The 121,896-nt window shown below is 40.6% G+C and overlaps 2 protein-coding genes across 2 annotated transcripts; both read right to left on the reverse strand.

Moving 5' to 3' along the window:
• Positions 1-12,942: 12,942 nt before the first annotated feature.
• SLC30A10 (solute carrier family 30 member 10) lies at positions 12,943-25,633 on the reverse strand. Its single transcript, XM_052654129.1, has 4 exons — positions 24,991-25,633; positions 24,279-24,356; positions 15,840-16,079; positions 12,943-13,442 (listed from the first exon to the last, which is right to left on the reverse strand). The coding sequence occupies exons 1-4, from the start codon at positions 25,631-25,633 to the stop codon at positions 12,943-12,945; spliced, it is 1,461 nt and encodes a 486-aa protein (XP_052510089.1).
• A 29,845-nt stretch (positions 25,634-55,478) lies between these two features.
• Positions 55,479-120,269, reverse strand: EPRS1 (glutamyl-prolyl-tRNA synthetase 1). The gene is made up of 32 exons (XM_052653457.1): positions 120,124-120,269; positions 116,078-116,162; positions 112,788-112,887; positions 111,785-111,941; positions 110,327-110,466; positions 108,982-109,076; positions 105,111-105,237; positions 104,172-104,364; positions 102,557-102,728; positions 100,637-100,870; positions 99,726-99,810; positions 99,254-99,313; positions 94,480-94,590; positions 91,055-91,191; positions 89,847-90,054; positions 89,290-89,402; positions 87,851-87,968; positions 86,346-86,702; positions 78,186-78,419; positions 73,617-73,876; positions 71,237-71,288; positions 70,555-70,764; positions 70,048-70,120; positions 68,750-68,829; positions 68,421-68,522; positions 67,228-67,383; positions 66,530-66,727; positions 65,896-66,069; positions 62,104-62,264; positions 59,329-59,407; positions 55,985-56,049; positions 55,479-55,887 (listed from the first exon to the last, which is right to left on the reverse strand). The coding sequence occupies exons 1-32, from the start codon at positions 120,167-120,169 to the stop codon at positions 55,737-55,739; spliced, it is 4,533 nt and encodes a 1,510-aa protein (XP_052509417.1). The 5' UTR covers positions 120,170-120,269; the 3' UTR covers positions 55,479-55,736.
• Between the last annotated feature and the right edge of the window lie 1,627 nt (positions 120,270-121,896).

Raw genomic sequence — 121,896 nt, forward strand, 5'->3', positions numbered from 1 at the left:
ATAACTAATAAGGACCTGCTGTACTGCACAAGGAACTCTACTCAATACTCTGTAATAACCTATATGGGAAAAGAATCTAAAAGAGAGAGGATATGTCTACGTATAACTGATTCACTTTGCTGTACGGCAGAAACTAATACAACACTGTAAATCAACTATGGGACAATAAATTTAAAAAAAAGAACCCCCAAATAACAAAGGACACTATCTTAGGGTGTGAGCATTGAGGCTCAAAACATGTGTTTCAAACTTGATGGCCTGAAACACGTGGGTGTGAAAGTGCAAGTTCAGGACACTGTAAGGAGGAGATAGGAGGCCAACACCATTGACTCTTGGAAACCACAGATATCTCACCCAGCTCATTCTTTGCCTTGAAGCACTGAGCACTGAAGGAACTTGTAAACTGTATATCAGAACCTCATTTGAATGCTGGTGTCAAAGGATAAAGAAAATATCTGCTTGATGGGGTGAAAGGTGAACCACACGTCATCATTTACATCCTTTCATTCATTCACGTATTGAGGATTGACAGATAGATACCTGGGTATTTTGATAATAGTCTGGCCGCTCACAAGCCATGGGACCGCCCATGCTAGGACACACACATGAGCCAGACTCTCTCTAGGCCCAATTATTTGATACCCTGGGCTTGTTAGCTGCGGAAGTGATGGTGGCAGTGACATGACAGTATTTCCTAAGAGTAAACACAAAGGAAGAAATACCCTTCAGCATCATCCAAGTCTTCCAGTCACGATTTTTAAAGACTCTTTTTTACAGTAGGTCCCTGTTGATCAACTATTTTAAATATAACAATGTGTACATGTCAATCCCAACCTCCCAATTTATCCCCTCCCCTCACCATTTGCCAGTAGTAATCAGATGTTCATTCCTAAGTCTGCGAGTCTGTTTTTTGCAAATAAGTTCATTCGTATCATTTTTTTAGACTCTGCATATAAGCAATATCGTATGATATTTGTCTTTGGTTTACTTCACGTATTATGACAATCTCTAGGTGCATTCACATTGCCACAAATAGCATTATCTCATTCTTTTCAATGAGTGTGTAATATTCCATTGTGTGTGTGTGTATATAGATACATATACAACATCTTCTTGATCCATTTTTCTGTTGATGGGCATTTAGGTTGCTTCCATGTCCTGGCTATTGTAAATAGTGCTGAAATGAGCATTGGGATGCATGTATCCTTTTGAACCATGTTTTCTTTGGGTATATGCCCAAGAGTGGAATTGCTGGATCATATGGTAGCTCTATTTTTAGTTTTCTGAGAAACCTCTGTACTATTCTCCTTAGTGGCTGTACCAGTTTACATTCCCACCAACAGTGTAGGAGGATTTTTTAATAGTCCCGTGATGCAAGTAAATAAAATGGTTCAAAAGGAGAAAGTGCATTTGACTCATATCCTAAAATGAGGAGGTCACGGAGGCAGACATATACATAGAGGGGCTCAATAAAAACAACTAACATTTTAAAATATTAGCCCAGTTCTTTGCTGGTCTTCCCAGGTGGCGCAGGTGGTAAAGTATCCACCCCACAACACAATTCACCAGGGTTCGATCCCTGGGTTGGGAAGGAAATGGCAACCCACTCCAGTATTCTTGCCTGGAGAATCCCACAGACAGAACCTGGCGGGCTACAGTCCATGGGATCACAAAGGGATCACTTTTTGCCAGTAACACTCAGGATCTCGTCTAAGTTTCACAACTCCCATAGGAGTAGGTATCACACCTCACATCAAAAAGTATGGAGGATACTGATGCTCCAAGAGGTGAAGTAACTTGCCCAGGGTCATACAGCATCTCAGGGACCTGCTAACCAGGACTTAGAGGCTCACAACCTGCTTCATTAAAATGCACCAACAAATATACCAAGTACTGAAAACACAAAAAAGAAACAAGCAGATCCCCTGGCCTCTGGAACTGACACAACTCAGCCCTGGTGTTGCTAGGACTGGCCGGGCCCTCACAGCTAAGCGGGAGTGTCCTGCTGAACATCATCTCTCAGGATAGCAGCACCAGACAAGAGGCCGCTCTGCACTCCTGTCTGGGTGCGTGCTCAGATGCTGTTGTGTCTGACTCTTTGCAACCCCATGGACTGTAGCCCGCCAGGCTCCTCTGTCCATGGAATTCTCCAGGCAAGAATACTGGAGTGGATTGCCATTCCCTTCTCCAGGAGATCTTTCAGACCCCTGGATAAAACCTGAGTCTCCTGCATTGGCAGGCGGATTCTTTGCATTCTTGTTGAAGCTCAGCTAAAAACAAGAACACTCTGCTAGCCATAGAAATACCATTCTTCCCCCTGCTCAGGATTATGAGTGGCTGCTGTTCTTTACCAATGAAACCTGAAGCCTGACTTCATTCCTCCCATCTTACAGACAGAATATATTGACACCCAGTGATAGAATGATCCCCCTTGCTGGCAGCAAAGCCCCAATTCCTTGAATCCTTCCCCAGATCACCTAACAACTGAGGTGCTGGAACAAATCCTTGTGAACACTCTTGCTAAGATGCCTCATGGTTTCCATGGTGGAAGTTCTCCCTGCACTGAGCATTAAAACCCATTTGTTTTAGAATTTATCCCCCAGGTGTGTCTATGGCTGAAAGGCAGTGACAGACCTGGAGTGGGAGTCCTGCCTTTGAATGGAACCTGAACTCAGGACTCTCCATAGTGTTCCTGCTGAAGATGCTGCCTTGTCTGGGAGGTGAGGTCCTGTGGAATTGGGCCCCAGTATTCCACTGAAGCCCTTCAGCACTGGGTCAGTTTCGCTTTCTTAGGAATAACGTGCCTTGGGATTTTTCAGTCATATAATCAAGTCTGTATGGTTCTCTGGTGAAATAGTGGAATCTGGCCTCTGCCCTCAAGACATTTAAAATCTAACTGGGTGCAGACACCCAAGGTCAGTCTACACTATACATTTTGACATTTCCACTATGAACAGTGAGTTAAAATAGAACTAAACCTTGAAACCTTACTTATTAAAGTTGGTAGTTTAAAGAAGGCCTAGCGTTCCTAAGAGCATTTACAGATCCGGGCCCTGTGCCAGGCACTCCACAGGGACCACCACCTCCTTTAATCCTCCCAGCAATCTCATGAGGCAGGAATTATGACTTTCTCCACTTTTACAGTGCATGAGTGTGCACGTTCGGTCGTGTCCGACTCTTTGCAGTCGCATGGACTGTAGACCGCCAGGCTGCTCTTTCCGTGGGATTTCCCAGCAAGAACACTGGAGTAGGTTGCCATGCTGCCCTCCCCCTGGGGATCTTCCTGAGCCAGGAATCAAACCTGAGTCTCCTGCGTCTCCTGCTTTGGCAGTCAGATTCTTTACCAATGTACCACCTGGGAAGCCCGAAAGAGAAGGGAGCGACTGAGGATGAGATGGTTAGAGAGCATCATTGACTCAATGGACATGAATTTGAGCGAACTTTGGAAGATAGTGGAGGACAGAGGAGCCCGTCTTGCTGCAGTCCATCGGGTCACAAAGAGTCGGATATGACAGCAACTGAACAACAATAACCGCTTTTACAGACAGTAAAAATGAGGCTCAGGGCACTTTTTAAACTCACAGACAATGTGCTTTCTGAGGTTAAACACCTGGTGGAAAAGGGTTTGGTAGCAGGCAGACCTCAGAGTCAGAATGCTCAAACTCCAAGCTATACTTCATAGTATACATCAATTTCTATAATAAAACCTCTCTGTAAAGCCCTTTGCTATAACCTAGATTGGGTCAGGCCATGGGCCAGATCATGTTTCCACAGTTAGGGCTCTGTAGTGCAAGTTTTGAAGATAGAAAGCAAAAGCTATAAAGCAAAGCTTCATGCGTCACTCCTTCTAAATGCATCATATTTGTTTTTTCTGAATACCTTTGACCATCAGATTGCAGTCATGCACTCATAGCCCAGCATGGGTCCCAGTTTTCTGAGGCAGATAGGAGACCTGGTTATTATCATCATGGCTGCAAGCCTCTATCACCACTGGCCACTCTGAGAATTTACTCCTCCCTCCCTTGAGAAAACACAGGCAAAAACCACCCAGCCCTGTGGTTATAAATCCCATGAAAAGTGACACTTGCACCCCCAAGCCTAAAACAATGGGTATAATGTGCCAGATATTTCGGCTCTAAATTGGAGCTTATTTTTATGGCCTCTGTGACCATGTGGCTCAAGTATGAGACAAAGGAAAGGCCATCACCTTGTGTCACCAAAAAAAAATAAATAAATAAACACGTGAGATTATGGCTGTACTTCCTCTACACAGGATATATTCATCTCTGAGTGTGCTCCTGAATCAGGACACTAGGAATGGAAAGGTGGCCGTCTGTCATCCACAGAGAATCACCCTTTGGGGTAAAGTGATACAGTAACATAGCAAAGGGAGGCATCGGAAGAAAGAGAAAGCAAGGAGATAGCTTGGCAAGCCTAATTCAAAATTCAAAAAGAGTGAAAATGTCTTTTTAGGATAAACAGAGCAGGCTATTGTGTGATATTCACTCCTCAACTCATACAGACCTTCACTTGCTAGTCCACAAGGAACCACCCCTCACCCTCTCTCATGCTCTAACTTCCTTAGTTTATCTTGGTGCTCTTCTGGTCTGCTGAAGAAGATAAAGCCTGCCAGGGGCCCAGGGGATAGAGGGGCTTCTCCTTCTGAGGAGCTGGTCTGCCTCCTGGAGCAGAGAGAAGGCGAGAGGGCCAGTTCAGGAGGCTGGTCAAGCAAGCGCCTTTTCCAACAGCACAGGTGTGAAGGAATAAAGCCACACCCAAGAAACAAGACAGGAATACAAAAGGAGGGGCTGTGGCAAGTCCTTTGAAAGGAAAATAAACTAAATGTATAGACTGGTCAGATACAGGATGAAAGGGAAGGCAGCATCAAACGCACCAGCAAGGTTCCAGCTGGTTTAGGGGAAGGAGCCTGGGGCGGGGGCAGGGATTGTGGGCAGAATGCTCCCACTAAAACCAACAGAAGAGCTGACTGTAGAACTGGGATAAACTCGTGGATAAAGAAGATGTGGTGGACTACTAGTCAGTCATGAAAAATAATGAGATAATGCCATTTGCAGCAACATGGAGGCAACTAGAGATTATTACACTAAGTGAAGTACGTCAGACAGAGACAAATATCACATGATATCACTTATATGTGGAATCTCAGATATGACACAGTTGAACCTATCTATGACACAGAAGCAGATTCACAAACATAGAGGTTACCAGGGGGAGGGGCTTGGGGGAGGGATGGAGTGGGAGGTTGGGGTCAGCAGATGCTAACTATCATATATAGAATGGACAAACAAGGCCCTACTGTATAGCACAGGGAACTATATTTAGTATTCCATGATAAACCATAATGGAAAAGAATATTTTAAAAAAGAGTGTATATGGATGTATAAGTGAATCGCTTTGCTGTACTGCAGAAATTAACACAACATTGTAAATCAACTATACTTCATTAAAGAAAACAGAACCGAGACAAACTCCCAGTGAATATGCAGTGTCTGCAGATTCCCAGAGAACATGCCCAGGGAGTCCTTAGCAACAGCTCCCATGGCCTAAGATCCTGGGAGGGGCAGGAGATAAGGTCGCAGGCCTTTTGAACCCTGAATACAGAGCAGTATAGACCACAGTGTGGAAGATGTCTGCACAAAATCCCTTCTCCAAATCCTGTCCCTGCCGTCTCCCCAGTCTGCCGCCCTCAGCCTCCCTGCTGTGAAAGCTCAGTGCCAGATGCCTAGAGAATAAAGTCTCAGTTCTCCAGATGTGTGGTCCTCTCCCTCTTTCTCTACCCACTGAAGAAGGCCAATTTCAGGTAGACTTGTTCTGAGCAGTTGCCCTTGACTCTTCAGTCTCTCTTCTTCACTTTTATCCATGTTGATTGTACCACTGTTTAGTGCCATTTAGCTTTAAATGGTGTTTAACTGACAAAATGGGATAACAGAGATGAGAGGAGGCAGGACAAGGGAAGGAAAGGTATGAACTCTGAGTTGAACGCACAACAAAATAAAATCCATTGACATTTAACTCTGTTCTTACCCACTTGATCTCCTAGGATTTCTATAACAACCCTGTAAGGAAGGTAACTGGAGAAGGCAATGGCAACCCACTCCAGTACTCTTGCCTGGCAAATCTCATGGACGGAGGAGCCTGGTGGGCTGCAGTCCATGAGGTCGCAAAGAGTCGGACACGACTGAGCGACTTCACTTTCATGCATTGGAGAAGGAAATGGCAACCCACTCCAGTGTTCTTGCCTGGAGGATCCCAGGGACAAGGGAGCCTGGTGGGCTGCCGTCTAACGGGTTGCGCAGAGTCGGACACGACTGAAGCAACTTAGCAGCAGCAGCAGCAAGGAAGGTAACACAGGCCTTCCTCATTAACCTCACTTATAGATAAGAAAACTGAAGGGCAGTGAAGCTAAATGATTTGTCCAAAGCCTGCCACCGGGAAAACCAAACATTGAACCTATTCATTCAGATGCTTATTTGCGTATTTATAGATTTACTTATTTACTCAACTATGTGCCAGGTACTGAGGCACTGTTCAAAGCACTGACAAAGAGGGTGGAAAACACAGTGGTGGATTATACAAAGCCTTATTCTAGTTGGAGAGACAGAAAATAAATAAGTAATATGATGTTACCAAGTGACAGTACTATGAAAAAGCATTAAGGAGGGTAAGAGACAGAGGGAGAGGCGGGGTGCTCTTTTAAATGGAGTGGTCAGAGGGACTTCCCTGGTGGTCCAGTAGTTAAGAATCCACATTCCAATGCAAGGGGGCACAGGTTGGATCCCTGGCTGGGGAACTAAGATCCCACATGCTATGCTGCCAAAACATTAATTTTTTTAAAAAATCTTTAATGAAGTAGTCAGAGATTCTATGGCCTGAGCCCTGGAGTACTGAGTACTCTCACTTCTTGCTGAAGGAAGTTGATGGTCATGTAATGTTCTATAAGCCTCTCCTTTTGCAAATGTTGCCCAGGGCTTAGCATATGCACATTTGAGTACTAGAACCCCTTCAGCACAAGATTCCCCCCACCCCACAGACATCCAGGCTATAAGGCAGCTCTCTTTAAAAGCCAGCATAGTCGGACTGCCTTTTTTGGCTTTACATATAGACTATAACCTCCTTAGAAGCAAGCAGAACTTGCACATGGTTTATAATAAGTATATGCTGATTAATCAGTTGATTGATTGATAACATAAAAGCAACTGAAAGAAGTGGAAGACTGCTCCCCTTATTCAACAGTCATATAATTGCCAGTCAATTCACTGGAGGGATTTTCAGATCAATAAAGGTCTATCCCCAGAAAGCCTAACCTCTCACCATTCCCTAAATCACAGGAGCTCCCCTCCAACACGAACCCATTGGGTGACCGGGGTCAAACACTAAAAAACCAGATCAGTCCAAGTTACCAAAGTAAGGTAGCTGGGTCAATTGGTGACATTTCTGCCAAGAGTGGAGGACAGCAGATGGGTGTGAAGAAGAGAACAGAGAAATGGAGAAAAAGAATTAGTCCCAAATTATTGAAATCAATCCACCAAGCTACTGTGTGGGAAATGGACTTGGGTAACTGGCAAAGACAAAATGATTCAGGTACTTTGAGCTGTCCAATTTTCACAAACATATCTCAGTCCTGTGTTTATTTTAAAACCTTTTTATTGACAGCACCTTTGAACATCTTTCACTTTTAAAGGTATGCACCTGTGCATACATCCCTGGGGGACTTCACATGCAATTAGCAATGAGTTATTGAAACTTTATATCTTAGAGTTTTAATAATTCCCCCAAATGTGACAATTATACTTCAGCAAAATCGCCTGTGAGGACAGAAGGAAGACTTCAAGCAACAAAACTCCACAATACTGTAACATAATTTCAGACCTCTAGGAAGGAGTCATTCTCCCCTGAAAATCAACGTTCTTTCCAGATTATTCCCATCAGAATTCAGAGCAGGTTCAGTGTCTTGGCTTTGTACCAAAAGGAGACCACTGATCCATCTAGCAATATGCAAGAAAGTTCCATGTAAACAAAAAAAGTCCAGAAAGAAATACCTGAAAAATTCCATTAAAAAATGACACATCTTCATTAGCTAAATTCCAGATTCTTAAGAACATCCAGATGACAGTGAAGACTAGAGGCTGATGCAAGTTTCATTTGAGCAGCCAGTTTCCAGATTCAACAACTTCATTTCTATTTATTCCTGTGGCTAATCACATGCAAATACACTCAGAAGCACAAATAGGTGACAATTTATCAAGTGAACAGGGCTATACAATAGGCATGCTTACTCAGTCTTAAATAAAAACCCAAACTAGGTCATGTTTCATCATTGCTTTTAAACCAGTCTTTTTTCACAATCTTTAAATTGCGAGAGTGTGAAGATACATTAAATCTGGGATAATTTAAGTCAGGAGGTGTATTTTGTCCTCTTGGGGAAAAAAATGGATATGATTTGGCAAAGGAGTAAATGAGTCATGAACAACAAAACAAATTTTTTTAACGCCTGAATTTGTCATTAGCCCTAAGATGAGCTGTTTGTCAGGGACCAATAACAAAAAATCAGGTTTAAAATCAGTGGAAAATTAAGCACGTTAACTCCAAGAGTCAATCATGCTGATGTGCCCGTCTCATCAAATTGAGGATAGTCAAAAGTTGAAGAGATCATCACAGAACAGTGAAAGCCTTTTATTCACTGTTATATGGTCTGAACTGTATAATCAGATTGGTAAAGGCTTTATTTCTCCCAAGTTGTATTTTTCTTTAAATATCCAAATTCCTATGTAAAGATGACTATATTTTTATAGTTTGGTCTCATCTTTAAAAATTATTTTTTTAAAGAGTAAATTCTGCAGAGTGATTATTTTAAAAGGATTGTTGGACCCTGGAAGGTCTTTCATCCACCATATCCCTCAAGAACCCTTAGGTTAAGTCAAAGGCTCAGAACTAGGGGCTATTCTGCTTCCTTGGGGACCTATGACAATGTCTGGGAACATTGTTGGTTGTCACAACTCAGGGTAGGGGGATAGGGGGAGTTACTGACATCTAGTGGGTAGAGGTCAAGGGATGCTGCTAAAAATCCTACAAGGCACCAGACAGCCCCACACAACACAGAGTTATCCAGTTCAGAAGGTCAAGACTGGCACAGCTTAATAGGGACTTCCCTGGGAGGTCCAGTGGTTAAGACTCTGCATTCCCAATGCATGGAGCACGGTTGGATCCCTGGTCTGAAAACTAAGATCCAGCATTAAAAAAAAAAAACTCTTACTACTTCAAAAGGCAGCTGCCTTATTATAATCCAAATCTACCTCAGTGATCTCTTTGACATTCAAAGTACCCCTTCCAACTGAACTTTTCAGTTCCTGACTTACCTCTACTAGAGACTGGCCACTCAGTGGCCAAAAAGAGAAGAAAAAAAGAAACACAAAAAGTACCTATGTATGGAGAACATTCTAAATTCTTCCTCAACGTCTCCTTATTTTATTGAACAAAAAATTAAAGGGATAATATTTTTTTCCTGTCAACAATGGAGCCTGATAGCCCAATGACCATTCATAGTGGCCAAATACAAGAAAAAAATCAACCTCTATTTTCAAAAACAGAGTTGAAATTTGGGAAATAAAAGCAGACATGGTATTTCCTACAACTGGTGCTAAAATAATGTGGAAAGGACTCTTTCCATAGAAATAGGAGGCAATGGTTAAGTGTTGCCTCATGTCCCCAGGTTAGTGGGCCTGATGGCTGGTTCTAATCTGACACCCAAAGGATTCCTTAGATGCTTAAAAAGTTATTTTCAGTTCCTAGGGACAAAGAGGGAATTTTTCTGGAACTAACCTAAACCCACAGCAATGCTAAACTGGGTAGCAGGATTTTTCTAATCTCAGAAAAAAACAGTGTTGTTTAAATCCACTGTTCATCGGGCACCACGGCCAATATGCAAAGGAAAAAAGAAAACTCTTGCATTGCCTTGGGAAAATTTAAATGTAGGCTAAAAGGGAGAGTAAAACCCAGGTAAAAATACCATCGAGCAAGCATCAGATGCCTGAGGTGGCAAATGCTAACACTTAACCAATACAAAAATATTGCACTTAATTAGCTTGATTGGACATTATTAAACACACCAAGCCAAACTATATTCCATAACTTGGTATGTTCATAAGTGTCCATCAAGATAATTTCCTGAGGTTAGATTTAATTATGTTGGAATTAAGAGCCTTTTCCTTTGCAGACAAATACTTTAGAGATTAATTAAAGAATATTATTTGGATGTAAACGAATATGCATTCCTTTATCCAGCTGCACAAAAAACTATAAAATGATATTTTCCTCTTTTTCATGAAAGCAGAATGATACGGAATCAAATTAGACCTTCAAATCGGGAATTGAAAAACAGATTTCTTCTTTGACTCCAATCAATGTATTTCGACCAAAATTTACACAAGAGAATTTGATCTACGTATTACTGTGGTGAGTTTCACAGACAGAGAACTCCTGGTTTTGTGTGAGGACATGCCATACTTTTAACATTAAAAATAAAAATGTCTTATATTTACTCTCATTTTCGCTATTAAGTCTATACACGTTATAGTATATACTGTGTGCCTGTGTACGGGCTGTGTCACTTCAATCGTGTCCAACTCATTGCAACCCTATAAACTGTAGCCTGCCAGGCTACTCTGTATAATACCACTAAGTATATATGCTTAATAAACTTCTAGGGATAAAAACATATTTAGGCATTTTTATATTTATGTAATTCATGACCTATTTAAACTCAGATAATGAATTTAACAGGAATAAAAAACTTCCTGTTCTACTGACCACAGTTGCTTCTTTACTTCAGCTTTAGAATTTAAAACTAAGACACAGCTTTTTAATGGTGTTTGGGCTGAAAAATGTGGGGGCCTTTTCTGGTCCCAACCCATAACTTCTTACGAGAACTGTGCAGATTCCAGACCATACAGACTCAATGCTTACAGTCTAAGGGATGATCTTTCTCAGTCAATTTTGCAACTCATCAAAGATTCTAGTTCTCTAGTAAGGCACCTCCCATTTGCTTATACCTATTTTGAGACTGTTCTGGTTAAGACATTGCTGCCTAAACAATTTGTTAAACACGTGACAGATGTTTCTCCAATACTAATATAGGTTCATTTTGGAAGCAAATCAGATTGTAATAAATGTATTTGAAGCTTGGTAATATGGCTCAGAGAAAGAAAGATGTAACCTCCTTAAAAAACATTAAAGGCAGCAATTTAATAAATGCTTGTTTCTCCATTGGACATACATTTCTTAATAAAATTATTAGTTGAAAACTATAATAAATATCTTAAAATATACCTAATTAAAGGAAGGTCAGTCTAGCTTATTTGGGGGGCAAGAATGCATACTCAATGTCATATATTCTTCTATCCTGAGAAAGCTCATTTTCTCCTGTAAATGCTACATAGATCAATGTGATCATATAAAAGAAAACACAAAGGAAATTTGGGTAAATAAGCAAATCATTAACAAGCAATAAATGATATCAGTCCCAGCTGGTCTGACTCCAAAAGACAGTATTTAAGTACTGTGTCGTACTTAAAGAAGTAGAGATATTCCCATACTTCCAAGTGAAAAACACAAGCATCTTATATACTTAAACATTTGAAGCAACCTATAGTTGTAGTTTACTTTCTTGGGCTCCAAAATCACTGCAGATGGTGGATGAAATTAAAAGACACTTGATCCTTGGAAGAAAAGCTATGACACACCTAGACAGCATATTAAAAGACAGACATTACTTTGCTGACAAAGGTCTGTCTAGTCAAAGCTATATTTTTTCCAGTAGTCATGTATGGATGTGAGAGTTGGACCATGAAGAAAGCTGAGTGCCGAAGAACTGATGCTTTTGAACTGTGGTGTTGGAGAAGACTCTTGAGAATCCCATGGACTGCAAGATCAAACCAGTCAATCCTAAAAGAAATCATTCCTGAATGTTCATTGGAAGGACTGATGTGAAGCTGAAGCTCCAATACTTTGGCCACTTGATGTGAAGAACTGATTCATTGGAAAAGACCCTGATGTTAGGAAAGATTGAAAGCAGGAAGAATAGGGGATGACAGAGGATGAGATGTTTGGATGGCATCACCGACTCGATGGACTTGAGTTTGAGCAGGCTCCGGGAGTTGGTGATGGATAGGGAGGCCTAGCGTGCTGTAGTCCATAGGGTCGCAGAGTCGGACACAACTGAGAGACTGAACTAAATTGAACTGAATAGTTGTAGTTCACAGCAGAAAGTCTTTTTTTCACCACTTCCTGAAACGAAGAAATCATCAAAATGCATTTTCTTCCTGCCTTTCCACATCCTCAGTAAACTCAACATCCTCTAATGTTCTGAGAATATTTTCTACCTTACCAGGTATTCATCTTACATTCATTAAAAATTGAGTCAAAGAAAAAAAAAACTTCTGCCATGATAGGATTACCTAACTTTTCTCTTTTATGGTCACCCAGTGGAATGGAAAAGAATATAGCTGTTATGGTTCTTGAGTTTTTTTTGACGTACTTGGCTATGAGCTCACCTGAGAGTCAGCTAGACGTTCTAGTCAATTTAAAACAAAAAGCTACTTTGAATCCTGCGTCCACAATTGCTGAGTCCCAGCTTTCAATGTCCCTGATGTGTGCACTAGCGCCTTTGCTTCAGAAAATAAATGTTCAACCAAAACTGTTGAAGAGCAGCATGAAACACCCAGGATAATGTAAAGAAGTTCTCAGTCACATAACAATTAACAGACCAGTTCAACTATCATCCCAAACCACCAGCCTCTTATGGAACACAGAGCGTGCTCACTTTGAGTCTGGTCAGTGCCTACAGCCCACAAAGTTCTTCCCACAAGCCAAGCGAGTGGTTCCAAAGTGCCTCGTCTATATAGTCTTACTGATGTGGGCACCAGATTAAAAATGTGTGCTGTTGACATAACGTGAGTCCTCCTGAGGCTTGCCAAGAGCTTGTCCGTGGTCACTCAGACAACCTTCCAAAGATACTTCAATAGCCACTTCGGTGGTCTGTCGTCTACCGAGGCCATCACTCTGGGACATGTCCAGAGGGGGACAGCCATTGTGCTCCGCACAGCCATTGACGTGGGCCAGTGGCAGGGCCCCAGGGGGACAGCACAGCTGCTTGGCACAGCTCTTGGTGATGCAAGGGGAGCTGCAGAGCAACTGCAAGTCCTTCTGCCCCAGGGGCCCCTTCAGGTCTGCCTTCTCAAACTGGATGGTCACATTGTGAATTCCGGCGTTGTGGAAGATTTCTCGAACTTTCCTGTTGGCATCCTGATCGCCCCCATCCTGCTGATACTTGATGTGCAGAGTGGCAATGATCTTCCCACTTATAAGCTCCCAGATGTGGACTTCATGGACACTGCTAATTCCGGGCACAGCAGAGAGCTTACTCACTAGAATAAGGAAGAGAAAACAATAGCCAAGGTGAGGGCTGTAACTGGAACATGGAACCACCGTGGGACAGGTAGGGTCCCTTTATGCCTTCTCACCAGAATGATGTCATTATTAAGAATAAAGAAAGGAAAACAGCTGTACCTATATGAGCACATTTTCCCATAATCTTCTTCTTCCTCTCTAAGTTCCTCTAACATACAGCGTAAGCCCATAAAAGGCAACTGAAGAAAATAAGATTCACAACAACCCTCCCAAAATATGCAGGTTGTTGAGTGTACAAGGCATTAAGTGTTCTGATGGACTGGCATGGGAATATAAAATAGGATGTCTTTTTTAAAGGGGATTTGGCAATATAGATCAAAAACTTTTAGCAGCAATTCTAATACTAGGAATTTAGCTGAAAGGAAACAACCAAATATTTACATATGAGAATGGTTTGGGCAATACTTTTTGTGTTAATGAAAAAAAATGGAAACGGCAAGGAAATAGTTAGTCAATTATATGACAGACGGTGACATAGCTGTGAAAAAGCAAACTGCATATTTAAGGCTATGAGGAAAGGTATATAAGGTATTTTTAGATGAAAAAGCCAATAGCTGGACTGTATATGTGGCATGATCTTTTCCCCTTTTTTTAGTGAAACGGTGTATATACACATACAAAAATTTTCAGCCAGATAAAGTCTTGTTTCAGTGAATGACTGACACAAAAATATTGAGTGTTAATTTCCGGGTGGTAGGATTATGAGAGATTTCTATTTCCTTATTTAGGCTCTTCTATATTGTTGATACTTTCTAGCATTTAGAAACATGGTATTGAACAGTGAATCCAAGCAACCTAGAGCCAACTGGTCTGAATTCAAGTTTAGTCATTGACTACCTGCAGGAGCTGCATAACCTTACTCAGTCCCTCTGCGCTTCAGTTTCCTTACCTGGAAATTAAGATAATCACAGTACTTCATAGGATTATTTTAAGATTACAATGAGTTAATATAAGCAAAGCATCTGGACAATATTACCTAGCATGTAAACAGTGCCATTCAAGTGTTGCTATTGTCATTACAGTCTAATTTTAATATTAATATCTGCTTTATATATATATATATATATATATATACACACACACATATATACGTGTATGTGTGTGAAACTCACTCAGTCATGTCCAACTCTTTGCGACCCCATAGACTACACGGTCCATGGAGTTCTGCAGGCCAGAATACTGGAGTGGGTAGCCTTTCCCTTCTCCAGGGATAAATACATATACATATATATAACTCTGTTAAAAGGCAATAAAAGAATATATATCACAAATTGCCATTGAGTTGGCCAAAAGTTCGTTCAGGTTTTTCCAAGATGTTATGGAAGAACCCCAGAGAACTTTTTGGTCAACCCAATATGTGTTTAATTTGCTTTCTCCATGAGGAAACAAGCCCCTGGAAAGAGCCTCCTTCACCTCAGTCCTCCCCAGCCTGCAACACTGCACGAAGATTAGGCACGCAGAACAGTCACACTGTAAAGCATGCCTCTGGAGGGAAAGCCTAGCCATGGCAACACAGTGTATTAAGATCCATCAAATCTAATTTCAGCTAGTTGTCATGAAATAAGGTCTTCCAGTTTTCAGCCACATCGTGGGCCTGGGCTTTAGTTCATGTTCACTGTCTCACCGATGAAGTGATGATAGAAAAATAGCAAAGATTCATGGGAAAAAAAAAGTGTTTTCCTATTAAAAACATTCTTTCCATTTAGAAACACTAGAACTAAAGCTGTACATTCAGTTTCTCACCAACATCTGGAAAGCTCCCATTTAGACATTCTAGAAGGTCTCAAAAAACATTCTCAGATGCACAGAAGCTGAAGTGAGAGCTTGACCTTCTGTTTGAGCAAAGCAAAGAAACAGATTTCACTACTGAATGAGTGGATTGAAACATGGCCCATTTTCCTGTGTTTTAAGACACACAGTGACTTGCATGCCCACAAAAATCAATTAACTAGAAAGCAGGATCTAGAATATGAAGGAATGACTCATATTTTCAGAATAGGGGGAATAAAAATCAAGTCCTGAGCAGAGTGGCCTTATCTGAGTTAGAATAAATCCCTGACATGAAGGTCAATAAATAGCCTAGGAATATTAATAGGGACTGCATAAGAAACACATTCTCAAAAACTCGCGGTAAAGTTAGAGAATGCTGGGCTTAAAAGGACCTCTGGTTCTTGGAGCTGCGAGTCATCTTAGTAGCTGTAGTCATCTACGAAACATAGAAGGATGTTTCAATTGCTTGGTGATTTAAAATGTTTCAAGATACATAAATCAAACACTGCTCTGAAATAATGCGGCGCTTTGGCCTGAAGAACATTCAGTGGGCAGCAGTTTGAGATCAGAATGGCATGACTTACTCAGCTCTTCCATGTTGACACCTTTGGGGACCATCTGCAGCAGAATGGCAGCAGTCTCCTTGATGAGTGGGAAGGCAGATGATAAAATGATGATGACCATAATGACAGTCAGGCTGGGGTCAATGTAGCACTGCCAGTTACAGGGGTCCTCGCGTTTCAGGGGAAGCACATAGAATATGATGGCTGTGATCACCACCACCACTGACCCCAGGGCATCCCCCATCACATGCAAAAGTACCCCTGCAGGGAAGAAAGAAAGACCAATCAAGCCCAGATCCACGTGTGGGAGCCGCGTGACACTCAGTGACTTGGCTTCCCAGCTCTGTGAATACTTGTTGCTACTTTTTTTCTGTTCTGTGAGAACAGCAGGCTGGATTAGAAAGCAAAAACAATGACCATTGCATCACAGAAAAACAAAACCCCAGACCACCATCCCATGACCCAGAGAACCCGGAATAGCCTAGGAAGATTGTGAGCTGCAAACACCTGCGGGAAGACGGACTGGGCTAAAGTGCCACATTCCCTTCCCTAAATGCCTTTGCCTACTTTTCACTTAGCCTGTGGTCACTTAAACTGCATTTGGTTTAAGAGATCCTCCGGAATGTCCCCACTAAAGAACTCTTTGTCTCAATAAAATAACATTTAAATTCTACAGATAATAACAAAAATTGGGGTTGCCTTTACTTAAGGGAACCACTTTGAAAAGCTTTAATTATGATATAGAAAACATGTCATCCCAGCAAAGAAGATCTAAATGTTCAATCATTTGTTGGACATAGACTAAATAAACTGTGCTTAGTCATTTAGTCAGTCCTATCTGACTCTTTGCGATCCCATGGACTATAGCCTGCCAGGCACCTCTGTCCATGGGGATTCTCCAGGCAAGAATACCAGAGGTTGCCATACTCTCCTCCAGAGGATCTTCCCAACCCAGGGATCAAGCCCAGGTCTCCCATATTGCAGGTGGATTCTTTACTGTCTGAGCCACCAGGGAAGCCCAGACTAAATTGGGATTTAGTGAATTAGGTGAAGATTTGTCAGAAGGATTATACAGTATAAACATAATGTTTTGGGGTTTGTTTTTTTTTTTTTACTTTCTGTACATCAGAATCTCTCTCTTCAAAGTGTGGTTGGCAGCTTCAGCATCACCTAGAAGCTCGTGAGACATACCGAATCTCAGGCCCCACTTCCAATCTTTTGAGTCCAATTCTGCATTTTAATAAGATCCCCAGGTGATTCAAATGATGATAAAAATTTTCAAAGCACTTCTCTAAAAAAAAGCATATGAACTAAGAAAGATCTGCTCTGTCTCTCCAGGTATCCCAGATTCACTCAATAGAATTAATAATGATCTAAAATACTAACAAACTCACTCATGGCTCCGACTGAATCGTTCCACTTAGAAGAGGCTAACTTCTTCTTGGCAGCTTCTGAGTAGCATTATGGTGTCAAATGGCATTTTGAAAACATACCAAATGTAAATTGTGGCATCTTCCCCCCACCAAAGAAGCACAAGAATAAAAAGGAATCCCCACATCTCCTTCAGGCTGTTTACTAATGGCAATAGGATCCTGATTCAATAAATACATTAAAAAGTCCGATTTTTAAATTCTATGCCCACTCTGTCCACCCCACCCCCACAGGAGTGTCTTACTTCCCAGTCCTTGTCCTCAGCCACCAAGAAAAACTCAAAATGTTCCCAAGAGCTGCTCTCGAGAAGAAACTGAAGATCAAAGCTTTAACCTTCCCCAGGGCAATACAAAACACTACCATAAAAATATGAAGACCAATTATTGCCTTTATGCACTCAACATCATTTTTACTGCTGAGAGTGTCATTCTCTTTTTCACTCTTCATTTAGACTATAAGTAACATAAGGGTGAGGGTTGTACCCTACATTTCCTTTGTTTATGTTTTAGCACTGGAGGTATACCATCTAGACACTTGAAAAGTATTTTCTGGTTGATTAGTCAGAACTCTCACAATACAAAGTAACTTCTGCCTCTTAGTAAGAATAACTGTAATGACAGCCAAGACATATGCACCAGACATTGTTGTATGTTGCATGTATGGAAATTTATACAGTAAGTGCTTTTGAGGACTCTCTGAAGTGGTTAGTCTCTCCGTTTTACAAATGAGGAAACTGAAGCACAGAGTAGCTAAGTGACTTATCCAAGATCACACAGCTAAAACGTGTTTGAATGGGGATATAAATCTGCATAGTCTGACTAGAGAACCATTACATATCCTGCCCCATCTAAGTCCCAAATTCAAGTTTCAGGTTCTTCTGAGAAGTCCCACTACTGGCTCCTAAGAAAAAAATGTTCAAACTTATTTTTCACATAATCCACAGTAAGAACCCTATTTTGCATCCTAACCCAGGCATAAATGTACAGTGAAACAAATATTTCTGGAAAAAACAAAAACCTATCCTTACACAGGATTCATTACTATTTTTCTATTTCGTTCAATTCTAGTTCATTTTCTAAATGATGATCATACTCTACTAAATTGATTTTATTACCCAAACCATCGTGACCCTCTGAAAAACTGCTTACAGCATCACGTCACTAAATTCCTGAGACTGGCCACTGCGGTGTGTTTTCTGGCCTCCCACGGAAAAATGGTCTTTATCTTCTGGGGAGCACAGTCCACTGGCAGGATTCTGAGATAAGTAGGCCAGTAACTTCTAGAGGGAAGACTATTCCCTGTGATGGGAAATCTCAGGAAAGGCTTCTCAAGAGACGGGCGAGCCTCCGAAGAGGAGGCAGACTTCGAAAGGCAATGATGTCCCAGGCAGGGAAACTCAGCCGGAATGTGTTCCAAGCACAGGACTGGAACGAGGCTGCAGACGAAGACTTGTGAGGCAACGTGAGAGACAGACCTGATGGTCTCTCTCTATGACTCACGGACCTTGTGAACATCAACCTCTTACAGCAGCAAGATTCTCACTGGTGAACTGGGGAGGGTAATAACGTCAGCCTCACTTCCCAAAGCAGCTAGCTCTGAAGAGGCTGTGAAACAACATCTGGAAACCCACTGAGAAGTAATCACACTGAACTGATGGGGAGGCCACTTGTTAAGGGAATCCTCCGCGCTGTTCTGACCAGCATGTATTTCTCACAATAGCACAGTGATGTCCACACTGCTATCATCTCCCTTACATAGATAAGGAAACTGAAACTCAAAGAGGATACTTTGCTTGCCCAAGGTCACCCAGCTAGTGGAAGGCAGAGACAGAACTCAAACCAGACCTCCCTGCCTAAGCACCTTCCTCACCCGCTCTACAAGTGACCTGGGCCCTGAAACCTGGGACCCTTTGTTGCAGTGCTTGCAGCTGGACAAAGGCCTCCTCCAGCAACAGAATACAAAGAAACTATAAGGCACTAAAAATAGCTGGGTGTATGAGCAGCTGGGGCATATTAGGAACAGTAAGGATTCCTGGTGGCTCAGACGGTAAAGCGTCTGCCTGCAATGCAGGAGACCCGGGTTCGATCCCTGGGTCGGGAAGATCCCCTGGAGAAGGAAATGGCAACCCACTCCAGTACTCTTGCCTAGAAAATTCCATGGATGGAGGAGCCTGGTGGGCTACAGTCCATGGGGTGGCAAAGAGTCGGACACAACTGAGCAACATCACTCATTCAAGATACAAAAAGACCAAAAAGCCCAACTTCCACTTCTGAAGAGCCTGGAGCAAAAGCAGGAGACTAAGGATGCCCTCCATGCACACATCACTACCAAAGGGGTGGGCAAACCACCTAAGTAAGCCAACTCTCCAACCCCATCCCTGGCCTGGCCCCCACCTTCACCCCATATAGGGAAACAGCTGAACCGTTACTTGTTCTCACTCACCCCCACCCCCCAAAATGCAGGAGAGGTGGGTTCGATTCCTGGGTCCAGAGGATCCCCTGGAGGAGGAAATGGCAACCCACTCCAGTATTGTTGCCTGGAAAATTCCGTGGACAGAGGGGCCTGGCAGACTATAGCTGTGGGGTCGCAAGAGTCGGACATGACTGAGCAGGTATACAACAGCAGATTATCCGAGTGCCTGCAGTTTGCTGAGGCCCTTCACTTTCTTGTCTGGCCTCTAATCAATATTTATTGATTAAGAAGGCCAAGAACCCCAGTCGGTAACAGCGGGGAAGTAGGGGAGACTGTTAAAGGGTAAGGGTGAGGCAGTAAATGAGTGAACAGAAGGCCAGAAACGCCTAGAAAGGAGCATTGGCACGAGAACAGCAAGTCCTTGAATGTCTGCACTGTTAGGGCCTCATTCCTGATGCAATAAAGGTTTCAGGGCAGATTCTGTTCAGACCTCATCTGTGATTCAGAAAGATAGATCAGGCAGTAAGTACTGTCTGAGAGGCAAAGATTGCCACCTGGTAGACGACCCAGTCACCTGATTAGTCACAATGCTCACAGGTAGTTTTGCAAAACCAGGACCCTTAGCCCTCACTTGCTGTCTTTAGAGAAAACAAAACTAAAACACTGGCATATAGCCTGGAAACTTGATATAAGTTAATGTGTGTCCCAGCATGTATCAGTGGTACTGAATTTATTGAATAACTGGAAACATAGTACCTTAGCACTGGGCATTAGCAAGTGGCTGAGGAAAGATGGGAGATCTTTCTTAATGGGAAAAAAAAAAAAAAAAAAAAAAAAAAACCTCAAGAATTAAAAAGAAACACTTCCTCAAGAGGGAGGGGATATATGTATAGGTAACAGCTGTTTCATGTTGTACAGCAGAAGTCAACACAACATTGTAAAGCAATTATACTCCAATTAAAAAGAAAATAAAAGAAATACTTCATCCCAGGAGATTTCTTTTCAAAAAAGGTCAAGATTGTTATTCATCCATTTATATTTATACTGAAATAAAAAGGGTTAATTGTCTTTCTGATACCCTGTTGCTGTTTTTCTTAATGGATCATGTTTGAGTCTAATAAATAAAATCAACCAGAACAAAGGGCACTTGTTTCTCTGATGAGAAGTTTAAAGAAATGTGCTTTTGTGTTGCTTTGCAGCAGAAGATGGGGTATGTTTTTTAGAAGGCATTTTTTATTCCATTGAAATAAGAAAATCAAGAAATGGCTTTTGCCATAGTATTCTTAGAAATCAAAACCAGAAAGTTACCTAAATGTCCATTAACCAAGAATGGATACCTACAGGGTGGAATACTCACACAACGGAACATTGTAATGAAAATGAATGCTCTAGGACAACATTCAACAATATGGATGAATCTCCTCAATGTAATGTTGAGTAGAAGAAGCTGGGCAAAAATTGTACCGACTGTAAGATTCCATTCATATAAAGTACAAATGCAAGTACAATGAATCCATGCTGTTACAAGTCAGAATAGTGGTGACCTGGGAGGGTGCCTAGTGACTAGACAGGAGCATGCGGGGGGTGGGGGGTGGGGGGGGCGGGGGGTGCCCTGGGGTGATGGTATCTTCTGTTTCTTGATCTGGGTATTGTACATGGAAGTGTTCAGTTCACTAAAATCCACTGATTGCATATTTATGATATGTGTACTTCTGAGTATGTATATTATACTTGAGTAAAATTTTTACTTTAAAAAAAAAGAAATGGTTTTTGTTCACAAGACTTCCCATCAGCTGTTTGTTCCCTTGAGTGTCTGGAAAGGACTGTCTTGCTTTCTAAAGCAGTGACTAAAATGTCAGAAATGTAATCATTCAGTGGACTGTGGACACTGGAGAAGCCAGCCACCCTGGTGGAGTCCAGAGGCAGTGCGAGATGACAGAAAGAGCCAGAAACAGAAGCCCAGGATCCCAGCCCTGCCTCCACTGTTAGCTGGGGTGACTTGGGAAGTCACCAGAATCTCTGGTCCCTTTTGCTCATCTGTAAAGTGAAGGCCCTGGAGTCTAAGTTCCCCAAGGCCTTTCCAGCTGTAACACGCTGTGGTCTTTCCCTGAATGAGGACACAGGATTCAAGGTAAGGCCAGCTTGTCCCTTGGCCTGAAATACAAACAGGCTCCTGTTAACCACAGCCAGGCACTGAGCTCACCTGTCCCTGAAGCAGCTTAGGTTGGAGCCCAGCAATTCCACTCACCACCTGAAGTACAATAGAATCCCACTCTTCAGGTTGTTCTGAATGCTAAGTGACCCATTCATGAATGGTGCCTAAGAGCAAGTGTGCCCTCCATAAAAATGTTAGCTCCCAGATGGCTCAGACCTCCCAGATGTCTGACCCCTTACACAACAACCCCATGAAATGGGTACTACTGCTATCCTCATTTTAAAGATGACGGATTGGGAGGCTGAGACAGGTTCAAAAGTTGTCTGAAGTCATCTGGTTCTTAAGTGGCAGAGCCCAGACCCAAACCCAGGCAGCTTGAGCCCAATCCCAATCTTTCTGCCTCTGAGTTCTTTACCTCTATGGGAGCTACCGGTGCATTTTGTCAGCCCCTGTGGACCACAGGGCTCAGGTAGGTATGGCAAGGCACTTCACCACTGATGTTTTTCTACCCAGGAGTTCCAATAGCCGTGGAGTGAAAATTAGCAGGATCATCCAATTTTCCCTTACATATGTTTCCCAAACAAGGTCACAATATCTACTGGGACCTACTCCTCATTCTTTGCTACTTTCCACCGACCTGTTCTCTTTCTCAGAAAAATCAGATGAGGATGAATAACCAACAAGCTCACATATGTGGCATCTTTAAAAAGTTAAAAAACAATCTCACAGATACAGAGAACAGATTGGTGGTTGACAGAGCTGGTGGTAGGGAGCGGGGGGCACAAAATGGGTAGATGGAGTCAAAAGGTACAAGCTTATTATAAGATAAATAAGTCCTAGAGATGCAATGTACGTCATGGTGATTATAATTCATAATAATGTAGCCCATATTTGAAAGTTGCTAACAGAGTATATCTTAAAATTTCTCATCAAGAGAAAATAAAAACTTACTATGTATGATGATGGACATTAACCATGCACTGCAATTAATCTGTTAATATTTATACTATGGTGATCACTTCACATATTATACAAAGATCAAATCATTATATTATATATCTGAAACTAATGTTATATGCCAACTATATCTCAATTAAAAAAGAATAAAAACAGAATGTGCTTTGAAAGGGTAAAGTGCTATGATGGTGAACTCCATTTTTAAAATTCACTAAATTATATATATATATATATATAAATCAAACCTTTAAAAAAGGATAAATTAAAGGATTATGAGTTTTCATCATAGATTCTCTTTCCAAAAAGAGTCACCACCACACTTTTTAGAAATTCCCCTATTGCAGTTAACTTTTTAAAAAACTAATTCATTTAGAAATGTTTAGGAGCTCATGTGTTGCTGTTGTTCTTTTCTGCTTTTCTCTCTGGATTCATTCTGGATATCACTTTATAAGACAGATGTGAGATTCTCAGAACTGAAGGTATCTTCTGTATACTTGTTTTTCTTTGTAATATTTACCTCTAAGCCCCACTTCCAGCTTCCTCAAACCAACTAAAGATAAAGGGCTGCATAATCTTTGTTCTGGCTTTCCTGGTAACTCACTATAAGGAAACCGCCTGCAAAACAGGAGACTCGGGTTTGATCCCTGGGTTGGGAAGATCTTCTGGAGAAAGGAATGGCAACCCACTCCAGTGTTCTTGCCTGGAGAATCCTATGGACAGAGGAGCCTGGTGGGCTATAATCCATGGAGTTGCCAAGAGTCAACACAATTGATCGACTAACACTTTTGCTTTCACTCTTTGTTGAAATAATCCGTCAGTTTGGGGATTGACCCTTCTTGAATCTCTCTGAAGAAAAACCTGTGCTCAAGAAGTTGGAGAGGGGAGATGTAGTATACCATGTTAGTGTCCAGTGAGAAAACTTATGAAATCTCAGTGCTGACCTTCACCCTGGGTCTGTGACCTTGAGCTCATGGTAGGAGAGATGCTAGTGATGTGCCTTCCTTCTCTCTCCCCGAACCCTCACTTTGGACATGGAGGTGGAGATTCAAGTGAACCAACACACAGACCCATCAGGAGCATATTTCTGGCCAAAATAAGTGAAGCAATGAGGGTCACTGAGCAAGTTCACTTGGGGCATGACCTTGGATAGACCCCACCCACTCTCTTCCAAGCTTTATCGAAATGATACTCAATTCAAACAGGCTGCGCTTTATGTTCACAATATCCATGGGTGGGCAAAATGGAGCAGTAGCAAGCCAGAGATCTGGGGGACCCTGGAGCAGGCACCATGAGCATGGGCCTAAGTAGAGCAAGAATAAATCATTAGCAACTCTGTCTCCCGAGAATCGATGCCACCGTTAGGCAAGAGACTAAGGTCATAGTCTCTACATGTAGCCCGCCAACTTTCTAACACACCTATGAAAAGGCAAACAGAAATGAAGAGTTCAGTGCAGTCCATATGTAACACTTAAAAGGATTTCAACTTAACCCCAAGTCAACCCTACCTCTGATATTCAGGGCTTCGGACTTTTTCTCCTTTTTCATCGTCTCTTCTGGCTCATTCTGGGTGTTCAGGGAATCACCTGCATTCAAAGAAGAAACCTCGTGTTGTGTATAAGTTCTACAAGCAAAAAGAACCAATGGACTCAAAACACAGTTTTGTTATTTTCAGATCCTACTACCTTCCCAGATTCCCGCCTCTCCAAACACGCAGCCCAGGGGAGCAATTTTGACCTTGAAATTAGCCTTGTGACTAGCCGCTGGACTTCATTCACACTCCCATGCGAGTTAAAGATTAAAAAAAAAAAAAAAAAGAGGTATGGGAACCCACCCTCATCCCCCCCCCCAAACCCTTAATTCGCGAGGGGACTGAAGGATGCGCAAAGGGGGAGGAAGGCAAACAGGGTGCAGATAGCGTACAATGGAGGGGGAGGGGTGCGATCTGTTGCCCAATAATAATAGCTGATCTCCAAGGAAATCAATACTCCTATATAAGGAGACTCCTATGCAAGGGGGAGGGGGAAGGAGGGGCCCAAGGATCCAGGAGGAAAAAGAGAAATTGTAGGAATATGTTCAGTCAGCGGCAGAGACCTAAAGCCGGCCTGCAGGGGAAATCGATCACTTTTAAGCAGGCAGGTATAAAAGAGGGCGAGGAGGAAGGGACCGCGCGGGAGGAGGCAAGGGCAACGCGGGCCAGAGGATGCAACCGAAAGGCACCTGCTACGTTTGAGAACACGGTGGCCCCCTTCTCATCCTTCCTGTCCGCCGAGGCCGCGCGGAGGGTCACGGCCGAGTCGCGGCCGGTGACGGGCAGGGCGCCGGCGTGCCAGCCACACTCGGCGCTTTGGGGATCCCCGAAAGCGCCGCGGGTGCCGACCCCGGCCGCGGGCTGCGGATGCTGCTGCTGCTGCTGTCGGCGGCGGCGGCCGCAGCAGGCGAACCAGGCGGCGCAGTCCTGGAAGATGAGCAGCCCCACCACGTTGACCGCCAGCCCCAGGGCGCCCACGATGAGCACCAGCTCGGGGTCATCAATGCGCTCGGGCCGCGCCAAGCGCAGCACGGCCTCCACGAAGATGGTGAAGCAAAGCGCGGTGAGGAAGACGGCGTTGCTGAGCGCGCCCACCACCTCGGCGCGGGCGTAGCCGTAGGTGGCGCCCAGCCCCCCGCGGGGGCGCCGGGCGATGCAGCCGGCGCTCAGCCCCACGCACAGCGAGACCAGGTCCGAGAGCATGTTGAAGGAGTCGGACAGAAGCGCGATGGAGTTGCCCAGGTAGCCCGACACCAGCTCCGCCACGAAGAAGGCGACGGTGAGCACGAGCATGAGGAGCAGGCGGCACGTCTTGCCGGAGTAGCGGCCCATCCCGGCCCGGCCGGGCGCCCCGCGCCGCCGCAGGCGGGGCGCGACGGCCTGGACTCCGCGGTGCCCCGGCCCCCGCCTCCCGGGCCGCCCTGCCCGCCGGCGCCCGGGGCTTCTTATAAGGCGGAGGCGGAGGCCGGCGGCCCCAGTCCCCGCGCGGCCAGAGTCTAAAGGAGGGGCCAGGCGGGGCCTTCCGCCGCCGCCCGGCCCCCGCCCCTCCCTCGCGGCTCGGCCTCACGTGGCACGTGGCCACCGGCCAGTGTCTGTGCTCCTAGGAACGGAAGTGGGCAGAGAGGGGGGCTGCCCGAAAGAGAGGGCGTGCCTGCATGGCACTCGTCACAGACACCCCCTAAGCGGCGGTGGGGTTCACCCGACGACCCGCTTCTGAAGTCCATGCCTGTTGACTCAGGGATAAGGACCTTGACTGCTGCGGGGTGTGTGCTCAGTGGTGGACGTGAGCACCTTCGCGTACGTGCCCAGACACAGATTCATTCCCCACTAACCCGGGAGCACCGACCTGTCCCCCACGGCCCTTCCAGTGCCTCCTGCCTTGCATTGCTAAAGTTTGCACTGACTCGGAGCTCCCACTCCACTGCCACCGTAGTAGAGCTATTTTATTCCTCTCTTCTTGTTCACAGCCTTCTTAAAGGGCACGTTGTCGCTTCTGTCACCCCTTCATGGCCCAGCATCTTCCCTGTCACCCTTGAGGATCTTGGCTCACAAGGCGGCCTTCCAGAGAAGAGCCGCAGGCAGCCCTGGGGGAGAGCACAGATTGGACTTCTGTGCATCCCGCCCTCACACTCAGAGCTCAGAAAGGCAGTTTCTTTGCAGTAGGTGCAGGTCCCTGGACCACCAAAGAAGCCAAGGTCGGCCCCCTCTGTACTTGTCTCCTTCTCCGTTGGAGAGAGTATCTCCTCACCCCAGTGGGTCCCTCCCAACATGACCTGATGTTTAAGATTTAAGAGTTCAGTGACTGACCTACATGAAGACTTATTCCAAATAGAGCCTTTCTGTTAACAACAGGCTGTAGTCCAAGTGAACAAGCCCAGAAGAGGGCTGTCTTCTGGACTCCAGGAGAAACCAAGGATAGGTGTCCTGGAAAAAGGGTGTTTGCTCCAGGTCAGTTCAGGGAGTGGGGTAAGGGGAACCCTTGCAGGTTTCCTTTATTGGTTTGTTTCAGTGTTGCACCTTTGTCTCATTCTAATAAAGATCTGAGGGTGAAGTCTGATGATCGCTCTTCTCCCTCCCCCATTCCCCAACTCCTGAACTTTAACCTTTGATAAACACACACACACACACACACACACACACGCATCTGGTTTTGGCTTGCTGCTGCTGCTGCTAAGTCGTTTGGAAATGAATAAAAATGTCTCACTCCACAAAAGTCACAGAATCCATTCACGGGACGTTCTAATCCTAGTTCCATCCATTGCCTTAGCCTTGTAAATCATGATCTTGTCTGTTAATGGGCTCAGATGGTAAAGCGTCTGTCTATGATGCAGGAGACCCGGGTTCAATCCCTGGGTTGGGAAGATCCCTTGGAGAAGGAAATGGCAATCCACTCCAGTACTATTGCCTGGAAAATCCCATGGACAGAGGAACCTGGTAGGCTACAGTCCATGGAGTCGCAAAGAGTCGGACATGACTGAGCGACTTCACGTTCACGAGGGGCCTTAAAAAGCATGCAAAAACCTCCTGAATCTGAGCATTCTACCTAATATCAGGTGAGCCTTGAAATTCTAAATTTGGGAAGACTATTATGCATTCCTTTCCCACCCCCAGGAAAATATCACTACATTGAGAACTGAGGAAATTGTTCTTTCAAAGTCTTCTCTAAAAATTAATATTAAAATGATCAAGAACTTAAAAGCAGTAAGGAGATACAGGCCAATGAAAGTTTTGAAGCTGAGTAGCCTCACACAAGTTCTTTAATTGTCTGGGCCAGTTTTAACTACTGTAAAGAGGGAATAATAACAGCGTATTCTCATCAGGTTATGAGGATTGAATGGGTTAGTAGGTATAAAGTGACTATAACAGTGATATTGTAACAAATTATAACAGCAAGCAGTCAATAAATGTTAGCTGCTGATTAAAAAAAAAAAAAGCAGACAGGAAGAGAAAGCAGGTACAGAGTGAGGAAGAAGAAACTGGACAAGAGGAGTGAAGAGTGAAGTCATCCAGAGGGCCACACTCAGCTCAGTTTAGTTTGGTTGCTCAGTCCTCTCCGACTCTTTGTGACCTGATGGATTGCAGTACACCAGGCTTCCCTGTCCATCACCAGTTCCCAGAGCTTGCTCAAACGCATGTCCATCAAGTTGCTGATGCCATCCAACCATCTTATCCTATGCTGTCCCCTTCTCCTCCTGCCTTCAATCTTGCCAGCATCAGGGTCTTTTCCAATGAGTCAGTTCTTCACATCAGGTGGCCAAAGTATTGGCATTTCAGCTTCACCATCAGTCCTTCCAATGAATGCTCAGGACTGATTTCCTTTAAGATTGACTGGTTTGATCTCCGTTCTGTCCAAGGGACTCTCAAGAGTCTTGTCCAACACCACAGTTCAAAAGCATCAATTCTTCAGTGCTCAGCTTTCTTTACAGTCCAACTCTCACATCCATACATGACTACTGGAAAAATCATAGCTTTGACTAGACGGACCTTTCTCAGCCAAGTAATGTCTCTGCTTTTTAATATGCTGTCTAGGTATGTCATAGCTTTTCTTCCAAGCAAGCAAGTTTTTCTTCTGTCTTTTCATTTTATGGCTGCAGTTACCATTTGCAGTGATTTTGGAGCCCCCCAAAATAAAGTCTGTCACTGTTTCCACTGTATCCCCGTATTTGCCATGAAGTGATGGAACCTGATACCATGATCTTAGTTTTTTGAATGGTGCCTTTTAAGCCAACTTTTTCACTCTCCTCTTTCACTTTCATCAAGAGGCTTTTCAGTTCTTCTTCACTTTCTGCCATAAGGGTGGTGTCATTTGCACATCTGAGGTTATTGATATTTCTCCCAGCAATCTTGATTCCAGCTTGTGTTTCATCCAGCCCAGCATTTCCCATGATGTACTCTGCATATAAGTTAAATAAGCAGGGTGACAATATACAGCCTTGATGTACTCCTTTCCCAGTTTGGAACCAGCCTGTTGTTCCATGTCTAGTTCTAACTGCTGCTTCTTGACCTGCATACAGATTTCTCAGGAGGCAGGTAAGGTGGTCTGGTATTCCCATCTCTTTAAGAACTTTCCACAGTTTGTTGTGATCCACATAGTCAAAGGCTTTGGCATAGTCAATAAAGCAGAAATAGATGTTTTTCTGGAACTCTCTTGCTTTTTAAATGATCCAGTGGATGTCGGCAATTTGATCTCTTGTTCCTCTGCCTTTCCTAAATCTAGCTTGAACATCTGGAAGTTCACGGTTCACGTACAATTGAAGCCTGGCTTGGAGAATTTTGAGCATATTCTCATATGAGAATGTGAGCCTATGAGAATTGAGAGTATACTGGCATAGGTATTAGTAATACAGCACATGTAACAGAATCACTAACTGAGGCATACTCTAATTTGAGAAGAGTGATGCCCAAGTAGTGCAGACTGTGAGCCCCCTGAGACATGTAATCTATGAGAGCAAGCCAAGCAGTCACCACAAAAGAAAGAGGCCTTTTGGAGATAACCTGACAGCGCTAACACAGACCCCGCTGACTGCGCTTCTCTGCCGTTCACAATTACAAGAAAAGCCCTAGAGCAGCAGGACTATCTCACTTGTGCCTGCTGCCCAGCCATTCCCCTAACCAAAGGCACATAAGAAGAATTATGTCATTGCCCCAGAGGGCAATCGATGGAACCTGAAAGCCAGTGACTAAGTAAGCATAGGCGGGAGCTGTAGTGCCCTGCCCAGGGCCTAGTTCCTGACTTGAAGAAAGGCTAAAGGCTAAGGGTATCAACCAAAAGCACTTAGGAAAATGTTTTGACTAAATAACCATAACTACATATATATGTGTATGTATTTGTATATATACACATATAGTTCTGTGTACACACATATAGTTTGGTTGTTGTTTAGTCGCTAAGTCATGTACAACTCCTTGCAACCCCATGGACTGCAGCACTCCAGGCTTCCCTGTCCTTCACTAACTCCTGGAGTTTGCTCAAACTCACTTCCATTGAGTCAGTGGCGCTATTCAACCATTTCATAGTTGTGTGCATGTATACATATATAAGAGGCTTCCCAGGTGAAGCTAGTGATAAAGAACCTGCCTGCCAATGCAGGAGATGCCAGAGATGTAGGTTCACTCCCTGGATCAGGAAGGTCCCCTGGGAGGGCACCAATTCACTCCAGTATTCTTGCCTGGAGAATTCCATGGACAGAGGAGCTTGGCGGGCTACAGTCCATGGGTCACAAAGAGTCAGACATGACTGAAGCGACTTAGCATGCATGCACGCACACATACATATATATAGTTGGTGTCTGGGTATATATACAAAAACAGCTATATATATGTAAGTTATATATAATCTAAGTTAATCGCCAAATATTTAGCCTGTATCTTACAGTTATTATAAATTATGAGGTTTCAGTAGTTTTGTTCATTGAGTTCTGATTCTCTGCCCAACCCTGTGCTGAGCACTTTATAGTCATTATCTCACTTCATCTTTGGAGAAGGAAATGGCAACCCACTCCAGTACTCTTGCCTTGGAAAATCCCATGGATGGAGAAGCCTGTAGGCTACAGTCTATGGAGTCGCAAAGAGTCGGACACGACTGAGCGACTTCACTTTCACTTTTTCACTTCATCGTCATAAGAGCCCCATATAATAAGTACAGGCAGACTTCAGAGATCCTGCAGATTTGGTTCCAGACCATCTCAATAAAGTGAATATCACATAAAGTGAATCACAGGCGCTTCGGGTTTCCCAGTGCATTTAAAAGTTAGGTTTAAACTGTACTGTAGTCTGTAAAGTTTGCAATAGCATTATCTCTAAAAAAAAAATGTACATACTTTGATTAAAAATACTTATTGCTTAAAAAATTATAATCGTCACCTGAGCCTTTACTGAGTCACGGTAGTAACGTAAAGATCATTGATCACAGATCACCAAAACAATACAATACAATAGTTATGAAAAAATTTGAAACACCTTGAGACTTTCCATAATGTAACACAAAGACAAAAAGTGAGCAAATGTCCTTGGAAAAATGGCACCAATAGACTTCCTTCAATGCAGGATTGCCACCAACCTTTGATTTGTAAAATGCACAATATCTGTCTTCCAAGCACAGTTAATTGAAGAACAATAAAATAAGGAATATTTTATGCAAATACATGTCTGCATTTACTTTGTAAGTCAGGAAACTAAAGCCCTAAAGATTTTAAGATTTTAGTAACATCTTATGGTAAAACACAATAATTTGTTAGCCAACCCAATAAAGTGCCTAAGATCACACAATCTGTAAATGATAGAATAGAAATACTGTCTAGACATCAAACTCTTCAGTGTACTTTGCCCCTACATTATACTAATTTCATCATTCTTAACATTTCTTTTGTTCTAAACAAATGAAAGAACATTTTTTTTAAGTTCATCATCTACTGGTACAGAACTCAATGTGCTACAATTCATAAAGTCTGATTATGACACCCTAAATTCTTCTACATTGGTGCTTATCTCAGAAACTAAAAAGACTATTTTTTTTAGAAATTGAAAAGCAGCTGTTGTTGTTTTCATTTTTCAGTTCTCCTTGACAAGAGAAGATGCTTCCTTCAGAGAGAAGAGCAGACATCTTGTCCAAGGCACCAAATTCTTACTCAAAAGAAGAGGTGGCTCTTTTTCTGCACTGCCCCTGTCTTCAGACTGCAAGTACATCATCAAAGGATGGCCCTTTCTCATCATCAGCCCAGCCCCAAACATGCTGAGCACATTACAAACATGATGACTTTTCAAAAGGAAATTGCTTCTCCAGGTAGCTGAGGAATCTTATGTACAAATCAGTTCTTCATTGATAAATTTATATAATATGTATATTTGTAACCCTTCATAACTCAAAGGTATTTTTTGTACCCAAAAGTATGTGTTTCTCTTTCGTGAAGATTTTTAGAATACATTAAAACTCAAAAGATGCTTTAATTGAGGCGACTTTTTTTAAATAATAAAGGCATGAGACAAAAAAAGATAAAAATTAGGTAGTGGTCCACAGGACTTTGGGCTGTTGATAGAGAGAAACTGTCAACATTTGCATTATAGCCCATGAGAAGGAGGCAGCTCTGATATGAACTTAGAGCTGTGCCACTAGCCTGTCGTGCAGAAGGAAATGGCAACCCACTCAGTATTCTTGCCTGGAGAATGGACAGAGGTGTCTGGTGGGCTACAGTCCATGGTCGTAGTTGGAAATGACTATACAATTGGACACGCAAGAAGTTGGACATGACTCAGCGACTTAACACACACAAACACACACTGGCTCAAGAGTGAGCCAGGCAAGGATTTTGACCTTGCAAATCAAAGCTGCTTATCACCTATGACTGTTATTATAGATACAGGGATATTCTAATGGGCCTCCGCAAGCATTAGTTTTTAAGACTGTTTTTACTTATGCTTCAGTCTTCTTGTGCAAAGAAAGTGGGAGAGAGAGTAGTTTGCTCTCAGAAACCACAGGGAAATTGAACCAGAGGAAGAGAGCTTTTTTCAGGCTAGAAAAATGCAAAGAAGAAGAGGAGATGCGTATCTATCTAAATATACTTAGAGGGGATTAGATTAGATCAGACTGGGAACTGGGAACCAAAGATATCTTTCAGAGACAGGAAGGCAAGACACCGGATGGCTGATTGGCATCGAGGAATGCACCTCACCAGCCCCAGAGGGAACCAGAGGCAGGGAGCTATTCAAAGTCATCCTTAGAATGGACTTATGGTTGCCAAGGCTGAGGAGTGGGATAGATTGGAAGTTTGGGTTAGCAAACCATTACATATGAGAAGGATAAATGACAAGGTCTTACTGGGTAGCAGAGGGAAATACATCTGATATCCTGTGACAAGCCATCATGGAAAAGAATATGAAAAAAGAATGTATGTATATGTATAACTAATCACTTTGCTGTACGGTAGAAATTAACACAATATTGTAAATCAATTGCACTTCAATAAAATAAATTTTTTTTAAATTAAAAAATAGAAGTCTAGTTAAAAAAAAAAGTCATCCTCTTAAAGCTGCTGTACCATCTGAAATAAAAGCAACTGGGAAATCCAGGGGTTATCTTATGTCCGTCCCTTTGTCATGTGCTGGGGATGTGGAGGGCAAGCCCTTTCTTTGTTTCTTTAGTTCGTAGATCTTCAGATGGAGGAGAGGATACCTAAAAAGCACCTGAGGAGCCTCACTTGCCCTCGCCTTGAGTAAGAGCCTGAACATCAAGTGGATGTTCCATGGGATAGGACGGTAAGGCTCTGCGGAGCAGTGAGTGATTTTGCATATAGAACTGATATGAACTGTAGTTGGAGGGCAGACTCTACAGAGCATTTTTTCCAAAGATGGCCACAACATTATCTCCCATTCAACATGTTTCCTCATAGGCAGACCTTGACGCTCCTTCCATTCAGAAACAGGTCTGAGGGCTTGACACTCCTTCCATCTTCTCACTTGCTTGTATCTCATACCATCTGAGTTTGGGCCAGAAAAGGCAGTGAGGCATCTACCTCGTTTGATAGGACACTCAAATTTGAAACCTGAGCCACCACAGACGATGTCTTGAGGCGATGCTCTGTGAGGAAACCAAGCCACACAGCGAGGGCTTGTATCGGTGGTCCAGGAAGCAGTCCTTTCGGCCCAAGAGCCAGAGATAGGGTGATGCAGTCTCTGTCCATCACCTTGCTACCCCTCAGCCTTAGCATCTTCCCAGCTGAGGCCTCAGACAAGCTGTTCCCACTGTGTCTTCTCCCAGGACCTGCCCAGAGAATCCTGAGTATAGTATCATCGGATGATTGTTGTTTTACGCCACTATTTGTGATGGTTTGTTACACAGTTAAGTAGAACAAGGAACCACCATATAAAGATTGGCTATACAAAATTTCTGGACGTGAGTCTGAGTGAACTCCGGGAGTTGGTGATGGACAGGGAAGCCTGGCGTGCTGCGATTCATGGGGTCGCAAAGAGTCGGACATGACTGAGCAACTGAACTGAACTGAACTGATACAAAATTTCTATATAATTTGGAGCTATTTGAGAGGAGAAAGGAGGAAGTTAGCATAGAATATTTAAGGTATTATTGGTCCTCCCTGGTGGCTCAGATGGTCAAGAATCTGCCTACAGTGCAGGAGACCCAGGTTCGATCCCTGGTTTGGGAAGATCCCTGAGAGAAGGGAATGGCTACCGACTCCAGTATTGCTGCCTGGAGAACTCCGTGGCCCGGGGAGCCTGACGGGCTACAGTCCATGGGGTCTATTATTAGACGTGATTCAAAGCAAAACGGTTATTATGGCTGTGGGGGCATGCCTGCGTCCTGCAGGACTGGTCGGGGACAGACAGAGAACTAGGACACGTAGGACAGGAGAAAGGAGGGTGAGACCCACTGAAGGGGATAAAGGCAAGAACACAACAGTGCGAGGCCACGCCCAACTCAGACTTTGGGCTCACTTGGAAAATGCTTTTCGAGTGAGATGATCCAACTGAGAGAGGTGAGAGTTGAAGAGATTTGTTTGGAAAACAGCTGCTTTTGGCGGGCCCCTGAACACTGACTTCATTTCTCTCACTGTGATAAGGGGGAAAAAAACTACGTTGGAAAAATAAATGCCTGACCCAGAAAAAAAGGACCAAATAAAAGGGGAAAATTCCCGCAAAAACAGCAGCCTTATGTGGAGTAGAGAAAGAAAAGGAGCAACTTTAAGAACTTGATTAAACCATGAAACCATGAACAATTCAACTGAGCCTTCCGAGAGAAGAGCAGGAAGAGAGGTGGGAAAACCCTGGAGGCCCCTGCCACACTTCAGAACAGAAGACAGAAGATCAGTCAAGGGCTATGGGAGGATGGACAGTCGCTGGAGGGTCAGAAAGCAGGAGCAGGGGCAACAGGAAGAGCTTCCAACATCCAGACAGCTTCAGCTAAGAAATCTATGGAGACCCTCAGCCAACATGGGATCAAGGGAGAAGCTTCCTTAGGAAGCAAGAGTCCACACGCCTCGGCAGCTCTGGAGACGGAGATGGTGGCAGCAACCCCTGAGACATAGGACTGAGAGCGCAGACAGGGCAGAAATAGGAGCTCGAGATGGAAACGGAATCCAGGGGGTTGCTTGCTTACATTCTCCATTCCTTCCTTCCCCCTCTTTCTCCCTCCCTCTCTTTTTTTTTCTCTCTCTCACGCACAACCTGGAGCCTCAGAAGTCTTTAAAGCCTACTCTACAAGTAGGCAGGAACATTTTAAACACTGCTTCCTAGAAAAGGATGCAATGTGTTTTTCAGATACAAAAATCTTGGTAGCATAATTAACCTCCTGTTGTGAGGTCTGCTGGCAGAGCCAAGTCCGCTGGCACATGCTGACCCACCTCTGAGAGAAGCAGAAACCAAGAAGACTCCAGCTGTCAGTCACCCTTACTCCTGACACTGTTGAGTCTCTGCTCTGATCCTTGTAAGTGGTAATGAGGGCCTGGCTTATATTAAGTGATGAGTTCTGGGAACTGAAATTTACCTATATTAAGTGCTCTAGCTCTGGGTTAATACTATGTGCTTCTGTCAAGCTTTCTGAACTCTTTAAAAAGTGTGGCAGGACATTATTGACTTTGAGGTCAAACAATGACGTGAAAGCCAAATCCAGAAAGGTGAGTTGAAGCCAGAACCTGACTTAAGGATGTCTGTCCGCCAAAGACAAAGGATCTCACCTTGGATTTTAACAGCCATGTGACAGGGTATGATGTAAGAGACAAAACTGAGATCCAGGCACTGTGAGATCAGAGATCCCCTCATAAAGCTCAATCCTTTGGTAAAAGGTTGAATCAAAACAAAACAATGAAGTAAACACACAAAAACTCACTGCCTCAAAGGAGACAGCGTGAAAACTTGCATGTTTCACCCTTGGTTTTGGGTAGAGAGAAAAATATCCCCTGTGGAAAGTTGGAACTATCCTCTGGCCTTCATGTGGGAATGCAGTCTAAATTCTCACTATAATTATCATCCTCAAGCAAAGAATTTTTTAACTGCTCACCAGTTTCTAATGGCTTCAGGGACCCAAAGAAAAGAAAAGAAAAGTAAATCTTCTGTGGGAAAATGTATTTACAATCTTCCTCAAAAAATTCCCTCAAAGACAGTTCCATTGATCATGAGTTCACAATAAAACATCATGAAACTCACAAAACATGAAGAAGCAAACCGTTTTGAGAGAGGCAGCAAGAATAATGAACAGCAGAATCGAGCATTCAAAAGTTGCAGGTTTTAAGAATATAAGATACAGAAAATAAGCTGAGCATATTTAATATATGGGAATAAGGGAAGGTATGAAAAGTAAAAATAAAGATCAAGGCACTGTAAATGAAAAATAGATTACTTGAGATTAAAAGCTCAATAGAAGGCACCCCTATTCCTCCTAGCCAGAGAGTTATCTTGATGCCATCATTTGACATCACTCTGCAGTCTCTAATGAGCAATTCTTAACATTTGTGGGGCCTTGGTTTTCATTTAACTAATATACTTACTGAACTAATATACTTTCTGTTCTAATCCATTTTAGTCATTGAGGAGATGGGTTTCAAAATTACCAAACACTGGACTCAAGGATTATACCCAAAGGAAGAAGTGGTTATTGTAGGAGGTGCAGGCCTTGAAAATACCAACATCAATACTCTCCTGATAACTGTCTAGCCCATCAAGGGAAGCCCCCAGTGAAGGGCACGTAAAGTTGGAGAGTACTGGGGGGAGATGATTCCTCTGGTCTTATGTTTCCTTGAGGAGACCTCCATATTGGCTCTGACGGATCCCTTCATCCCCTCTCCATGGGAGAAGTCACTCCTAGGGTAAGAAGGTCTCCTTTTACTGGTGGGTTTAGTGAAAGTCACTCAGTCGTGTCCAATTCTCTGCGACCCCATGAACTATACAGTCCATGGAATACTCCAGGTCAGGATACTGGAGACGGTAGCCTTTCCCTTCTCCAGGGGATCTTCCCAACCCAGGGATCAAACCCAGGTTTCCCACACTGCAGGCGGATTCTTTACCAGCCGAGCCACCAGGGAAACATTGGTGGGTTTAGTGGAAGGAACAGAAGCCTGGCTCAGCCTCTCCCAGGTTTTATCCTTTGAACAATCTGCCCCTCAGAGTGTCCATCCTCTCTGCTCCTGGGCCCACCTCTATGCCTCCCATTGTTGAGCTGGGCCCTGAAGAAAATGATGGGTTTACTGCTGAGATAAGTATTAGGAAGCTATTGGGACATCAAAGGTCCACCTTCCAATTCAGCCTTTATCAAAAAGAGAGCTACAATTTTTATTGCCATCTGACTATCTTTGCTCCCTTAGCTCTCAGTTAGTTCTAGGCTCATGAGTGGGCATTATTTATTGGTCCCATAAAGTCCCAACAATGTCATCAATCAACTGGTCAGGAGCTGTAGAGCTGGTTGCCAGCTCTTCTCTTTTCTCTCCTGTAAAATCTCAAGGTGGTTTCTTCAGGTTAAGAATTAGACAGAAAACAGGTGGTCTGTCCAGATAGTTCCTTCTTCAACCTGATTTCTTGGCTGCTCTTCTATCTAAGGAGTCAGCCACTAGTTCTCATTGGCCTGAGTCAAGGACCATCTTTTTTTTTTTTTCTATTGTCTATTGGGCTGATACATTTTTAGAGTTGTCACAGCAGACAAAGAACAAGAGCCCAGATATACTTCATCAAAAGTTACTTCATTCAAAATTCTCTGGAGATAACTTCTCAGATGTAGACAATAAATACCAGGACACAGACTGTGGAAGACATTCTTCTAAGAAAAAGGAGTCTCTAGATACCATTGCCTCAGAAACAAATGATGGTAAGACCAGTGTTTGTCATAATCATCAGAGGCAGCTATACACAATGTGATTTATATAAATCACAGTGACTATTGTCTCCACAAAAGAGCAAGAAGGCAAAAGGTAATAAATATATTATTTATATCCTGTAAGCATCTGACCAAAAGAAAAAAAATAAGAAGCTTACATTCACTCCACTTTGTTGGGAAAGTAAACCTCTCAGTAAGAAAAATGGGACCATCTAGACAGAACTGCAGGAAAATGTTTAAAAGGCAAATCATCCTGAGTTATATATATATATATATAGAGAGAGATACATATATTCATGTAGATGGGCTTCCCAGGTGGCGCTAGTGATAAAGAACCTGCCTGCCAATGCAGGAGATGTAAGAGATGCTGGTTCGATCCCTGGGTTGGGAATATTCCCTGGAGAAAGGCATGGCAACCCACTCCAGTTTTCTTGCCTGGAGAATCCCGTGGACAAAGGAGCCTAGTAAGCTAGAGTCCATGGGGTTTCAAAGAGTCAGACACAGCTGAGCACACAGCACGTGGCATGGCCAGAAACAGCGATGGATCTGTATGGATCATAAGTGTGGATAACAGCAATCCATTGTGGGTATTGGCCCAGGATGAGTCTGGGTGCCAGCCTATGGATGTGGAGCAGGCAAGGACTTGTCCACTGAGGGACTAACTAATACGACCTTTATTCTTGTCTCTTCAGCCCTTGGACAATCACTATCAACCACCGCCACCAAGTGCCATGTTGAGGAATTTACACACAGAATATATTTTCTTCCCAATGTCCTGACGAAATAGATGATTACCCACTTTACAGATGAAGAAACTGAGGTTTAGTGAATTGCAGTAACTTTCTGGAGGTCATTCAGCTACTGGAATTAGGATTCTACCTATGGAGTATTGATTTATACTTTTGTTTTGGCACCTAGTCCTAACCAATGGACCACCAGGGCATGCCCTGATTTGCACTTTTTGACAGGCCTTTTGTGATTATTTCCAAATAACTTTTCACTGTTCGTTATTTTTTTTTCTTTCTTTGGTCAAGCAAAGTAGGTTTGTAATCAGAGCCCTAGATTTAGCCTTGTAATTCTCTGTCCCCGACCACTCACTCGCTGCAAGGCTGTGGTCCTGACTCTCAGCTTTTGTTTCCTTATCTGAAAAAAACAAATACTAAGTATTCCTTCTTGCTAATTATTTTACAAAACATAATTCTCCAAAGGTATGTGATACACGGCTGGGGTTATCCTCCCACACTTTCACAGCACCTGACGACTCACAGATGTCAAGAAAGACTTTGGTTTTCATTAAGATTTACCTCAGGAGTCAGTCAGAGTGGCCTCTGCATATTGAAAGAACATGGCTGAGAACAAGGACCAGGTCTCTATCTCCTGCTTTTTTTTTTTCTTCAGTTGAATTTGATTTCACGAACGTGAAACAGCACATAGTTTTCAGTCTTCCTTTAATCTTTCTTACTCATCCCCTGCAACTGACCCAGAACCCCGTCCCTGGGCAGCAAGAGAGGTGAGAGGCTAAGCAAGCTGGCTTGCGTGTACAGAAAGAGACCTAAGGTAATCTGTGAAGCACTAGGGGAGATGCTGTGATCTGTGACAGGTGTGTGTACACTGAGTGCTCATTGTTCAAAAAGCTTGGAAAGCAATTATGTCAGATATAGACAAACGGTAAAGTTAAAGCTTCTGGGAATTAAGCATCACGGTTCCTAAAATCATTTAATAATTATTGTTCATTCCAATCCTGCCTCCAAAGTAGAAAGAGAACCCAGGGAACCAATACCTGGAAAATCTTCTTTCCCTTTCCAGTCTGAAAAGCCACCTTCCCTTGTGCAGTTTCTGATCTCTGACTTATTCTGTGATACTTGCTGCTGGGAGGGAGGCAGCCAGCTCCTCCCTGCCCCTCCTAAACCCTCAGAGCCCCGCCTACTTTGCTTGTCTCTGGATAAAACGAGCCCTTAAAGGAAAACAAACCCTATTTGCTTTCAGTGTCCACAGGACTGTCGGTGTGAAATGTTCCCATTAGGCTGTAGCCCTCAGACTTAATGAGAAGCTTGGGAAAGCAGCCAATCAGCAGCCTGTTAAAAGCCTCCCTGGCAACGAACTTTGCTGATTACTGGGTTGTCACTGCCCCTAGCAGGTTGGTTGGGGAAATATAAGGCCAGAAAGGTGATGAGGGAGAGTGGCAAAGAGAGGAAGAAAGAGAGAAAGAACACACTTTAGAAATCAAAACAAAATTTAAGTAAATAAATTCACAGGGAAGGCATTTGGTTAAAAAATATTTAATAATAAATACATATTTCAGGCCTAAATGTGCCATTCATAAATTGTGTAAATGGCAAGCCTATCCTAGACAGAGCTGCACAAAATTACTTTTGGTTTAAAATAAAAGCCAGTGTAAAGCAAGTGTTAGTCATTCAGTCATGCCCAGCTCTTTGCAACCCCATGGACTGTAGCCCGCCAGGCTCCTCTGTCCATGGCATTCTCTAGGCAAGAATACTTGACTGGGTAGACATTCCCTTCTCCAGGGGATTGTCCCAACCCAGGGATAGAACCCTCATCTCCAGCACTGCAGGCAGATTCTTTACCCTCTGAGGCACCAATGTAAGGCAAAGTATTGTTCAAACACAAGTCAAGGAAAAGAGAGTCCTGTCTGTTAAATTTTAAAGAAAACTCAAACATGAAAAATAATCGAAAAAAATGCACTCATAAAAGATAAGGTGAAAGTCAAGGAAAATCTAGTAAAGTAAACAAGGAGCAGGAAAAACTGCAAACAAAGCAAATTTCATTCCTAAGTCTAGAGAAAGAAGGTAGTGGGTGCCCTGTATTTCCTAGGATCTGACCTGGCTTGTTTTCACTCCTCTTCCCTTTCTTCAAACACATTTATAACTCTCCTCCTCCTAATAATCTCACTAATATAGCCATCCAAATTTGAACCTTAAACCTCTTTGTTTTTTTCTTTTGTGCTTGCAATTTTTCCTTTTGTCATTTTCCTTTTTCTTTAGCTAAAAATATCTGTTCCACCATCATTTTTTCCTGTTGGGGATGGACTCCCACTGACCAGATACTGGTATAAGGCTTCCACAATCCCAGTCTCAGCTTAGTCTTCCAGACATTCTTTACTCCCAGGTGACTTTTAAAATTTCTGACTCCCTCTGTCTAGTTCTTCAATGTATCTTACTGCATGAGTCCCAGAGAGGTTTTCAAGTCTTAACAGTACATACATTCTGTTTTGTTCACAGTTAGAATAAATTAGTGGTCTTCTTTTTACCTTTCTATGATCTCAGACATAAAATATAACTGGTATCAATTCCTACACCAGACAGATAAAACAAGTAAAAGATCCACAGAACTGGAAGAGACTAAAGGTTTGCTAAGTACAAAATTATCTTTGGTCACACATTCCACCAAAAAAAAGTGATGGATTATTTGATTCTGATCACTCAGCCAGGAGATACAATAGTTCTTTAGTTTATAGGACTTTAAAACCCTTCAAGTTAAAATTTAGTATATAGAAAATTTTATTCCTAAATTTGGGTTGAATCTTTTGAAATCAAGAATCATTTTTCCTTCATATTTTATACCAGGAGGTCCTGGTATAAACCAATATGTATGGATTAATCACATTTTTTCTTAGACTAGGGGACAATTGGGTTAATGTCAGTTTATGAGATTTATCTAAGCCAAATATTGACTCTTTAAGTTTATTTAGCTACTTTGAAAGATATTAAAATATATGTTTTAGGGAAAGTGATAAATATGTAACTCAAGACATAAATGCTAAGACACTAAGTAGCGATCCTAAAATCACTAGAAGGATTTAAACACTCTAAAATCTCTAACAGAAGAATTCAGCAATACCAAAAGCTACCAAAGTAATAATTCTAACATAGAACATGGACCTTAAAGCATTACTACATGTGTGCATAGTACCTAAAATAATCATTTAAATATAGAATATGAATCTGCAAGCATCATCTATATGTATGTATAGTATCTATCATTATAATTATTTAAAGAAGACTACTATACAGCATCAAACATTTCAAAAGGAGATAGATACTCTAGAATTAAGACAGTAGAAATCCATATGGTCAGGGTAAAATATTTGTCTTTAAGCCTCTTCTTATCTGAATATGAACATAAACATTAGAAATCACTGCTTCCCAAACAAGAGCTGAACTAACATCTACCTGATAATAATTCAGTTTCTAAAAATAGAACAATAGTTATCTACCAATTTTCATGTTGGTCAAGGAGTCAAACTCTTTGCCTACATTGCTTTACTGCTGCTGCTGCTGCTGCTAAGTCGCTTCAGTCGTGTGCAACTCTGTGTGACCCCATAGACAGCAGCCCACCAGGCTCCCCCATCCCTGGGATTCTCCAGGCAAGAACACTAGAGTGGGTTGCCATTTCCTTCTCCAATGCATGAAAGTGAAAAGTGAAAGTGAAGTCACTCAGTCATGACCGACTCTTCGCGACCCGATGGACTGCAGCCCACCAGGCTCCTCTGTCCATATATGCAGGTAAATATCATATGTCAAAGCAAAGAAAAAATTAGAATTAAAAAACAAGGTAAGTTTAGCAATTCCAATACTAACCACTGATCTGATCAGCTTCCTTGCCTTATACTTAGCAATAAATATTGTTTTCTTATATCAAATATGTGAATTTTATGATCTTGAACCTCCAGTACATGATGACTGACATAAACAAGGCGTATGATCTCAAGTTAACTATTATATTTTACAAAAGACGAGGCCCTAACTAGATTCATTAACTCCAGTTTCTTGTCTCTTCCCTTTTATACTTAACACATACTATAGGTGTTTTCAAGATGCATCTTCTACTAATAGGAAAATTTAGGCAGAGGTAGAATATAGGACTGCTCCCAGCTGGGAAAATTCACAATGGCAGGAAAGACAGGAGGAATACAATAAAAATGCAAAGTCTTACTCTGAGGTCCCCTACTGAGTTACAGGACGCTCTGACTAGTGAGAGAAAACTTTTCAGCATCAAATAAGAAAAATCTTGAAATTTCTTAAAATCCAGATAAGCAATTAGAATTCAATGATCCTGGATGATCACATAGTTCAGACTTGCACTGTGATTTCTTTAAAAGAACAATAACTAGTCTATACCAAGAGCCTATTAAGTGCTGAACACTTAGAATCCCATTGAGTCCTTATTGCCTCCCGATTATAGGTGGGCCCACAGCCAGGGGAAGTAATTTGCCAGCTGCCCTGTAGGAGAAGCATGATTTGGACCTGGTCTGTTCATGCTATAGGACTTCTTAAAAGGCCCTGAAAATTGCTCTTCTGCAAAAAGCTTGTAACATATATTTTAAAAATTTATTTTGTGGCACTAAAGAAACATGGTTCCATCTAATAACTTATCTTTTGGATTCCACATTTTTCAATGTATTGTTCTCTTCTGAGATTTAATTTGATCTTTTGACAGATAATCCAATGAGTTTGGTACCCACTCCTAAGTTCCTCCTAAAGATTTACATGTAAATAGCTTTCCTTTTCCTCAAACAAGACAGATGCCTATAATAAATAGATACAAATATTTCAATTCAGAAATAGAGCTAAGTTGACTAGATCATCTTTATTTTTTCTTTCTGCATTTTACATCACATTCCTTGAATATATTCTTAAGAGACTATCCACCTAACCAATGGTTTTTGAGCCTTTGTTCCAAGTGAGCTGGTTTATGGAGCCTAGTAGTTTTTGAAGACTTGGGAGGGGGCAGGAAGAAAATTAAAATACTATTTTAAAATTCAAACACAGCCGTGTCACATCTGGATAGACAAAAGGGAGTCACTAAGTAAAGGAGACAGCTTTGCATGGCACATCCACATTCTGGCGGAGGACTCCCTCTATGGCCACGGTTTATCACTCTACCTGTCTGCACATTTTGCATCCCCAGTCACTAAAAAAGACCCCTACGTGGTCGGCTGCCATCCAGCTCATAAGGAACTTTGGACTGGAAGTGACGCTTTGGAGAAAGACCTTAGAGTTCGGGGAACGAAAGACTGATGGAATGAATGGAGCCTCACTCCACAGCACCCCCAGGGGCCCCCAAGATAGCACCTGGCAGGACTCTGACCAAACTACAACATCTGAGGAGGTGTTTACCTGTTTCGGCGTCTCCCTGGGGCCCTGGCGCCGCGCAGTAACAGCAGTCCAAGAAGATGGCATAGTTGAGAATATTGAAGAGTAGCCCGATGACTCCAGCACTGAGAACCAGCAGCGGCCTCTCTGTCTTCTGCGGATCAATATACCTTTTGACAGCTTCCACCAGGATGCTGAACATCAGGGCCACAGCGAAAACGGAATTGCCAAATGCACCCACAACGTCTGCCCGGAGAAAGCCAAACGTGCTTTTCCGGTGCTGCTGTATACTGCTGGCCCTGACGCCAAAAAGACCAATGATCATGGAGACTAAGTGGGACAGGACCGCAAAAGCATCGGAGGTCAGCGAGAGGGAGTTGCCTATGTGGGAGATCACTAGCTCCATCACGAAAAGGAGCATGCTCACAATGCACATGAGGACTAAACGGAAACTTCTCCCTGAGTATCGCCCCATGGCGCTCTGCTGTCCCTCTCCTCTTCCTGGGAAGGCTGAGCTCTTAGGGGAGCAGATGTAGAGATCACAGCTCCTGGAGAGCTCTCCCCTACAGCCTTTCAGCGCCTGTCATATTTGAAAATCACTTTTTACAGGCTGCTATAAAGCCATAAAACAGTTTAAAGGGCAATTAAGCAAGAGATGTCACGTGAGCGGGGACTTATGGAAACAGAAGACACTGACTTCCAGATATGAACTGGAGGGGCTTCTTTTGCTCCTTTGTGTGTATCATTACAAAAGTCAAGAGCCTCTGTGTCTGAATTATGCACAAACTCATGGCCTTTCTAGATTCCACACTCTGTGTTTGCAATAATCACTGTGGCATTTTACATAAACAATCATATCTTGTCAACCTGGTGTGTGAGTGGCTTTTAATTCTGTATACTGCATGGAACAGGGAATATTCTAGGGGTCAGTAATCCAGAGATTAGAGCTACAATAAGTGAAAGCCAAAAAAACAGCTAGGGTGATTTTTTTCTTTTGCCTTGTGCACTCATCTGGAATAAACAAGCACCCCACTTCCAAACCCTTTCCATAAATAAGACAAGAAAAACATTCTTCATCTTTAGGAAAGATATAATACCTTTAAAGGCGCTAAAGACATAATCCCAGTCAGTTTTAGGAAGAAAGTCAAATGATAATGTCTTGATTTAACTGAGGTAAGAAGACATTTTTGCTTTTAATCTTATCTTCTGTCATGTATAAGCCTTAAAGGTTTACCAGTTCCCAAATATCTAAAAAACGGCAGCTGCTATTGTTTTGAGTAGACTGCCTACAGTCAATCCTTTAAGGAAATACAGATTGAAATGACTATACCCGATCCTAACTGAATTTGAAGTCCCACTGTGATAGCTAGTTTTATGCGTCAGTTAGACTGGGTTTGCAGGTGCCCAGACACTTGGTCAGACATTATTGTGAGTGTTTCCATGAAGGTGTTTTTGGGTGGGACTAACAGTTGAATCAGTAGACTAAGTGAAACCGATTGTCATCCTTAATGAGGGTGGGCCTCATGCAATCAGTTGAAGGCCTGAACAGAACAAATTGGCTGACTCTCCTGCAAGCAAGGGAAGATTCCTCCGACTGACTGCCTTCAAACTGGAACATTGGCTTTTTTCCAGCTTTCAGGCTCAGACTGAAAGTTTGGCTCTTCCTGGGTCTAGAGCCTGCAGGCCTTTAGACTAAAACTACACCGTAGGATCTCCTGGATCTCTGCTTGCTGTGTTGACATTGGGACTTTCTCAGCCTTCATAATGGCAGGAACCAATTCCTTTTAATAAGTCTCTATTTATATACATATCCTACTGGTTCTATTGATCTGAAGAACTTAAGATCAATACACTGATTTTGACTAAAACATGACTACTTAGATGTAGCCCTAATAATTTCCTTGGCATCTCATAAATCATTGCCAATTCAGTTGCTATTCTAACAGTGAGACTTCTAGACAACCAGACTGTGATAATTACTGCAGTCAAGGTGACATTAAGGTTTTTGGCCCAAAAGAATGATGCTGCAAAGTGATATGAAGGTAAAACACAGGTGACAGCTCTAGGAATAGCGTGGGAGCAAGAGGTGGAAATGCTGTCATTTGGTGTATCTATTCGACATCCAAGGTGAAACGCTAAACAGAGAGCTGAATAAGGGAGTCTGGAGTTCAGAGGAGATGGGGACAGGCTGGGAATACATGAATCTGAGAGTTGACAATACACGGATTTGGAAGTCAAAAGATGCCCAGAGATAACCAAGGAAATGAGAGGAAATACAAAATGAAGATACCAGGAGATAAAAGAGAAAGACCAGAAAGATGAAAGGGAAGCCAGGAGAGCACAGTATTCAGGACTACTGTACTCAAGAAAGAATGTGTATCAAAGAGGAGAGAACTAGCTGGGTCAACTGTTGAGAGGGCAAGAAGCACTGAGGACTGGAAATGATGACTGCATTTAACCTTATAGAGGCCTCTGGTGACCTTAGCTAGAGGGCAAACTGAAGTGAAACAGTGACAGATTTTATTTTCCTGGGCTCCAAAATCACTGCAGATGGTGACTGCAGCCATGGAATTAAAAGATGCTCCTTGAAAGAAAAGCTATGCCAAACCTAGACAGTGCATTAAAATGCAGAGACATCACTTTGCCAACAAAGCTCTGTCTAGTCAAAGCCATGGTTTTTCCAGTAGTCATGTACGGCTATGAGTTGGACCATAAAGAAGGCTGAACACCAAACAAATGATGCTTTTGAACTGTGGTGCTGGAGAAGACTCTTGAGACTCCCTTGGACTATAAGATCAAACCAGTCAATCCTAAAGGAAATCAACCCAGAATTAGAAGGACTGATGCTGAAGCTGAAGCTCCAATACTTTGGCCACCTGATGCAAAAAGCAGGCTCATTGGAAAAGACCCTGCTGCTGGGAAAGATTGAAAAGAAGAGGGGCAGCAGAGGCTGAGATGGTTAGAGAGCATCACTGAACTCAATTCAATGCATATGAATTTGAGCAAACACTCATGAGCGATGAAGAAGGACAGGGGAACCTGGCACACTGCAGTCCATGGGGTCACAAAGAGGTGGACACGACTTGGTGACTGAACAACAACATGAATTGGGTTCAAGAGAACAGAGAGAAGAAATTGGAGATGGCAAGTACAGATAATCCTTTCAAGGAGTCTTACTGCAAAGCAAAAGGAATATGGAGACAAGAAAGGGTATTTTTAGGTTGGGGAAGGTAACAGCACATTTTTAAGCTGATGGAAAGATCCAGTAGAGAAAGAAGATGTGATGATACACGGAGAGAGCTGCTGAAGTGTCACCATCAAGGCGGCCAGAGCTGAGGAGTTCTAGTGCACATGTGGAGGAGATGCCCTCTGCTATGAGAAGAATGTTCATCTGCCTAAATAGACATTTCTCCAAAGACATACAGTTGACCAACAGGCACATGAAAAGATGCTCAATATTGCTAATGATTACATAAATGCAAATCAAAACTACAATGAGATACCACCTCATACTAGTTTAGAATGGCCATCATTTTAAAATCTACAAATAATAAATGCTGAAGGGGGTGTGACTATTGGTGGGAATATAAACTGCTGCAACCACTACGGAACAGAGTGTGGCGGTTCCTCAAAAAGCTAAAAATAGAATTCCATATGATCTAGCAATCCCATTCCTGGGCATATATCTGGACAAAACTGTAATTCAAAAAGATACATATACCCCCATGTTCACAGCAGCATTATTTACTATAGCCAAGACACAGACACATCCTAAATGCCCACTGACAGATGAATGGCTAAGAAAGATGTGGTATATATTATATACACCATTGAATATTAGCCATAAAAAGGATGAAATGCCATTTGTACCAACATAGATGGATATAGAGATTATCATATTAAGTGAAGTAAATCAGAAAGAAAAAACAGATACCATGTATCACTTATATGTAGAATATAAGAAAATGATACAAATGAACTTATTTACAAAACAGAAACAGACTCATAGGCACAGAGAACAGACATTACTTTGCCAACTAAGGTCCCTCTAGTCAAGGCTATGGTTTTTCCTGTGGTCATGTATGGATGTGAGAGTTGGACTGTGAAGAAGGCTGAGCGCTGAAGAATTGATGCATTTGAACTGTGGTGTTGGAGAAGACTCTTGAGAGTCGCTTGGACTGCAAGGAGATCCAACCAGTCCATTCCGAAGGAGATCAACCCTGGGATTTCTTTGGAAAGAATGATGCTAAAGCTGAAGCTCCAGTACTTTGGCCACCTCATGCCAAGAGTTGACTCATTGGAAAAGACTCTGATGCTGGGAGGGATTGGGGGCAGGAGGAGAAGGGGACGACAAAGGATGAGATGGCTAGATGGCATCACCGACTCGATGGATGTGAGTCTGAGTGAACTCTGGGAGTTGGTGATGGACAGGGAGGCCTGGTGTGCTGCGATTCATGGGGTCGCAAAGAGTCGGACACGACTGAGCGACTGAACTGAACTGAACTGAAGGGGGAGAGAGAGTAGGGGAAGGAAGGATTGGGAGTTTGGGATTAGCAGATGTAAACACATATGCTGCTGCTGCCAAGTCGCTTCAGTCGTGTCCGACTCTGTGCGACCCCATAGACAGCAGCCCACCAGGCTCCTCTGTCCCTGGGATTCTCCAGGCAAGAACACTGGAGTGGGTTGCCATTTCCTTCTCCAATGCATGAAAGTGAAAAGTGAAAGTGAAGTCGCTCAGTCGTGCCCGACTCTTAGCGACCCCAGGGACTGCAGCCCACCAGGATTGTCCGTCCATGGGGTTTTCCAGGCGAGAGCACTGGAGTGGGGTGCCATCGCCTTCTAAAAACAAAGTCCTACTGGATAGAACTGTATGGGCTTCCCTGGTAACTCTGTTGGTAAAGAATCCGCCTGCAGTGCAGGAGACCCTGGTTCAATTCCTGCGTTGGGAAGATCCCCTGGAGAAGGATAGGCTACCCACTCCAGTATTCTTGGGCTTCCCTGGTGGCTCACAGTAAAGAATCTGCCTGCCATGTGGGAGACCAAGGTTTGATCCCTGGGTTGGGAAGATCCCCTGGAGGAGGGTATGGCAACCCGCTCCAGTATCCCTGCCACGGAGAATCCCCATTGACTGAGGAGCCTGGCGGGCTACAGTCCGTGGGGTCGCGAAGGGTCAGCCACGACTGAGTGACTAAGCGCAGCGCCGCAGAGCACAGGGAACTATATTCCATCTCCTGTGAGCAACCGTAATGGGAAAGAACATGAAGAAATGTATGTAGCATCACTTTGCTATTAACACATACCAGAAATTAATGCAACATGTGTGTGTTAGCCACTCAGTCGTGTCCAACTTTTTGTGATCCCGCAAGGCTCCTCTGTCCATAGAACTCTCCAGGAAGACTACTGAAGTGGCTTGCCATTTCGTTCTCCAACATAATATTATAAATCAACTATATTTTAATAAAACAAATGATAAACTAAATTTTTTAGAAAGACGATAGTTCATCTGAAATAGCAGAGAAGGTGGGAATGTGGACACTTGAGTGGGGAAGATATGGTGGGGGTTCTTGTGGGTCTCTTCATATTGTCTCTATCATTTTAGTGAAATAGACATCAGCATGATGAACCAAAAGGCAGAAAGGGGAAATACTGAAAATCCAAAGGGAGAAAAGCTCTGAAATAATTGTTCAGAAGAATGAGAAAATGAATGATGGAAGGAAATATAGTACAATTACATATTTGTGCACATGCAAGGGCATGCTCAGGTGCATCCAACTCTTTGCGACCCCAGGGACTATAGCTTGCCAGGCTCCTCTGTCCATGAAAATTTCCAGGCAAGAATACTGGAGTGCATTGCCATTTCCTGCTCCAGGGGAATCTTCTGGCCCAGGGATCGAAACTGCCTCTCCCCTGTCTCCTGAATTGGCAGGTGGATTCCTTACCACTGTGCCACCTGAGAAGTCAATTACATATTTAGTACATGTAAAGTAATGTCAGTGTTAACATTGTCACCAGTCTGTTGAACCCCAAGCCCCTCACTCATTCAACAGGTGTTTCTTAATCACAAAATTTGGTTTTGGTGACCCTATCACGTGAGATTTTGTTGTTGTTGTTGTTCAGTTGCTAAGTCGTGCCCAACTCTTTGCAACCCCGTAGGCTGCAGCATGCCAGATTTCCCGGTCCTTCACTATATCCTGGAGTTTGCTCAAACCCGTCCATTCAGTCAGTGATGCCATCTAACCATCTCATTCTCTGTCATCCTCCCCTCCTGCCCTCAATTTCTCCCAGCATCAGGGTCTTTTCCAATGAGTTGGCTCTTCGCATCAGGTGGCCAAAGTATTAGAGCTTCAGCTTCAGCATCAGTCCTTCCAATGAATATTCAGGGTTGATTTCCTTTACGATTGACTGGTTTGATCTCCTTGCTGACCAAAGGAGCTCAGAGTCTTCTTCAGCACTGTAATTCAAAAGCATCCATTCTTTGGTGCTCAGCCTTCTTTGTGGTCCAACTCTCCTATCTGTACATGACTACTAGAAAAACCATAGCTTTAGCTATACGGACCTTTGTCAGCAAAGTGATGTCTCTGCATTTTAATACACTGTCTAGGTTTGTTATGGCTTTTCTTTCAAGGGGCATCTTTTAATTCCATGGCTGCAGTCACCATCTGCAGCGATTTTGGAGCCCAAGAAAATAAAATCTGTCACTGTTTCCAGTTGTTCCCCATCTATTTCCCATGAAGTGATGGGACCAGATGCCATGATCTCAGTTTTTTGAATGTTGAGTTTTAAGTCGGTTTTCTCAGTCTTTTTTCACCCTCATTAAGAGGCTGTTGAGTTCCTCTTTACTTTCTGCCAATAGAGCTGTATCATCTGAGACTTATTTAACAGACTCTGTTTATATCATTTCAGTACGATTGATGTTCCAAGCTCTTCAATTTTTCAGTCAGGTTGAACGAAGCCACTGGTTTCACATCAGCTCCTGAGCCCCAGACATGTGTTTGTGCCTGTTGTTCTAAGCCTGATGGTTTGGCAGAATGTGATGGGTCGCATTCTCCAGCTGCTGTCATCTCAAGGGCAGGGCTGTTCTCAGGGTTACTATCGGCAGGGAACCCCTCGTGATGATCAGTGTCACCATCACTGGGCAGTGGCCTCCCACGCTCAGTCCCTCTCCTGGTCCTCTTGATGGCCTGATTTTCCATATAAGCTAGAACTGTTTTGAGGCGAAGAAGCCAAGAGGAAAAAAAAAAACATGTTTAACTCTCTACTGTCTGCTCTAATACTTTGTACATTGCAGGCACTCAATTCATTAAAGAAATAAATGACAAGCACTTTGCAGATGCAGTGAAAGTGACAAAGGGCCAAAGACACGTTTGAAAATAACAGGGTGGGGGCAGCTGCCTCCGCAGATCCCTGATGCTCCCGGCAGCCGCTGAGCACCACAGTTATGTTTCGGTTGTTTAGCGGCTGAGTCGAGTCTGACTCTTTGGGAACCCCATGGACTGCAGACCTCCAGGCTCCTCTGTCCACAGAATTTCCCAGGCAAGAATACTGGACTGAGTTGCCATTTCCTTCTTCAGGGGATCTTCCCGACACAGGGATCGAACCCACATCTCCTGCATTGACAACCAGATTCTTTACCACTGAGCCACCAGAGAAGCCCTTCAGTGTGGGGAAACGAAGATTTTTCCTTTTATTTTCAGGGCAACAATGGGGAAACAGGTACAGAGAAGAGACTTACGGACATGGGGAGAGGGGAGAAGGGTGAGATGTATGGAAAGAGTAACATGGAAACTTACATTACCATATGTAAAATAGATAGCCAATGGGAATTTGCTGTATGGTTCAGGAAACCCAAATAGGGGCTCTGTTATCAACCTAGAGGGGTGGGATGGGGAGAGAGATGGGAGGGAGGTTCAAAAGGGAGGGGATATATGTATACCTATGGCTGACTCATGTTGAAGTTTGACAGAAAACAGCAAAATTGTGTAAAACAATTATCTTTCAATAAAAAATAAATGTTTTTGCTTTCCGCACACTAAAAGACAATGACTGCAACTTAAATACAAAAGAACTCGACAGTTAAATCCACAGCTTTATACTTTTATCTCACTCATGTATCAGTGAAAAATCACCAACTATCAAAAAAAACAGGAAAAGTTATATAGTTATTTAACAGATGACTAATATTTGTAACGAAAACCAGATATAAGTAGGGTGGTATATCCAGGCTCTCAAATCATAATGCCTCTTTGCTTGTCTTATGGAATGTTCCACTGCTGCTGACCTCGCCACTAGCAGCCAAATGAGTTGCTGTTATTGTCCAATTTTCATGAAGGCTTCATGTGATTTACTGACATAATTAGGAACTATTCTAAACACACCATCATGGATGGACTAGAGTTTCCTGATACGGGATCTACACCAGAAATCGCAGCGAGCAGTGCCTGCAGTAAATACACCTTGACCTCTTTGCTTTCTCTTTGAAAACCACGAATATGAGGCACACAGTCGCTTTCCTGTCAGTCATGTATCTAGCTGGTGACTGCAGTCTGCAAGTAGAAAATAGTGATTGTTTCTCAAAGGATGTTGTTTGCAGTCAGGTTGACATACCTTCTTGAAAAGCACCACTGTGCTTAAGATATTTGGAAGAGTTTTGATATTTTAGCTGAACCTCAATTTAAGAAAACAGCCAACTTATCACACATAGATTTGGGGTTAAGGATTCCTTTCCTAACATAACTGCTTTCTGGAGAGTTCCTTTAAGTCATGAGCATTTCTTTAAAACAGCAAAGGTCAAGCTTTTCTGTGACGGGTTTTGCGGATCTGAAGCTTCAAACAATAGCATGGGATCTGTCTGTCTTGTGTCAGAGATGGCCACTGCCTCCAAAACAGCCAGGGGCCACAGAACAAAATGTGGTTACAGTCTTTCATCTACTTTTCAGGCTTTTGTCAGGGACTGGCAAAAACGTAACAATCACTTTGTCCTTCAAAGCAAGGGTCCCCAACCTCCCAGATTTAATGCTTGATGATTGGAGGTGGAGCTGATATAATAACAAAAAGTGCACAATAAATATAATGCGTTTGAATCATCCTGAAACCATCCCCCATTCCCCGGTCCATGGAAGAAATTGTCTTCCACCAGTCCCTGATGCCAAAAAGGTTGGACTGCTGCTTTAAAGAATTTATTAATTTGCAGACAAAAAACAAACTCCTAGGCACCAAGGTAATTACTGTTAACTAGAGCTATATATCCCAGGAGCAACTTCCAAATGACCTTGCATCACTGTCTGTAACTAACACTACCTATTATTATGTGCTCAGTGTTCTGAGTACTTTATGAGATAGCATAAATATGATATAGATATATATATATATAACTTCTCTCCTAACATATATAGATATATATATATATATATATATATATATATAAAACTTCTCTCCTTCAGCTGAAGGAATCGAAAGTTTACACAGCTACTAAGAGTAGAAAAGCAAGATAAAACATCCTGAACTGCCACGTATCAATAATAATTCTGAGTACAAAATTATGGCTCAGACACCTATCTCATTAAGCTAGGCATCTGAAAGCATGTTCTATATAATCTGCTTTCCTATGATAATTTACCACTTGAGGATAGTTTTGCTGTGTTCTTATGCACAGCAGATACTTTGAAAGGCTTTGCATATGTTTTTCCTTCTGCCAGATTCCTCTTCTGTTTATTAAAATTCTACTCACCCTTCAAAGCACAGCTCAAATTTCAAGTCCTTTTTTGGAAACTTTTCCCTTTATATTTATTACCACCAAGTGGGATAACATATTAAATGGAGCAGGGCTCTGAAATAAGGAGATAAACCAAGTAGACAAGAAATGGGGAATGAAAGGCATTGCAGGCAAAGGGCCCAAAGTGAGAAATAGCGTGTGGTTTATAGGGAATCCCAAATGGTTAGGTTGCAAAGGACTCTACTAGATTGGCTGAAAAGGAGACTAGACAGGTAGGCTGAACTGAAAGAGACTACATTATCCTGTTAGCAATGGTGAGCTACGAAAGGACTTTAAGGGGAAAAAATGTCTCAACATACTGTACTTTAGGAAAAAAGAAAAAAACACCAGTGGGAATGTGGAATAGTCTGGCCTGGAGATGAAACTGGAGGCAGCAGAGTGATCAGTGTAAGAGGTAACAGGTAAAAAGGTGACTGATCTGTGAAAGGAGGGACCCTAGAGACATCAGAGGTAACAGGAATAGGTTTCACAGCCAACTAAGTGTGGCTGCATGGGTGCTGGAGAAGCCAGCCAGGAGGACTCTCGGGGTTCTAGTTTAAATGACGAGGTCCATTTTCATAATGCTAATCTTTCGGGCAGGAAATACTGTATGTAGGAGGAACAGGTCTGGAAGTAGAGTGAAATGAGGTTTTTGAGACAGGTTGATCTGAAACGTTAATCCAACACTCAAGAAAGCCCAACATGCAGTTGGGATGGAGGGCTAGAGCTCAGTCTGGGAGAGAAAACTGTTGGGAGACATCATCCTATTAATGCTACTTGAAACCACAGGATGAGATGAGGCTGATTAAGGAATAGGAGAGTAACCAGGGATTTCCCTGGCAAGCCAGTGTGGTTAAGACTCTGCCTTCCAAAGCAGGGGATACAGGACAGATCCCTGGTAGGGGAGCGAAGATCCCACATGCCTCTCAGCCAAAAAACCAAAACAAAAAACAGAAACAATATTTTAACAAGTTCAGTAAAGACTAAAAATGGTCCACTTAAAAAAAAATTCTTAAAAGAGGGCCAAGTATGGACACAGCACACTGATGTCTTAACAAGCAGGCCAAGGAAAGGAAGCCAGTGGAAGACACATGACTAAGAAAAAGACGGACTGTCCTGGTGGCACAGTGGATAGGAATCTGCCTGCCCACGCGGGGGACACGGATGGGCTCTATCCCTGGTCCGGGAAGGTCCCACGTGCTGCAGGGCAACTAAGCCAGTGCACCCCAACTTCTGAACCAGTGCTCTACAGCCCACGAAACACAACTGCTGAGCCTGCGTGCAACCTGCACACCGTAGAGCCACACACCACAACTCCTAAAGCCCACGCTCCACAACAGGAATAGCCCCCGCCACGAGAAGCCTGAGCAATGCAACAAAGAACAGCCTCTGCTCACTGCAACGAGAGAAAGCCAGAGCGCAGCGACGAAGACCCAGCACAACCAGAGAATAAGAAAATACATTTTAGAAGAGAAGAAAGAGAGAAGAGCCAAAAGCAAGAGGGCAAATCCTGAGAGTGATTTTAGTGGGGGGGCAGGGGAAGAGCAATGTTTTCTAGCAGCATAGCTAAAGCAGTGAGATGAGGTAAGACAACGAACTAAGCAGTCAGCTTCGGGCAGAAGTGGCAGTGTGACCTCTGTGAGAACAGAAGTGTGGGGGGCGGGGGCGGGGGTGGACGGGCGCAGAAGCAGGGTGAGTGAGTAAAAGCACAGAGTTGGAAGTAGAGGTGAGGAGGGCTTATCACTCTAGTAAATCATGAGTGGTGTTTTAAAGACCCCCACAGTAACCAGGAAGAACAAGAGGGATAAAGACGTTCAAGAGAAATCTCTTTGGGGACATCTGTGGTTGTATTTTACTTTTTAAACAGAAAGATTAAGGGCAATTTTAAATTCCAAGGAGTTACCAAAAGGAAGCACTCCAACACTAAGAAATGGGAAATTGGTGGTGCAAGGTCTGAAACAAGAGGGCTACATGGAGCGGAACGGTTAGAATAACTGTGGCACAGAATTAAGGTATTTCAGAAACAAATGAATACATGAAACAGTATTAGCTCATGATATTTATTATCGGGGCTGGTTACAGAAAAGTATTTTTTCCACTGTTGATTTAGGCATAAGAATAGGTATTTGTCTCATGTGACTTCCTTTTAGAACTTCTATTTTTAAAAAAAATCATAAAACTGTCTCTATCTGGGAAGATAAGTATCAATTCTTTTTTTAAAAAGTGAGGAGGGGTGGAGCTGGGGTTTTGTTCTCTGCCTCAGTAACTACGACCGAACAAGGTGTAGTACTTGGCAGGGTTCTTTCCACACACACACTTGGCTCCTGGCGGCAGCTCGCAGAGTGGCTTGAAGGGAATGCACAGGCTTTTGGCTCCCATCGACGGAGCACCGGGCTCAAGATCTTGATCCCTGAATTAAAAACAAATAAAAAATCCATTCGTTTATGCCATGCACTTGTATTCTTCAATACCTTATAGGTTTTATCTGTTAAACATAATTATCTTACCTGGCAGTAGTCTTTTTGATCCAATCTTCACAGTCAATTTCCCCACAGAATGGAATCTGAGCAATCTAATAAGAAAAAAATGTTCAGTATTTACAACTCCTTCTATTCTATAAAAGGAACATTTGAGTTTTGCATTAAACCTGAAAGCAAAAAGGACAGGCTTCCCAGCCCTTTTTAGGCCATGATACCTTGCAAACCTGCTAGAACTTTGCTCAGAGATGCCCGAGATAGGAAAGAAATGTTTTCCACTATCCCAAACCCACACTTCATGTAACATCTGCACATAACAAAGACATCTTTGTAATACACTTAAATGACCAAATAAACTGGCTGCAACACAGTGCTGAAGAGAAGGAACAAAAAGTGAATTTCAAATCATCCTCATTTCAAATCTGCACTGCCGCCTGCTCCACCTGGCTCCATGGTTATCAGGAGGATGGAGAAGACAAACAGTAAACTGATTTTCAGTGAAAGAAAGTGTGAGTTGCTCAGTCCTGTCCAACTCTTTGTGACCTCATGGACTGTAGCCCACCAGGCTCCTCTGTCTGCGGGATTCTCCAGGCAAGAATACTGGAGTGGGTCGCCATTTTCTCCAGGGGATCTTCCTGACCCAGGGATGGAAGCCAGGTCTTCTGCATTCCAGGCAGATTCTTTACTGTCTGAGCTACCACAGAAGTTCATATAATTAAATATATTTTATATACAAACAATATAAAGTTAATTATTGGATATATAAATTTATAATGTAAAATCTAAATGTAGAAACTCTGCAATGAAAACAGAAGAAAAACCAAACCTACAGACATAAGAGCTGAACTAACAAAGTTAATTCCCTGTATTGAAACTTACTAAATCATTAGCATTTACACAAACAAAAAGCATGAAAAAACTGAACATTCTTAAAAGTATTATTTAAAATTTATTCTAAAAAACAGAATGGGGGGAAATCCTTAATCAGTCTCTAATTATGCCATGATATAAATACTAACCCAATTACAAAAATTGTAATAATAAATTTAAATTTAGTTTCTTAGAAATTTTATTTTTGTTGATGTACAACACAAAGCTATATTTTTTATAATATTAACAAATTTTACAGTAGTCTTTATTTCTTTGCACTAAGGAAAAAAAATCACTAAGACTTGAAAAGGTATTTCTAAAAAACATTTTTTTAATTTAAAATGGTAAAGTATGTAAACAAATTCAACCAAAGTTGTATTTAGATGTATTTGGACTCATAAATGATAATTTTGTGAAAAACAAAAACCAAAAGATTCAATTCTTTTTAGCCTCAAAGCTTTTTATAAGATCTGAAATTTCTTATTATTTATGCACATAATTCATTAATGTGAAAGGAGAATACACATTTTTGGGTGATTTACTCAGCCACAGAAAGGTTTTTACCTTTTTATCTTTCATTTTTTCTACATCTATATTTTAAAAAGACAAAATCTTTTGCAATATAAAGTTTCTTGAACTCTTCAACAGAAATGTTACTGATGAGAAATAGTAATGTAGTAATAGAAATAATGATCAACAGATTAATGATATACTTATGTCAACAGTAACAAGTATATGTTACATATAAATGACATCTATTTTTCATTCAATTAAGACCACCTCCTTGGAAAAATTTACTAAAATCAAGTCCTATAAATCAGATATATTAAAAAATTTTTTTTCATTTATACCAACAAGGAAGGGTAGAAAATCAAACTCTCACTTACATTCAAGTTCCAAAGATCCCTTCCTCCTCCCCTCCCAGTAAATCCAATGTTATTTACCACAGCTTCAAAGCTTGCTTGACAGTCAGTCAACATAGCTAAGCTGACCAACAAGAGGTGAGATGGGAGCTGAAACTGACTACTGAATACAAGAAACAACAGTCGTTTTGGTCTCTATGTGATCTTTGGACACACAACCAAAATACTGTATTCTGGCTCAGGACAGATGTTGAAATCTCTCCAACAGCTTATCTAATATTAGAATATGATTCCACTAATATCTGCTGAGATTCATTTCTTTGAAAGCAATGGATTAACTGATAAGTTACTCTATTGATTTATTAACTCTTATGCAATGTCTTTAATAGACTTTACTGTAAGAATGACTACCATATTTTTATAATAAAGGAAATCATAAAATTCAATACTTTATGGAACAAAAAAATTAGAAAAAGTAAATAAATCACAGTGGAAGAAAAAATATACACAGTGTCCATTCTCAGGCAAAAAGGCTAGAAGAAACAGAAATATGAAATATGTAGTTTGAAGTCAAGTGACAAATGATGGAAATCAGAAAGGTGGAAGATTACCAAGGCAACCAAGAATAACAGAAGGCTAAATACTATACAATTATAGATCAGAAGGGGATTTTGATTCTATTTTGTACTTATTTTTCATTGACAGACATATTAAGAGGTGAATGATCACCAACTAAAATCAACTAAAATCAACAAACTAACCAACTAAAATCTTGTCTTACACCCTCAGGATGAATTTTTTAAAAAGATACAGAGAAAAAGTACATTAAGCTGAATCAGAAGAGAGACCCAAATTCTAATAATAGGCCTGCTGTTGTATGGCTTGGGGTAATTCATTTAGACTCTGGCCCGTGGCTTTCTCATTTATAATCTGGGGACACAGAACAGGCTGTATAAGTAAACATGTATACCAGAATACTAAAGTTCATAAGTGATTCATTCCAGTAATTAATAATTTTACAAACTGAAACCTCTTCTTTATGAAAATTAAGTTTTCGCTGGGAACATCCGCATATACAGAGGACACAAAACTGATAAAATCTTAAAAGAGCCATTAGGAAAACCCGTGCAGTTTTACGGAATCCAGTAGTACCCACTCATTCTCAAAAACAAACTTAGAAATGAGTAATATTTTTCACTTATTATTCAGAAAGATCAATCAATTAAGATCTGGGTAAGTATATACACTGAGAGATCAGAAACAGGCATTCCTTATTTTAGGAATTTTCCCATTACATTTCTAAAACTAAAACAATGTTTACTTTAGGAACTTAAGGTGAGAAAACAAAATGAAATTTTTCAATAATGAAAATATTAGGGGTCATACAGAATGAAACTCATTCAATGAGCCTAATCAACATGAGAGAAAGCTTTTATAAAATCAGTTCACAGTGTTATCCAAAAATGACAGAATATTTTACTGCTGCAGGAAAGTCAATGGAAAACAGAGGCTGAATAATATATAAACCTTTTATGTGGCAGGCTTTGAAAAAGGGATTAACATGATACATAAATTCAATGAGTCTTAAAATAACACTCACTGAAATATGTTCATATTAAAAAATTTTCAGAATTCTCTTACCTTCCCAGAATCGAGCTCCTTCTGGAAGTCCTCCATTGTATTAGCCACAACCATATGAGTCTTAAGGTCTTCAGAAGCCCTATTAAGTAATTAGAAAACATATTTTTTCTTACTAATAAACTAAAGCACACGTTAGGTCAGTTGTGTCCCACTCTCTGCAACCCCACGGATAGTAGCCCGCCAGGCTCCTCTGACCATGGGAAGAATACTGGAGTGGGTTGCCATTTCCTCCTCCAGGGGATCTTCTCGACCCAGGGATCAAACCTGCATCTCCTGCGTCTCCTGCACTGTCAGGCAGATCCTTTACCACTGAGCCACAGGCTACCCAGAATTAGAAGTGAATACATATTTTTTCTTACTAATATGACAAAGATTTTTTTTAATGGCATAATTTAATGAAAGAATAACAACTTGGAATTGAGAAGAATTCAACATGAACTTCAATTTGTCTCCAGCAGTGACATTCAGTGAACTTCATCACTAGTTATTAGTTAGCTCATCATTCCATTATTGGAAATGTTAAAAAATTTGCCAAGCACATGCAGGTAACAATTACTTTTGTCATAGTCATTAAATATCTGCTGATCAATATTCTAACTCCTGGCTTTACCACTTATTACCTACCAGAGTCTAGGTTATTATTTAAACTTCTCTGGTCTTAGTTTTCCCTTCTATAAAATTGGAAAAATTAATTAATTAATTAATTAATTAAAATAAATTGGAAAAATACTCATCTAACCACCAGATCAAATTGTTGTGCGAATCAAACACAAAGGCATGAAAATGTTTTAAAAAGGAAAAAACACATAAATATATATTATTCAAGCTATCTTCACATACTCTGTAAGTCTTCTGTAAGAACCTCAGGTTCCAGAAATGAAATAAGTATTATTCTCTTCCACACTGACAGTCACACATCACACAGGAGCACTCACGGGTGGGACCAGTGAAGAGAAGGCATATGTTTCTTTTCTGAACCTCAGGGCTAGACTGTGGCAACCCTGACCATGACTATTTGCTGTCCACCAAACCTGTTTCCCTTTCTTCTGACTTTTTTGCAGTGAGGTGGGTGGGCCCAAGTGCTAAGTTACAGCCAATGAGATACAGAAAGGAATATGCCACTTCCAGGGCTGAAGCCTTAAGGAGGGGAAAAAATGCACTATTAATGTAAGCAACTTACATTAATAAATTTACTCATTCAATAAATAAATAATAAATGAATAAATTTATTCATTCAATAAATTGAATTAAAATGTCAATACACAGATGTAAAGAACAGACTTTTGGACTCTGGGAGAAGGTGAGGGTGGGATGATTTGAGAGAACAGCATTGAAACATGTATATTATCATATGTGAAACAGATCGCCAGTCCAGGTTCGATGCATGAGACAGGGTGGCTCAGGGCTGGTGCACTGGGATGACCCTGAGGGATGGGATGGGGAGGGAGGTGGGAGGGGGGGTTCAGGATGGGGGACACATATATATTCGTGGCAGATTCATGTCAATGTATGGCAAACCCACCACAATATTATAAAGTAATTAGCCTCCTATTAAAAATTTTTTTTTAAATGTCAATAAAGTCCTGTTTTTTTTAGCCATTAAAGCAGTGTTTTTTCCAACCAGGGGTGTACATCTGGATCACACAGAGCATTTTAACAATACAGATGACCAGACTCTATCTTAAAACTAATCAATCAGAGTCTCCAAGTATAAGGCCCAGGTATTTTTCTGTCCCCAAAGCTCCCAGGAGACTCTGAAAAGAGTCTCTGGAGAAGGATCACTGCACTGAGAGCACTATTCAGGCGACAGCAATGAGGACAGGCAGCTTTCTAATCTTGCGTCTCGGACAGTATCTCCTGCTTGGAGTTCAGATGAACTTCACGTGGATTATGCATTTGTTGGCCAAATAAATCCATGAAAGTCATCCTTAAGAGACGTATTATCATTCGCCTTTTAAGGCAAACCAGCCAACAAAAGCAAGTTCACTTGCCTACCATCACATAAAAGCACCAAAGCCAAGGATAAAATTGATTCACTCCTTATGTACAAGATTTACTGAAGATGAACATGAATCAGACACAGGTATTAGAGGATAAACGAGGAAGGTGCAGGCAAGGGCCCCCACCCCAAACTGAGCCTCTATCCCCAGTGGCCACAGGTCTTCCTCTCTGCTTCAGGTGGACAGGGAAGAAAATAAGGTGCCACCCATAGGCCACCCATCTTCTAGTGCCTCTGCCTTGAGATCTGTGATTCTAAAAGTCCCCTCTCCAGAGGTCAGGGCAGCCTCAAGCCTTCCCATCACCCAACCCCCTTCAGGAGATTCTTAGCCTTGGTGACATATTATCACCACCAGAGGGCGTTTACTACTTAAGGTGCCAGGCCCTCTAGGCCAGTTAAATTAACCTCTGGGGGAGGGTCCCAGGCACAGGTAGTCTGAAAAGCTCCCCAGGTGCTGCTAATGTGTACCCAACAAGTGAGAATCAGTGCTTCTGCCCCTCAAATCTGATGTATCGTAAAAGCCTGGATCTAAAATGAACCCAAATCAGTCGAAGGGACAGATAGTCCATTACTCCAAACCCAATAGGGAGCAGCAGAAAGCATATAGAAAATAATCACAATACAAGTCAAAAAACCAAACAGAAAGGCCAATTAAGAACCATGGGAGTTCAGAGGGAAAGATGACTTCCCGTGGAGGCAATCACAGATTCCTTGGTAGAGATCTCAAAGGCTGAGCACAATAAGACGGGAGACACAAGCAACTCTAAGGAACTGACCAGGTAAAGAGGTTAATGTGGATGTCTTCCAAAATAGCACGAAGCTTCGTCTCAGCCTCATTTTCAGCAATTGTCAGCTTTTCCCCAGTGTCTCGTCTGACAGCTACAAACTGGCAGTTCTTCATATCACGTGGCCCAACTTCAAGTCTAATCGGGACTCCCTAGAAAGCAAAAAGCAGTGAAAAATGGCACATGCCCATCTCCAACTGAATAAACAGACTGATGTCATGGCTTTACCCACTATAAATCACAAGTATCCGAAACACAAAGACAGATGCAAACCATTTTAAAGAGAAGGGAATATTCCTGATACACTTCAGAAACCTATTCCAATGAGAAGGCATAAACCTAAGGAAAGAAGGTACTGCCCGAGTGGCTCTGAGCTGGGAAAGAGTTTAATGGGGAAACATGAGGGCAGCTGTCCAGCTTGCTGTTCCTAATTTCTCTCACATAACAGCACACATGGAAAATCACACTTGCATGGCACACGGGGGTAAACAAGAGTAGGCTCCTTGGCACATCCTGGGCTCATTCATGGCACATGGTGTGCTTTGGTGAGAAGGCCCTGGCTCTGGCTGCTCTACCTTGAGCATCAGAATTACTGAAGGACTTGTCAAAGCACATACTGCTGGGCTCCGCCACCTGAGTTTCTGATCACCGTAGGTCCAGTGATGTGGCCCGAGAATTTGTAATCCTATCAAGTTCTAAGATGGTAAAGAATCCATCTGCAATACAGGAGACATGGGTTCTATCCCTGGGTTGAGAAGATCCCCTGGAGAAGGGAACTGGCTACCCACTCCAGTATTCTTGCCTGGAGAATTTCATGGACAGAGGAGCCTGGTGGGCTACAGTCCATGGGAGCACAAAGAGTTGGACATAACTGAGTGACTTCTCCCTTCCCTTTCACCAAGTTCTCCAGTGATGCTGAGCTGCTGGTCCTGGGACTGCACTCTGAGAACCATTTCCCAGGAGCCCAGGGTTTTTACAAAGGAGCTTAAGGAGCATATGCAAGTTTAAGCCTTGTGGATGTTCAATCCTTGTGAATCCACATAATGAGTTTGCTCTGTGGATTAAGGCTTAAGAGAGCCAACTTTTAGGGGCTAGAAACTTCCTGACAAATAAAACTTTAACACGTTTTTCTTTTTTGAGTGAATGATCCTCTATAATTGTTTTGAATTTAAATTAGGAGCCTGTCTACACAGTTCAGCTGATCAGTCGTCCCCCAAACCAAAGCCAAAGAAAAAAATGTAAATGTTACTCTAGAAAAAAAAGATTTACCCCCTTGAGAAGACTTACTTTATAAAATAACATCACTCTGGAACAAAACGCTGTATACTTTCACATTATTTTATTGTTTCCCTTTATTCATCCAATGTATATATGCATTCATGGACCGCATCCTTGTCTAACTCAACAATACTAGGCCATGCTGTGTGGGGCCACCCAAGACGGACGGGTCATGGTGGAGAGGTCTGACAGAATGCGGTCCACTGGAGAAGGGAATGGCAAACCACTTCAGTATTCTTGCCTTGAGAACCCCATGAACAGTTGGCTTAAAGCTCAACATTCAGAAAACTAAGATCATGGCATCTGGTCCCATCACTTCATGGCAAACAGATGGGGAAACAGTGGAAACAGTGTCAGACTTTATTTTTTGGGGCTCCAAAATCACTGCAGATGGTGACTGCAGCCATGAGATTAAAAGACGCTTACTCCTTGGAAGGAAGATTATGACCAAACTAGACGGCATATTACAAAGCAGAGACATTACTTTGCCGACAAAGGTCCGTCTAATCAAGGCTATGGTTTTTCCAGTGGTCATGTATGGATGTGAGAGTTGGACTATAAAGAAAGCTGAATGCCGAAGAATTGATGCTTTTGAACTGTGGTGTTGGAGAAGACTCTTGAGAGTCCCTTGGACTGCAAGGAGATCCAACCAGTCCATCCTAAAGGAGATCAGTCCTGGGTGTTCATTGGAGGGTCTGATGTTGAAGCTGAAACTCCAATACTTTGGCCACCTGATGCGAAGAGCTGACTCATTTGAAAAGACCCTGATGCTGGGAAAGATTGAGGGCAGGAGGAGAAAGGGATGACAGAGGATGAGATGGTTGGATGGCATCACCAACTCAATGGACATAAGTTTGGGTGGACTCAGGGAGTTGGTGTTAGACAGGGAGGTTTGGCCTGCTGCAGCTCATGGGGTCGCAAAGAGTCGGACATGACTGAGAGACTGAACTGAACTGAACTGATACATGCGTTAAGAAATAGTGTTAAGTGCAGTGAGATTTAAAAAGATGAATAAGAAAGAGATCCTGTCCTCAAAGCTTCATGTTTTGCAGGGTAATTAAGGCATGCATGCTGTTAAGTCACTTCAGTCGTGATCGACTCTGTGCGACCCCATAGACGGCAGCCCACCAGGCTCCCCCGTCCCTCGGATTCTCCAGGCAAGAACACTGGAGTGGGCTGCCATTTCCTTCTTCAATGTATGCAAGTGAAAAGTGAAAGTGAAGTAGCTCAGTCGTTTCCAACTCTTGGCCACCCCATGGACTGCAGCCCACCAGGCTCCTCCATCCATGGGATTTTCCAGGCAAGAAATAAAAATCAGTGCAGAAAATCAGAAAATCAAAAGTGGGAGACTACCCTCAGCAGGAAGAGAGAAGAAAAGTTACTGGAGAAGGCAAAAGTTAATGAGTAATCATCAAAACAGAAGAACGTTCTATAAAATAACTGACCTATATTTACAAAAATGTAAATGCCACGGATGACAATGAAAGGCTGAGGAACTACTCCTGATTAAAAGAAACTAAAAAGACATGACAAGAAAAATGCACTAGGACTACATCCTCTCCTGGGCAAGGGAGAGCGGGGACAGATCAGAGGAAGTCAAAGGAGAGGCCCACAAGCGTGGATGACTATTTTTTTACCTTTCAGTCCAGTTAGTAGCAAGGGAGAAGTTTCTTTTTGGTACCTTGGGCAAGTACAAATGGGTTTAAACAAGGTATTACTGAAACCACACACTTGCTATTTCCAAGTAAGTAAAAAAGACTGCAATTAAAGGGAAATTTACACAACTTTAAAGTCTTTATTAAAGGTAGGAGAGTATTTGAAGGAAAAAATATATCACAAAAGGAAAGCAGCATCAATATAACTACTATCCTTCAGCAGAGATTTATCTGAGGGGCCATTTAAAACAAATAAAGAGATAGAGATGAGCAACTTTGGGAACCCAACATGCATTAATACTGAATAATCCCAGTATGGCTAAGATTGCATATTTGAAAGCTTGAACCTGCAACCTCACTACCTCTTCCTATCCACTGCCTGTCATATGAGTTTATAAATTCTTAACTCCTAACTGCTAGTTCTAACAAGATCTGCTGTTTCATCATTAAGAAAAAGTTAAATCCCAGAAGTCTGAAAAATGGAATAAAGAATGCAGATCACCTATTAATGACTGTGCAATAAAAGTTAAATCAAAAACATTAAACCAAAATTTAGACTAGACTTGAACATACAAAGTAAGAATGAACAAACCACTGTGAAACTGTAGTGTGAAATTACTGTCTGATTAACTGCACCAATGACAGCTATTAATAGCTGATGTCCATGCACCCTGATTCTGATAGTCTTACTACTGAAATAACTTATTCTATGAATTCTTGATATAAACGTTTTAGTAACAACCATAGGGGGTTTGTTAACCATAAACAAGGTCTTCAAGTTCATTTTTATTCAAACAACAAACTGCCAAATTGGGAGAGTGGGACTAAAATATGCAAGGGAAGCCTTTACCTTGAGTTCCCAGTGATTGAACTTCCAACCTGGTGAGTAATTATCTCGCAAATCAACTCGAACTCGGATATTGACACTGAGTAACCGCCTTCGATAATCATTGCATTTTGCAAGTAGAGCATCCCTGTCTTCTTCAGAAAGTGCATTTGTGATGCCACAGGGAATAACCACCACCTAGAATCCAGCATGATATCACAAATTTATACAAAGCAGCATCATACAAAAATAATGAAGCCACAATCACCACCTAGTACTCACAAATCAAAACCTCCTGGTGACTATAAATCTTCACAGAAATCAACTTCTGTGGTCTACACAGAACATCTAGCAATGAGCTGCATATTGTTTGTCCATGATGAATGCATTTTTGTTTCTCATTTAACCTATTATAAATCACTTCAAAACATAATTTCTAGAAGTTTTATAAAGCAGGTAGAAAATTTTAAAGGGCAGAAAACAGTGACATGAATAATACACACAGTTACACAGACTGAAATCTAGCTGTGTTCTGTGTTGTTTCCATATTAGCAAAACCTACCTGAATGACATTCAGAAAAGCACACTTTTCAATTTTCTTCACTAAATGTGGCTTGAATTTTATAAAAGAGATGATGAGCAGGAACACTTTCCTTACCTGAACACAGGCTACACGGGGCGGCAGCACTAAGCCCACGTTGTCCCCGTGAACCATGGTCATCACACCAATAGTTCGAGTCGTCAGGCCCCAGGAGTTCTGATAGGCCAACTGCTTCTCTCCTGCTGTCTTTGGATTTTCAAAAACGATTTCAAACATTTTCGAGAAATTCTGTCCTAAGTGATGTGATGTTGCTCCCTGAAATAGAGAAACACGTCTTTTAACAACCTATTTCGCCTTTGAAAATAACAACTGTTAAGACCACACACCTTAGCATGGCACTAGATCTGCTTTATCTTCCCTGATTTTTTATGTTAAATGAGTTTTTAAAACATAACTGATACAAAAAGGAGTAAGATTAGTAAAAAAAAAAAAATCTATCAGAATTAATACAGAAGACAACTATGATACCTCTTCTGCTGTGGGCAGACCCTTTCATAGGAGTAACTCTAACTACAAAGGTTTAAAAAAATACATCCATGATCTGGTAATTCAGGATACAAGCTTGACTTAACTGACACCGGAGACTTGGGGGGAATGGAACAGATTGGCCTGAAATTATAATACGACCTAGAAGCATGTGATATATTGACTTTTTTTTTTAAAGAGTCTACTTCTCTGATGGCAGAAGAAACTTATCAGATTGGCCCATGGCTATGCTTTCAGTCACCTAGGAATCCTCTGTGGCAGTCTGATACCTGGATAGCTCTTCCACTGGCAGATATAAATGCTTCCACTGTAGTGGTGTAATCTCCTCCCGCAAATTTCTCCTTTTCAGTCTTTCTTCCCTTTACAACAGGAATTGCCAGGAGTTCTTCATATACCTGAGCGTATAAGTCAAGTATCTGCAAAACCTGTAACACGTTAAATGTAAAAGTGTTCAAATTTACACTATATTTATTGGTTACAGATCTATAATAACTATACTATTTAAAACTAACTGTGGTGGGGAAAGCACTTCAAACAACAAAAATCTTTTTTCTTGGAAAGGTTAAAGCAGCCAGCGTGAATTCATTAAGAGAGACAAAGCAGAACTCAAAGAAATGGAGCATTTTTCTAAATTAATTTTTATTGGAGTATAATTGCTTTCCAGGGTTGCAGTAGCTTCTACTGCACAGCAGAGAGAATTAGCTGTACCATTCCCTCTTTTTCCTTCCCATTTAGATCACCACAGAGCACTGAATAAGGTCCCCTGAGATATACAGTAGGTTCTCATTAGTTATGTTTTAGAATAATTTATAATGTACATAAATTTAGAATATAAGAGAAAAATGAATGCTTATGAAAGATACACAGTAACCTGGGTGAAGACATCCTGAAGAATAATTAATTTCACCCATGATATTATAATTTCTTCTATACGTTGAAGTCCAAAACTATTTTCATCTGAAAATTTAAAGCAGTACATTTTCTAATAAAATTTCAGTAAGCAGTTCCTTAAGTTCATCAGACAGTAAAGAATCTGCCTGCAATGCAGAAGATCCAGGTTCAGTCCCCGGATCAGGAAGATTCCTCTGGAGAAGGGAATGGCAACCCACTCCAATATTCTTGCCACGAGAATACCATGGACAGAGGAGCCTGGTGAGCTACAGTCCATGGGGTCGCATAGAGTCAGACGTGACTGAGCAATGAACATTAACACATTTGAATTAACCTGTTTTTAACTTTAAGAGGTGATAGGTAAATTTTAAGGAACAAAACAATTTATACCAGAAAGCTGTCTTATAATGTCACTTCGAGATCAGACCAAATTTCAACTTAGTTATTTACTGAATGATTACTACTATGTAGACAGCACTGCATTACTCACAGCTGGGGGCGGGCGGCGGGTGGAATGCATAGTCTGGACAAAGAATTAGAACAGAATTAATACGGAACACAACTGTTATACCTCTTCTGCTGCCTCTTCAAATGTAGCAAAGGCACTGTGCCCTTCCTGCCAGAGGAATTCACGAGTACGTAAGAAAGGCTGAGGGTGCTTGAACTCCCAACGCTGGAAGAGGCAAGAACACAGTGTGATCGTTAGAGCTTTTCAATTTTTAGTGACAACTTTATGTGGTAAGCAATCAGAAATCCTAATTGTGATCCAAAATATCAATATTTCAAAAATGCTTTCATATTCCCAATCCTTTGACTATAAAAGCAAGAAAAAAAATGTGTTTTTTTTTTTTAAATGGCTAAGAAGAAGAATGGAGAATTGTAAGATGGGAGTGCACCTACCACCACGCTGCACCACTGGTTGAGCTTTATGGGCAGGTCTCTGTGGGACTGCACCCACTTCGCATATGCAGGATACATTACTGAAAAGACACAGGGAAGCATGGGCAGTTAGTCATTCCCCTTGAAGGCTGGTACCATTAAAGCAGCAACGCCAGTGAGTGAACGGTACTGTAGCTCATAAAATGGATTAGGCAAGGAAAAACCCGATCGTATTTTATGTTCTTCACAATGTGATTTACATTTGACAACTTCTCAGTGTTTCGTTTATAAAGACACTAAGTGAACATCTTACAGTATATACTATGTTGTATATTAAGTTCTTTGCATTCATTGCACTGTTCAATCCTCACATTCAACCCACAAAATAAATATCACCTCAATGAAAATGTGGAAGCTGAGCTTAGAGAAGTTAAATAACCTGCTAAATACAGCAGCTCTCAAACTTTACATTAAATCTATCTGCTCTGTCTACCCAGAGTCTGAAAGCTCTTGCCATGAACTGATAATTTAAGTGAAGACACTTGTCTTATCATGGCCTATTCAGGATTATCTACAATTAGTAAATAAAAAGAAAACTTTGCCAATCTCCCATGTGAAAATAAAAAGCTGGTGTCAATTTTAACAATGCATCATTATTAAGAGTATCACTGAAAGTATCAAATAAAGAGCAAACAATCCCTAGCTCTAAAGATGGATAACCACTTTCAAGGACACTGACAAGCCCAAAGGCTAGAACTTTCCAAGCAATATTGCCACTTATTATGTGCAGTTTTAGGAAAACCATTTATCCCATCAGAGAGCTTTTTTCTTTAAGCTGCAAAAAGGAGATAACAGTAGCTGTCTCTACTTTCCTAACTACACATTTGTGAGAATAACACAAGGTGTAAATGAAATCACTTTTTAACCTATAAAAACTCAATATAAATGTTAACATGAAAATGATTAATTTCAAGTCAATATGGCATAAAACACTAGTGTTTGCAATTTTATAATCAAGTCCAAGAATAAAAGTCTATGGGAAGTTCTGAAAAATTATAGCATGAAATTAAAAATGATGCAAGTTTGTTTTTTTTTTTTTAAAAAAAAACCTTTATCTGGATGATGAGCTCCACAAAGCATACTATCAGAGAACAAAATTCTATGCCACTCAAATCTGCGCTCATCTTTATTAACATTCATTAAACTTTGTATCATCAACAGAAACTATAAATATCACAAAATAAAAGGTGAAACTCAACTCTGGAAGCTGTCTCTAATGTTCAGTGAGCTTTTCTCCTGTGTTCAAGGCCCATCCTCACCTGTTTCACTGGTAGGACGAATGGCAATTGGTTCTGCCAACTCTGTTTTGCCAGATCTTGTCACCCAAGCAACCTAGCAACATAAAATCATTTTTCATACATTTTTTAAACAGCACTTTAGAGAAAGAACACAGATGTAGGCAAATTTCTATTTCAAGTTTTGCCATATCAATTAAGCAAGTTAAAATAACCACTACTGTTCACTGTGAGAAAAGGTATTTACTGTCTTTATAACGTTTTATATTTTATAATAGAAAATCATAATATTTTATAATTTATAAATTATAATTTATACTGTATTTGTAATTTTTACTGAAAGGTAAAACCCAGTTAATTAATTAATGTAACAAAAAGAATCATGATTTACACTGATGAAAGAAATATAATTCTTTTAAATTGCTTTACATTTCTCTAAGTTGACTGCTGTAACCTATCTTTTAAATTACTATTCAAGTGTGAATTGAAAATACACTTCTGACTTTGTAAGAGAAAAATGCAAAAATTTACCTCAGGAGCAAAGCCAGCAATATGAGTCTTCTCTTTCTCTAATGCACCTTGAGACACAAACATGGGGAAATAGCAGTTTTCAACACCAAGTTTCTTGATCTCAGCATCAAAAAAGTCCTTGATGGATTCCCAAATGGAATATGCCCAGGGACGAAGGATATAGCAGCCACTTACATCATGGTATTCAATCATTTCTGACTTTGTGATGACCTTTTTAAAAGAAAAATACATTCTATGAAGCCTAAATTGAACCAAAATCACAGTGCAAGTGCCAAGAGTATGAGAGTCAAGCTTCAAGTCTGGAGGCTTTCCCTGCTGGTAAATCCTCTTTATATGCATGTAAGATGGATCCTTCTAGATCCTTCTAAGAAACGAGAGTGCTCTAAATTCGTAAGACTTGAATCCTAATCTTGCTTCTGCTGTTTTACTGTTTTGTTACTTTGGACTAATACTTTCACCTCACCAAAAAAACAAAACAAAAATAAAATAATGACTATCTCATAGATCTTCTTCTCGTTTCAATACTTTCTGTGAGCATGCTTTGAAAACTGACACGTTACATGACTATACTATGGATTACTAAAGGCATTATACATTATTACTCTGTATCTGGATTTTAGAATCTAAATGTAAGTAGCCTGTGAGAAATTTAAAAGAAGAAATCAACTGAGCCCATACTCACTTGAGAATACCAATCTGCAAGACTGTCTTCTTTTCTGGCCTCAAGACCCAACCTGTAGATATAAAAAATAAAATATAAATCTCTTCATCCAGCAACTGCTTTGAGGCTGAATAGAAATAAACCCCGAAACTTCAAAATGGCTTGTTTTTCTTCAGTATGAGTTATTTCTATGTTTGTATCTCTTCTGTATTCATCCCTATATTTTTATCCTAGAAAATAGTCATTTCTTAAAGGGTAGTGTGATACTGTCCACAAAAATTAGGAAAGCTAAACTTAACAAAAAGCTATGATTTTAATGCAGACATTCCTTTACAAAGTTCTTTATAAGTTACCTTATAAGTGAAGTCACACAGTCGTGTCCGACTCTGCGACACCATGGACTGTAGCCCACCAGGCTCCTCCGTCCATGGAATTTTTCAGGCAAGAGTACTGGAGTGGATTGCCATTTCCTTCCCCAGGGGATCTTCCTGACCCAGAGATCGAACCCGGGTCTCCTGCATTGCAGGCAGACGCTTTACCATCTGAGCCACCAGGGAATCCCAGTTACCTTATAAGTTCTTTATAAATTACTACTTATTTGTAGTAAAGACAGAATTTATTCTTACTAAAAAATAAAAGGAAGCTTTTGCCAATCTCAATCCAGATAAATTAGAGTAAAATCAGTGTCTCACTGTAAGTAACCTGTAAATAGTAAAAAACAATGGCCATATATATATAGACATATGTCAATACACAAATGTGTATATGTGTGTGTGTATATATATCCTTACATGTTCTTTAAGTTTTTCTTTTAATTTCAATCAATAAAAGTCACAGAGATAGATACCTCCAAAATAAATTAGGTCTACAATAAAAAAACTATTCTAGGCAATAATCTTTTTTTTGAAACACTGACAATTATTCAGCAAACTGCAGTCTTAAAATTCACACAGAAAGTCTATCCAGTAGTTATGTCTTATAAAAGGTCCATCTTTTTAGAGTTTATTGGCTTACTAGCTTAAAAGCTGAATGTATTTACATTTGAATTCTCCATTTTTCACTTTGACACATCTCAGCAAAATGTCTACATGAAGTCTGGTCCCTTCACAAGCAGTTAGAGGTAAAAGGTAAAATGTTCTGTTCTCGTCTCTCAGTTCAGTTCAGTTCAGTCGCGTCCAACTCTTTGCGACCCCATGCATCGCAGCACGCCAGGCCTCCCTGTCCATCAACTCCCGGAGTTCACTCAAACTCATGTCCATCGAGTCAGTGATGCCATCCAGCCATCTCATCCTCTGTCGTCCCCTTTTCCTCCTGCCCCCAATCCCTCCTAGCATCAGAGTTCTCGCCTCTACGATTCTATAATTCTGATCACCTAGTTGATGTGCAAGAAAAGTCACAGTTGTATTCTCTTGTTTAAGGAGAGACGAGAGACAGGATGCCATGAGAGATGAGAGGCATGATTTGAAATTCAGCTAAAAAATCTTAACACCAAAGTATCTCTAAGTATCTCTAATATCAGCTTAGCTCAGGTTTAGCTTTGAGAGAATCTCACATAGAGTTCACTCTAATCTTGGGATGGGGATAATGGAGGAATCTTATTGTTCACATGGATTGGAAATATCGAAACACTGTTTATTCCACAGTGGGTGTCATCTTTAAACCAGGTTTGTTTCATATTTAACCAACCATTTTAAAAACCTATTTCAAATGAAGTTTTCATTTAGTCCTCACAAAAGATTTTCATTTGAAAAATCTGCTAAAGTAAAAAACAATATGTATAGCTAGGTTAACAACTGTGTTAAAGGGAGGAAAAAGAGAAAAAAATAACATTTTTGCTGTTCAGTCGCTAAGTTTTGGATAGGCAACTCTGCAATTCCATAGATCACAGTATACTGGGCTTCCCTGTCCTCCACTGTTTCCCAGAGCTTGCTCAAACTCATATTCATTCAGTTAGTGACGTTACCCAACCATCTCATCTGTCGCCCCCTTCTCCTTTTGCCTTCAATCTTTCCCAGCATCCAGGTCTTCTCCCAAAATACATACATATACATGTAACTTTTTACTTGTGTAAGCGAATGAAAATCTCTTGATGGATAGAGAAGAAACTAGTAACACTGGTGACCAGTTCATTATGGTGGTTGGAGGAACTGGGAAAATGGGAAACAAGAATAGGACTGAGATTTCACTGAGCTTTTTATATTCTAAGATTCTTGAACCAAGCAAATGAATGTGTTACCATTTAAATATACAGAATATGAACAGAAGCTATCTGCTGATATCATACATTTAGCATTCTCCAATTTAATGTGATAGTCAAACTAACCAAAAAGAAGGTTTTTTCAATAAAGTTGAATTCATCTAAAACTTTGCTTCACTTCAACTGAAGCTTCCGGTTTATTACCTGGTCTGCTTCTTAGGCCCTTGTCCTTCCCCTGCTCCATTTGGTGACAGCCCACTTCCTTGGTTTTTAGAGTCTTTCTTTTGGGTGTCATTTTGCTTCTGAGGCTTATTCTGCTTTTCAGATTTATTCTCCTTTTCTTTCTTTTTCTTATCTTTCTCCTCAGCCCCAGTGGCAGAGACAGGCTTATAGTCTACTCCTGTCAGAGACCTGTACTGTGCTTTCAGCTGAAGGAGGTCTTGTACGGCTGTATCTACTTGATCCTTTAACAGAGAGGAAAAAGAGAAGAGAGCATTTAATTCCAATCGCTATCTAAACACCGACATCCGATGTTTTACAAGCACATCTGAAAACACAAAGGCAGAGGGGTAAGGGCTAGCGGTGGAGGATGTTAAATATACTAACTGCTGAAATGAATAAGAGAACATGGTAAGTAGGGAGAGAACTTGAAAAGTTACTAAAATTTAATTGTACTATAATGGCTCTGTTTAAAGAATAGTCGCCAGCCAAACGCAGCTACTTAAAGTAAATAAAACTTAAAATTTAATTCCTCAGTCCACAATAGCCCCATTTCAACTGCTCAACAGTTCCAGAGGCTAGTGACTACGGTACTGGACAGAACTGTTAGAGGACATTTCTATCATCTCAGAAAGTTTTACTGGAAAGCACAAGATATAACATGTATTCTGCAGTTTAACATGAGTCTGTAAAGGACAGAAGTTGAACATTTCACAATTATAAAAATGACAATAATCAAGCTTCTATATTACTGATTAAACTTCAAAACCTCTAACGACTGTTTTCCACTCATGTGAATTTGTACCAAAAATCCTACTCCTATAGTATAATAGGACAAGTGCAAACTACACCAAAAGTTCAAAGTAAAAGCTGCCATTTGAGACTGACAGAGCTTTAGGAGTATGAGTCACACAAAGAGTATGCATTAAGTGTCTCCACTGTGCCAGGCACTGACAGATATACGTCTCTATTCTTACAGCCAAGAAAGACAATAATTAAAATATAGCGTGTTTAACTTGTGGATGTGACGGGTGATGAAAGTCAAGTCCAATACTGCATTGGAACCTGGAATATTAGGTCCATAAATCAAGGCAAAACGGAAGTGGTCAAACAGGAGATAACAAGATGACATTTTAGGAATCGGTGAACTAAAATGGACTGGAATGGGTGAATTTAACTCACATTACAGTTATATCTACTACTGTGGGCAAGAATCCTTTAGAAGACATGGAGTAGCCATCATGATCAACAAAAGAGTCCAAAAAATGCAGTACTTGGATGAAATCTCAAAAACGACAGAAGGCAAACCAATCAGTATCAAAGAAATCCAAGTCTATGCCCCAACTAGTACTGCTAAAGTAGCTGAGGTTGAACAGTTCTATGAAGACCTATAAGACCTTCTAGAACTAACATCCCAAAAAGATGTCCTCTTCATTATAGGGGACTGGAATGCAAAAGTAGGAAGTCAAGAGCTACCTGGAATAACAGGCAAATTTGGCCTTAGAACAAAATGAAGCAGGTCAACGGCTAACAGAGTTCTGCCAAGAGAACGCGCTGGTCATAGCAAACACCCTCTTCCAACAACACAAGAGAAGAATCTACACATGGACATCACCAGATGGTCAATACCGAAATCAGATTGATTCTATCCTTTGCAGCCAAAGATGAAGAGACTCTATACAGTCAGCAAAAGCAAGACCAGGAGCTGACTGTGGCTCAGATCACGAACTCTTTATAGCCAAATTCAGACTTAAATTGACGAAAGTAGGAAAAACCACTAGACCATTCAGGAACGACCTAAATCAAATCCCTTACGATTATACAGTGGAAGTGACAAATAGATTCAAGGGATTAGATCTGAAAGAGTGCCTGAAGCCTATGGACGGAGGTTCGCAACACTGTACAGGAGGCAGTGATCAAGACCATTCACAAGAAAAAGAAATGCAAAAAGGCAAAACAGTTGTAGGAAAGGGCCTTACAAATAGCTGAGAAAAGAAGAGAAGCTAAAGGCAAAGGAGAAAAGGAAAGATATACCCATTTGAACGCAGAGTTCCAAAGAATAGCAAGGAGATAAGAAAGGCTTTCCTCAACACAAAGAAAAAGAGGAAAACAACAGAATGGGAAAGACTAGAGATTTCTTCAAAAAATCAGAGATACCAAGGGAACATTTCATCCAAAGATGAGCACAATAAAGGACAAAAATGGTATGGACCTAGCAGAAGCAGAAGATATTAAGTAGAGGTGGCAAGAATACACAGAAGAACTATACAAAAAAGATCTTCATAACCCAGATAACCACGAGGGTGTGATCACTCACCTAGAGCCAGACATCTTGGAATGCGAAGTCAAGTGGACCTTAGGAAGCATCATTTTGAACAAAGCTAATGGAGGTGATGGAATTCCAGTTGAGCTATTTCAAATCCTAAAAGATGATGCTATGAAAGTGTTGCACTCAATACGCCAGCAAATCTGAAAAACTGAGCAGTGGCCACAGGACTGGAAAAGGCCGGTTTTCATTCCAATCCCAAAGAAAGGCAATGCCAAAGAAGGCTCAAACTACCACACAACTGCACTCATCTCAGATGCTAGCAATGTAATGCTCAAAATTCTCCAAGCCAGGCTTCAACAGTACATGAACCATGAACTTCCAGATGTTCAAGCTGGATTTCAAAAAGGCAGAGGAACCAGAGATCAAATTGCCAACATCCACTGGATCATCAAAAAAGCAAGAGAGTTCCAAAAAACATCTACTTTTGTTTTATTGACTATGACAAAGCCTTTGACTGTGTAGATCAAAACAAACTATGGAAAATTCTTAAAGAGACAGGAATACCAAACCACCTGACCTGCCTCCTGAGAAACCTGTACGTAGGTCAAGATCCAACAGTTAGAAATGGACATGGAACAACAGACTGGTTCCAAATCGGGCAAGGAGTACATCAAGGCTGTATTTGTCAGCCTGCTTATTTAACTTATATGCAGAGTATATCATGAGAAACGCTGGACTGGAAGAAGCACAAGCTGCAATCAAGATTGCCAGGAGAAATATCAATAACCTCAGATATGCAGATGACACCACCCTTATGGCAGAAAGTGAAGAACTAAAGAGCCTCCTGATGAAAGTAAAAGAGGAGAGTGAAAAAGGTGACTTAAAGCTCAACATTCAGAAAATGAAGATCATGGCACCTGGTCCCATCACTTCATGGCAAATAGATGGGGAAACAGTGGAAAGAGTGAGAGAGTTTATTTTTTCAGGCTCCAAAATCACTATAGATGGTGATTGCAGCCATGAAATTAAAAGATGTTTGCTCCTTGGAAGAAAAGCTATGACCAACCTAGACAGCACATTAAAAAGAAGAGACATTATTTTGTCAATAAAGGTCCCTCTAGTCGAGGCTATGGTTTTTTCAGTAGTCGTGAATCGATGTGACAGTTGGAGTACAAAGAAAACTGAGCGCTGAAGAATTGATGCTTTTGAACTGTGCTGTTGAAGACTCTTGAGAGTCCCTTGGACTGCAAGGAGATCCAACCAGTCCATCCTAAAGGAGATCAGTGTTGGGTGTTCATTGGAAGGACTGATGCTGAAAGCTGAAACTCCAATACTTTGGCCACCTGATGTGAAGAGCTGACTCATTTGAAAAGACCATGATGCTGTGTAAGATTGAAGGTGGGAGGAGAAGGGGACGACAGAGGATGAGATGGTTGGATGGCATCACCGACTCAATGGACATGAGTTTGGGTAAACTCCAGGAGTTGGTGATGGACAGGGAGGCCTGGCGTGCTGCAGTCCATGGGGTCTTAAAGAGTCAGACACCTCTGAGCAACTGAACTGAACCTAGACAGCATATTAAAAAGCAGAGACAGTTACCAACAAAGGTCTGTCTAGTCAGAGCTACGGTTTTTCCAGTAGTCACTGTATGGATGTGAGAGTTGGATTATAAAGCAAGCTGACTGCCGAAGAATTGATGCTTTTTAACTATGGTGTTGGAAAAGACTCTTGAGAGTCCCGTGGACTGCAAGGAGATCAAACCAGTCTATCCTAAAGGAAATCAGTCCTGAATGCTCACTGGAAGGACAGATGCTGAAGCTGAAATTTCAATCTTTTGGCTACCTGATGCAAAGAACCAACTCACTGGAAAAGACCGTGATGCTGGGAAAGATTGAAGGTGGAAAAGAAGGGGACGACAGAGGATGAGATGGTTGGATGGCATCACCGATGCAATGTATGTGAGTTTGAGTAGGCTCTGAGAGTTAGTGATAAGACAGGGAAGCCTGACGTGCTGTAGTAAGAAGGGTTGCAAAGAGTCAGACACAACTGAGTGACTGAACTGAAGTGTTATGTCAGAGAACAGCAGAGTCCATGAGCATGTCCAGTCAACCCTAGTTGGTGGGAAAAGGATCAACAAACGATTCCCTAAAAGGCAAGATAAAAGAGTTGAGAACTGACATTAAGAGTAGAGGATAACTAGGTTTGACAGGCAGAAAGCGTTCCAGACAAAGAAAGTAGCCTGTAATGTACAAAACAAAAACACACAAATGTAATACCACACCAACCTGAGAAGCTTTTTCAGCTTTAAGTTTTCGAACTACTTCTCCTTGAGAAGCTACTTTGTCAAAAAGTAGTTTGGCTTCTGGTGTTTCTGGACCACTAGGCTCAGAGCTTCTGGGTGGACTTGAATCTGAACTTTGAGATGATGGGGGCTGACCAGGAACGTACTCCTTCCCAGTTTTTTCTTTATACTGAGCTTTTAGGGACAGTAAGCATTCTACAGCTTCATTTACTTTAGCCTGTGAGAAAAGGGGAAAAAAAGACAAATATTTAATGCTTTCTGAAATTTCTGAAAATTTCAATTAGTATTAAAAATCATTAATTACTGCAAAATATCCCTGTAAATAATCATCAAGAAGAAATCCAAGCACAAAGGAGTCAAATAATCAGCCTAAAGTAACACATCAAAGCTAGAGAAAAGTTAAAAATATAAGTATCATAAACCTATATGCAAATCATAAAAATAAACATAAATGTCATACACATATAATACTGTAACTTTTAACTTCATATATGTAAACAGACAAAGTGGAGAACATCCAAGCAAATTGTCAGTTTCCAAGTCTTAGAACTGTAAATAGTGGAGTCAGAATTTACAAAATCATCATTTGCCTGTACAAATTCTTATTTTCTTCAGCCCATTTAACAGACACAAAATATACCATTAGAAAACACCAGTATGAGCTCACCTAAAGAATAACTACATCACTCTTAAAAATTTACAATGAAATGAGAGTGTATGTTGAGGTTTTAGATATTCACTTCATATATATATCAGCCTCTGATACTTCCACTTAATTATGGTGAAGAATGAAACACTCAGCCAAAAGGAAGATTCTTGTGACTTCAGCAGAGGACATCAACACAGGCCAAGCTGGATACTTCACCTGAATAGAGACACCATCTAACCACAGACTATACTACATGCTTATACTGTATACTCTACCGCTGGAAAGCCGAAGCATCGATCCAATCAGAGGAAAAGTGCCTCCCAAATGGCTTACGCAAGTTTTACTGCTACATTCTAACAATGCTCCAAATAGCTAAGAAGAACCCAAAGAAACAGAAAGAATGTTAAGATGGGCTCAAAGGGAAGCAGGAAGAATCCATATATCTTCAAAGAATTGCATCAACAAAATAGCAAATGACATTTCCTTGTCCAGCTATTTATGATACAATTCTCCTGCCTGTCAGAGTGCCGCAGCAGGTATCACAGAGGAGGATAAAAGGAGAAACTGCAAAGAGCTGGTTGTCTGATTTGTATTTCTGACCTGTCTCTTGTTTATACCGTCTTTAGAACTTAAAAGTGTTTTCAAAGCAAAATCTATCTGTCTAAGAAAAGAGACAGAGAGTTAATCAGACATATAAGAATTGAGAAAAAAAGAATCTTCCATCAGCTAAATGAAAGAACATAGAAAAAAAAGTTAAGGGACTTCCCCTGCAGCCATTTCTACAAAAAGACACCTATCTGAAAAAGTTCCATTTTACACCATAAGCAGGTGTTGACTACAGTTCAAAGTCAGATGGCACACACTTCACAAAGGAAAAAACCCTTGTGTGGCAAAGGAGAAAATTAGCATGGGAAAACCACTTCATTACTGAATGAAATATTCTAAAAGACCAAAATTATATATACCTCTCCAATTGGGAAATGGAACATTCTAGATATCTAAATAATCTGCTGCTGCTGCTAAGTCGATTCAGTCGTGTCCGACTCTGTGCAACCCCACAGATGGCAGCCCACCAGGCTCCCCCGTCCCTGGGATTCTCCAGGCAAGAACACTGGAGTGGGTTGCCATTTCCTTCTCCATCTAAATAATCTACTCAGATTATTTTTCAAAACAGGGTGAAATCATACTACTTGCTATGCAGTCTTTTCTGATGATTTAGAAGGTAACCAAAGATTCTTGAGAGAAAGAGAATTAGACACATAAAACATAAGTCACCATCATTTTATGGCCTATTTACTCTGTACCAGATATGATGCTAAGTGCTTTTTATGGACCATCTTAGTTAATTCTCTAAACAATCCTTATCCATTTTATAAAAAAAAAGAAGAAAAGTTTAGAAAGATTAGGGACCATACCCAAAGTTACACAGGAAGTGGTAGAGTGAGAATTTTAATCTAGGGTTTATTCTAGACACAGGGATCCCCAAACTCCAGAATCTAATGCCTGATAATTTGAGGTGGAACTGATGTAATAATAATAAAGTGCACAATAAACATAATGTGCTTGAATCATCTTGAAACCATCCCCCCACCCCCCAGTCCATGGAAAAATTGTCTTCCATGAAACCAGTCCCTGGTACTAAAAAGGTTGGGGACTGTTGTTCTAGAGTTTTGATCTTAATCACTATAGTATGCATCACATTACAGAAAATATGAGATAGTGATCTAAATTTAAAAGGTAATTTTAATCCTGCTAAAAAGCAAGAGAGTTCCTGAAAAACATCTATTTCTGCTTTATTGACTAGGCCAAAGCCCTTGACTGCGTGGATCACAATAAACTGTGGAAAATTCTGAGAGAGATGGGAATACCAGACCACCTGACCTGCCTCTTGAGAAACCTATATGCAGGTCAGGAAGCAATAGTTAGAACTGGACATGTAACTACAGACTGGTTCCAAATAGGAAAAGGAGTACGTCAAAGCTGTATATTGTCACCCTGCTTATTGAACTTACATGCAGAGTACATCATGAGAAACGCTGGGCTGGAAGAAGCACAAGCTGGAATCAAGATTGCTGGGAGAAATATCAATAACCTCAGATATGCAGATGACACCATCCTAACGGCAGAAAGTGAAGAACTAAAGAGCCTCTTCATGAAAGTAAAAGAGAAGAGTGAAAAAGTTGGCTTAAAGCTCAACATTCAGAAAATGAAGATCATGGCATCTGGTCCCATCACTTCATGGCAAATAGATGGGAAAACAGTGGAAACAGTGGCTGACTTTATTTCTTTGGGCTCCAAAATCACTGCAAATGGTGACTGCAGTCATGAAATTAAAAGAAGCTTGCTCCTTGGAAGAAAAGCTATGACCAACCTAGACAGCATCTTAAACAGCAGAGACATTACTTTGCCAACAAAGGTCCATCTAGTTAAGGCTATGATTTTCCAGTAGTCATGTATGGATGTGAGAGTTGGACTATAAAGCTGAGTGCCGAAGAATTGATGCTTTTGAACTGTGGTGTTGGAGAAGACTCTTGGGAGTCCCTTGGACTACAAGTAGATCCAACCAGTCCATCCTAAAGGAGATCAGTCTTGGGTGTTCATTGGAAGGACTGATGTTGAAGCTAAAACTCCAATACTTTGGCCACCTGATGTGAAGAGCTAATTCATTTGAAAGGACCCTGATGCTAGCAAAGATTGAGGGCAGGAGGAGAAGGGGATGACAGAGGATGAGATGGTTGGATGGTACCATCGACTCAATAGACATGAGTTTGGCTGGACTCTGGGAGTTGGTGATGGACAGGGAGGCCTGCCGTGCTGTGGTTCACAGGGTCACAAAGAGTCGGACACAACTGAGCAACTGAACTGAACTGAATCCTGCTAATGTGCCACAAAAACTGCTTTTTTTAAAGAGATCTGTGATTATTACTGAATATGTCTCACAGAATGAGAAAAAAAATGATTTCTTTTAATATTTTAATTTTCTGCATTAAAGGCATTTACAAAGCAGAATTGGATGATACTACTCAGTACAGACTACACAACAGCATAAGCACTTGTTAATAGATCTTAAGTCTTTAATGGACAAAGACTGTTCTAAACTTACTTAATGTGCCAACACAGACAAAAAAAGTTTTCAATAAATAATTGCTGATGCAAATAAATGAGAACGAAAACAGCCTACTGAAAAACCTTCAGTAAAGGTGTAAGATGGGAATTTGAGGAAGTAAAAACAACCCTGAGAGTAGGATATTAAAATACGACTGAAAATGGACAAAGTGGATGAGAACACAGTTGGTTGGAACACATGAGAAATACACAAACTATTTTTGCAGCAGCCACTAGTGGAAACATTTCCCCACAGGAAAAGGGGGGAACTTTAATAAAAAGTTAACCAATTTTAAAATAGTAAGAACAACAACAAAAATTAGCAAGAACAGAACCTTTCAAAATGGCCTTAGCACCTCAATGATCAGTGGGAAAAAAAGGTTTAAAAAATACTTTTTAAATACAAGGTACTGAGAATCAAAATGCTACAACTGCAGAAGTGAAAGGTGCCATCACCCCCACCACATAGGCGAGGTTTGACAAAACCAGACAATTATTAACTATTTTTAAGAATTTTTTTTATGTGGACCATTTTGTGGGTCTTTATTGAATCTTTTACAATTTGCTTGTTTTTTATGCTCTGTTTTTTGACCCTGAAGCATGTGAGATCTTAGCTCCCTGACCAGGGATCAAACCCACACACCCTGTACTAGACGGTGAAGTCTTTTAACCACTGGACTGTCGCAGAAGTACTGTGAATTATTATTTGCATTTAATGTAGTAATCATCTGATTTTGCTGCCATTTATTACTCCAATTTTAAAAATCCTCAACTACAGATGTTCTGAAAACTTTTTCAACAAAAGGCATGGGCCAGACAGTAAATATTTTAGGCTTTGCAAGGCTGCTGCAACTATGCAACTCTGGAATTACAACACAAACACGGCCATAGACAAAATATGTAAACTAGTAAGTGTGGTTGTGTTCCAGTGACATTTCACTCACAAAACACAGGTGTAGGTCAGCTTGGCAAGCCCTGTCCTCAAGTGTCACAAGTGTTCCATAAAAACTTGGATTTACCCGTTCCTGACTTCCAATTCAAAAAATATTGGGTTGGCCAGAAGATTTGTTCAAATTTTTCCATAAGGTATTATTTAATGTTCAGAACGTTTCACTCAGATTTCAGACCAGAGAGATCTGTTCAAAATCAAAACTTTATTTTTTGGACCTGTGGCTTTAAAACTTTTACAAGTTAATATGTAAAATCTGAATAGTGACCTTAACTATGAAAGTAACTCAGCAGTCAGAGCTATGAAATCTTGGGCCTATTTGTGAATTTCACCTCACACGCTATCTGCCCGATCCACCACTTTAACACAGAAGCCTCCTGGGCAGGCGGAAGAGCAAAGAGGAGCACAAAGCGGACTGGAAGGGGCACTGAGGGTGAACGTGAAGGTTGTTATTCTTTGCCCGCGTTGTGCTAATACTCTGCTTTCATGCCTAAAGGTTCTTACACAGAATCACCAATCTGATCGTGAAGTAGAAAAGGAGGTGGGAGAAACAGAGAAAGAAACTCTCACGGAAACCTGTAACTATAAAACCTCAGCCGCAGCCGACCACTTTCCTTACTTGAGTGGTAACATGACATGGTTGAGAAACTACTTCTGTGGGAAATGGATGATTAAGAGGCTTAGACAAATCATTAATGTAAAACCAGCATAAACTTGCTTAATGAATAGTAACAAACTAGTAAAACCATGACGCCCACCCCTCACAGGTGCTTAGAATGCCTCTAACTGCTGAAACTCCAATACTTTGGCCACCTCATGCGAAGAGTCGACTCACTGGAAGAGACTCTGATGCTAGGAGGGATTGGGGGCAGGAGGAGAAGGGGACGACAGAGGATGAGATGGCTGGATGGCATCACTGACTCAATGGACGTCAGTCTGGGTGAACTCCGGGAGTTGGTGATGGACAGGGAGGCCTGGCGTGCTGCAATTCATGGGGTCGCAAAGAGTCGGACACGACTGAGTGACTGAACTGAAGTAAACTGGAAGTAACTTGGAATCTAGGCTTCGCAGACTTCATGAAGTTACTTTTATGTTCACATTTTACTTTATGTTCACTGCAGGAAGCAGTTTCTCATTGGCTACTAAAACCAACAAATAAAAAAAAAGGAGTATTTGACAAGGTTGTTGTGAGGATTAAATGCAAAAAAAGCATCAGTGCAGAGTGCGCCTTTCCAAATGGAGTCTATACAACATTTCCATTCCTAGTAATTGAGTTGGTTCTCTAGCAAAAAGAGCAATTTACTACTTCAGCATTTAGAGAAAAAAATATAGATATGTAAGTAACATTTTGAAACAGATATGGTACACTGTAGGCATTCAATATGCAAACTACAGTGAAGTAAGATGCAGTACCACACTTACCATTATCAAAAAATATGTAGTCAAAGTACCTCCCCAATTTCCAAAGAAATTTAGGTGATTTTTTGACCCACAGGTTGGCTTTTCATAACAGTGCTGTTCAATGGATGTCGTCCATTAACCCAACAAGATGGGAGACATAGTTGGCTGCTACTCTAAGTATTGAGTTGGCCAAAAAGTTTGTTCAGATGGTATGGACCACCTCGAATGAACTTTTAGGCCAACTCAATATACTTGCTGCTTTTGTTACTACCCCACATACACGCAGCTGACTAAAAATCAGCCCAGGATATCAACGTATTCTACTAAGAATGAAGGAGTTTAAAGATCAAAGTCCTTCCCCTCAAATTACATCTAGAACGGGGACCATGCTTAGGAAATGAGATAGAGAGAGTACAAAATGCTCCTAACCTCACCACAAGACAGGAAATAGCAAGGATTTATATCCCCAACAATACATCTATCAGTCTTCACTCCTTGAAGCAAAGCTGTTTCAGCGCATCACAGCTCTGCAGAGCTTCAACAGGCTAATTAAAGAGAAAAACCTTCTCATACTTCACAGTGAGAGAGACAGGAAAATATCAATAATAACTGCTGGAGCAAAGCCCCAAGATCTCCCCAAAGCATTTTCTCTCCTCACCAGAAGGCAAAGGTCCACAGATGAAAGACTCTTAGGGTACAGAGTCTCCAGTCAGAGGCAGAAAAACTCGTTAATGAGGTGAGGAATTTACAACCACAAATCACTCAATCATTCTCCAACCCAAGCCCAGGATGCTGATGAGACAACAGATCCCCAGGAGGATTTCAGAACAAATCTCCAGTTACGTAAGTCAGGCCCAGTGGTCCATCACATCTCTCCATGTTCATGCCACAACCCACATTCTACAATTTTTGGTAGCTTATCCAGTTACAGTACTATTAACTTGATATTTTAGATCTTGTTACTTTCTGAGTATAGAAACTACATACCCTGATTATTAAACATGATTTTTCTATCGCAGAGGCCATTCCTTTTGTCTCTTATTTTGAGCAAGCAATCCTGTTCCAAAATCAGTGCTACCACCCACTTGGCTAAACGTTTTGCCTAAAGATATTATTGAAATGAAATGAAATGTATTGCTGTTGTTTAGTCGCTCAGTGGTGTCCAACTCTTTTCCAAGTCCTGACTGTAGCCTGCCAGGCTCCTTTCTTTGTCCATGGGATTTCCCAGGCAAGAATCCTGGAATGGGTTGCAATTTTCTTCTCCAGGGGATCTTCCTGACCCAGGGATTGAATTCATGTCTCCTGCATCAGCAAGTGGATTCTTAATTACTAAGCCACCAGGGAAGCCCAGTGAAATGTATACTTCAGTCAAAATGTGGTTATCACTTGAAGGCTCCCCTACAAAAAATCTGAAATAGTCACTGACAGACAATTCTTTATTCCCTGCATGCACCCTGAACTTTTGCTTGTGCTATCTTCTATATCCAGTCCTAGGACAGCAGCATCAATATCACCTGGGCAACTTTTTACAAATGCACAACCTCTGCACACTCTGGACTTACTGGAGCTGACACTCCAGAGGTGGAGCCCAGCAACCTGTTTCTGAGAGAGCTCGCCAATAATTCTGATGTACAATAAAGCTTGAGAACCACAGAGCTGGACTTTCAGTACCTCCTCTGAAAGTCATTCATCTTAAAGGGCTTCTACTTCAGGACTGGTTTCAATATTCTTTCTGTTTCTTCCTTCCCTGCCACTTACAGCCACAGACACTTCTGAGAGCAATTTACATATATCACCCAGGATTATAGCCTGTATACGGTTCTTCCTCAGCCCCTCTCCCCCTCTGGATGGTCAGCTGTGTCTCATCAATATCTCCAGAGCCTGGCACAAGCATGCATCAGTAAACGTTGACTGTTACATCAAAATACTGAATCAGACAGTCTACAGACAACACGTCTTATGAGAAAATGGGACTGGCCAGATTGCTGGACCTCATGAGGTTACCAACAACGTGTCTAAACTCCTTCCAGGATACTGACCTTAGGGGCTTTCTCGGCTTTCAGTTTACGGACCACTTCTCCTTGTGCGGCAACTTCATCATACAGAGATTTACTTTCCACAATATTTGATGATGATTTAGAAGAAATATTCTGTCCTGCTGCAGCGGGAGGATTTCCAGGCTTATATTCCTGGCCAGTTTTCTCCTTATATTCAGCCTTCAAAGCCAAAAGCTGTTTTACAGCTGCATCTGTATCTTCCTTCGTGGCTTTCCTGGCTTTTAATTCACGAACCACGTCCCCCTGGGCAGCGATTCTGTTGTAAAGGACCAAGGAATCCTCAGATGTAGCACAAGTGCTCAAAGAAGGAGCCGATCTTGTCTTGAGAGGTGTAGATGCCTACCGATGCAGAAAACCAAAAACAGAATTATTAATTTGTGTTAAATATCTTTACACAAAATTTTATCAACTATTTTATAATATTTTAAGATAAACACAAAATTTTAAAATGCTCATCTCTTTAAAAAGTTTAGGGAAGGGAGGTGGGAGGGGGGTTCATGTTTGGGAGCGCACGTACACCCGTGGTGGATTCATGTCAATGTACGGCAAAACCAATACACTATTGTAAAATAAAGTAAAACTGAAAGAAAAAAAAAAAAAAGTTTAGGGAAATCCCTGGTGGTCCAGTGGTTAGGACTCTGTGCTTCCACTGCAGGGAACTTGAATTCAATCCCTGATCAGGGCACTTAGATCCTGCAAGCCACGTGATGCAGTCAAAAAACTTTTTTTCTTAAAGTTCAAATGAACAACCTCATTCCTTAAAAAAACAAAAAAAAGTATCCTAATAAAAAGTAACAGGAATAAACAAAGGTAGAGGTACACAGATATTCATGAAGTGCTTTTTATCATAGTAAAAACCTGAAGCTAAATCTTTACCATTAGGAGACTATTTAAAGAAATGAGAAAGTGAAAGTGAAAGTCGTTCAGTCACGTCTGACTCTTTGCAACCCCGTGGACTACACAGTCTGTGGAATTCTCCAGACCAGAATACTGGAGTGGGTAGCCGTAACCTTCTCCAAGGGATCTTCCCAACCCAGGGATTGAACCCAAGTCTCCCGCCTTGTAGGCGGATTCTTTACCAGCTGAGCCACAAGGGAAGCCCAAGAATATTGGAGTGGGTAGCCCATCCCTTCTCCAGCAGATCTTCCCAACCCAGGAATCAAACCGGGGTCTCCTGCATTGCAGGCAGATTCTTTACCAACTGAGGTATCAAGGAAGCCCAAGAAATTATAACACACCCAACAAATCTGAGAACAAACCACTGCCAGTACCAACATACTAGCAGTGCAACCCTGAATTAGTTATTAACACTTAAGGCTTTTACTTTTTTAAAAGATTAACATTTATAATTTGCATACTTTTCTATATTCATATTATATATATATATTAAAGACTTAATTTAAAAGCAAAGAAAAAGAAATAAAGTCTAAATCCTAGGACAGAAAGACCACTGATTAGACACATATCCATAGAAGTCAATTACTTGCCTCATTCTTTGTTGTTTCTACTTTGGTCTTCTCCTTTGAACCAGATGTTGGCATTTCCTTCGTGTGTCCATCAGGAATGTATATCAGAATGCATGGGGCTTCTATGCAGCTATATGGACTAAAAAGAAAATGAAGGGACAAAAAAGTTTATCTGAGCAGCAATTGAATTCCTGCATTAATTCAATGGCACTGTTAATGCTTTTCAAAGTATAAGTAAATAGTCCATTCTCTTATTCACATCACAGTTTCTTCAGAGTAGTTTAAAAATTGACAGTGCTAATCATAAACTTCCACTTTATGAGCGTTCATGGATATAAACCTGCTAAATAAGTGCAGGACAAAGGTGTACCTACTTTGGCCACCAGAAATGGCAATAGTGGATATTCATGTCTCACTCCTGATTTAAACGAAATGCATCCACGTACAACTAATCTGCTTATAAGCAGAAGAATTTCTAGAAAACATTTATTTTACTAGAATTTCTCAATTCTAAAGGGTACAGTAATTAGCAGAATCCACCACCCGAGACTATCCCTATGCAAAAAAAAAATTTTTCAAATTTTATAGTAAAGGCCACAGAGTAAAAATAAGAGAATCTGATAACCAGAGAATCCTATATATCTCTTCAGTATATTTTAATATGGCCTTGCTGCTGCTGCTGCTAAGTCGCTTCAGTCGTGTCCGACTCTGTGTGACCCCATACACAGCAGCCCACCAGGCTCCCCCGTCCCTGGGATTCTCCAGGCAAGAACACTGGAGTGGGTTGTCATTTCCTTCTCCAATGCATGAAAGTGAAGTCGCTCAGTCGTGTCTGACTCTTAGCGACACCGTGGACTGTAGCCTATCAGGATCCTCTGTCCATGGCATTCTCCAGGCAAGAATACTGGAGTGGGTTGCCACTGATATGGCCTTACCGAGATATAATTCACATACCAAAAAATCCACCCTTTGAAAATATACAATTCAGTGGCTACATATGTGCAACCCATCACTACTATCTGATTTTAAAACATTTACATCACCCTAAAAAGAAACAATTTTGCCTTCTGCATTTATCACTTTCTAGTCTCCCAGTCCTCTGGGCCCTGCTGCGCTATTTATATTTTACAATATACCTACTCAAAATACACAATGAAGAAAAGGTAGTTAAGTTATAATTTAATCCAAAGATAACACTTAAATTTTTTCTTTTTACTTGGACCACATGAAGATGTATTATAAGATGGTTTAGTTTTAGAAGTAAAAGTTGTTAATATTATGCTATTTCAATGTTAACACTTGTTACAATAAAGTCTGAAAAGAAATACAGAGTAACAGATGAAACAGGAACAGAGAATAATGTCAGGTACATTATTTTAGTGGCACTTCAACTTCTGAAATATTATTTACTCCAAGAACTTAAAGCATTTTCATTTAAATGTCTGGTTATATTGATTTACCTAACGGGTTCATAAGGTTGATCACATATGAAGAAGCCTCTTCTCTGGAGTTGTATAATGTCTCCTTTTTTCAAATCCTTAAGGCAGGGATCCCCCAGCATTAGTTCTTCATGCTGTAAAGATGATATTAGGCCAACATACACTGTCTTAAAATTATCAGAGCACTGGGCTTTTTCCTGGTGGTACAGTGGATAAGAACCTGCCTGCCAATGCAGCAGACACAAGAGGAATTCTTGGTCCAGAAGATTACACATGCCCTGGAGCAACTAAGTCCACGTACCACAACTACTGAGTCTAGAGCCTGGGAGCCGCAACTACTGAAGCTTGTGTGCCCCAGTGCCCGTGCTCCACAACAAGAGAAGCCACCACAATGAGAAGCCCACGTACCACGACTACAGGGTAGCCCCCACTCACACTCACTGCAACTAGAGAAAAGCCCTCCCAGCAATGAAGACCAAGGAGAGCCAAAAATAAATTAAAAAAAATTTTTTTTTTTTTAATTCTAAAGAAAAGTTAACACAGAGGGAAATGAAATAGGGTTTCTTTTAGGAGGCTACCTTACTGTTTTTGTTGACATACTGCTTAAAGTCCTCATCTTTTCCCAGCACGGGCTTCGTGATCAAGTGCTCGTACGTGACACAGATTGCTGGGACAGGAAGTGCATGTTCCGTCTCTGCAAGCCAAGTGATCTTAGTGGTTTTCTTGTAGTCTTTGTTCTCTAAATTCAATTTTGCGTCAAGAGATACAATTTTGCCTTCTGCATTTCTAAAAATAAGATGGAAAAGTAGTTTCAGAAAACAAACCTTCACTGTCACAAGGGCATTATTTTGTTCCGTACCTGTAATAAACAAGGAATTTTCTTTGGAAAAATTTCAAACACTTTCTGAGTTTCTGATAAGTACCAGACATGAACTAGTTAAGAGATGAATAAAGTATAACCCCTACTATCAGGATAGTAGTATGTGCCAGACCCACATAAATCCAATAAAGAACATGAATGTGTTTATGAATCTTAAAGTCACCTGAAGTAAGCATTAAAAAAGCCAAAATACTGTTTTCAAAACATTTAGCAATTACTCGAAATATATGTAATGATGGGACAACTGAGATTTCAGAGTCTACTAAATTAATCTTAACATACTATGTCCCACTATAATAACTGGCAAGCTAATTAAATTTAAAGTAGATTTTAGGATAAAGAATGCTATATATACATTCCCAAGGATCTCTCCCATTATGCAACTGTATACTGAGAATTATATAATAAAAGGAGGGCCCTAAATAGTAGAACTATTTTTTATATCTACATGTAGTCATTTTCAGGCTTTCCTGGCAGCTCAGATGGTAAAGAATCTGCCTGCAATTCAGGAGACCTGGGTTTGATCCCTGGGTTGGTAAGATCCCCTGGAGGAGGGCATGGCAACCCACTCCAGTATTCTTGCTTGGAGAATCCCCATGGACAGAGAAGCCTGGTGGGCTACAGTCTACAGAGCTGCAAAGAACTGGACACGACTGAGTGACTAAGCACAGTAGTCATTTCCAACATCACAAGCAAAAGATACCCTAACATTCTAATATTCTATAAACATACTGAAACATACATGGGGGAAAAAATTTAATGTGTCCAGAATTTGCAGCATCTATGCATGGGGAGATTTAATAGCCAGCATCATGAATTGGTCTGAATTAGGTAATTTTCAATAAATCAATAAACATCACAGACTTCTCTCCCATATTTATTTGAAAACAAACCAAAAGTTCTTACTTGTGTATTTTAGTAATGTTGATGTTGCCCCAGTTTATAAATGTAACCATCTCACCCTCTGACAATGTCTCTGCATCAGCACCTTCGATGAAAACTTTAGAACTATACCACACGGGCTTCAAGCCAACATCAGGATTCTGATTGATAAAAAAAAGAGAGAGTGTGTTGGTTGAAACATTTAACTATTGAACTCAGTATGCAAATTTATATGTATTCATTTTATTCCTTCACACAAAGAGAAGTCCTCTATATCAATCTGATTCCCAGTTAATTGACCCTGGGGCAGATGCCTGCACAATAATGTAATCGAGTCAGATGAGGTGGTCTGCCCCAAGATTACTTCCAGCCTAAAACACTCATTCTTTGTTTTTAGGGCTGAAGCTGTACTTTTCTGTGTCCCTCCAACCAGAATCTGCTCAGCTAGACTCAAAATCTCACTGCTTTTGCAGCAAAGGGGAAAATAAAGTCATTTCTCATCAGTGGCTATCGAACATCCTAGGAACAGATATCATCCTAGCAGGAAACAACAGATGTTTCAGGTTTTAGAGACAAATTTTAAGGGCAGCAGTATACGTGTAAGAAAGAAACTTTCTGCCATCTCAGTATGTATTATATGAAGAAAAGAGACATGCGGAATAAGGAGAATGCTACATTGGTTAAATTTTAGATTCTTGTTTGAACAAAATCAAAAGAGAAAAGTATAAGAAGATCCTTTGAATAAATCTTAAATAACCAGTATTTAATAACTGTTCATTGAATGAACCAACGCCTTGAGGAAAATAAGTATGCTGCAACAACTTATGCTATGCTGGGCTCAGAACAGAATACTGACAGGCTAAATATAGAGCATTTTGTGAGGAAAATGATAATGAAAATTCCACAGGTCAAACTGGGTGGTACCGTCATCAGTGCTTCCTAATCAATTACTTAACTATTACCTATTCTTTATTATTACATATTCTTTAACTATTAACTAAGCTATCTGACTATAACTATCATTTTAACAAACAAGCACCCTTAAAAGCTTTATTATCACTATTTCGATTTTAACACATTAAGTTAGCTTCACATTTAAGCTAACTGTAGTGGGTGATATCGTATCAGGAACCACCATTCACCTGGTTGAACCAATCAGATAAAAAACAGGCAAAGGTAAAGCCAAATCAATCAATCACACAGAGAGACAGACATTCCCCAAATCTCATTAGGTGTATCATTAAACAAAGTCTTCAAAATTAAAAGAAGCTAATGTCATACGGAGAAAGGCAATCATAAAGCTACAACTCAGGACATTTATAGCTCTTCATGAAGCATATTCCCTGGAGAAGGAAATGGCAACCCACTCCAGTATTCTCGCCTGGGAAATCCCATGGACAGAGGAGCCTGGCGGGCCACAGTCCATGAGATCCCAAAGAACTGGACACAACTGAGCAACTAAACAGCAACAATGAAGCATATTATCAGCATGTGAGTTAGTCTATGAGCATAACATAGTTATGAGAGGATTAGTATACAACTGAGTTAGTCTACGGATATAAGCTTCATTATATAACAAGGATATTTATAGACAACTCACAAAACTGGAACAAAAGTATCTATTTTTGCTTCTAGATTATCAACCTAGCAGTCATGACCAAGTGAGACAACAACCAGGGCTTAACTAAGAGAAACTGTCTGCTACTTGTATTTAGATTTATAGTCACAATTTAGACAAATAGGTATCATTTTCACTTCACTGATATTTTCAAAATCAGAGCCAATGGCTGTGTGATAGACTGCGGACACAGCTCTGATTCAATACTACTAGGTCAAATGTTTTGGCTTAAAGGCAAAGGCAACAGTGAGCAACCCAGTTAATAAAAAATGTATCTCAGCTTTCACACAGAGATAAGAGCAGGGATTATGTAAAATCTCCAGGAAGAAGTAAATTCTTATTACATGCTAATGTGCTATTTCTACAAAATAAAAAATAGGCACCAACTGAGTGTAACAGTTCTGCGTGATGTGCTGCTGCTGCTGCTAAGTCGCTTCAGTGGACAGTATTAATACTACTACTAGAATAAACTTCCTCAGTAAGAAATCCACAAAATTATTTACTTTTCACTTAGTGTCAAATTCTTAAATAGCCCATACAGTCCAACATCAAGAAAACAAAAACGCCAATTTAAAAATGGACAGAAGCAGCAAACAGATGTCATGCCAAAGAGAAAATGCAAATGGCCAACAGGTATATGAAAAGATGCTCAGTATCACTAATCATCAGGGGAATACAAATTAAAACCGCAATGAGGTATCACCTTACACCTTTGAGAATGCCCATCATCAAAAAAAGAACACAAAGGGCAAATGTTGGCGAGTATGTGGAAAAAAGACAACCCCTGCACACTGTTGATGGGAATGTAAGTTGGTACGGCCACTGTGGAAAACAGTATGGAGGGTTCTCAAAAAACTAAACATAGAACTACCATATGACGCAGCAATTCCACTCCTGGGTATATCCAAAAAAACCCAAAACACAAACTCAAAAAGATACATGAACTCCAATGTGCACAGCAGCATTACTTAAAATTGCAGAGATATGGAAGCAACCTAAATGCCCATTAACAGATGAATGGATAAGAAAATGTGGTGTGTACATGTACACGCACACACATACAGAAATACTATACGGTCATAAAAAAGAAAAGATTTTGTCATCTGCAGCAACACGGATGGACAGGAGGGGCATGACGCTAAGCAAAGTCAGTCAGATAAAAACAAAGTAAAATAAAGTGATATACCGTGCGATATCACTTCTACGGGGAATCTAAAAAACAAAACAAACTAGAATATAACAACAACAACAACAAAAGCAGACTCACAGACATGGACAGCAAACCAGTGGTTACCAGTGGAGAACAGGTCGGGGACAGGACAATCCAGGGGTGAGGGAGTGAAAGATACAAACTAACAGGTGTAGGAGAAGCTCAAGGATGTACAACATGGGGAATACAGCCACTTGGTAGTAACTGTAAACAAAAAAGTGTTAGTCACTCAGTCGTGTCTGACTCTTTGCGACCCTATGACTATAGCCCACCAGGCTCCTCTGTCCATGGGGATTCTCCAGGCAAGAATACTGGTGTGGGTAGCCATTCCCTTCTCCAGGGGATCATCCCAACCCAAAGATCAAACTCAGGTCTCCTGCACTGCAGGCAGATTTTTTTTTTACCATCTGAGACACCAGGGAACCCCATAAACAGAAAGCAATCTTTAAAAATTGTATAAAAAATTTTAAAAAACTTAAAAATTAGTGTGACATCCTGACAAATGATGCTGGATAGAAATTATCCCCAAGTCATGCTACTGCCACCTCAGCACATTTTCCCTGTGATTATCCTGCTCCTTTTTTAACAGACAGGACATCACTGGTAAGACTGCAGGGAGACCTTCGGGTGTTTGGCGACTTCCTTCATCTCCTCCTGGGCCTCGGGGACGTTCACTGGGACCACCTCTTTCTTCAGTAATGCAACGTATCGTGGAGCCACTGGGTCAATAACCTGCAACAAAGGCATCCTTGTGTGAAAACAAGTCACACTTTTTTTTAAACTTCATCAATAAAATAAATAATAGCACAGAACTACTAACTGGTATTCTTTGTTACTGCATTTACTAATTTTTGGTTTACCTGCTAACTGTTATCTAATGTTTAAGCTGTCAAGTAGGGAAAAAAAAATAATCATAAGCAAAGACTACCTGAAGGATTTAGAGTTCCTCTCCAAGAAAAGCTACTGACAAGTGAAAAGAAACCAATAGATAAAGCATAATATGAGAAGAGATATTTTGAAAATAATTTTTTACCTCTGATATTTGAAAGCAAAATTATTCTGTGGGGTGATATAGCAATCCTACAGGTAAATGTGATACTCCATTTTGTACTGTTAGAGAAGACTGTTGTGAAGGAATAGAGATATTTTCTATAAGCAGTGTCAGGCGACATCCCACCACCAGAAGCAAATAGCATTAGGTCACTATAATAAGGCAATTATATAGATTAAAAGTAAATGTGATATTTCTCCTGGTCTGCATGCTATATATATACACACACACACATATATAGGGACCACTGTGTTTCCAGTACCTAGCAAGGGCCTGGAACATACATGAAATGGATACGTATTTACAGGTGAAATGAATGAATGGTGGTAAGCATTACATTCTAACTTCCTCTACCACCAAAACAGAAGCAGCATCCCTTTCTGGATGTGACGTATTTTTCTCACTTCTCTATTCAATTTACAGTTATCCATGATGACCAATCACAACAGCAGTATTTAGATAAAGCATTTGCAAGAAAAATGTAGACAGAAGCACATGACAAGTCAAACAGATAAGTAAAGTAATAAAAGTCACTTTTTTCCCATTAGAAGGATGCAGGAAATAGTGGTATGGCTAATTAAACCTGGTTCTGTTTGTTTGGGTTTATATTGGGGTTTTTGTTGTTGCTATTGTTTGGCTGGTATTGTGCTGTTGTTGATTGCTTTGAGAGCATTTTTCTGCTTCCCTGTAAAACTCTGATGTACTCAGAGAAGAAACCATGTGCAGAGGGTCAGAAAGAAAAGTTTGAAAAGCCATCTAACTTCACCTTGATTGCTACTCCTTACCTGCTTATATTAACATTTCATGCCAGTACTAAATCAGCGTCAGCCTCCTTCTAAACTTACTGTTTCATCCTGTCCTTCCCTGAGGTTTTAAAGTCATCCTTGTTGGTTAAGAGGTTCCTTCCCTCAGCGTCTACTGGGTTAGAATGATCACAGATTTAATTTGTGACTACTCAGTTTAGTTATTTACGCCAGTAAGATTCAGTTTCTCCTTTTAAAGATGTTAAACCTAGCTGACTCAACCTGAGAAACTTACTTCAGTTCAGTTCCCTCAGCTGACAAAGAGAGCAGAAGACAGCTTCTCACACTTGACTAACAACGCCCACTTAGGGCACTGGCCGGCACAGCTTTTTTAAAATTTTATTTATTTAGTCACTGGCTGTGCCGGGTCTTCATCGCTGCACGGGCTTTTTCTCTAGTTGCAGCAAGCGGGGGCTGCTCTCTAGCTGTGGTGCATGAGCTTCCCACTGTAGCAGCTTCTCTTCTTGCTGGGCACGGGCTCTGGGGCGTGCAGGCTTCAGTGGTTGATCTCAGCCTCTAGAGCAGGGCAGGAGTTGTGGTGCAGGAGCTTGGCTGCTCCACATGTGTGGGATCTTCCCAGACCAGGGATCAAACCCGTGTCTCCTGCATCGGCAGGCGGATTCTTTACCACTGAGCAACCAAGAAAGCCTGCTGGCACAGATTTTTAGGCCACTTAACCCTGAAGGACTATGATTCTAATGATTTGAAGTCTAGAAATCTATTTTTAAACAAGCATTCCACAGGATGGTTAGGATCAGACAAGTTTGAGACGTCTTGACTAGAAGATTTTAAAGTCTTGGGAGTTCCCTGGCAGTCCAGTGGCTATGCTGGACTCTATGCTCCCAATGCAGGGCAGACAGGTTCTATCCCTGGGTGGGAGACTAAGATCCTGTATGTCACACAGCATGGCCAAAAATAAAAAAATTTTGAGTTTTTCTCAGTCTGAAATTGTACACAATTCTCAAAATCTCTGGATCAGTGGTTTCAAATTACTCCAAAGAGTCCAGAGTCTCTTCCTCTGAAGGTGAAGCTTCTGCACTAAGACCAGGGTATTAAGAAAAGGTGTGATATTAGGTATCAAGGCCCGAGTCTTCCCCTGGTCAGCTCCAAAACCCCGGCAGTCAGGCCTTCACACTTCTGGCAGCTTAAAGAAATTCTTCTGGAAAAACTGCCTAGTCCAAGAGATAAGATAGAAAGTTACTGAATGGAGGCTTTTCAACTAATTGGCCCCACCAGACGACCTTACAGAGGGGTACAGCTGACAAGCCTAGTCTTTTCTCAGGGCTTCTCTCGGTCAATGTGTTAAAGATGAGCAGATAACCAAGGCTCACCAGCCAGGTATCTGAGAAATGCCTTTATTATCAAAGAAAAACCAAAATAAACAACCTGGAGGAAAGAGATGTTACATGGGAAAAAAATGCCATTTGATATTATTACAACCATGAAATAGGAACAGGAAGTTATTCTGAAAATTCAGAGCACAAGAGAAATCTTGGAAATAAGAGAGCATGAATGAAAACCTCAACAGAAGCTGATAAGACAGGGCTGAGTACATCTACCAGAAAGGACAGCCAAAAGATGAGATGGAAAATAAGAGAAAAAAGAAACTAGAGAAATAGTCCAAGAGGCCCAACATGTGCTCAAGAAACATTTCAGAGAGAAGACAGACAAAACAGTAGAGAAAAAAAAAACCAGCAGACTTCAAGACAATTTCCCAGAACTGAAGGAATGAGTTTTCAGTCTGGAAGCCACATGTTCTTCCAATGCACAGGAGTGAGAACAGACCCAGCCCAAGGCGCATCCCTGTGAAATTTCAAAGTGAAGAAGCTGCTCCTGTACACCGTCTCAGCAATCCTCATCCCACGCGCCCCTTCCCAGGGAGCTACAGAGGATACAGTACAGCAAAGCAAACAGGCAAGAAAAAGAAAAGGAAGACCCATGAACCAGGTGACCCAGCTCAGAACAGACGCACAGGGAATTTCCGGGATGAGGAGGAAGAACGACCTGTGAAGACGGCGGGGCTTCAGAAGTTAGCGGTTCTCTCATCTGGATCAGATGTGTGCAGCCCCGAAGGCCCTGGCAGAGAAGTCTCCAGAGTGAAAAGATACCTGAGGCGTGTGAACATGCTGGTAGAAAATTTAGACAGCTTGCGGAGAGTCAAAGACAGAATGAGAAATGAAATAAATGAGGGAAACAAAATGAAACAATTAGCCACAAGAAAGCCAACAAGTTATGAGAAAAAGCAGACCACCTAAATTCTCATCTTCCATTGTGATGATGCCTAAAACAAACAAACAAACAAAAATCAAGAAGTAGCAACACACACGTCATTTAGAGATCCGGGCAATTAATACCCGAAAAAACTGTCTGAAAGAGCTGAATGTGATTTATCTAAGGAAAGAAAATGGAAGGAAAGATGGGGGAATATGGTGTTCACGTAACAGACCCTGCAGAATTACTGGCCCGTAGTGAAATGTATTTCTCATATTTGAACCCAAGTGTACATGGGTTATTAATGTAATGAATACCAATGTTAACTTTGCCTGTTAATTTTGCGTGTATTTATTAGTAACTGCAGCAACAGAGAGAACCAATTAATAATTCCCTTATGTATACAAAAACTGACTAAACACAAAAGACTAAATAAAATAAATTCAAGACACATGCGAGACAAGCATCTATTTTTTGAAGCAAGGCATCAGCACAATCAAGCAGCAATACAAATTAAAAAGAAAAAAAAAAGAATTTACAGAACACAATCACAGAAACCATAGTTTAAAACATGGCACTTTAATGATTTGCCTTATTATAGTGTCTAAGCATCTGCTTCCAATTAACAAGGTCAATATGCAGTATTCCTCATTTGACTTTTATTCAAGACAGTTTTTTTCTTAAAGCTGGATTCAATAATACACAGGAATTATAATTAACGAACCTTTGATATAATTCAACGAAACATGTAACTTTAAAACTATGTCCTCTAAGTACACAAGGGAACAGGTGAATGGAGTTAGCCAAGTCTTCCCTTTGCCACTAAGAAAACTAGAGGACATGTTATTTTAAACTAGGAATAATGCATTTTCAGTGGGTTTGTATAAGCAAGTCCCTTATATAAATGTGATTGTGCTTCAAAGCTGTATAACATCTCAAGTTATAACATGTAATATGCTAAAAGCTATGTGCTAAATAAGTAAGCCAAATAAAAGCATTAAGTAATACCTTCTTACAGAGAGCTCGCAGCTTGAAAGCAGAAAAATGAAATGCAAAGTGTTCAAAAAAGATTCAAGGAAAAAGCTATTACCATTCCCTAATACTCCAAGTTTGTTTGTTTTGATCATTGTTACTTGTTTGGTATAGTTTATCAGCTTAATGCACGTTACATGTTTAAAAAAGTAAAACATTCCATTTTCCTGAAAATCTGCAAAATTACAATATTCTTCACAAAGTTTTCACTACTATGAGCACACTAATGAATTCTAGATGTATTCTATTACTTAGCAGTTAGACAAGAGAAAAGAGGACCAAGAGCCAAAACATGTACCTTTTTGTTAAATGCCCAAATTTTGTCCCATTCCATGTTCACAACTGAACGTGAAGAACCCTAGAAAAACAATTTAAAAAATGGCTTCAAGGGAAAGAAGTATTAACTAGAATATTTTACGTTAAGCAAGCTAGAAAATAAACCCAACCAATAATTACAAGTTTACTTCCACTGGAATATAAAACTTAAATGTGTACAAACCAATCTGGTTACCCTGAACAGTTAAGCGTCAACAGTCATACACTTCACTGGGTAGAAACACCACAGCTGCCTCTGTCCAACCCTAGCATAGGAGTTTAGGACATTCTCAATTTTCCACTATTATTGGGGTTTATTTTTTTCAAAAACACTCTGCTCTTGCATTGTAAGGAACAAGCAAGGAGTAGAAAGAACAACAGGAATAAAGACCAAAAGGATATTAAATCCTTTTGAAAGTCCAAACAGAGAAGCTGGAAAAGAAACCGTAACTCACCTGAGCAGCAATAAACTGTTTTAGTCCTTCGACCGTCATCCCTCTTCTCAGCACACCACGAACTGTAGGAAACCGTGGGTCATCCCTGGGAAACAGGCAAGCTTTAAGAACCCAGGAGATGTTTCCAACATGTAAGGTACAGAGATTACAAAATACCTTTCTGAATATTATATTCAGTTTCTTAAGGATCTGAACTAACAGCTGGTTACAGTAATTAGGCAGAATACTAATTACTAGTCAATTATTACTAAGTCAAATAAATGTACTACTGCAAACAGTAAAAGTACATTTGAAAAAAAAGACACAGAGGGGACATCTTCAAATACAGAAAACCCAAGCACTACAACATTCTCATTTGCTTTGCATTTAACAAACATTCAAGGTCTCTATTCTACATATGACCGTGAGACACAGATAAGAGACGGTTATTCTGGCATTCATGTTCAAATGCACAGAGATTTGCAATTTTCAGTTACGTCTGCAAAAACACCCTTTGTATGGGGCCCAAGGTAAACTTGCCCTTTATCAAATTCTTCTCCAGAGTAATTATCTAAAATTACACATTATTCAATACATACTTAATATGTGTCACTATTACATGATGGTAACAAAAATACACACATTCTAGTTAATTCAGGTTAAAAAAATATTCTTAGGCTTTTAAGTATGGTGACTCAACTGAACAGATTTCATTCAGAGATTTTCAAACTGTTTCTAGTCCCAAACATGGGCACTCCATGTTTGCAGCATTAAAACAAAAGGGAATACCTGAGAAACTGGATAAAAGAAAGAGAAGGACCAGAAACCCAACAGGCATACCCATTTCAACTCCTCCCATTCATCCTCCCCAAACCTCCAAGCAGTTTAAAATTAGTTTTACTTCTCTCAATTCTAGATAACAGCAAACATACCATCCATCTACTAGTCCTTCATTGACAAACCACGTGAGTTTTCTTTTGGACAGCACTGTGTTGTTGAGATTCAGCCGACTGTATTCCCAAATAAATGGTTTTCTTATGCCCAACGCCTCAATAATCCAGTAGAACTGTTCATCTCTGTCATGGTATTCTGTTGTTCTCAGGGCGTGTGTAACACCTTCAATGCTGTCAACTATGGGGCAGGCAAAATCATATGTCGGATAAACACTAGAAAAAGAGTATTTTTGAAAATCAGTAAAGAATTTTACCCTTTTCATCTTAGACATTATAAACAACAATACTAAAATATAATTCTTTACAAAATAAGAGTTTCTTAAAACAACAGGTATTATGAGTCATAATACTCAAAGTACATCAAAATTTATCAGACGTTGAGGACAATGAATCAGTTACTCAACATTCAAACAAACAGGCTAATTTGCAATTTATAAAATAATTGGATATTGCTGCAGTGAATTCTATAATCATATTTCTGTAATAGTCAATGTATACCATGGAAGGAAAGTAATAATTTTGAGGAAACTGAGTTTTTCAGTATCTTAAATAAATTCCACACAAGTAAATCTCTAGCTTTAATACCTTCACAATTAAAAATACATTCAAGAACAGTGTTTCTCCTTCTCTGACAAAGTAAAAGAGAAGAAAATTAGTAGGTAATTCCACTTAAGATGGAACAGTTGTAAAAACAATTTGTCTTAAAAAATGTACACAACACATGCATTTTCATTTGAATTTTTTAAGGTATATCACTGCATTATACCTTCTAATTTTTAAGATACAATTTAATTAAGATGCTACTACAGTATGGCTTGAGATTATTTGACACTAAAAATGTACATCCAAATATACTTTTCCAAATGTACTCAGAGTATTTGTTTAGTAAAACAAGGAGTAAATACCCTGTTAAAAATGGACATATAAACACACACACACCCATATATACATGAAGTGTTTGTCTACGTACACATTTGCACCCCCAAGTTTAAAGAAAATCACATTAGGAAACCAGGTAATCATTTACAGTCACCCATCTCTTCAAGAGTTACAATTCAGTATTTGTAAGCAATAGGAAGGAGAAGGCAATGGCACTCCATTCCAGTACTTTTGCCTGGAAAATCCCATGGATGGAAGAGCCTGGTAGGCTGCAGTCCATGGGGTCGCTAATAGTCGGGAACGACTAAGTGACTTCACTTTCCCTTTTCACTTTCATGCATTGGAGAAGGAAATGGCAACCCACTCCAGTGTTCTTGCCTGGAGAATCCCAGGGATGGGGGAGCCTGGTGGGCTGCTGTCTATGGGGTGGCACAGAGTCGGACACGACTGAAGCGACTTAGCAGCAGCAGCAGGCTTCTTCAAAGTATAAGAAAATATATTCTGTGCTTATTATATAAATTAATGGCAGGGTGAGGGGCATTTAAAGGAAAAAAAAAATCTGTTAACCTGAAAACCCACACCGAAAATCAACCGAAAGTAGAAAAAACACATGATATTTTTTTGTAATGTTCACATTTCTTTAAATTTTCAATTCTATCACATTTACGAATCAACTTACACCTAGCAGAATCAAAGTTTATAACAGGGAAAGAAGCATCTTCATCTAAAAATACACACCATGGTATACCTAATCAGTACATAAAAAGCAACTTTCGGCAGACTCAGGAAACTTTATAGATGGAAACCATCCTAAAAATAACCTAGTATAATAATCTTAATTGACAAGTGAATGACAGCCCAGGAGGCTAGGCTGCCTGCCTTACTGGTCATTTAATCCATGGAAGAACAAAGATCCAGATCTCTTAACTACTCTGCAGTAACTCCCTACCCTGTGTTTACAGAGAGCCTCAAAGCAAAAGCACAGGAAGCTACTGAGCATAATGAAAGCAATACACCTACTTGTATTTATTCCCAGTTCTTGGGTGGGGTTGAATCTTGCAGCGATAAAGTGTCGGGTCTCTCATGCAGCCATTGTTACTACTCATGTCAATTTTTGCTCGCAAACAACAGGACTGACCAAACTGGCTTCCTTTTTTCATTTCTTCCCACATTTGCAGATTCTTCTCCACAGCTATAAAATGAGAGTTATACTACAGTTTATCTAATCAGCACTGCTAATCTGGTTGAAAACAAATTCTTTTAACAGTCTTCTAATTTGATACAAAATTTTCACATTCTGATTTTATATTATAAGCACACTCCACTAGTTTAAAAGTACTTAATGGTTCCAGTATCTGATACCAAGTGAAAATGTGTTTGTTTTTTTTTAATAAAGAAGTCTCACAAAACATTTGAATACGCTCTATTTTAGAAGTCAATATATTCCACTAATATAGTACTGGTGAGGGGTAAGAGTGGATGTCTGAGGCCTGAAGGTTTCTCTTATCCAGTTTTTCCACGTTCCCATCATGGCACAACTGGCCAGGCCTCCTCAGATTGAACACTGGGTGTCTGAAGCAGAAGCGTTCTGTTCCTTTGCCACCTCTTGCCCAGAGGACACACTGGTCTGACCCAGCCCAGGGGTTGGTGCTGCAGCCCATGTCCCCTAAAGAACACAATCTGGGCCCAGAACCTGAGCTAGCGGGCTCCCCAAAAGCACCTCTGGCTATTCCACTGGAAAACAGGCTACTCTTACATTCAGGAAAAAAAAAAAAGAGAGATGACAGAAAACAGAGAGTAACAGAAGTTTATCCCAGGGGGAGAAGATCTCTATATCCCTACTGACTACACAGTCTTATCTATATTAGGACTCATATGCCTCGTATGAGTAAGAAAGAACTGTTAAACGATTCTTCTGTGGAAACTACTGAAGATACAAGGGACACATTATCAACTCTCAAAGAATCAAGTGAGGTCTAAAGTCCAATTGCTAATCATTTTTGAAAATGTAAAGAAACTGTAAAACGGGGAGGTGGGAGAGAAAGACAGACTTCCGTAACAATTTGAATTTACTACTGTATTTCCTAAATGTGACACTCAAGATGTTCTGCAACATAATTACAGAATAAAAATAACCAGACTCAGAAGCTCAGGGATAAGTAATAACAAAGACATACTTTTTTTGTCAAGTGGTATTTCAGACACAGGGTAGCATGAGGCTTACATAGAATCTTCACACGTACAGGCTGACAGGAAGATTTGGGTATGGTTAACATTATCATCAAACATTCTAATTAGAAAGGCTAAATATTTAAATTGAGAGAAGCACAAAAAGTTGCAGAAGAAATCATTCACAAGAACTGAACAGCAATGCAAAGACTACAAAAAAAAAAAAAGACTACAGGTAGCAAGTGAGACGCTGAGACCACACACACTTCACATGCACTTGTGATGCTAGTAAGTAACAATGTAAAGATGGCAGAAAAAGGGAAAAGATTTCTAAGAGATGAATTAATGTATGAAACATACTCCCAAATGTGTTTCAAACCAACATCTTTCATTAGAAAAAGAAATTTTCTACTGAAGCAGAATACAAGAATATCAATTAAAATATAGAACAGTAAATGTGCCTTACAGTTTTTTCTATGTTTGGATTCTATCCTCTGCTCACGCTCCGCTTTCATCTGCTCGGCAGGAGTATCATCGACATAAGCCTTCCCCTCCTGAATTAGCTTTTCTGCATATTTCATTATAGTTTCAAAATGATCCGAGGTGTAAGTAAATTGATCTGGTTTGATATGCAACATTGCAACATCCTCCAAAATAACCTGCAGTAAGAATCCAAAATAATCCCCAGTTTATCTTTTGTTATTTTCTTGTGTATTTTCAATCCTTGATACTGCATTTGGACAAATGTAATAATACACCATCAGTCTGACACAGCCTGAAAATGGTTGTGGAAGTTGTATGATATTAGACCAGAAAAGAAAAAGGAAAAAAAAAAAAAAGAGAGAGAGGGAGAGAGAAATTTGTTATACTAGCTTCCAAGTTTTCAGCTGAGAAAGCTGATCTCATGGTGCTTTCCATTTATTCTGGAAAAGCTGATTATTATTGGCAGTGCTGACAATTATTCATCCTCTCTTTAAATAGAAATACAACAACAACAATAAATAAATAAATAAATAGAAATACAGTGCTTCTAAATAGACGATATAAGAGGCTAGGAAACCATCACATTTTCCAATACCTACTTAGTGTTTGCTTGTTTATAAAATTACATAACCAAAAGGAAATCTGACTCTAGGAACCAATTCATTTAAGAAACTGATACTTGTAAGAAAATGTAGCACTTAAATAAACTTTATAACAGTTGAAGAGAAAAAAGATAAATTGAAGTTTTTTCATATGGGAACTGAGTAACTCTTGGTTTAAGTCTCAGACAAATATATATTTTTACAGAAGAGCAAAAGAAGTTATGAGAACAAGATTTATTTTCACACCATGAAGGTATCAGGTCACCCTCTAATTTTAATTAACTTTACCGACAAAGGGTCATTGGTACACCTTTAATTACCTTCTCAAAATCTTCCTTTTCTTTTTCGGGATTTGTGTCATCGAATCTCATGATCAGTTTCCCTTTAAAGTTGACCTGGTAGTGCTGGTTCAGGAGAGCAGCTTTTGCATGCCCAATGTGCAAGTAACTGCAGCAGAAACAGTTATAAGGAGACTTAGTAACAGGCTTCAACGACATTCCTAAACTTCACCTTTTCGAGGAGAGGAGAACTAAACAAAAACCCTTCTAGTTGGTATTCCAGTCTTATGTTTGTAGCTAACAAGAAATACTGTAATAGAAAATCTGACCCTGAGGAAGGAAAAAAAAAAAAAACTACAACATTTAGTAAATTATTGTAAGAAACAACTTCGTATGTAAAAAAAATCACAAAGGAGCAAGTTATTTGCAAACATTAAACCTTAAGGCTAATCTCCATTTTCCTTTTTTACTGAGGAACGAAAGGTAATTTAGTTACAGGAAAACTGCTTATGCGACCCGGCAGTATGTCTCTTTAATAAGACCTGATGCGATTGAAAACTGGACACCCGCTCTCCACACAGAAGACAGAGGCCCCTCTGAGGATGCCACCATTGCTCTGATAATTAAATAGAAGAGCACATGAAAATTAGGAAGCCTCAGGAAAGCGATTTTACTTTTCTAGGCTTCTGTTTTCTCAGAACCCAAAACAAAAAGATTTTAACTAAATGATCTTAAAGGTTTCATCCAGTACCAACATTCCACAGATCACAATCTACGAAAACACTATTCTATTCTATGGGCAGTTGACCATTACATAGAATAAAACAAATTAGAGGCATGGCTAATAATATCACATATCAACATCTTCCTCTTCAGTGAAGTGGACAATAGCAACATTCTATACCACTACTGTTGGAAATACACTTTTCATCAATAACAGCAGCCACAACTGCACCATTCCAAGTCACCTAATTTCATGCACACCTCTGATCTCAGTTGATGTCAAGAGAGGAGGGAAAAGTACAACCACTTGTATGCCTTTATATCATTTGTAAAATCAATCATTTTTGAAGATACTCATGCAGCATTCTAGATCAATGATTCAATGTTAAAGGGTTTATATGCACAGGTTAACGCAGACAAGGACAATGCAAAGCATTCAAAACTTTCTGCATAAAATAAAGCACCAAAGTGGCAGCCCAGATAAGACCCTAGAAGAGAAAGAGGACATTAGGGAAAAACTAATGAAATACAACAAAGTATGGAGTTTAGGTTAACAATATATCAAAATTGGTTCATTAATTTTGACAAAGGTAATGAAAAATGTTAACATTAGAGAAAATTGAGTACAGGTACAAGGGAACTTTTTTTTAAACTATTTCTATAATATTTCTATAAATCTAAAACTATTCCCAAACTTAAAGTTTATTAAAAACGAAACAAAGGAATGTGAGTTCTGAAAATGAAACAGAAATACTTTGTGCAGTTTTCACTGAAAGTGTTACACCCCATAACATGTTATGAAGAGAAAAAAAAGGCTAATAATCAGTAACTACTAACTGACAGTTAATGCGCTTTACATACAATCTTAAGAGAAGTAATGAAATCAAACTATTTACTTAAGGATAGTATTTCTGAATCTGAAATGTGTGCAATTCTAACCCGCAAAAAAGCAAACAGGACTATGAAATATTCATAAGACCACTATCTCGCTCAACAGACAACCTGAGAGGTAAAGAAAATAAGCTCCACGCTGCATTTAGTGAGTACTGATGCTATATTGGTCTCTTCCCACACAGGCATATAATTTTAGTCATATGGACTAGAACGCTCAACAGACAACCTGAGAGGTAAAGAAAATAAGCTCCACGCTGCATTTAGTGAGTACTGATGCTATATTGGTCTCTTCCCACACAGGCATATAATTTTAGTCATATGGACTAGAGTCAGACAGCGTAGGTTTGGATTTAGCAAGCTGCTAAAATGCTGTGTGAATCAGTTTCTTAAACCATTTGTAAAACTGGAGATAACAACAGTGCCTTCCTCACAGGGCTGATACGATTAAATAAGTTACTACATGTAAAGTGTTTGCTAAGTATCTGCACATAACAGGTGCTATCTATCTGTGTGTTAGTTAGGAATACAAATAAAAGGCAAAATTCAAGCCTTCTGGCCTTTCGTGAACGACACAGGAAAAAAAAAAGATTAAAAAACTAATTAAAGACAATTTGTTTTGCAGTGTAAGGGGATATAAATCAAGATTTTGAATGTTTCTAAACCTGAACACTGACTTATATTCCAAACCCCCAAAGTGTATTCAGCTGATGTAATTCAGAATAAATGTATTTTATACAGTAAATAATAAAATGCAGAGCTCATGACTCTAAGAAGTGACAGAAAATATTAAAAAATTCAAAAGGTACAAATGTTCAAATAGCATAACTATGGCTAAAAAACTTAACTTTTATCAAACCACTCAAGTCACCACCCAACAGACAACCATGACCCCTCACACCAAGAACACAAGGGCAGGATATTGGATGGTAGGGACCCAGGACGTCTGAGGGAATTAAACAATGTAAAATAAGGACTATTTATGACTGACTCCACCAGTCAGTCATTTAATGATCCAGTCTGTATATTTTCCAGAACCATTATTTGTCTTTCATCTCCTTCTGACTTATCCTTTATTCACCACCTAAATCAGCAAAGGGAAACTGTGGAATTGTAAAACTGGTTTTGCTATTAATGACACGTACGAAATAGTTTGGGAAGAACTACGGTAAGAACAGCTAAAACAGAACTGTTTCGTTATCTGCCACTTCCTTTTGTCTACACACTGCGTTTAGCACAGATGGGTAAGAACTAGGGTTATAGAATGCAAAATCTCAAATTAAACAAAATGTGGGGGGAACCCATCTGATTTATAAAATATGGCACAATATTTTCTCAGTGGCTAAGTTTCTGAGGCTAACTGCTTTGACTGTGTGTGTGTGCTTAGTCACTCAGTTGTGTCTGACTGTTTGCAACCCTTTGGACTGTAGCCTACCAGGCTCCTCTGTCCATAGGGTTTTCCAGGCAAGAATACTGGAGTGGGTTGTCATTTTCTTCTCCAGGGGATCTTCCTGACCCAGGAATCGAACCCAAGTTTCCTGTTTCTCCTGCACTGCAGGCAGATTCTTCACCAGGTGAGTCACTGGAGATTCCCAAGTGCTTTAATAAAAGGCATTTTATTATATTAGCATCACTGGCAATGTTCTTTCACAAAGCTTGTCCAGCATGGTTCACAGAGGCTGACACACGTGCGAAGGCAGACATCCTTCAGCCTTAGGGGGTGCTGGGCAAGGACCCAGGCAGACCCACACCAGTGGCTCCAGCCAGAACAGCTTCTGCCCTAACTAGCTAGTCATATATTATTATTTTCCATGACTGCCAAGAGTGAAAAGGGTTTTGCCTACTAATAGTAGAAAGAAATGATTAAGACTGGCCTTTTCAGGATTCCACCTGCTTTATTTGGGAAAAAAATAACTTAAATCTACCATAACTTCTGATAACTGAAAGGAATGCTGAGAGTACAAATACAAACCCTTATTAAAGGACACCCCCCAAAATCTCAAAATGTAAATAAAACTTCCCTATTAATGGATATTTTTCTACTTACAATTAAAATTCTGCCTGGAATGAAATTAAAATGCTATCTCTCCTACTGATTTAATAAGCTAAAACTACAAATTTTTAGAAATTAAGTTATCAATAATTTAACAACCATTAAGATATTTAGAATTTTAACTCCCAAAATTAAAAATCTTACTAGTTTTCTTCTATATATTAACTTATTGATTTATAAAATATTTGGTAATTGTCTTAAAGCTTTTCTACTAAATGAATCCAATTGTAAGTTTTATTTGCTTACCCACTAGCCTCTGGAGGAAATCTGACTGTAACCTTCCCCATCTCAGCACCTGGAAGCTCAACAAATTTCCCAACATCTTGCTTTTTCTCAGGAACCTGAAAAGCAAGACAACAAAAATAGTTACATGGTTAAATGTTTAAGAATAAATTCACTGAATACTCAGTACCCACTATGCACCAAGTATGGTTATGAGGAAAAATTGACTAGATTATTGTCCCTGCACTTGAAGACTCAAAATCAGCGGAAGTCAACCAACAGCATTTAAAGCCATCAGGAAAATGCTTAAAAGGAGGCACGAACCAAGCTGGACCTCAAAAAAATAAGTGGAAGTGTATCAGATGGAGAGAGTACAAGGGAAGTCATTCTAAGGGAAGGAGTAACAGCACAGGTAAGACTCAAAGGCAGGGAGAGCTGTGCAACGTTAGGAACGCATGTCGGTGGGTAGGCAAGACACTAGAGAGTCGACTAAGTCCAACCTGAAGGTCCTTATAATGCTGACTTTTATGTTTTAGGCAATGGGGAATCGTCAGAGGTACAGAACTACTTATCTGTATTTTCTAAAACGATACCTGGGACAGTGCAAAGGCTCAACCAGAAAAAAAGAGACTAAAGAAAAAAGTTCAGTGATGAGCCTACGGTCTTAAAACACGCAGAGGGTAATGAGGTGTCAATAAAAATCGACAGCAGTGGAGACAGAAAGATCAATCTCTAGATACGAGAAGAAATAACAGAACTTGTTGACTAATTAGAGGTGGACAGTGGTGAAAGCACAATGAGGATTTTTAGCAGAACAACTGAGATGACTTTAGTGTCTTTATACAAGCAAGCAGTAGTTTTCAAATTTTACAGCATCAGAAAACCTTGAAAAATTAACTTGACTACACATGCGTAGTATGTAAAATAGATCAAACCAGAGCAACTCTAGCTGGAGAAGAGGACCTTTTTCTACTGTTCTCTATGTTACATCTTCCTACAGAATAAACAAAAAGGCTCTACAGAAGCCCAGGACTCAATGGTCACAATGGTTCAAAAATCAGAGAACAGAAGATATGGGAGGAAGAAAAGATGGTAGAGCTATAAAATAGTGAGATTTTAGTAACATGGACTTTGGATTTCCAAAGGAACACACACTGGATGATCACAATCTTCTAGAAATATAATTATGAAATTAAAGCTTAATATAGTCAAACAGGTGAAGACAAGGCAAAATTCAACAGCAGATTCTTCCAAGAAGATCCTTTTTAATTGATGGGGGTGGGGAAACTATGAACATAATTTTCTTCTCAGATTTAGGATCTCAGGCAGATAAGATGTCAGCATTAAAAAAATGTTTTTTAAGGCTTACCACTTTTGCTTTGGTTGCTGAAACATTCCACTTGGTACCTACTGACTGGAAGGCCTGCTGGGCTTCAAGAAAGCCAAACCACCGTTTTACATGAACTGGAGCTTTGTTCTGTCCCAACTGTTCCTGCCACGCAGCATTTCCTATTAGCAAACGTAAGTTTAAAAGCACTCAATGTATCAGAAAAATCAAAAGCAAAGTTCTAGTCATGGTTAATTTAAGTAAATGAGATGGTTTAAAGCTATGCTTCTATATTGGAATTTTAAAAATCTGGGTATACATGGCAATGATTTCTAATACTTGGCATATTTTAAGAATTCACAATAATTAATTAAAATTTTTTTTTTTCATTTTAACTCACTAAGGTGAATCCTAAATCCTGCCTTCACCACTGCCACACGCACACACACTAGGCCAATGTTACATTCCATAATTAAGAAAAGCTTGGAGTGCATCAACTACAGAAAAAAAATAAAAATCAACATCAAGAAGTAGCTCTTTTCTTCAGATGTAGTATCAAAAATGGTACTGAAGGAGTTTATGCAACTCTAGCATCACAAAGCTGCCTCCATAAGATACTACCTTCCGTTTATGAATATTAATTCAAAAATCAAAGCAGATAAAAATGTCATAAACCTATAGATGAAAAGTTGTAACTAGAAAAGTCCTTCATTTTATGTTGCTTGTTATTGTAACAGTTTAATTTAGAGAAAAGTTTAAGCCACCAAAAAAGTACGAAGAGGGAGTTACCCAGCAGTCTGCACATTCACTGCCAAGAGCACAGGTTCAATATCCCTGGTTCGGGAACTGAGATCCCACAAGTCACAGGGCACAGTCAAAAAAAAACTTGAAAATATTAAACAAAAAAAATCCTCATATAACCCAAATTTGGAAAGTAAAAGTGAAGTCGCTCAGCCGTGTCTGACTCTTTAAAGAATGATAAAACATTCTAGCATATTTGCTGCATCTGCAGTTTTTCTTTTTTTCTTTTAAATAAGCCAGCAAAATTCAAGCCCTCTTTCCATCTCTCAATCAATCCCATATTCTGATCTGTTGAAAACTACTCATAGAGGATGGAAAAAGTGATCTCTCAGAGAGACAATTCCAGCTCACCCGCCTCACCCACATACTGAGCAATCAGAGGCAAAGCAACTGGAGTCAAGCAATGGCTGAGGCAGGAGAGATGCTGACATAAACGATGAGGAACAAGGACAGTTCCAAAGGCAAGAGAGGAGCTGCGGGCAGCAAGATAGGGCCAACCTCCACGGACAGCAGAGGATGGGGAATTCTTGCAACTGGCTAGGAAGAAAGTAGCCAGGGAGGTCACTCCTTCATCAGAAAATCGTAAGTGACTACCACCAGGTAGACAGATAGATGTTCGCATACACAGAAATATGTGTACTCCTGACCCAGCAAAATATTAAATAATTTAAACAGAAATTCTTCAAGAATTACTGATACCTTTTAGGGTGGCCCAAACACATAAATCTGCTAAGCTCAAGGAGTTTCCAACTAAGTATGTTCTCAGAGACAGACAATGATTGAGCTCGTTGACTGCAGAAGTAAACAAATCACAAGATGACAATTTTGTGGCACTGAACTCCAACCAGTGATCAATCTGTGAAAAGAAATGCATCCCACGGTTTAGACTTAAACAAATAAGCAAACAAACAACTTCAGTGAGAAACACGCCTATCTTATCTCAATCAAAGAATTTACCATTACGTGGATTTGACTGTGATTGTCTGCAGGCATCTAAACTGGCACTTAAACACATATTGTGCTATCTTCCTATGTTTTCTCTTTTTCCCCCCAGGAGTATGGAGAGGTATTTCAGGGAAGAAAAAGGAAATATGAGAACTGGAAGCAGGAAGGAATAACAAGCCTGACCAAACTCAACAAATGGTACCCAGCCAAACATACTTATCCACTTGCAGAATTTTAAAGTAAATACTTGGAAACTATTCTTTGTATTTTGAATTTTATAAGATTTAGGAAAGTTAGAGCTGAATGCAAACAGGAAAAAAAAAGGCATCTCATGTGCCATACTGAAAGATAATCTGCTATTGCTATAGTTAATTAAATAAGGTGTATACTTAAAAAGGAAAATGTGTATGACCCTGGGCCCATGTAACTTTTCAAGGCCTGCTCCCCCATTTGTAAAGTAAGAAAGCTATATAAGATAACCTATGCAGTCACACCCAGCTATGAAATTCTAGGACTCCAGGAAGAGGAAGACAGAACTAAGTGACCCAAAAGGACAGCTAGTATGGGTGTGAAAGTAGAAACTTAGGAGCAAAGACTTTCTTTCTGAAAATAAAGTCAGATGAGAAGTCCTAACTTGGTCTATGATTAATACTGTTACTATCCTATACCCTTAAATAGAGTAATAGTCCAAAAAATCGAAAGCCTAAACCAAACCAAACCAAACCAAACCACACCCAAGGAAATGTTCCTTCCTTACCTCAGTATGTTCCAACAAGTTAGAGCCATAGAGCCCTGCTGTAGTTGCAATTCTAGCCAAGTAGCGAAGTATGGAGTTTATGTCCGTGAACACCACATTTCTGGAATATAAGCATGAGATAAAATATCACTGTGGCTCTAACAAATCAGTAAGTCATGAGACATGTGAAAAATGTAAAAACAGAAATCTTATACATAGCAAGTATTTTCTACTATAATGAAAAAAATAGATTTAGTTGGTTCTAAATTCTATCAAACACTAATTTGTTTTGAGATGTTCAGCTAAATCCAATAATTCACTTCAGTGAATTCACTATCTATATGGTGTTTTGTTGGTTTTTTTCCATTAATCATTTATTCTATTTTTGGTTACACTGGGTCTTTGTTGCTGTGAGTGGACTTTCTCTAGCTGCGGTGAGCAGGGACTACTCTTCGTTGTGGTTTAGTCTTCTCAATGAGGTGGCTTCTCTTCTTGTAGAGTACAGGTTCCAGGCATGCAGGCTTCAGTACTTGTCACATTCAGGCTTAGTAGTTGTGGCGCATGGGCTTAGCTGCTCCTTAGCATGTGGAATCTTCCCAGACCAGAGACTGAACCCCAGACTCCTGCATCTGCAGGCAGATTCTTGTCCATTGTACCACCAGGGAAGTCCTCAATATGATGTTTGATCCTTCTCACTATTAGTTTCTACATGTGTATCCAGTGGTGAAAATATAAAAATATAATTGGGATATCAAGAATAAAGTGATTTAAAATAAATAAAGGCAATGAAGCCAAGGATATGCTGTCATAAAGAAGCTAGTTGATCAAACCTCACCAAAACTGTCGCGTAAAACGTTTAAAAAGACACAGACACAAACTCATCAGGAAAAAGAGATGAGGCAGAAGAGACAACAGCAATAAATTTTCAGAAGCTAGAAAGCAGATGGAGTTAACAGGCCTGAAAAAACTGAATCTTAACTGGACAATGGACAAAGCTGAAAACCAATCCAATCTAAACTTCAGGATCCTCAAAAGACTTACAAATCAATAAAACCAGGGACTAAAGGAGGCTTGGTTAAAAGTCTACTTAAAACTTACCCAGAAATACAGATACCTCTAACCCCTATTCTTTACAGCTTGGCTACTCCTCTTACCCAGTCCTGGCAAAAACTGGAGCTTTATTCTCTAAAGACAAAAAGAGACGGTCTCTCAATTTGGGGGCAATGTGGCATGGTGGCAAGCTGGGTGACAGAGATAACAAGAGAATAAACATACACTGGATGCTGAGATTCTCAGCCTTCTTCCCACCCTCAGCTTCCAAAATATGCTGGCCCCAGCCCATCCTCACCTTCCAAACAGGACACTGGAAGTCTTCTCTGGACAATCTGATCTACCCAGGAGGAAAAGAACCAAGGATACTAACACCAGAAGTTCCTTCAAATGAAAAGCTGTTCAGTCAGATTACCCAGAGTGAAGCTCACAAATGACAAGCCCACCTTGGAGTTCAGAACTTTGGAGTCTGAAACTCCCAGTCAAAATCTTAGAAAACCATCAAGAGTTATCAAACATTTAAAGAAAGCCTGTAACTCAAAAGATAGTGATCAAAATAAACACACACATGTAAAGCGAACAAATCAAGGAAAAGAAAAGTTTAAAAGTGAATACATAAATTTCCTCTGAGCAATGAAAAAACATGATTATGTTTGTAATCATAAAACAAGAACAGGATGCTTTACCTAGATAGTAAGTAACAGAACTCTCAGATACGAAAAATACAACAGTAAAAAGGAAAACTCAATAGAAAAATGAGATAATAAAGTTGAAGACCTCTCCAGAAAGTGAAAAAAAAAGGGGCAAAAAAAATGGAAAATGAAGGTGATCCTTGAACAAAGTAAGACTAATCCAAACATACACATAAAGAACAGAAAATAGAAAGTTATCAAAGAAAAAATTTTCTAATCCCCAAAAGAGGATTTCTAAGTTTCCATATTAGAGGGAGCAGGCAAGCACCCAGTAGAACAGATGAAAAATGGACTCACACTAAAGCATATTATCATGAAATTTCTGAATACTGGATCCTAAGAGAAGATGCCCACAAGCTTCCTCAAGTCCCACAGAAAACACAGGGATCAGAAAGGTTTCAGAAGAGAACAAGGCAAACAACCATTCCACGGAAAAGTAAAAATTGTACATGAGAAGCAATCATGGTATGTAGCTCAGCAGTGGCTCCAACTTACAGGATCCTCCCAGTATAAACACTACGAGGTGATCTAATCAACGTTCTGATGCAACTACAATGGGAGGAAGGAGGTCAGGGGGAGAAGGAGGGTGTGTTTGAGTGGATGTTTTCTGTATGCTGCCTTTTCTCCAATAGAAGTCTTTCTGTCAGTTCATTACAGACCATTTAAACCATTTCCATATCTGTACCCTGCTTGAGAATACCCTTGAAGCCTGCTTTCAACCTGGTTCAAGTGCCACGATCTGGCAAAGATTCCTTAAAAGAATCTGAAACCTGGTTGTGTCTATGTCTCAGTTTTCCTAAACAAGAGAATTATTTCCCTTCCTTTTCAATTCTTTTCAGTGAGTTCCAAAAGAACGAGGTAAATCCAAGGGCACGCCATCTTCCACATACCTGAGATGCAAATAATCCATCTTAATCAAGAATACACAATATAAAAAAAAAAAGAATACACAGTATACCTTCATTACAGAAAATTTTGAAAACACAGAGAAGTAAAAAGGAAAAAACACCTCACAACTCCAAAACTCAGAAATACTATTAGAGGTGTTGCATACTTTTCAGTTTTTTTCTTTGGAAATATATACTTTCATATTTATTTCTTGCTTTTTTATTAACATTAGACTATGAACATATCCACATTAGAAATCCTTTGTCAGTCTTTTTTCACAGATGTCTAATACTCTATGCTGTGGACTTACCAAATTTATTTCCCCTTATTATTAATTTTATTAAACTTGCAATTTTCCACCAGAATTACCAAAGAATTAAAACACATGTACATATACCTTTCTGTACATTTCCAGTTTCTTTTAGACAGATTATACATGTGATCAGATACTTTGCCGACAAATATAAGTCTCTGGATATTAATTTTTTTTACATTTATTTAATTGGAGAATAATTGCTTTACAATGCTGTGCTGGTTGGATATAATTCTTCTTGAATAAGAAAGAAAAGTATATTTCTTTTTAGGGATATTCTACCAGTCAGCAAGTAAAACAAGCATGCAACATTTAACTCTAAATATTTAAAAAATGCTGCTGAGTACCCAAAGCAAAGATACACTTACTCAGATACATGAAGAATATTCTCTTTCCCTTCTTCAACAGAAATGCTGACGTTGTCTTTCACATGTTCCACTGCCAACAAAGCTCCTAAAAATAATGAGATGAAAAGACTTCTTTATAAACAATGCAGTATTTAAAACCTGAATCATAAAGCAATAAGGATGAGTCAACAAAACAATGTTAAGTACTGTGAGGAGTAAATTTTTTTCCCAGTAGTCTGCAGATGCAAAGTGTGGCCTTCTGGTCTTAGAGAAGTAACAAACCAGAAACCATTCCCTGGCATAATACAACCGCTTCTGAAAATGCTCAGCGTCCAGCTGGGGACACGGAAATGAACCTTTCCCTCCCTCAGGAGAAAAGAATAAATTAGAATAGTACTTTGTATAAAAGCTATCCTTGAAAGCATTAGAGGTTACTATATGGCAGGGACTGTGCTATGTGCCTTACCTTCATTAACACTTTTAATCTTTGGAGTAACCTTAAGAGGCAGGCACCTTTATCTCTGTTTTATAGACAAAGAAACTGAGGTGTGGAGGGGTTAAACAACTAGCTCAAAGCCCTTGAGTAAATATGTAGTTGTCAGGCTTTGAATGCAGGTCTAATGCAGGCCAGAACTCAAATTTAAGAAGTGTCATCTGTCTCTCAGCATATCATAAAGTTTACTAAATATTCATTAATCCTTTGTCCTTAATTTATCGAAAACAGACAACTAGCACCCAGATACTGATTTCTAAATGACATGGTCCACTGGGGACAGGGCTGTGCTACAGAAGGTATAAAACAAACTTGGAAAATTTCACTGTGCTGGAAACCAAGAAGTACTCAAAAGAATGGTAAGAGATATGCCAAAAGGACCCACTGGCCAGCTCGGAGGGGCTCCCACTGGCAAACAGGGCCAATTTAACCACTAAAGTAAATAATCTAAGTTTTAGAGTATCCATAGCAAAGAATCCTATACAGCAGAATTTTTTAATGATCTATTACAAGCAACAAGACAGATGAATCTCAAAAAATTATCCTATGCACAAAATAATTTGACATGACCCAACGTATATGAACTCTGGAGAAGGGAATTACACCCCACTCCAGTATTCTTGCCTGGAGAATCCCATGGACAGAGGCACCTGGCAGGCTATAGTCCACGGGGTCGCAAAGAGTCAGAGACAACTGAGCGACCAGCACACACACAATGTATATGAAGTTCTATGAGGATATTTTCTGAAGTGAGGGAAATATTTTACTTCATAACTGTGGTGGTTACACATTATACATATCTGTCAATCAATTTATAACTTAAAACTGGTGAACTTTAGGCAATTCACCAAAAAAAAAAAAAAAAAAGAACTCAATAAAACTAATTTTGAAAATAAAAACGCTCAATTGAAAATGATGCAAAGCTAGCCAACTGTACAAAGTTAATTTTGAGACAGCCAGGGGAAACTGAAAAAGAACTGAATGTTACATAATAAAAAGAAATTATTAAAAAAAAAAGAAATTGATAATGTGAAAAAAAAGTGAAAATGAAAAATAATATGGAGTATAACCTATTGAGTATATTTTCCTATATATATTTTTTTAATGAGAAAAAGATCTCACACACACACAAAAATTTCCAAGGAATACATGAAGAAGTAGCAGAATGGAAGATCACCATCTGGCGTCATCTTACTAATAATCAAGTTGGGCAGGAAGCACTAGTGGATGCTGAAACCAGTGGGTGAAGGTTTGATGTGGAGTAGAATGTTTACATGGTCCCAGAGCATCTCCCCACAAAAAGCTTGTTTGCACAAGGGAAAACTCTATAGTGAGGAAAGCTGTCAGAAACCACCTTAAGTACTCAAGATCAGATCATCAGTAATGGGAAAAAACTCAGGCACTAATCAATGGGTTGCAGTGAAGAACAACGAATCATTTCTGTGCTACTTCTGCCAAAGACGCAGAGCCTCAGTCTAGTCATGAGAAGCCACGAGAAACAACCTTGACATTCTTCAAGTAAGTATAATCTCCATGGAGGTCAAACCCATGAAAGCAAGACTAGAAAACCATTCCAGGTTGAAAGAAACTGGGCAGACGTGACAAGCAGGCACACAGCATGACCCTAGATTCTGATCCTTGAACTACAGAGGTAACACAGGAACAATCAGTGTAGGAATCTGAATGGGTCTGCGCATTAGATGAGAGAATTGTATCGAGTATTTCCTGATTTTTATGGCCTTGTGAGGTCATATAGAGCTTTCTTACTTGAGAGAGATGCACTTTGGTGTATTCTGGGGTGTCGAAGCAGTATTATCTGCAGTATGTTCTCCAAAGGCATTAGAGGAAAAAAGGTTCCCTGTTCTAGTCTTGTACTTTTTTAAGTCTAAAATTATATTAGCATTAAAAAAAAAAAAAGATGGTAAATGCATATAAAATAGAGAAATTCTCACAATGCAATGTTTTTCTAAATGTTTCATCTAATGTTACTGATTAAAGGCAAAATGTACTCAAATTAAACAACTAGGAACAATAAAATCAAAAACAAAAAAGAGGAAGAAAAGAACTATATATCCTATAATTGGTCTATAATTCATAAGGACAACAAAAATTTTCAAGACCCTCCTTCCAGAATACTGAAGATATGGTTCTCAAATTCATAATTTACTAAGGAAACAGGTCTATCATCTTCATGGTGCTTTTCTAAGTGACATGAGTTAAAACTAGCTATTTATTAAAAATCTACAGTGTGTCAGGAACCTGACCTACAGTTTTCATTGATTTTGGCCATCAACAGTATGTAGAAGATATTATTCCTTGTTTCTTAAACAAGGAAGCTGTGACGATGCCAAACAAGGAACTTCCCAAGGTTCCACAACTAGTAAATGGCAGGCAGGATGGACCCAGATCTCCAGGAACCAAATGTCTTTGCTCTCAACCATGAGGTCACATTGTCTAGCGCTTTTCAACTGCAGAATCAAACCCATTTCTTTTATTAGAGTTTATTGATTTTTGTGTAAGGCTAGCCCATAATTACTGGAACCAATATGCTAAAACACCATTTAAAAAATAATTTTAAACAACATTCAATTGTGCTTTTTGTTCCAAAAGGCTCAAAACACCCTGTAACGAGAATGTACTAAGTAACTGCATCAGCCCGATGTGGCCAACTATATCTGGGCCTTTCAAATATTAGAAAAGTACTTGCGTGTCTATATTAAGAAATGCATTAACAATAAAAGCTCAATAAACTGATCAAATTATTCTGTGTAATTTCTCAAAGCAATAAAAAAAATAGCTGAAAGTCTAAGCTATCTACTCACAGTAACCCTAGCCACGTTAAATAAGCAATTCCAAATCGAATTTAAGATGTATCAGGAAGATGGCAAGTCCCACCCTTGCTCTGACATTTACTACATCCATCGGGTGTGTAGTAAAGCAACCCCATCAGGCTGCAGTGTACTTGGGTGTTCCAGCAATTACCCTGCCACCTTTAATTACTATAGGCGCAACCACGGTTAAAATTTTAAACGCTTCTATGATCATCTTCCTCGTTTCCTTTGAACCCAGTGAAACGTGAAGAAAACTTGAGTCAATGGAATTGACAAGCTTTACTGAGAACGAAGGAAGGGAGGTAAATAAAGATAAGTGGAGTTGGAGGAAAGCGCTAAAAGAGAGGGAACGAAGTACTAGGATTTTAAGTTTTAAAAATGTTATGTCTACGTCCTGCTCTTGGTATCCAGGGGACATCACTGCTAAAAGGGAGAGAAGAGTAAGCTAGGAGTCATCTTTCTGGGGGAGAAGGACCGAAGCTGAGCCCCCCATGTGCCCTTGCCCGGGCTCACGCCGCGCCCACCTCCACGCCCAGAAAGGTCTTCAGGAGCAAATCCACCCACCAGGGACCGAGGGCGAGGGGTGCAGAGCCCGCCGCGTGTACATTTCCGGGGAGACAGGCAGGCCTAACCTCCCAGACCAGGACCGCCACTGCGCCAAGCCCGGGCGCGGCGACCTTCCCCGCCCCGCTCCCTCCCCCGGCTGATGCAACCCACACAGGTCTGCGGCCGCGGCCCCTTACCTAGCGGAGGGTCTTCCGAATTCACAGTCAGACAGAGCGTCGCCATCTGCACCGGTCCGCCGGTCTGTCAGCGCGCCTGCCCGGCCGCCCGAAACACAACCGACTGCCCAAAGCAAGAAGCTGCAACGTGGCGTGCGCCGGCTTGACGCTGCCGCAACCCTCGCCCCTCCCCCGCGCCGCGGCCGGCGTCTTGCCGCACAGCGCAGTGCGTCATCACCGTGCGCCCCTCCCTCCAGCCGTGGACGCTGGAGGTCTTTTAGGGTCAGGAGGGCCAACGTGGCCAACGGGCTCCAAGCCGGTGACCAAGGAGAGACACTGAAGCGGAAGACGTTTTACGACACTTCGTAAAGTGAAAGTGAAGTCGCTCTGCCGTGTGTGACTCGTTGCTACCCTGTGGACTGTAGACCGCCAGGCTCCCCCGGTCCATGGGATTTTCCAGGCAAGAATACTGGAGCGGATTGCCATTTTCTTCTCCAGCGGATCTTCCTGACCTAGGGATCGAACTCAGGTCTCCCGCATTGCGGGCAGACTCTCCACCGTCTAAATCACCAGGGAATCCCAAAGTGAGAAAAGTAAATGGTGAGATGGTTTCTGCAGTGTGATGGGTGGTCACCAGAAGCCAGAATTGAAACAAACGGGCTCGTATAGTTGAAGCAGAAGGTAGCTGCGCCCCCTCGGTGCCCCACCCCCCAGACACTCTCAAGATATCAATAGCAGAATGATTGAGAGAGGAGGTTGGGCCCTAATCAGATAAAAGCCTAGAAACCACGTATTTATCATGCTCAAAATCGGGGAGACCTTCCCCTATAGCCCCTTGGAGGTTAGAAGGGGAGTGATGTCACGCTACCCGTAGGCCTCTTCACTGGAATCCATCTTGGCTGAGAGATGCACTTGCACACGTGGGAGGATTCTAAGTTAAACCGAACACAGGCTCAGCACCAGACAAATGGAAATGATTAGCCCAAGAAACCGGGAAGAAATGCCCCACAAGAATGCTTCAAACTACCAAGCGGGTGCAACTCTCTGAGTCCACCCGTGTATCCACTCGAACTGTATGCTTTTCCTGCTAATAAACGTGTTCTTTGTTTCCTTACTTTCTGTCTTCATGGGAATTCATTTCTGCAGAGCTGAAGGGCCAGGGCCTTGTCACTGACCATTGGTCTAGTGGCTAAGATTCAGTACTCTCACCAAGGAGACCCGATCTCAATCTCTGGCGGGGAAAGGAAGCCCCACTTCAAGCCGTGGCAGGTCAAAGCCACCCAAGATCACATTTGGTGCTGAAACCCAGGAATTAAAGGTAAACCTTGGGCTTCACCCAGCTGTGGCTTGAGGCCACTGACTTTCGCTCCTGCTTTCTTTTTCTCACTCTCCGTTTCACTTTCAAGACCCACAGGGCATAATTTTTGTCTACTCAACATTGAGGATGGCAGAGGGGTCCCCCAGGCGGTGCAGATTCAAATAACACTTGGGTGACAGTTGACTCTGTCCTTTGGGACATGGTGGAAATGTGATTTCCAATCATGCAGGAGCTCAAGGGGTCTTTCTCACCCACTCTCCCTCTGTCGTTGTCCAGTATGGAACCTTCCACTAGGCTTTTCCTTCCCACCTTACTTGCACAACAGGGTCTCTTTCTCACTTCATCTCTCCGCAACCTTTTAGGGAAGGATTTCCTGGATATTATTCCTAAACTGCGTCCCTGCCACTGCCAAACCCAATGCTGCCTGTGTGAAACCAAGTCATCAGCTGAAGCCCAGTTCTTTTACACCTGCCAGG

Source organism: Budorcas taxicolor, chromosome 16 (genome assembly GCF_023091745.1).
Source record: "Budorcas taxicolor isolate Tak-1 chromosome 16, Takin1.1, whole genome shotgun sequence".
Lineage (NCBI taxonomy): Eukaryota > Metazoa > Chordata > Mammalia > Artiodactyla > Bovidae > Budorcas > Budorcas taxicolor.

Bases quoted from the DNA above. Each gene is read 5' to 3' on its own strand.
- SLC30A10 (XM_052654129.1), bottom strand. From the start codon at position 25,633: ATGGGCCGCTACTCCGGCAAGACGTGCCGCCTGCTCCTCATGCTCGTG. The intron at 24,357-24,990 runs GTGCCTTTCGGT...CTTTGAATGCAG, and splicing joins CGTGTTCTCAAACGTAGCAG to GTGATTCCCTGAACACCCAG. The intron at 13,443-15,839 runs GTAAGTCATGCC...TCCTTATTCTAG, and splicing joins TGTCAACATGGAAGAGCTGA to TGAGTAAGCTCTCTGCTGTG.
- EPRS1 (XM_052653457.1), bottom strand. From the start codon at position 120,169: ATGGCGACGCTCTGTCTGACTGTGAATTCGGAAGACCCTCCGCTAG. The intron at 105,238-108,981 runs GTAAGCAAATAA...TTTCTGCTGCAG, and splicing joins TTTCCTCCAGAGGCTAGTGG to TTACTTGCACATTGGGCATG. The intron at 66,728-67,227 runs GTATCAGACTGC...TCTCTATTTCAG, and splicing joins CCAGTGGAAGAGCTATCCAG to GGAGCAACATCACATCACTT.